The 144,179-nt window shown below is 38.1% G+C and overlaps 1 protein-coding gene across 9 annotated transcripts; it reads left to right on the forward strand.

Annotated features, from left to right (window-relative positions):
* Window positions 1–20,136: 20,136 nt before the first annotated feature.
* Csnk1g3 (casein kinase 1 gamma 3) lies at window positions 20,137–105,915 on the forward strand. Of its 9 annotated transcripts, none has more exons than XM_051163170.1 (14): window positions 20,140–20,304; window positions 46,031–46,452; window positions 54,951–54,991; window positions 59,210–59,279; window positions 63,518–63,666; window positions 65,411–65,645; window positions 77,193–77,278; window positions 77,403–77,487; window positions 79,302–79,450; window positions 80,576–80,671; window positions 84,063–84,158; window positions 98,757–98,863; window positions 99,376–99,399; window positions 105,597–105,915. In XM_051163170.1, exons 2-14 carry the CDS (start codon window positions 46,275–46,277, stop codon window positions 105,649–105,651), a joined length of 1,371 nt encoding a protein of 456 aa, XP_051019127.1. In that variant the 5' UTR covers window positions 20,140–20,304; window positions 46,031–46,274; the 3' UTR covers window positions 105,652–105,915. The 9 variants fall into 9 exon arrangements, with proteins under 9 accessions (XP_051019130.1, XP_051019131.1, XP_051019127.1 ...); XM_051163172.1 differs by having other exon boundaries at window positions 84,063–84,152; XM_051163171.1 differs by having other exon boundaries at window positions 79,305–79,450.
* Window positions 105,916–144,179: the final 38,264 nt, after the last annotated feature.

Here is a 144,179-nt window from a genome sequence, read left to right on the forward strand (position 1 = left end):
GGAAACCACTAGGAACCCTGGGGAATTTTGACACACTCCCAAGCTTGTAGCTGCCCGTCCTCTGTTCCTCCCTGTTCACGGTGTGCTGTGTGTGACACAGAGTCTGCTCACAGGAGAGGTGATGTGGCATTCCCCAAAGCCAGCAGAACAGAACGAGGAAGGTGGGAGGCAGCTTTCTCCTCCACGGCAACATCACAACCTTTAAAAAGAGGCAGCCTTGATGGGTGGCACTGAATTCTCAAGGGAAACAAACAAAAAACAAACAAATAAACAAAACTCCCTGACTTCATCTTCCATGTGGACTGCAGTGAGTGGGGAACTGTTTGTGACATTTGATAACATTCATTTAGTCTGCTAAGAGACTGTTGGTTTTGAGAAAGAAAAATGGTTATGTCAGTCTCTCTTTCACATACATGACATACATTCATATTAATTAACATATATTCTCAATCAAATCTCTCTCAGAATGTCTCTGGTTATGCTGCTATGTTGCAGTATTGTCCATCCACTTACGATGGTTGCCCTTTGTAGTCTAATCTCACCATGGCAACTGGCAATGTGTTCTTCAGTGTAAATCAGATAACACCAAGGCCCTCCTTAACTGTCCAGTGGCTTTCCTTTACTCTCTCCATTCATGGGATGGACTGAGAAAAGTACCTAATTGTTAGGAATTTCAAAAAAAAAAAATAACAAAATGAACATGGAGGAATTCATAGGTGCGCACATCCAGTAGGTTGAGCACTGCCATTATTTCTTTGGGAGATGATAGGGATTATTTTATACTTCTCACTCTTTTGAATTGCTGATGGTGATGCACTAGAATTGTTAGGAAGAATCATCACCATTCTCCAGCAAAAGTGTTCCTGTGACCACAATGTGCTTTGGAGCATGACAGAGAGTGCCCTTACAAAAAAGCATCCTCATTTGCAAATGGTTGCCCATGCTCATTCCTTTATAGTTCAAGCTGCCATGTGTTTGTTTTCTCTGACTGGAACATCCCAGGATGACAGCACATTTCTCCCTATTTGGAGCCACCCTCCTTGAACATAGTGTGGCTACTCTAAAAGACAGGAGCATCTCTCCTTAAGGTGAGATGCTAACTTAAGCACTCTCCAAATTTTAAAGTATAACTAAAGATGGTTACAAAATGCACTAAATTATTATACAAACAGAAACCTGTGTAAATCTAATCATTCATTTGAGACTGTGCATGTGTGTCTGTGTGTGTGCATGCATGCATACATGTGTACACTATATATTTTGCTTGTTATTATATATGCACATACATGTGCGCATATGTGTGTGTGTGTGTGAGAGAGAGAGAGAGAGAGAGGAGAGAAGAGAGAAGAGAGAGAGAGAGAGAGAGAGAGAGAGAGAGAGAGAGAGAGAACGTGCTTGCATCCAGTCAGCTCCTAATTAATGTTTAGGTTTATCATTGGCATTATTTTGTTGTTAGATGATGAGAATACTGTATACTTCTCATTCCATTAATTGCTAGTGGTGATGCACTAGTATTCTTAGGGAGAATCATCACTATTCCCAAACAAAAATGTCCCTGTGATCACTGTATATTTTGGAGTAAGATAGAGAATGTTCACTCCTCTATGTTGGATACATTAAATATACAGTATTTTATGTGTGTAGACTATATATGCAATAATTATACATACTGCATTCTATATATACAAGCAAAATAAGAGAGCAATAAAAGTCTAAGAATCAAGGGTAGACCAGAGTTGATGACTAAAATAATGTCATAAGGTACAAGCACTACCTACAAGTAGGCTGCATAGCTGGCTGCAAGCTTCCTAGGCTATCAGCATGTGCTCTGAAGTAGATACAGTAGTCAGGGGATTAAAACAAACCAGTTGTTTGAAAGGAGCACAATTGTTTCAGGTATTGTCACTTGAAAGGGTTCTTCTTTCCATTCTCATTGTGAGGACATGGCACTATGTATGTAGTCAGTGTCATCTGCACGCACACTCTTACAGCTGGCGTGATGGGATGAAATTACACCTGTAGTCCCAGAAAAGGAGTTGAGACCAGTCTGGACTGTATAGCAAACCCCTGCCTTGAAGTAAAACAAACAAAAGCTTCCCATGGCAATTGCCATGGTGAGTTTCCTAGGACTGTTTCCTCTGTTCCTCTGGCAGTTACAACCCAGGAGCACAGAGTGATAAAGTGTATCTAGTTAAGGAGTTTGCATTGGGCAACAGAGACACAAAACCACATGAGTGAGATATGAGATATGTCTGACTAGATGTTAGTGTACCTCTAACATTAGAAAGAGAAGGGTGGCATTTTCTAAAAAATAAAATCCTCCACAATGATATTTTCCCACCAGATTTGGATAAGTTTAATGGTGACAAAGCAGTTTATAGTAGTATATTCATACACTTCTCTTGATTCCTAATGGCAGACCCATTAACTTGATAGGCATTATGCTATCAGAGTTTAACCTAACTAAGACATGTTAAGAGAGTGCTATCTAATTTCAACAATGCGACTTCCTACTGAATCCCCAAGCACAAAATAGTTGAAAAGGACACTTAGGGTTGTTAGCAATGTGAAGTTGAAGACTGTTTGCTAAAAATAATTATTGGGCTGGCCAGATAGCTTAATGGGTAGAGATGCTTGCCGCCAACTCTGAAGATTTGAGTTTGATCCCTGGGACTCATGTGGTGGAAGGAGAGAACTTATTGCTGCAAGTTGTCCTCAGACCCCCACATGCAACCATGTGCACGCGCTTGCGCGCATGTGTGCTCGCATACACACGCGCACACATACACACACACACACACACACACAAACAGATAAATGTAATAATTTTTCAAAGACAAGAGCTGGGGAGATGGCACAGCAGTCAAAGTGCTTGTTGTAAAGGTAGCAGGTGTGAGGAGCTCTAACCCACAGAAGCTGAGTAAATTCTTGGTGGGCTCAGCAGCCTACCCACAATTCCAATGCTCAGAAGACAGAGAACCCTGGAATAAACTGGCTGGTTACACTATTGGCTAGCTTTGGCTTTAGTTGAGTAACACTGCTTCAAAGAATAATATAAAACATAATTTTGGAGGACTCCAGACATCAGCCTCAGAACTCCATACCTACCTGCATCCACCCAAGTACCCACACCGATGTGAATATGTGTATGCATGTGCATGCACATCACACACATACATACACATGAAAAGAAATGCTAGTAAAAAGAACTCAAATAATTATGGATAAATGAAAACAAATATGGCGAAAAAGATTAAATATATAACTAAACCATTATTATATAAATAATAGTTCTTTGGCTTAAGGAACTTATAATTCCTTAATATTTATTGGTTTTGGCTTTGAGACAGGATCTTGCCAGCTTGGAAGTCACTATGTAAATCAAGTTAACCTGACCTGATAGAGCTCTGCCTGCCTTTGTCTCCCCAGTGCTAAAATTAAAGGTTTTTGCCACAAAGCCTGAAAGATGTGTCAATTACAATAAGAATTAGAATTGTTATAACTACAATAATAGCAAGTCTCTGGACTCCTCACATTCTTGTGAGGTATAAAATCTTGCTGTATATTTGCTTTTAAATCTTGAAAGTCTCTCTTCATCCTGTCTTTTTACTTGGTTCTTCTTCCATGTGTAATCTTTCAGCTACTCAAACTTAGCTTTGTATAAATCACTAATATAGCTGAAATGGGCTGGGGAGGTGACACATGCCTGTGATCCTATTGTATTGGAGGTGGATGCAGGAGGAGTGCAAGTTCGAGGTCATCTCCAGCTACATAGAGACTTTGAGGCAAATCTGGATTAAATAATACTCTGCCTTCAAAGTATCATTAATTGGGAGACATTTTGTTCTCCTTTCTTCCTTTACCTAACCAAGTTCAGCCTACAAAAGTTAATTGTAGTCTGATAGTGCATCCCAGAGTCTCCTTATTTACCTTTCCTATCATATCAAGAGAAATGACGTCAATAGGTCAAAATTAGAATCAGTCACATCTGTATGTAAATCCTAGCTCTGTCACAAGATTAATTTTACTTCTAATTATGTGTATTTCTGTGTGTGAGTCTGTGCAACAGAGTGCAGGTGCCAGCGGAGGCCAGTAGAGGACATCCGATACCCTCGAGCTAGAATTACCTGTGGTTGCGGGCTACCCCACATGGGCTATGGGAACTGAACTGACTTCCTTTTCAAGAACACTCTTCACTGCTGAGCCATTTCCAAAGCTCCAACTGTGTGTCTTCTCTCCCATGTGAAGGGAAAATGATGCCTATGAACTAGAACAGGCATTATTGGGAAAATAGTGGGCACTCTTCAGTGGTTTTTAGTTTCATTCATCACATTTATGACTGTCCAAAGTCCCTAGGTAATTGTCAATACATCATCCTATTGAACCAGATGTCGCAGTGGAGCTTTATCGACAACTAGGGTTAAACTCTGTCCCCATTTAAAAACCTTAGACTCTCTCATTTGACTTGATGCCTGTGGTGGGCAGAACAATGTCACACCCCAAAGTCCACACCTTAGTCCCTAGAAACTGTGAATATATATCTTCCATAATAAATGAAACTTCGTATTAAGATGAAATCAAAGGCTCTAGAGGGATGGCTCTGTGGTTAAGAGTGTGTAATACTCTAGCAAAGAGCCCAAGTTCAGTTCCCAGAATTTATACTGGGTAGCTTTCTTTCTTCTTTTTTAAAAAATATTGGGTAGCTTTCATCTGTCTGTAATTCCAGCTCCAGGGGATCTGATACCATCTTTTGTCCTCAAGCAATTGCTTTCAATGCGCACCCATCTCACACAGACACACATACAGTCGCATAATTTGAAAGAAAAATAAGTCTTATTTATAAAAAGATGAAATCAAAGATTTTGAGACCAAAGGTTCATTCTAGTGAGATCATCATACTGACTATCATCCCCATAAATAGAAAGAGTGAGAAGATTGACAGTGTGAGGAGATGTGACAATGGATACAGAATTTGTGGTGGCATGGTACTGGCTTTCAACACAGAAACAAGGGATGCTGGAAGCCTTAGATGCTGCAAAGTGCAAGAAAATGAATTCTTCCCTACAGCTTCCAAGAAGGAACATACCCCTGCTAATGACAGAATTTTAGATGAATGAGAACTATTTGGGCACTTTTAACCTCAAAACCTATGAAATACTAAATTTGTATTCTTTGAAACTACTAGGCTTGGAGTAATTTGAAGCTATCGGAAAGTAATATAGTGTTATGCTATATTTGGAATCTGAAATATGGGGCTTGCCTCTGAGGAATCTCTGTGAGCCAAGCTACAGAATACATGTGGGATCATGATGACATTTCCACTTCCAATTCAAGTGTAGTTGTTCTCTCTTCATTTGTATGCAGAAGGTAACATAGACAAATGTATACATGGAATCTGGCTTTATATGTTTGAACTGGAATTGAGAATTATGCCTCCCCTATCAGTGAAATTTGCTACATCACTGGGAAAGAAAGATTTAAAATCCTACCTCACCAATGAAGAAATACTGACTGATGCAATAATTTTAAAGTGAATGTCTCTGTGCTAGTTAGTTTTTGTTAACTTGACACAAACTAGAGTCATCTGTAATGGTCTTGCTTTAGTTTGCATATGAATTGGTAAGTTTTAGAATGTTATGAATGCTTCTTCACTCATTCTATTGTGTAGTCTGTACTAGAACTTTCTATACATTAAATAATCTTTAAACATTATGAACATGAAAAATGAAGGTGGTATTATCTGTCTCCCCAAATATAAATCCCATAGTGATGGATAGCAATAAGTGATTAGATGAATGAAATCTCAAACAAAGAATTCAAAAGAATATCTCTGAAAATATTTAGTGAAATCAAAGAGGATATAAATAATCTTTAAAATGAATTATAAGAGAATAAAAATAAACAACTGAGTGAAAAGGAAGTCAATACAAGGACTTGAGAGGTAGGAATTAAACAAAGAAAAGTTTTACTGAAAAAAATCAAATTGAAGATTAGATATTAAAAGGTCAGTTAATCAAGTTAAAAACACAGTAGAGGACTCACCAATTAAATAGATCAAGTGGAAGTCAGAGGTCAGGAATGGGAGACAACATAGATGAATTAGACTATTCAACACTGACAAAGATAAAACAGAAAGTATGACCACATGAGATCTATGAAACAGCATTAAACGACCAAATGTATAAATCATGGGGATAGAAGGAGGAGAGGAATTTAAAGCTAAACACATAAACAACATTCAATAAAATTGTAGCGGAAGAAGCCTCAAATCTAGCAAGGTTATAGTCCAGACTCATGGGGCATTTAGATCACCAGACAAGACTAGAAAGACACCTCCTAGATCATATTGTAACACTAACGAGACTACCCTCTAAACCTAGAGGGAAAACCAGATGGACAGCTACAAGAAAGCAGCACTAAGTCACAGAGAGACAAACTCTTCCCAACCACAGTGCATTTCGCGGCAGAAACCCTAAAAGTGAGGAGGGCATGACCCAAGATATTCCAAGCACTAAAATGCAACAGTTGCCAGTGTGTGTTACTGTATCCAGCAGCAAGGTCTATCATTACTGGAGAAGGAGAACTTTCCATGAAAAAGACAAACTAAAGGAATTCATGGCTGCTTCCTCAGTACTACAGAAGATATTTGACAGAACCCTTACGATGGAAGAGAAAAATGAACACATCCATGAAGCTATGGGGAAGACTAAAATAGGCTAGAGGAGTAGGAAGCAAATGAGAAATAGAAAAACATCAGACATGAAAGTGTCAACAAAATGACAGCAGTCAGCATGTACCTCTCAATGATAACTTTGAATTTTAATGGACTATATTCCTCAATCAAAATATTAGCAGATTAGATTTAAAAAATCAGCATCCATCTAGTTGTGACTTCTAAAAATGGACCTCATCATCAAAGACAAATGCAACCTCAGGGTAAAGTGATCAAAAGAAGTGATTTAAGAAAGAGGAAGTAGAAAGCAAGCAGAGGTTAGAATGGGTGACAAAGCAGACCTCAAACTAAAATCAGGCAGAAGAGATTAAGGCCACTTCGTTCTGAGAATACTGCAATTTTAAATGTATACATTGAACATTTGCGTGCCCAAGTTTATAAAATAAACAGTAGTGGACAGGAAGGCACAGATTAATCCAATGCAACACTAATGGGTTACTTCATATAATCCCATTTTACCAACAGGTAATCTTGACAAGTAACAATTAGAGGAATGTATGAGTTAAATGACATCATAGGTCATGTGAACCTGATGGCCATCTAGAGAATGCTGCATCTGAACGTGACAGGATACCCTTCCTCCTCCTAACTCTAAAAAACTCTCTAAAACGGGCCATACAACAGGATATGGAGCAAATCTTAACAAATACTGGGAAATTAAAATAATTTCTTATATTCTGTCTTGCTGTGCTTGAATAAAGCTAGAACCAACAGCAAGAGGAAGTACAGAGTACACACAAGTTCATAGAGATTGAGTGACACAGGTTTGAAAAATAAGTGGATTTATTGAAGAAATAGGGAAGGAAATTAAAAATTTCCTAGGAACAAAGATGAAAGCAACATACTGATACCTGTTCAGCACTGGGAGGTGGATATAAGAGGTAAGTTCAGTTACAAGTTTTCACTTAAAAAAAAAAAAATCAGAGAAATTCAGGCCTGGGTCCTGGCAATTCAAGCGTTTGTAAGTTGAAGGCCAGAAGATCAAGAGTTCAAAGTTAGCCTGAATTTCTTGAGGCAAATGACCTACCAAAACTAAATTAAGATGTAATGAACAACTTAAAGAAGTGGTTCTCAACCTATGGGTCACAACTTTGGGGGTGAATGATCCTTTTACAGGAGTTGCCTACCATTGGAAAACACATTTATTTATATTATGATTCATAGCAGTAGCAACATTACAATTATGAAGTAGCAACAAAAAATAATTTTATGGTTGAGGGCACACTACAGCATAAGAAACTGCAGCATGATGAAGGTTAAGGACCCCAGGCTTAAATATAAGTATAACAAGGAATGAAATAGAAGCAAGAATAAAAAGCAATTTTCTAGCTAAGAATTTCTAGGTCCAGATGAATCCACTTCTGGATTACATCAGACTCTTTAAAAAAAGATTTATTCATCTAATGTATATAAGTGCTCTCTCTGTATGTACACCTGCATGCCAGAAGAGGGCATCAGATCATGTTATAGATGGTTGTAAGCCACCATCTGGTTGCTGGGAATTGAACTCAAGACCACTGAGCCACCTCTCCAACGCCTTATATCAGACTTTTAATGAAGAACCATTCTTGAACTAGTTCATAAAATAAAAAGGGAAGGGATGCTACCAAATGCTTTTTAAAAATGAACTCATTATCATTCTGATATAACAGCCAGATGATAGAGCAATAATAAAAAAAAGAAAATTATAAGCCAATCTCCCTGATGAACACAGACACAAAATTGTCTATAAGATACTTGCAAAATTAAATTTACAAACACTTCAAAAAGATCATTAACCATAATGGAATTGTCTTGATTCCAGAGATACAGGGATGATTCAACATATACAAATCAGTAAATGTCACACATCATATAAATGGATTCAAGGATGATATCACATGATCATCTCAGTACATGTAGCCAAGGCTTTTGATAAAATCCAACATCCTTTCATATAAAAGCCTTGAAGATACTACGAATAGAAAGAATGTACTTCAGTGTAATAAAAGCTACATATACCAAACCTCTAGCTAATACCTGACAAGGAAACTCAAAGCATCTCCACTAAGATCAGTAGCAAGACAAAGATGTCCACTTATATTCAATATGGTACTGGAGGCCTTAGCTATATCAATAAGACAAGAGAATGAAATAAAAAGGATACAAATAGGAAAGGAAGAAGTCAAAACACTCTATTTGAAAATAGTATGATTTTATACATGATACCCTAAAGACTCCACCAGAAAACAAATTTGATAAACAATAGAAGGATATAAAATTTGCTTGCAAAAAATTAGCAGCCTTTTTATACATCGACGTCAAATACGGTGAGAAAGAATTCAGAAAAACAAGCACATTCATAATTGCCTCAAAAAAAAAAAACCTATCAAAACTAATGTAGCCAATACCATGAAAGACTGCTATAATGAAAACTTTAAAACACTAAGGAAGGCAGTAGCTGTAATCTCAAGCTGTACCACAGAGTCACGGGAACATAGCCACCGTGCTACTGGCACAAAACAGACTCACAGACCAATGGAACAGAGTAGAACACAAGACCAGATATGAACACCACAGCTATAGCCACCAGATTTTCCCAAAGAAGTCAAGATGCAAATTGGAGGAAAGACAGCCTCTTCCACAAATAGTGCAGGGAGAACTGATTGTCCTTATGCAGAGGAATGAAAGCAGATCTTTATTGCTCACTAAGTACAGGAAATCAACTTCTAAAGGAGCAAAGTTTTAAAGTAAGATCTGAAATTTGGAAAATGTTAGAGGGGAAAAAACACCATAAGAATCGTGCATATACTAGGACTTTCTGAATAAGACTCTAGATGCTCAAAAAGTAATACCAACAATTGACAGATATGACTCCATGAAATTAAAAGCTTTCATGCATAAAGAAAACAACCATATAGAGACAACCTATAGAACTGAAGAAAAAAAAATCTTTGCTGCTATGCCACTGACAAAATACAACTAGTATATATAAAGAACTGAAAAAACACAAAACATTGAGAAATTAGGTAACCCAACCAATACATGTCCCAATGAAGTGAACATTTTTATTTAATTTTTAATTTTATTAATTTATTCATATTACATCTAAATTGTTAGCCCATTCCTTGTATCCTCCCATTCCTCCCTTCCTCCTGCTTTCCTTCTACTCCCCTCCCTATGACTGTGACTGAGGGGGAACCTCCTCCCCCTGTATATGTTCATACAAGTCTCTTCTTGGTAACCTGCTATCCTTCCTCTGAGTGCCACCAGGCCTCCCCATCAAGGGGACGTGGTCAAAAATGGGGCACCAGAGTTCGCATGAAAGTCAGACCCCACTCTCCACTCAATGGTGGAGAATGTCCTGTCCAGGGCTAGATCTGGGTAGGGGTTTGAAGTTTACTGCACGTATTGTCCCTGGCTAGTGCCATAATTTGAGCAGGACCCCTGGGCCCAGATCCACACATGATGTTCTTCTTGTAGGTTTCTAGGACCCTCTGGATCCTTCTATTTCCCCATTCTCCTATGCTTCTCTCACCTAAAGTCCCAACAGGATGTCCTCCCCTTTGACCCACTTTCCTGGTAAGTGAAGACTTTCATGGGACATGCCCCTTGGGCTAGTGTCTTGATATAAGTGAGTATATACCATTTGACTCTTTTTGCTTCTGGGTGAACTCACTCATGATAATTTCTAGTTCAATCCATTTGTCCACAAATTTCGGGAATTCCTTGTTTTTAATAGCTGAGTAGTATTCCATAGTATAAATGTACCACATGCTGGCAAGGATGTGGAGAAAGAGGAACACTCCTTCATTACAGGTGGGACTGCAAACTAGTACAACCACTTTGGAAATCTATCTGGTGCTTTCTCAAAAAAATGGGAATAAGGCTTCCTCAAGACCCAGCTATTCCACTCCTTGGAACATACCCAGAAAATCGTCCACCACACAACAGGGACATATGTTCAACCATGTTCATAGCTGCCTTATTCATAATAGCCAGAACATGGAAACAGCCTAAGTGTCCTTCAGTAGAAGAATGGATAATGAACAGACATTTTTTAACAGATAAAGTTCAAATGGTCAATAAGTATATAGAAAAAGTTCAATTTCACTAGCCAATAGAGAAATGAAAAGTAAAACAAAACTGAGATTGCATCTAACTCTAGTCAGAATTCCAGTCATCAAGAGAACGAAATATAACAAATTCGTGGAGCATACAGACAAAGGAAAACATATTGCTGGTGGGAATATAAGCAAATTTAGCCACTATGGAAATCTGTGAAGCTGTTTCTCAAAAAACTAAAAAACAAAACAAACAAACAAAAAGCCCTACAGAGCTACGGTATGACCTAGTTATACTATGACTTGCTATTTTCCTAAAGGGATACAAGTCAACACAATACAGACTTGCACATCAATGCTTATTACAACACTATTCAGAATAGGTAAATTATGGAACCAACCTATACATTCACCAACAAGGGAATGGATAAGGAAAATGTGATTACAGGATAGAATGGTTTTCAGCCATGAAGGAGAAAGCGGTTTATGTCATTTGCAGGAAAATGGATGCAAAGTTAGACAGTTATAAGGCGAGTTAAACAGTCTTAGGAAGACATTTGTTTTTCCTAGGTATTATGTAGGTAGATATATTCACACATGTACATGTGACATGAAAGTAGAAGCAAAATTGCCTCGGTGATAAAAGAAAGTAATGGGAGGCAGAAAGTGAGAATGGAGTTGGTGCTGAGTAGGGGCTATGCTGAATGTGCAATATATACCTGCAGGAAAATGACCTTATGGCACTCAATAGAATAAAACTTTATAATGTAACAAGACACTTTATATTGGCCAGATAAAACTATTATCATTTCCTGTTACTCATAATCCTAGTTTTTATTATTTTGATCAGTGTTTTATTCTGTTGATTTTAATAATAATAAACCATTACCGACAGTCACATGCAAGTGGGCTTCCTGGTACCTGGAAAAGTAGAGTCAGGTTTTTATTGTAAACTTGACCATGATTTGCAGAGCCCCCTACTCACACCACTGATAAGACTTCCAGTGAAGAACTAAAGTGTAACTCAAGACATACAGAAGGACATCCAGGCAGCTAGATCATCCTGAATGTTCCGTAACAAGAACTGGTCTTATTAGGGAGCGTGCAAAAGCCATGTCCCAACAAACCATCTCCAAGAGCCCACATAGCAATAATAAATTTACCACACAGAACTTAATCCATTGTAAAGAGACCAATTGATTTTTCTTTTTCTGTTTTCTTTTTTAAAGATTATTTTCTTATTATGTTTTGTTGTTGTTGTTGCTGTTTGGTTTTTTGAGACAAGAGTTTCTCTGTGTAGTCTTGGCTGTCCTGGACTCACTTTGTAGGCCAGGCTGGCCTTGAACTCACGGAGATTCACCTGCCTCTGCTTTCCTGAGTGCTGGGATTACCAGTGTGTGCCACTGAGCCCAGCTTTGTTTTTTTTTTATTATGTTTGCCGGGGCGGGGAGCGCGGTATGTGTATATATGAATTCAGCGGCTCGAGAACAGAAGAGGGCGTTAGCGCCACTGAAGCAGGAGTTACAGGTGGCTATGAAATTCCTGATGTGGGTGCTGGCATCCAGCCTCTGGTTTGGTGCAAGAGCAGTAAGTATATGCTCTTAACTTCTGAGCCAACTCTTCAGCCGCAGTTGACATTTCTTGATCAGCTAGACTGTAAACCAGAGCAGAAGACCATAGGTAATGTAGGGAATGGGATATTAGACTATTCTGACATTATTATGAATAATTGACAAATATATTTGAAAGCAGTAAGTATAGGCCATAGGTTGAAGTGTGTTGTCGGCAAGATCAGGTTACTGAAGCTGGCAGAATACAGAGGTTTTTAAGTCACAGTCCAAAGGGTTAGGGCCATTATTGGCAGAGTTCCGGTAAGAAGTTGAGATAGATCTGCCTAGTGACAGAAGGCAGCTGCATTGGAGGACAAAGCTTTGGGAGGGTGTGATCAGCGTTGTCAGTCAGTAGAACACAAGCCAGAGTCCAGAGAACATCCCAGGGTCTGTTGGCGATTAGAGTGAAGCAAGGCTGAATTCAAAAGTTCACAGGGCAGAGTCAGAGCAAGCAAAGGGAAGCCAATGTGCTCTCCTCTCCTCTTACTCCTCCCTTACCTTAGGGCATGCCTACGGGAGGCAGAGCCCTCGCTGCTGAGCAGAGAGACATGGGGGAAAATCACCCAAAGGAAATCAAAGAGCCTTTCAGAAATGATATAAAGATGGGGTCAGATAATATTCTGTGAATGTTCATATACATGTATGAAAATGAAGAATAATAGGGCCTGAAGCAAGTTCAAATGATGTTTTACCATGGCTTCCAATGGCTTAAGACCAGATATCCTGTTAGAATGTTACAGTAGGGAATATCTTGGGACTTGCAATTTTCAGCTTCCCATTACTGTTCATGTTGGATTGGAAAATAGAGATTTCTAGGGGCCAAATGGTGTCTAACGTCTATTTAGTGCTCACTGTATGCCAGGCAATATGGTAAGCATATTACAGATTTATAGCTGCATTTAATCTTTCTGGTGTCAGTATGATATAGGAATTACAGGCCCACTTTATAGATCCGCTAAGGTCAAAACTACTTAACTAGCTTGTACCAAGAAGGAGTCTCTAAAGAGGCATAACTCTAATTACAGAGAAAGTAGATGGAAGTAAGGGTTCTAATTAAATCCCTTCTTGTATCAATTTTAACTTTTATTGAACTTGTATTTGTTCAGTCAGACATGAAAACAATCCCCTGAGAGAAGTAGGTGTGAGGATGGAGGATATGGAGAATTTAGCAGTGCACGTTGGTGAAGACAGGGATGAAGCTAACACCAAGAACATCCAAGTATGACAGAGATTAAAGAAACAGAACTAGACAAAGAGGCTGACTTCCTTGTTTACTGTCCAAAGGGCACATGGCGTTCAGCCTGCCGTTGGCACCAGTGTAGCCTGACCCAGGGGAATGAGTTAGCTGTGGTGCGTGGTGATTCGTTTACTAGCCCGAAGCAGCCTTATCCAGTGAAGTATGGTTAAGTCGAAACTGGAGCTAGTGAAAAAAAAAATCCCATGAAATTACATGCTACCTGTGCCCTGGCTGGGAGTTTAGAAAAGGTCATAGTTTTGTTTAGGAAAGGAAGCTGAAGAAATTCGGTGTCACACACACAGAGCAGGCATTAGGCAGATGGGTGAGTAACTGAGCTCAAAGTCTACTGTCCTCAGCTCAGCCCAGAGGCTTCAGGCAGAACACGGATGGGAACAGATGGGACACCTGATTTTGCTCAGGTTTTGGCTCCTGAGCTCTTACGGGCTCCTGAGATGACTGTAGGAAGATAGGATTCTGGAATCATGGCAGATAGAAGAAGGTGGAGTAGGGATAAATTATTAAGACCATCCAGAGAAGCTAGGATTCATGTATTACCCAGAAATCAACCTATCCTGGAAACCATTAAGAAAACAAGCAAGCAAGCAAACAAACAAACAACAACAAAAATCTAAAACCAGCTCTAGCTAACTCTTCTATTCCTCACAAAACAATATTTTCTGAAGAGACAATCTTCCTTAAAAGCCGCCAATATTTAAGTCTCCTAGCTGGGGAAAAAAGAAAACTAAATTGGGTAGGAGACTTAGCCACTCTTTTTGTCAAGACTTTAGGTTTTTTTTTTTTTTTTAAGACTTCTGTGGCGTTTACAGATTTTCTTTATTGAAATTCTTTCTCTTAAGCACACACTTTTCCTTGAGGTTTTGACGTGGTTGTCCAGATGTTACTGCTCCTGATTTATAATGTGTCTGCCCTTTAGCTTTGCTTTTATTTTATAGATGAACCATTTCCTACATGAAATGTATTAATTGAGGGGTGCTTTGGGACTGAATTCTGTCTTCCCCAAGTTTATGTGCTCTAACTTTGAATCCTAACATGACGGTATTTGAAGGTGGAGCCTTTGGGAGGAAACCAAGTCCTGTTAAAGTCAGGGTATGGGGACTTCAGGATGGGTTTAAGCTGAGGACGGGAGAGATCACTGTCCATGTCCACACAGAGAGGCGAGAACAGATGAGGACACACAAAGGCAATAGCCACAAAGCCTAGACAAGAGCTCTCTCCAGAACTTCACCTCCCTGACATTTTAACGTTGGACTTCCTGCCTCCAAAAATGTGAGAAAATAAAGTCATAGTTTTTAAACATTCAACTTGTTATATTTGTTTGTGGCAGCCTGCCTCAGTCCACTTCCATTGACTAACATAGCACAGAGTTTGAGTAATTTATAAAGAAAAGGGATTTATTTGGTGTCTTAGTCAGGGTTACTATTGCTGTGATTAAACACCACAATCAAAAACAGTTTTGGGAGAAAAGGGTTTTTTTTCACTCAGAGTTCCATGTAACATCATCAAAAGCAGAGAGGGCAGAAACTTGGAGGCAGGGGCTAATGCAGAGGTCAGGGAGGGGTGCTGCTTACAAACTTGCTCCTCATAGCTTGCTCAGCCTGCTTTCTTATAGAAGCCCAGGGCCACCGGCCCAGGGATGGCACCATCCTCAATGGGCTGGGCCCCTCCCCCACTCTTCACTAATAAAGTGCCTTCCAGCTGGAACTTACAGAGGCATTTTCTCAAATCAGGCTTCCCCCATCTCTGATGACCCTAGCTTGTGTCAGCTTGACATAAATTTAGTCAGTACATTTGGGTTCATAGTTCTGGAATCTGGGAATTCCAAGTTCAGGTGGCTGAATGACAGAGGGTAGAAGGGCCAAGGGGCATATTAAAGACAGCATGAGGAATAGACTTGCTTTATAACATAACTCATCTGGTCCTATGAGAGGATTAGCTCATGTACAAAAGGCATTGATTTACTCTTGAGAGCTCTGCTCTCATGCTCAAATGCCTCCCACCAGACTCCACTTCCAATGCTTCTGTAGAGAGGAATTAAAAGTTCCAATCCCTGACCTTTTGGCGGACCCACCCAAACCATGCTGCAGCTTGAATTAAGAGAAGCCCTAAAACTGGGATTTTAGTAAACATTTTTAAAGATCATTGTTATAAGCTGTAGTGAAGTCTCATGCAAGTTTTGTGGTGGTTGTACATACATCTTTCCACTTTCAAAATACTTTGAAAATCCTACCAAGAGTGGTATAAATTAACATGCTGACTCTTTCTAGCAACAGTCACATAACAGTTGGTGTTTTATGAAACCTGGGGACACTTAAAGCAATATTTACTTACTGCAGACAGGCACTAGGATAGACTAAATGTTCCAATCTGGTGAACCAATGACCTTACTGGGCTCATTTATAAAGCATGGCTGACAGACTACTTAACAGGTGTGTGGGTAACTGCTCCCCAAAAAGTGTCACCCCAGCATAGGTGATAATTTCTTCACCACATTCATCCCTCCATTTAACTTAATATATTCTGAGGCCTACTGAGAACATGAGAGCACATGCAGCTTGGGCAGAATGACACACAGTAGGAAGGAGTGACTGGAAGCTTCTCTGAAGGTCTAATGACCTTTCTAACTCTTTTCTTCTGGTAGGGAATACCAGGCCAATCAGTTTAAAAATTTATACTTTGAGAATTCCATATGTGTACTTTGATCAGTTTAAAAATTTATACTTTGAGAATTCCATATGTGTACTTTGATCATAGTCCATCCTTGTTACCTACTCTCTCTTATCTTCGCATTTCCTTTGGACCCCCTCTCCTCAAAAAAGTCCCTTTTCCATTTCCAATTTTTCCCTATGACCCACTGAACTTAATTAGGGCCTTTTGCCACGAGTGCTTATTGGAACACGGACCACTTACTATGCCACCGAAGGGGAGTGAAAACCGAGTCTTCTTTCCTTGGGAGTCATTCCCTACAGATAACTCCTCTGCAAGGGAGGGTGCTGCACGAGCCCCTCCCCCATCTGTGATGGCATGTTTATAGGCTTGGTCATGGGCAGGTCCTGTGCGAATGACCCAGCTGCTCTGGGTTCACGAGTGCAATGACCATGCGATGTGCAGAACACAGTGTTTCACGGCATTCCTCTGCATCCACCAGCTCTCACATTGTTTATGTTCCTTCTGTAATATATCCTAGGCCTTGGACATGGTGTAGAAGTGTGTGTGTGTGTGTGTGTGTGTGTGTGTGTGTGTGTGTGTGTGATATCGATTGTTCATTTAGGGCCAAACAGTTAACAATCACTTCTTCTCAGCACTTTCACCAGTTATGAGTCAGCATTAACCTCTATTTACTGAAAAAGAAGCTTCTCTGACCAGGACTGAAAGTAGTACATCTATGGCTAGAGGGCAATTTGACACTGTTTCCATTTAGCAACATGAAGGTGGTAGGTAGGTTCCTTCTTAGAGCCTATGACTAGGTTTATAGTACCCAGCATGGATTTCCTCCTGTACAAAAGGCCTTGAATCTAAAAAGAAACTCAGTACTTATTCTCCTTACAGTCATGGCTCTATTGCCTGGAAGGCCATTCTTGTAGTATGCAGGATCCGCCCCTGGGGATGACTTGGTGAATTTTCTCTTTCAGCAGCTTACATAGCACTTCCTGGCTCTATGAAAAGTAGCCAGAAGGCAGGAAGCTTTCTGCTCAGTGCCAACATTTCTTTATGTCCTGCAACCAACGTGTGTGGTATCCTCACGCAATAGCTTCTTACCTTGTAGTCTGGGGAACAATCCAAAGCAATGGAAATAGGCTGTATTGTTTTGGAGGTGGGTCTCTGGACTCGCACAGAGTGAGTGCGTGAAGCTTGTGGACGACCTGCACACAATCATGTCATGATGAAGATAGGATAACATTCTACAACAATTGGGGGGCGGGGGGAAGCTTGCTACGCAATACTTTCCCATAACTAGAGGTAGCTGCTGGATGTGACTGACATTGTCACGGAACCCTTCCCTTCCTTTTGCACCTCTTGAATGCAGGGTTCCCTCCAGATGACGTGGCTAAGATGTGCTGTTCGGCTCTTGTTCCAATCCCTGGCTATTTGTTAGTGTCTCCTTTCTCTTTTTATTTGACTATTTGCCTTTTCTTAGTTACATCTCTGCCACAGGTACTTGACCTTAATGACACTACTGGGAAAGAAACCAACCAGTTTAGTTTGGTAATGCCTCAGGTTTTCTCCTAGGTCAAGCAGCAAATCACCACAGCGGGCTTCGGGTTAGAGGTAACATGTGCAAGAAGAAAATGAATGTGTTGCCTTGTTTTTCTCTGTAAGGTTTTAATAAATCTCATAATTTCCTGCTTATAATTAACTGAGTTCCTTCTTTCTCCTGTTTGAAACTTCATGTCTTAGAGCAGGAGAGACATGGCCAGCTTTGCTCTCCTTAGTATACCTACCATTCTTTCTCTCCCACACAGCAAAGAACTGGTAGGAAATCGAGTTTTTCACAAAAGAGAAAGTTGACAAATGTTTTCGGTGTGTTATAAAGAGTGCAACCACCTGCGCACACAGACTGACACTACAGAAGTAACAAAACTATCGGTAGAGTATGTGTGCCTGAAGAACGGCAGTGTCAGGGCGAGTGACACAAGCAAACTGCATTTGCTTGCAATGTAGCATACTGGAAAGCGCGGGCTCTCTGCTGGGTTGAGACATGACACTCCAGACAGTTTTATCGAGATGTCTTTGGTTTGGCTTTTCCTCTGTTGATATAAACCATTTCCATATTGACTTTTTCTTGCTGGTTTCTATTCATGAGTTTCCAGTCAAATATCAATGAAAACTATTTACTGAAGTATTAGAAATATAAGCATTCTCACTAATTAGAATATATTTAATCCAGGTATTTGTATTTGTGCTTTAAAGAGTTTGCATTATTTATTGAAACTTGGCCAGGCCTGGTGGCCCAAGCCTATAATTCCAACCACATAGAATGTTGAGGCAGGAGGGCTACAAATTCAAAGTCTGCCTTGGCTACGGAGTGTGTTCAATGCTAGCCTAGGTAATTTAGTGAGACTGTCCCAAAATAAAGTAATACAAGGGGTGTACATGTCTCAGTGACAGAACATTGGCCTAACTCACCTGAGGTAGATGGCATACAATGATTGGTTGGGAGTGAAGGACAGTGTGTCTTGTAGCCATATGTCTTCCTTTTATTAAGCTTAACTTTATTTTCTTGTACTTGGTCATTGGAAGAGCAGCTTTTTAGATCAGAGCCTTTGTGATATGTTGTTTGAAGAGATACGTCACTACCTAAGACTGAACAAGTATAAATCATATCTGTCCCCCCAACACACCAGGCCCCCGACCCTCTAACTGTGGGCTGACCTTAAGAACTCCTGAATGCTAGGTTAGTATTCTATTACTGAGTTTCAAGCCAGCCCTAGCTTCCTTAGTTCTAACCTGTCTCAGCCTCGCCAACAGCTGGGACTACAGGCCTGCGGCTGTGGTGCCTGGCTTGACTGGTTTACACAACGCTGGCGTTGTTACTCATGAGCCAGTGCTTAATGAAGAATATAGTCCTCTACTCCTGGGAAGCAGATTCTGAAACCACTGACTCCAGCTTGAACTTTACAACTTAATGACTTGAGTCTTGTTTTGTGTCCAGACTCCAAGCACATCACTAGAAAATTGCAATAATATCGATGACACAGTATGAGCTCAGGGGATGATGACCTGAGCTCACAAACCGTGAACCAGAAGCCATTTTCTAAGCATCCTGAATCCGTGGTGTATAGCTCTAGGGGTCAGAAGGAGAACATGTCACCCTGGTTCTGATTTGTTGGTACCAGGAGGACCATCCAGACACTGTTCAAGAAGGCCTCGGCACCCTGGCTGAGCAACGACACCCTGACCGCTCTGTCCTCTTGATTCTTAGCAGCCTTTCTAAAGCTTTCCCAGTTCTCTGCAGACCTCGCTCAGACTGCCTCCCACGGCCTCGGCCAGAAACCACCAGAGACCTACAACCGCTCCCTTCTCGCGCGCTGCTAGTGCGAAGGCGGAGTGGGGCGGGACTTAGACTTTCTAGGTCCTGGCAGCCAATGAGCGCGCGGCCTCCTTTCCGGCCGGCGAGCCGACCAATTCGAGTCGGCCGGTGTCATCTTCGGCTCCACTCGGCTCTTTTCGCTGATGCGGGCAGCTTGGGGGCCCCTGACGCTGGAGAGACTAGACGCTTTCCTTTTTTTTTTTTTTCTCGTTTTTTCTTTTTTTTAAAAAAAAAATCCCCTATTTTCTTTCTTTCTCCCTCCCGCCCCCTCCTTTCATGTGTTCACTTCCGGGTCCGGCGCCGCTCCGGATGCTCGAGGCCGAAGGATGTTTGACCTCCGGATAAGCGAGGCGCCGCCGTGCATTCATTCCCGGTTGCATCGGTGGCCACAGCCGCGGACGGGACGGCGACTCGGCGCTCAGCGGCGGCAGTAGGAGGCGCCTGTGGCGGCGGCGGCGGCGGCGGCGGCGGCGCGCAGAGCCAGTAGACGCGGGCCGGTCCTTTCCTCCTTCGCGCCTCCCTTCCCGGGCCTCGTTCATCTTCTGCGGCCGCCGGCGGCGGCGGGGATGTGCCGGCGCTGACGGGCGGCCGCGCGCCGGGCCGAGCCCGCTGCCCGCGGCCGCGCCTCTGAGGTAAATTCCGGTCGGCGGAGGCCCGCGGGCTGGCTGGCTGGCGGGCGGGCCAGGGGTGCGGGCGGCGGGCGAGGCCGGGGCGGGAGGCGCGGGGGCTGCGGCCCGGGCTTGGGGAGGGGCCCGGCGGCCGCGCGGCTGCCCGAGCTCCGGGGCGGCGGGGAGCAACTTCCCTCCGCCGAGGCGGCGGCGGCGGCGGCGGCGGACCGGTGTGCCGAGCCTTCCGCCGACTCCGAACTTGGCCAAGCCGTTCGGGGAAAGCGGCGACGTGGGTCGGGCTGGTGTGTTTATCGGCTCGCGGGGGAGGTGGCACCACATTTCTCGGGTGCAGGGTGTGATGGAGAGCCTGTGTGCCTCAGGGGTTGCGGGGACTCAGGCCTGTGCCATCCTCCTGCTCGCCCACCTCGTGTTTCAGGACGAAAAGTTAAAAAAGGCCGAGGGAGAAGTCTGAGTAGCAGGCAGCTACTGCTGCTATAGGCTGGGGTTGAGTTTTAACTGTTGTGATGAGTATCCAGGCTTAGGTCAGTGCCCCCGCTGAGCATTCTGTTCAACGTGTACTTGATAGTAGAAGATGAAATACCTTTAAAGAAATAAATTTACGAAAATACACTGTTTCTGTTCTTGCAGTCACTTCTTGCGATTATACGTGACGTTTGGTCACGGGTAGAGATATGGAACTATAAAAGTGGAATAAAATAAAACAATTTAAAATATACGTTTCTTTGAAGAATATGGGCTGTCCCTGTAAATGCAACGCGGAAGAGAAATAGTGAAAAAGTTGTATAAGAATTATTAAGAATTAGACGGGAGACTGGTTTTGGAAAATATACTCTGTTGCAAAAAGTCAAATGCTTTGCTACCTTCTTAGTTGCTTATTTTTGAGGCGTGCTTACGGTGTTTTGTAATGGTTACCCAGCTTTGCTTTCAACTGTGATTCTGACCTAAGATATATTGTTACTATTTTGTATTTTAGCTTTCCTAGCTGCACAAAGATTAATATTGTATTTCTAGGCCTTGGAAGAAAAGTGTTACCAAGTACATTGTGTTCCATTCACGTACATTCTTATTCTCAATAAAATGTATAGTTTTGCTTTAAGTGAGTTTGCATATTTGGAGATGTTTGCATCAGGTAGACAGAATTCATATGGAACTTGGGATCAGAAAGGTGTGTTTTTGGGTGTTTTGTTTTACTCATTTTGGAATTTTGAGACAGGGTCTGACTACATGGCCTGAGTTGGGCTTGAACTCTTTGCTAACCAGCTAGTAGTGTTCCACCTTGCTTTTTAATATTAATGTAAGTGAGACTTTGAGGTTGTGGGGACTCTTGAGTGATTATTGATGATTTATCGTACTCCATGACCCGCCCCCCCCAATTTGTCAGATCAGAAATTAAGGAATTATACAATTATTGACATTTTCATTTGACTTGCAGATGTTAATAATGTACAACACAAATCCTCTAAAAACAGGAAAGTCATTTGTTAACTCTTTAAAAAGTAAAGTATTGGGACTAGAATCAAGGGATAATTTAGTGAGCTCATACCTTTACCTCTTGATGCTGTTAGAAAGACGGGGGGGGGGGGGGGGGGAGGGCATGAAGATGAAGGAGTCTCTGCAGCTACCTTCAAGGGAGAAGCAGGCATGCTCACAACTAATTGCATCACAAGCTTCCTGCAGACTTTATTAGAGGTGGATGGAAGTCTGGGCTGTGTGGGGAAGGTACTAATTTGAAGGGAGTTATGAATGAGTGTGGGGCTGTGACACTGTGTTTGGGCCCTAAATATTCTCTTAGGCACAGGGGGCTGGGGTCAGTGCTTTTCTCTGGGAAGAGAGTGGGCTGAACACTGTCAGGGCTGCGTGCTAGAGCACCTGTTGAGCTGGATGCAAAGCTGCTGTGGAAGAGGAAGCTGTGTCCAAGTAGGTGGAGAGCAGACCATGAAGGGTCAGAATGCCTTGTATTTAGAAATGAGTCAGTTTGAGGTGTGAGAGTTCAAATGTATCTCTTCTGGAGTGACAAGAGGTGGACAAATAAGAAAGGCATGCTAAAGGAAGCGAATTGTAGCCCAATAGGTAGCTGCTGTCACCCATGCTACTGGGGAAAACAGACATATACAATGGAAAAGAGTTAATACGTGGCTTTGTAATTTTTCTCTACTTACATTTGATTATGGGTGTGCCTGGCAATCTGGTAATTGGTTTTACGTGAAATAAATCAGAATTGTAAAAATGACTCAGGGAGAAATGGGAAGCTCTCCAATTATTTCTCTGTTCCCTCTGATCCATCCTGTAATCTTTTCCCTGCTGGGAACAGAACAGATCATTATTATGGTACAGTTTTTGGTTAGTCCCTCCCCCATCCCCCACCCCCCAAAAGAACAAGAATTGGTTTAACAAAGGGAGTGCTGAAATATTAAACAACATGACCAAATGCAGGCTGTTGCATAATCTGTTACTGTGAATACATTCGAAGGTGAAATAATTGTGTGGATAAAGTGTAATGTGAGGAAATCTGCACAGGGAGAAAATTAACTGTAATAGTAAGATGGTAAAATGAGAATAACCAGTTATAGGTAAATACATGAGGTTTTTATTCATCTTAGGTATCATTTAACCCTCAATAAATCACTATCAAAGTAATGTTAGAAAAATGTCACCCTCATACCATCAGTTTCTGAGTGTGTGTGAAATCGCAAATCATGTTACAGTGAGCGTTTTCTTTCCTCTTTCTGATTTGCCTCTTAATACTAAAAAGAACTTAGATTGTAACCAAATTTGTATTATCTTGAAATCTCTCCCTAAAAACAAAAGTAACTACAATTTACTTTTCAGTAAACTTTGAATAAGACTTTGAACTCTACTGGGGGATTCAGTTAAATGATGAGACTCCCATTTTGGGTAGAGAGAAGTCTAAGTGACTTTAAGTTAGTTGTTGAAATATATCTTGGGAATAACAATATATATCTGAATCTTCTTTTTCCTCACGTAATAGTCCTCAGTATTTTTCTTCAACTTTCATATTTCTTTTGTCTTTATTCAAACAGTTGGCATTTAGCAGTATTATTTGATACTTTTAGTGTGTTCCAGTGTTGACTCTTTAAGAAGAAAGTTGGCACTGTCTTTGGACTTGGCAATTTGGGATTATGTGTCTTTTTCCAGTTGCAAAGAATGTATGGGCTTAGAAAATAGAGTTTCAGTGATAAGTATTCCCTTTGTGTTGATCCACAAGGCAGAATTATACTTGGGGTCTTATTTTTGGAATCAAGTATACATTATCTGTTAATACAAAATGACTCTGGAGGGCCTGGGAACTTCTTAGAAAATATATAATAAGGCCCAAGGATGTAGCTCAGTGGTAGAAGGCTTGCATAGAAAATAGTGAAGGAGGGAAGTGTATGTGGAGATTATTTTTAGATACTCACTGTTAGACATGTTTTCCTAACTCCCTTCTCACAGTTGAGATTTAGAGATTGCATGTGTCTGAAGTTTCCTTATATTCTTTCTGGAACCTGGGGTTAGCGCATACTGATTATGTTCTTAGACTATAAGTTGTTATATTTTCTTCATCCATTTCCTGCCTACCATCTTAGCATTCCTAACAATGAAGGATTTAGTAGAAAGAAATACTTCTTGGCCATTTTTTTTTTTTTTTACTAATGATATATATAACCGAGTTATAAGCTTAATAAGTTTGTGGCTGATCTTGTCTTCTTTTATTTTTATAGCTTTCTGTGGTTTAAGACAAAAATCTATATCAGTTATGTTAAACACACACATATGCATGCTACTTAATGCTTTTTTCCTCTATTATAGTAATGTCAGACTTGAAGTTGTGTTCAGGTTTTTTAGATGCATTTGTCCAGTTCTGGATGGCCTAGAAGTACTTTCTTTAGCTTATAGCTACATTTGGGGTGTGTGTGTGTGTGTGTGTGTGTGTGTGTGTGTGTGTGTGTGTGTATTGGGGGGAGAATAGGGGAGATTGAGGATTGAGGTTGATTCCGCCATTATGCTCTTCATCAAGATTCAGTAAAGGGATGTAAAAGTGCCAAGGTGTGATGCCATATAGATTGCCATCAGTTGTTAGAGGCCTGATTGGTATGGAGAATAACCAAAGACTCCCGGGAAGACTCATTATAGGACAATGCCTCTTAAGTGACCTCTGCTTAAACCCACTCATGAGCTTAAATTGTACTCTTTCTTCTCCCTGTAGAATTAAAGAGTAAGGCCCAGGCTGCTTGGCGTGGCAGTAAGCTACTCTCTAGTTTCCTCTTGAACTTTCATTTCTACCAGTTGTTCCTACCAAGAATCATTTGTGTTTCTTCTCCACAAACCATCAGTGGCAATTGTTCGGCAAATTCTGAGGTCAGAAAAATGTTTGTATGAGAACCATTTGACTGCTTTGGAAACAAGAATGTAACAAAGCCAATTACAGTTGAAATATGGAGGATAGTGAGATGATTTTAATCCAGGGCAATCTATAAAGACCCCATAGTAAGGCTGCTTAAGTGTTGTGAGATGCCTTTTTACATGTAAGGAGCAGAAACTGGCAATGAGAGGTGATGTACCATGGGCGTGGCTTTTGGAAGAAAAACAACGTGGAACTCTCAGCAATGAGCTCCTGCTTGAAGAAAGGAGCCTGGCTGTGCAGTCCAAGACTGCCCTGTAAATGGACCTTGTGTTTTAGCTGCACGAAATTATTTAGGGCCTGTGGTCTTTTGTTGGTGGCATTCTGCAAATTAAAGAATTTTTTTCTCTTTAAAGCTAACTTGCAACTGTTGATAAATAAACTAAGAGATATCTACTAAAATCTAATCACCTTGTTACAGCTCCTTTGACATTTATTTAGTAGTATCTCTTAAGGACCTATTGCTTTGTTGTTTTGAGTTGATTCACTCTGTAGTGCAGGCTAGCTGGGAGTTTACTGTGTAGCTCAGGCTGATCTTGAACTTTAAACTTTCCTGTCAGCTTTCCAAGTGCTAGGATTATAGGTTTGGGCCGCTCTACCAGGCTGCATCTTCTTTTGAGACAAGAAGGAAATTCTGATATTCCTGACCCTCCCAGAAGGTCATTTCTCAGAGTAAATTGTTTAAATGTCCAGCCAAATTATTAATGCTAGTCTCATATAGCTTGCAGCACAGCCCTTGACAGATTTCCTGTGCTCCTTTATACAGCGTCAGCACTGGAGTAGAACCGGGTCATTCTGCAGCTCCTCAAGTTAAATAGGGACTGCTGGGGTGAATTGGTAGGTGGGGTTGTTCTTAGAAAGTACAAATACCACTCCCTGATGTGTATCAGGAACACTTGAGCATGCTGCAAAGCATGCTGGTCTGACAGCTTAAGACTGCTCTGCGGACCTGCCTAATTTAGCTCAAGCTGTAAAGGAGAATTTACAGCTGAAAACTTAACAAGGTCCACGTTGGGAAAGATACAGGGATATGTTATGTATGTGGGTTCCACTACTTAGAAGGCTGAAATGCAGGTTGTCCTGAAGTGCAGCATTGCACTGGGAAGGCTCAAGGCTGAGTCTTGTAGTGGTTTGCTTTTCTGTGGCTTTGGTGGCTGTGCTGTCTGTACTCTGATCTCAGTTCATCCTTAGGCTGTTATCAGATCACGTTGTCAACATGTACTGGGAGAGGAAGGAGCGGGGCTTACTGTCTGCCCCCAGCCCCATTGTGTCCCCCACTCCCAAATTAAAGAGATCTTAGCATTGACCTAACAGCTTACCTTTCCCTTCATATTTTCTTGATCAGAGTTAGGTGATGAGCCTGTTTTATCTAGTTAGGACAAGGGAAGTACTTTGGTGTCTACTAGTGAGGGTATAATATCCCTGTCCTGCGTTTACAGGTGGAGGGAGGGTTTTGACAAGAGTGAAGGAAGAATGGGTGAAGTGAGTGTCTGAGGTGTAATCAGTAGTGACCATTACAGCTACTTGTTTTGAGAATGAAATAAATAATGCATGTAAATGAACCTTGAACTCCACAGTGTTATACAGATGCAGTGGATGAAAGGTTAGAAAGCTTCCATGGGGATGTCTTAAGTATGCTCATGTCTGAATATTTTCAACACTAAAAATATTGCTAGTTTTTAAATAGACTAACTTTGAGTCACTAAAATAGGTTATCTAAGAAGTAAGATTTTGTTTTTACATGGCATTCTTGATGTTAGTCTAATTTCAAATAAAAATATTGCATGAGTATGTTTACTTAGTTATTTACCAAAATTTTGCCCTCTGGTCCTTGTTCAAAATGCTGCCTACACCTTTGACCTCAGTGGACTATTTTGTTTCTCACACAAATGGAGAGTAAACTGAGGAAATAAAATTGCCAGACAAACTTGGATTGTGGAGTCTCAATGACAGGAGGAAAAGTTTGTTTGTTTGTTTGTTTTTTACCAAATCTGAGAACAGGAGTAAGTGGTGGTGTGGTGGGGAGGCTTGGGAGAATCACATAATTTTAAAATTGAATGAGCCATGGGAAGGTTGAGTGAAATATTGATGTCATATAGTTGATTAGTAGAACTCTCACAGCCAAATTACTAGTATCATACACCTCTGACCAACTGGTGGGAGGCCATAAAAGTAGTCTCGTTCGCATTGCAGCTTTGGGCTGTGACTGGACTGTAAGGGAGTTAGCCAAGCATTTCTAGGACAGGTGCTGTGTTCTTAGTCTTCGCAGGCATTCAGCCAGAGGTTTTTTTTAAAGTAACAGATTTTTAATTTTCCTTCAAATAGCAGCAGTAACAAAACACTGAAGTGCACACCTGTGTGTCATACACTCACTGAATAATCTCCGGCTTGACCTGCTTCAGTGCAAATGCAAAGCAGAACGAGTGTACAGCCACTTGTGCATTTTTATTCCAAAGAAGGTTGTATTAGACATTTCCTACCCTCATTATATGTAATGGAAAGGCATAGCTATGTACATATGTACGTAAATATACTTGCTATTTATCTCCCAAAAGAATATGTTAATGGGAGTTATTTATAAGTGACATAATTTAGAATTATTTACTTTTCTACTTTTGGTATTTTTCTGTATTTTAATTTTCAATTATGTCTGTGTAATACTTCATTAGAAAAAATACCTTTTTTATTTTTGTTTTTGTTTTGAGTAAAGAGAATAGGTGTCTACTGAGGGATGTTTAGGTTTTTTCACATTTAATTTATTTCCATCGTGTAATACCTTGGAATAAATGCTTTTTAAATGTATCTGCACATTTACATTTTTTTTTTTTTAAAAAATTGAATACATTGAGATTATCTTAAAGTTTTGAGTTGATTGTTGTGAGAGTATGTTCATATGTGTGTGTGTGTGAGTACATTTGCCTGTGAGTGCACTTGCAGAGGCCAGGTTCACCTTCCTCTCTCTTCACCATATTTTTTTGAGGTGATTATCTCTCAGTAGACCTGGAGGTAGACTGCCTGGCTAGGAGCTCTGGGCTCTGCCTGTCTCTGTCATGTTCCCTTCACTGCCACCGGGGAGTAGGGGAAAGTGGGAGGGAGGGAGGAATGAGAGAATACAAGGGATGGGTTAACAATTGAGATGTAATATGAATAAATTAATAAAATATTTTTAAAAATTGGCCATGTGATACATGTTGGAATAAACTTATTTTATAGAAGTAATGGTTTTTCAATATTTTGAAATGATTGTATTGTGTAGTTTTTTAGAATGTGATATATTTAGAGTTAAGATTAGGTTCAGAATTTCCTTTGTGAAAAGGGAAGTGAAAAATGCGTTTTTCCTGTATATCCAGTCTGTTATGTTTATTTTTTATTTCTGTAAAATACTAATTCTAGCAGTGAATACTGTACTTTGATGTGTTTGATAATGTAATGGAGAAGAGAGAACATTCATCCTGTCCCTCTAGTCTTATGTATGCCTTATGCTGTGCAAATGTATGACCGATGAGTCCTTAAAATGAAATTGTAACCAGGGATTACCTAGCACTCATTTTCAAGTGTAACTACTAGATCCTAGTTGTTGGGTAGGTGGCATTTGTTGGTACAAAGTTTTATAAAGCATTTTATATTTTATATTCATTCCTGAGATCTGAAAGCAATATCCCTACGATACTTCCTAAATCTTCAAGACATGGACTTCTGTGATACCAGTTTTAAAGGATTGTTTTCTGAGTTCTTTTCTAGCATGTGAATGTCAAGGTACAGTGTGGCTAAAACACCTGTATGTAATGAGATTCTGTAAATGCTTATTGCTAAGGTGCTACATGTTGCCAGTTTAAAAAGTCATTCTTTGTTTCTGATCCATTGAAAGCTAGTTGATCACATGGGATACCTATTGTATGCTTTGCTAATTACTTTAATTCTTTATTTATAAAAGTTAAATTTTTGAAGACTGGAAAATGATTTATGAGTATTTGGAATGAGAGAAAGAAAATACATGAAAGTGAACTTTATTCTACATGCTTTTAAACAAACTTTGAGTAAAAAATTATTCCATATATTCCCCCCATAGTAGAAGATAGAAGAATCTATCTATCTATCTATCTATCTATCTATCTACCTATCTATCACATTGTTCTCGTAGACTTGGTTGAGAGTTCTAACACTTTGGTGTTGGAGAACATTTCCTTCTAGTGGCTCTTGGCCCATATTCCTGTTAACATTCTCTTAGGATGTTACCTGACTAATTTATATTTGAATGTGGTTATTGGGCTGATATGTTTTAGATTTCTGTAGGTTATTCCAATTGGCTGCAATGTTGACAATGTGATTTCCTCCTTTATACACACCTTTTACCATTAAAAATTGATGACTTCACACTGTCATTTTACTGGGAGTGAGGTGTGAAAATGATAAAAGAAGTGCATGGGGAAGGCATGGTGGATCAGAACCTATAGTCTTAGTACTCAGGAGGCTGATACAGGTGGACTGCCATGAGTTTGTGGCCAACCTGGTCTACAAAATGAGACCAAAATAAATAAACATACACACACACATACACCCAGCTATTATTCAGAGTACTAGGTTTTAAAAAGTCACCTCATAAGATCTGACCCAGCTTCCTTGGTGAGGGCCTATTCATTATGCATAAGTAAGCTTTGGCATAGTATCAAGGCTAGAACAGATTGTTAATGGCAAATTTATGAAAAAGATATTACAGGATCAACTAGGGAGTAACAAAAACAAATTCATCTCTTAAGTCACTCATTTTATGTTATATTGCTCATGTTGCTTTTTTTTTTTTTTTTTTTTTTTTTTTTGAGATGGGCTTTGGCGTGTAATCCAGACTGACCTCAGACCTTTGAATTTTCTTTTTTAGCTGCTAAGTTTCAAAATGACAGGACAGGAGACAGAAGTGATCATGTAGTAGACTGCACTTCTTCATTCTCTTTTGTATCATGGTGACAGGCACCTCTGCTTTTTTTCCTTAGAAATATTTTTATCTTCAGTAATTGTATATTTATAGTATGTATTGAATATAGTTAGGAAATGTATACAGAGTAACACACTATAGGATTTTTTTTTTGTAGTTGATGACTACTTGAGGTTCTTTATTGTGTCTCATTTGATGCTAATTCTTGGCTCAGGGTAGCCTCAGTGATTACAGCACTTTCAGTCCCACAGAATGGGAGCAAGCCATTTTGGGTTCAATTCAGTTCTAGCACACACATGCGCGCGTGCGCGCGCACACACACACACACACACACACACACACACACATACCCACATACACACACATGCACTGCATGGTTTAAGTTTGGATTTGGCATTATTCTATAAACCGTAAGATATAGATTTCTAAAAACTACCCTGGTATTTGAGAATTTGTAGTAGAGAGCTTTAACATTGCGTACATAGGATTTGAAGAACATGTTGTTTGTGAACGGTATGGATGACTTTGAGGGATTATTTTTAGTTTAGGAAAATACCACAGTACCACAGTAAAAATCAACAGGCAGTGAAGAGTAATGAGCACTGTGTCTCAGGACTGCAGTTTGTTATTAATAATTTCACTATGGAAAATGTTCTGAAATACCAATTTTTTTTTATTATTGGCATGGATAGCCTGGTTTTAAAAATACAAAATCTGTTCTGAGATGTAATAATATTAAAATTGTTAACTGTGTTTATATGTGGTGCGTGTGCATGTTTGTGTGGTGTACGTGTGTGTGTGTGTGTGTGGTGTGCATGTGCTGAGGCATGTGTGTAGAGTTATGTCTCCTTCCAGCTTTTGTGTAGATTCTGGAGAGTCAGTTCAGATTGACATTCCTACACGGCAGGGTCCATTATGTGCTGAGCCATTTTGCTAGCCCTTTAGGTTTCCTTTTTTCTTTCTTTCTTTTTTTTTTTCGTGTTGGGGTGTTAAGACAGGGTCTTGTGCATGCTAGGCAAGCAGCCTACCAGCTGAGGTATATATCTGATTCCTAAACTGTTACCATTATTTTATGTATTTATAGGTTTCATTAGGCCAAATGCTTGATCTCTCTCTTCCCTCCCTCCCTCCCTCCCTCCCTCCCTCCCTCCCTCTTTCTCTCAAGTGTGCTGTCTCAGACTTCCCTGCATCATCCCAGTCCTTACTCAGATGTCTGCAGACTCTATACCACCTGTCAAAAATCTTGAGACTTTCTGAAAACTAAAAAGGGTGACTGCAAGAACTTTGTGAAGGAGTTGGATTTGCCCTTTGCTGTGTCGACATGGATAGGTTTGCATCTGCTCCTTAACTGAGATTACTTAATAGGAACATTTGTGTCTTACTTTTCTGCATAGTTTCAGTAGATGGTAGTTAACTTTCTTATAAGTTTATGCACATCAAGAGGACTTCATTTTACTCTGCATTAGTTTCTTTAACAGTTACTGAAAGTCCCACCCTTCACTGCATGTCTACTTTTTCCTCCTTTCTTTAGTCAGCTTACTGACTAGCAGCTAACCCTGGATCTTGGGCCTGACTGAGACCCAACAAGCGCAGTGTAGTTAGGATGGAACCATTCAAGGAGTCTGGGCTTAGCTGAGTATTCAGGTGCTCTTTTCAGTAGCCAGGGTTATACCAAGGGAATTAGTGTGCGTGCTAACTTGAGGTCAAAGCACCCGCAGGTAGCCCTCTTTTTATGCATTTTGTCTCTGCCCCTGCCCCCCTTAATGACAAAGTCAAGGGAGCATCAGGGAAGGACACTGCCTGATTTCTGAGGTGTGGTGTTCTGGGGTATGTTCTTCGTGTTCCCTTTCTCATCCTGAAGGGGGTGGATCAGCCAGCACGGCTGACACCTGCTTTCTTAGCTGTGTTTTTGAATGTACCAAGATACCAGGCACTTGAAGGTGCCCATCCTAGAGTGAGCATGTTGAACCTCATAGATAGCTAACTTCTCCACCTAAATGGCAAGACCTAGAACTTATAGTGGAGTTCTGTGCACTTGGCATGAGTGCAGAAAGCACTGTACTTACACACACACACACACACACACACACACACTTTTTTTGTTTTTGTTTTTTGGGGTTTTTTTTTTTGAAGACAGAGTCTCTCTGTGATAGCCGCCTTGGCTGTCCTGGACTCACTTTGTAGACCAGGCTGTCCTCGAACTCACAGTGGTCCACCTGCCTCTGCCTCCCAAGTGCTGGGATTAAAGGCGTGCGCCACCATGCCTGGCTGTACTTACTATATGATACTAATAATTATATATTATTATTGTATGTGTGTGTGTTGTTTTCACACTACCTTATTTAAACAACAAAAACTCTTGAATGTTACTTTTTAAAACATAATTTTAATAAGCTTACTCTAGAAATAAAAATTTAAAAGTAAAATCTGAAGGGCTGGAAAGATGGCTTAATAAGTAAGAGTGTTTGCACTCTTCATGTACAAGCATGAAGACCTGAATATGAATCCCCAAGACCCACATAAAAAGCTGGTGTAACTTCGTGTACCTGTGACTGTAGTCAGTGTTGTGGGAGGCGTAGTCAGGATAGTTTAGGTTCAGAGAAACCTTGTCTTAAAGGAATAATACAGAGAGTGATAGGACCTCCCCACCTATGTGTGTGTAGGCATTTGTGCATTCATGCACACACATATAATTTTAAAAATACAAATCTTCCCAATAGAATGATGAAACAACCCACCCACCAGCCACATGTAAGCAAGTGCTCTACCACTGAGTCATGGCCCCTGTCCTCTTTTTACTTGTATTTTGTAACGGGGGCTCATTAAATTAACCAGGTTTCCTTGAACTTGTAACCCTCTATTCTTCTGTTCACGTTGTGGGGATTTATAGGTTCAGACTAATAGTTCTAGGCCCAGCTGAAAGTCCAACTCCCTTTTGGATCATAGCATTTTTGAGAGTCAAAATTAGAGTATAAGTCACCTTTGGTTCATGAAATATTATTTCATTTCTTTTGGTATGTCTTGTCTTGGAACTATAAATTTCCATACGGCTTTAAGATCATCATATTCCCTTTATTCAGAAAAGAAACGGCTATATAAGTTAATACTACCAAATTTCTAAGCATTTCATTGATCATTGATTATTCTTTTAAGTAGTTTGTAATGTATTTTGTTATTGGGAAGAAAACCTGAGTAGCATTACTTGTACCTTTGAGGATATCTCGTTAACAAATTGTAATATCTCAATACTAAATGAAAGAGTAAAGCATTGTTCTCTATGCTTCCTGACAGTGACAGTGGAAATGCAGAGGTTTGATTGGATTCAGTTTCAGATCTTTTGCTTCCATTGGAAGGATTTCAACATTCTTCTTGTGATACTGGCAGTCATTCCTCAATTCTTATTTGGTTTCATTATAATCACCAAGAGTTACGTCTTGCTGATATTTAATTCTCATTCCTTATTCATTTATAGTTGAAAGTAAGTGTGAGTGAGTGTGTGTACATGTACATACACCAGAGATTGACATCTGCTGTCTTCCTTAATTGGTCTCCCTCTTGTTTTTTGAGAGAGTCTCTCACTTATTCTGGGGCTTTAGGATTTGGCTAGCTGGAATGGATGGCCAGCAAGTCCTGGGGATCTGCCTGCCTTCCTCCCTAGGGCTGGGATCACAGCTGCAGACTGTAGTGCCTGGCTATAGTTCCAAGAAGGTAATGGGGCTTAAATTATCATAGCAAGCACTTTAGGACCTGAGCTGTCTCTCCAGCTCTGGAATACTCTCTCTGTCTCTCTGTCTGTCTCTCTCTCTGTCTGTCTGTCTCTGTCTCTCTCTCTCTCTGTCTGTCTGTCTCTCTCTCTCTCTCTCTGTCTGTCTCTGTCTCTGTCTCTCTCTCTCTCTCTCTCCAAGGTTTCTCTCACTATGTTGCCCATGTTGGTCTCCAATTTAAGATTCTCCTACCTCAGCCTAGGATTACAGATGCGTACTGCAGTGTTTTTAGCTTTTTATGTGTGTGCTGGAGGTGTGACTGCATAGTTTCCCCAGCATGAGGTGGAGTACTTCCAATGAGAAAGTTTTTGTCAGAGGAGATTTTTACTATTTGTGGCTTAAATATTTGCAAATTTTCCTACTTGCTAACATTTATTTGTAACCTCAAAATTAATACTCCTGATGCTGTTCCACTGAATCACAAACACAGGAGCATACAAAAGGTAGAAAAAAAGTTTGATTTAGTTAGTGTGTTCTCCCAGCTGAGGTTAAGTGAGGTGGCTCAGTCTCCTGGTTTTGCTTTTCACCATGAGTCCTTTCCTTTGTGGCTTTGAGTAAAATGACCCCAGACCTAGTGCACAGTGCTGCATGATGCTCCTGAGAGTGTGTTGTGAGGCAATGCATTTTATGTAAGGTTTGTTCTGGTGCAGGTACAGTGTTTTAAAATACAAAAATACATAAAATAAGGTTGTATATTGGTTGTTGATTAAACTTTTGTTATCAAAGAAAGAGTCTGGACAAAACCTTAAATGTATTTTTCTTAGGAGCAGTGGTTTAGTGTTTGATGATTGTGTATTTGCACTGATCTGAAAAAACATCACTATTGTGAATCAGATGTTTTTGACTTTCCTGATGAACAGAAGAAAATAATTTTTAATGACTATAAAAGATATACTTGAAAAGTTGTAGGTCATGCTAGTTTGGATCATATTCACCCCAACGCTCTGCTTGTTTCCCGAATATTCACCTCACCCCTTTCCAATTTTATGTCTTTTTTTTTTTTCTAGTAACTTACCAAGTCCAACTTGTGCTGCCCTCATCCCTCATCATGTTCCCAAAGAAAGTTTCACTCCTGCCCTCCCCAACCTGTGCTTCTACAATCTTTCCACCCAGGTTTTCTTCCTTGATCTTCCCAGAGCCTTTGGGGCTTGAGTAGCAGTGTGATGTACATTTCTCTGCTGACGCGTATTCTCTATACTTTGCTCATTTGTTAGCTTTGTGTTTACCACTGTCTACTGCAGGAAGAGACATCTCTGATGAGGCAGAAAGGTGAATTCAGAGGACAGTTTGATACTGTGTCTGTTTAGCAGGATAATAGTAACAAATGCGCCACTGGGGCCTATGAGCTCTGGAGCCATGGGTTCATAGCCAGATTTATGGTACTTGGCTTGAGTTTTCTCTTGTGGAGCAGGCCTTAAAGCCAATGAGAACTTTGTAACAGTGTTGCTGCTATTGCACCCCTGGACATATCTTACCAGACTAGTTGTTATTGTAATTCAGAGCGTTCCACTGTAGAAGAGGTTCCTGTTTCATTTCTAAACTGTAATCGGCCAGTGGCTCTTACAGCTTCTAGCTCCATCTTACCTGGAAAGACAATTCTTAATGAGTCAGGTATGACTTTGAGCTGCAGTTCTCTATTCACAAATAGTAAATGCTTGGAGACTCTGTATTTCATACTTCTGTTCAGACATGTGGGCTTCAGTAAAGATGCATTAATAATGAGTGTTCATGGTCACTCATGGGGAGGCTGAAGAGGTGGCTCCATGATGAAGGAGTTAAGAGCACGTGTTGCCTTTTCAGAGACCCACATTGGATCCCCAGCTCCCATGTCAGGTGACTTACAAACTGCCTGTAACGTCAACTTCAGGAAAGCTGTCATCTTCTTCTGCCCTCTGCAGACATCTGCACATATGTGGCACATAAGTAAATATAAAAATAAATTCACTTGCGAAATTGAAAAGAGGACGAAGAGTATCCTGTGTGGACCTATGCACATGGACATCCTAGTGTATTGGTCTGCTTTCTTTTAGTGTTCTTGAAGTAGGGTGCCTTTATAAAGAAAAGTTGCGCTGATGAAATGATGGCGTGCCAGCTGTGCAGCCATAAGAACCTGAGTTCATAGTCCCCAAATTCTTGGAAAAGAGCCAGGTGAGGTTGTAGCATATGTCCATAACCTTAATGCAGGCAGCTGGGTTTCTGGAACTGGCTGGTCTAGTCAATCAGTGAACATTAGTTTGTTTGTTTCTCTCCTCCCACCCCCCAACTCCCCTCTCTCTTCTTTGGTTTTTCGAGATAGAGTTTCACTGTGTAGCCTTGGCTACACTTTGTAGACCAGGCTGTCCTGGAACTCTGCCTCCCGAGTGCTTGAATTACAGGTGTGTACCCACACAAGCTGTGAGTGGAGCACTAGTTTCAAAGAGAGAATCCATCTAAAAAAGATAAGGTGGAAAGCGATTGAGGAAGATCGCCACAACCTCTGCCTCCCAAACCTGTGCACGTATGTGCATACACACATGCATAAATGTGCCCATACAGACACTGCATGCTCACATATATAGTTTGCCTCCACCCCAATAAAAGAAGTTGATTTAGTCTTAATTCTAGACATTCAAGGCATGGTGGTAACATTGGCTTGGTTCTGGTGAGGAATTCATTTTGAGTGGCCTTGTGGCTGTAGATGGAGAAATCACAAGGTGAGAAAGGAAGCCAGAGGGCAAGGGAGGCTCTTTTATAACAAGAATTTGTCCCAATGACCTAATGACTTTTTTCTAGGACTCTTAAAAATCAGATCATCTTTTAAAAAAAATTTATTTATTAATTATGTATACTGTGTTCTTTCTTTTTGCATATAGACCTGCAGGCCAGAAGAGGGCACCAGGTCTCATTATAGATGATTGTGTGCCACCATGTGGTTGCTGGGAATTGAACTCATGACCTTTGGAAGAGCGGTCAGTTCTCTTAACCTCTGAGCCACCTCTCCAGCCCCCAGATCATCTTTTAATATCACACTAGGGACCCAGTTTTCAACATGTGATCCCTTGGGGACATGATTGTATATGTCATAGCATCTACTTACTTGGGAATAGTCAGACCTGGTTGACTAGAAAAATCATTCAATTAGACTTAGAAAATTTCTTCAACTGAGAAAGTTTAGAATTTAATAACGTTTCACATTTAAAAATTGCCTTAGTTGTATCTGATTCTAAAGTACTATGATTCTAAAGTACTATGTTATTGTATAGTAGCTTTAACTCTAGAAATAGTTTTGACTACAACCTATGTATTTTACTTAGAATCAATCTCACACACACACACACACACACACACACACACACACACACACGCACATACACATACACATGCACACACACATACCCTTCACTTATAGAACTGAAGGCCTCATTAAAACGAGATTTTGATTGGACATGATGGCGCATTCCTTTAATTCCAGCAATTGGGAGGCATAGAGTAGTGAGTCTCTGTGAGTTCGAGGCCAGCCTGGTCTATATAGTTCTAGGATAATCAGGTCGATGTAAAACAGACCATATATCAAAACAAAAAAAGCAAAAAAACCAGACAGACAATAACAAAGAGCAATATGGTTTTTCCTTATTACATATGTGCACTCCATTTTTTTTTTTTTTTTCTGTTAGGCCATGATATCTTAAATAGCTACTATTTAACAAGACCCATTAAATTAGTTTCATGGGTGACTAGTGGGTTCTGATCCAGTTTAGAGGATGTAAAATCTAGTTCTCTTTTTCTTTTACATTTCTTTTCCTTTCTCCTTTCTTTCTCTTCTTCCTCTTCCTCCTCCTTTTTGTTATTCTTTTAGGTGGTAAGATCTGAAGGCTAGACAGCCCTGGGTTTTCTCCATAGGAATGTACAGGGACATCATTGAAATCAAATTTCAGAAATGTTAAGTAATTTTAGATGATAGGTTATAAATCTTTTGAGGCAGAATTTTTTGTAGTATGTAAGTGAAGAAATTGATGTCCATATTTTGACATTATGGTTAATGATTTAGCTTTAAAAATAAGTGTTTAATCTTTTCTTAGACAACTGTAGTTGGAGTAATGCCAGAAACCAGTAACTGGGGCACTTGCTGCTAACAGAAGCATGTGGTGTAGTGGCTAGCCATCACATCGCAAACATCTTCACTCATTTAGATTTTAGAGAGGCTTCAAGACACAAAATTAGTACATTTTAAAAAAGAGACTGAATAAAGCATTTAATATCCCAAATGAGCCTTTTTATAATAATATGTAGTTTTAATTTTCTACTTTCTGAGAATTTTATACATTAATACTTTATATCATTTCCAGCCTTCTCTCTCCCTCCATTACCTCCCATGCTTCCCATATTCCATTTCAAATTCAAGGCCTCTTTATTATTGTTATATTTATGAACATTCACACACACGTATACACACGTGCACACATACACATGTGCGCACGCACACACACCCCCTTACTGAGTCCATTTATTGCTGCTTGTATAAATATGTATATTTTTATTTCATGTAGCAAACCTGTTGGGAAATAACATTCATAATAAGATTTAAATATAAAATTTAATATTTACCTTATGTATTATAATTATGAACTTATTAAGAATTATTTATTAGAGATGCATGAAATAAATCTTTTTCTTTTATGACAACAATATTTTTAAAGTTAGTATATTATTTTTAAAATCTAAAATTTCTTAATCAAGTGTTGATTTGGTTGACATAAGCAGAACATAACTGCACAGATGCACTTTCAGACTGTTTTTCTGTTTTATATAGTTGTGTCTTTAAAGAGGTCAGTCCTCTGTCTAAGGTCTTAAATAATTAAACCATGCAGATTATAAAATCTGATTCTGTTTTGAAGACTTATCAGTCATCATTAAAATAGAGTATACCCTTTGCTGTATGTGTACTCACAGTCAGGTTATGCCAGAGTTCTCCAAATCTAGAAGCTCTTTTATTAGTGGATGTCACTAGTCAGAGTTGAAACTGTTTATTAAAATAAGGTAATTTATTATTCATATTTTTACCTTCGTAAAGACAATTTGCCAAAATATTCTTTTGGCCTATTCCTTGTCTTTTAACACACATATGTGTGTGTGTGCATGCGTGTGTGCACATGTGTGTGTGTGTTTTTACCATTTATACACACATAGATAACTATGTTTATTATTTTTAGGTAGTAGAAGGATTAAGATTTCAGTTAAAGGGAAAACATCTGTTGTAAAAATTACAATATCCTCAAGCATTACAAATACTTTGTGTTATGAAACATTGTGAACAGGGTGTATTTCTGTGACACATCTAGTAGTAGTTGCCAGGCCTTATGATCTACCTGTTAGTTGTCCTTCTTGTATCCTTTGCCGTGACTGTCACTGTGAGCAATCTCTCTCTGACTGTGTCTGTAGGCACAGTGCAGTGCTACAGTACTACACTTCTTTTCTTAGCTGGTTTTTTTTTTTTTTTTTTTTTTTTAGCAACTGGAATTTAATTGGACACACTGAGTCACATCTACTGAGATTTGTGCTTTTTGTTTGACTACTAGAAAATGCAGAGATGAATTTGTTTTGTGTGGGTGCTAAACTGAACAGTATCTAATAGTATGTAACATTACTTTCTTATTTCCTTAAGTATTTTTAGGCCTTTTATAGTGTGTCTATTGAAACTGTTTTAGATACTTAAAAAAAAAACCACACAGTTAAAACCACAGATGTTACTTAGTGTTCAGAATAGATTGTTTCTGAGATTTATTTATTTATTTATTTTTCAGTTGGGAGGTTGGGATTACTTTATGAAAGAACTACACACACACCATTGCTTCCAAGAAGGTGTTTATATAACAGTTCAGTGAGGAAATGAGAATATACCTTTTTAGTTGCTTTTTTCTTTTTAAATATTAGGTCATTATTTAAAAATGGTGGATTCTTGTCAGAAAAAATGCTGGCGGGGTCATAGATTTCAGATTAAGAGTCCCCAGCTCTTTCCACTGTCAGATTTTGTGTTATCTTTTTAAGTATCCACTAAGAGTAATGAGTTTTTAGCACATCTACTCTGGCTTCCTATTACTCTTAGTCTTTACTTTATCCTCATACACTCCTTTCCTCTGATATTTTAAATAGTACTTTCCTTGTAAACTTTTACTTTACCTTTTCACTTTATACTATGCAAGAAACAGAAATTCTTGTCCTTCATTAGCAACCAAACTTCTGCTAATTGTGGCATAACTTTAAAAGGGTTAGGGGTCATACATTATTTTATTTTGTTACATTATTTTTGTAAAATTAATTCTGAGGGTTGAGGATCATTGACCTTGGCTTGTACTCTTTAAGACTAACTTTGTATCTATGCAGTTTGCTAGGTTTACCTTTCCCCTGTTTAGCATTTTTTTTGATGATTCCCTTTCCTTTCTTTTCCTTTCCTTTCCTCTTCTCTTCCCCCCTCCCTCCATTCCTCCCTTTCCCTCTTTTCCCTCCCTCCCTCCCTTCCTCTCTCCTTTCCCTCACTCTCTGCCTGCCTCCCTCCGTCCCTCTGTTCTTTAGACAAATTACAGTCTGTAACCTAGGCTGCCTAGAACAGTGCTTCTCAACCTTTGGGTCAGGATCCCTTTGGCAACTATCTATCTCCAAAAATGTTTATGTTATGATTCATAACAGTAACAAAACTACAGTTATGAAGTATCAACCAAAGAATTTTATGGTTGGGCGTCAGCACAATGCGAGGAACTGTATTAAAGAGTCACAGCATTAGAAAGATTGAAAACCAGGCAGGGCTCAAATTCTTGGTGATTGCTCTGTCTCCGTTTCCTGAGCACTGAGGTTGTGGTTGTGAGCCATCCCATCCAGTGCTCCTTTATTTCTTTTTCTTCATTCTCTCTGCCCTTCCTATTAGTAGCCATTGGTAGCGATAGACTAGAGGCATTGATCTTTGTTGTTGGTGTTGCTTTTGGTTTTTGCTTTTTATTCCTTTAAAAAAATGATAGTTTTAGCCAGGTGATGGTGGCACAGATCTTTAATCCCAGCACTTGGAAGGCAGAGCAAGGCAGATCTCTATGAGTTTGAGGCCAGCATGGTCTACAGAGTGAGTTCTAGGACAGGCAAGGCTACACAGAGAAACCCTCGGGGGGGAAAAAAAGTAGTTTTGGTTTACACAATAGGATTGTTCCCTAGTTTGTCTTTTAAAATTCTATATATAAATGAGCTGTACTTCCATCAGCTCTGAGGAGGTAATTGTTTTTAATTTTTGCTGATTCTAAAGATCTCTTTTGTTGATTAGGTAATTTACTAACCAGGAGGTTTTTGGTAGGGAGAGCATTTTTCATATAGTTTTCCTTAGATGTCTAATGATTCTTGATTGTCACTTCATGTTTCTGAATGAGGGGAATAGGGTATCTATTTAGGTTTTCTTTATAAAGCTTGTAAGAGCCTGTGTACAAGTAAAGCTTAAACTTTATAGAAAAAAACTTCACTTATTCATGTATAATATGTATAACTGTCCTAGCTCCAAGCATAGTGTTAAGGTCAGGGGTCACAGAGTTACATATAAGAAACTGTATCATCAAATACTAATATTGCCTCATGAATGCTGCCATAGAGAAAGTTCTATCACTGTTTGGGTCTGGCCTAGAGCTTGGCAATGCTCTTTAGTCTCCCAGATGATAGAATGACAGACAGGTGCCGTTACGCCTTCTGCTGGAGATTTTGAGTGTGTTAAGAGTGAGTCTGTATGATGCTCCTCGGTGTGTGGCCTTGGTGCCTGTGTGGGAGTCAGAGCTCACCTTCTAGTGTGGGCCCCTCCCATTCTACCTCATTGAAGACGAGCTCTCTTTTCCTTGGCATAAGCCAGGTAAGTTGGCACCCTGGAACTTCTGGAAATTCCTATTTCTGCCTCCCTTTTCCCTATAAGGGCCTGGCTGGGATTACAGGTAATACAGCCTTTTACGTAGGTTCTGGGGAATCCAAACTCCAGTCATAAGGCTTGTGTGCAAATGGTTTTACTCGCTGAGCCATCTCTCCAGTGCCTACACGTGAATCTTAGTTTTAAACTATTTTAATTTTCAAAAGTTTTAAAAGTAAGAATTCTGTATTACAAGTTTATGAATAGTAATAGTTTAGTGAGTGTTGTACTCTGAACGAGGTAAAATAGGACATGTTTTAGTTTCTGAGTGATTATTGCTGTCATTTAAGTTCTTCACTTGATTTCCTTAATGCTGTGGATGATTTCCTAGTCAGTTCCCATTGCTTTATTTTTATCTATCAGAAAGTTCAGTTTGGGAATGTACTTATTTTCAGCTACTAAAACGTCTGTTGTTGTTTTTGTTTTTGTTTTTAGAGACAGGGTTTCTCTGTATAATAGTTCTGGCTGTCCTGGACACTTTATAACCCAGGCTGGCCTAGAACTCACGGAGATCCACCTGCCTTAGCCTCCTGAGTGCTGGGATTAAAGGCCTGCGACACCACGCCCAGCTAAGTCTGTTTATTTTTTTTAGGCTCTATTTAAAGCTACTTCACTGCTTCTTCCTGCTTCTCTCCTAACTTGGCAGTTCCTGGTGAGGGCCTTGGTTCTGGGTCTCCACCAGGGAAGGGACTCAGGGCAGCCTCTTGTCTCTGCTTTCCTCCTCCTCCATCGCGCTGCCATGCTCCCCCTCTTCTAGGGTTCACGTAGGATGGAAGGGCATGAAAGGGAGAGGGTAAAAGCTCTTAAATTTAATGCTATTTCTTTACTTTCTGTTTCTGTTATGGGACAGTTTGCATTCTTGGAAGACTTCCTATGCACCTCTTAGACAGACAGTGCAGTCTACAAGTATTTCTGTACACAATTACGCATGCACAAGCTTTACCAAAAAGAAGCACACCCAGTAAACTGAGACTGTGAGGAGTGAGAAGTATATAAATAGCTGTGGGACATTTTTACTTCATTTATGGATTATTTGGATTCTTATATTTAGAATATGCTTTTGGATATCTCACTACTTAAAGATAAATGAAAGTCTATATATTGAAAATGCAAAAGAATTTCCAAAAAACCTTCAATTTTCTTCTAAATGGAAAAAAGCCGAGAAGGAATTAAAAAAAATGTTTAAAAAATATTGCTATGTTCATTAATTATTTAGAAGAACACATTTTAAAGCTAAGCTTTATGCAAAAATATGGGGGATATGATATACTTTGAGATATTGTGCTAAATTTTGTTGTGAGTGGGTATTATTTTATAATAATTTAAATTGTATTTACATATATTTGTATGAATATACGTGTGTGTGGAGGGCAGAGGATAATTTGGGACCTGGAGTACTATGCCTCTACCCTCTGAGCCATCCAAACAGCCCAGCTATTATTTTAAAAGTCATATTTTGAGGTGCAATGTCCATATAACACAATGTGCAGGTTTTAAATATAGTTTTATGCATTGACAGATCTATAGCTGCCTATAGCTCCTGTTATAAAGGTATAGGACATATGTGTCCACCAGGCAGTACCTCCATACTATTTTCCAGAGGACTACCCTGCATCCTAGTAAACCACTGCTCTGATTTCCTCTCCTCTAGCTTAATTATTCTGGTTCTGGATTTCAAAGACCAGAACTCAGTTATGCCTGAGTCTTTCTACCTGCTCCTGATTAACATAGCATCCTGTTATGTGAACATACCAATTTGTTTATTCTTCTATTGAGAACACTTTGATTGTGTCCAGTTTTTGGTTATTATAAATAAGGTACAATAAAAATGGGTGACAAATCTTTCTGAGTACATTATCATTCTATTTTATGCTTATAGCAGCAATTAATGACAGGTCTACTTTTTAAATTGCTGTTAATATTGCCATTGCTAGTCTTTTTTGTTTTGTTTGTTGAGTTATTCCTTTAAAAAAATTTATTCATTTCACATCCTGATTATAGCCCCTCTTCTCCTCCTAGTCCCCCCTTGCACACCCCTCCCCCTTCTCCACTGCTCTGATTCTCTCCTCAGATAAGGGGGAGGTCCCTCATAGGAACTAGGCACCTCCTCTCCCACTGGGGCCAGACAAGGCAACCTGGTTAGGGAAATGGGATCCAAAGGGAGGCATCAGAGTCAGAGAGGGCCCTGCTCCAGTTGCTGGTGGACTCACATGAAGACCAAGCTTAGCATCTGCTACATATGTGTAGGGGGCCTAGGACCAGTCCATGCATGCTCTTTGTTGCTGGTTCAGTCTCTATGAGCACCCATGGGCCCAGGCCAGCTGACTTTGTAGGTCTTTTTGTGAAGTTGTTGTTAGTCTTTTAAAGTTTTGCTTTACTTATGAGTATGAAATGATACTTTTATGGTTTTAATTTATATTTCCTTTGTAAGTGATATTAAAGAAGACTAAATGTTTATTGGCTATTTGCCTACATTCTTTGTGGAAGATATCTTCAATTTTTCACATAAAAATAAAGTTTACTATTTAATTGCACTATATTAATGCATATTCATAAATGTATGAAATGATTTCCCTCAAATTTTGGTGTTTTTATTCAGTTCTATTAAATTTTTGTCTTTAAAAATTATACTACAAACTTACAAAGCTATTTTCCTTTATGGTTCTAATATTTGTGTTTATTCTTATGATTCATTATATAATGTTCTTTCATGGGTTGCAGCATGGTTCATTTTTTTCTCTCACACAGATGTATAGTTATTGTAACCCATGTCACTGCTGAATTGCCTTAATGTCTTAGTGGAAGATCAGCTGACCATTGGTATGGCTCTGTTTTAGACTCAGCTATTTAATTTATCTGTTCTGTAGTAGCTCCATATTGTCTTGATTACTGTAGCTCTCTAGTAAGCCTTGAAATTAGGTGCTTTGGTAGTTAATTTTGTTTTTGTGGTTTTGAGAGTGTTTATTCTAGATTCTGCATTTCCACACCAACATTAGGAACAGTCTTATACATCTAGAAAACAAATTTACTGACCTGTTGCTTGGGATTGTTCTATGTATAATATCAAAAATCATATTTTGAAGTGTTCTGTTCCTTCTTCTTTATTTCTTTATGTTTCCCAGTCAGGGTGTGTGTCATGTAGGCATGTGTCACCACAGCCTAGCTTGAAGCTGTTATTACAAGGAATGGACTGTTTAGATAAAGTAGGTGTTCATGTAATACAGCTGCTGAACTAACCATAGAATTCATGTATATTTGATAGCTGACAATGGAGATGAGTGATTACTCTTTTCAAAGTCTTTTTAATGTTTTAGAGTTTTCATCTGTATATTAGAAAATTCAGTACATGTGGCTAGGCATGGTAGTATATGGCTGTAATCTTAGAACTTGGGAGTCTGAGTCAGAAGATTTTGCATGGTTGACATCAGCCTGTGATACATAAGAAGACCCCATCTCTAAGAAACTTTCATACCCATCGCCTCCAACATTTCTTAGTTTTGTGAAATTATTTTTTTTAAACAGTTAGTTTGAGTGTTACATAAAAATTGTTTTCCTTGAGAGATAGGAAGACTATGTTATATTACCAGTTTTGTAACTCTTATCAATATATAAAGATTAATAAATATTTAAGTAAATGAGATAAAGTGAGAATATACTTTGGAAAAGTCTAAAAATAAGTATTTTTATGCTCAACTTTCATAAATAGTGAAGAAAAAACTTTTAGATTTAAATATTTCAAAACATGTTCTGTTCTTCTGCTTTTAAATAGAATGTCTGTATTGATTTCCCAGACTTTGAGTACTTTTTCTAATTGCAATGACTTTTAAATTGAAATGTGTAGGCCTATCAGTGTGTATAGTTTTATGAAGCACTTTTTTCTCCTTTGTTATTTTAAGACAACCAAATCCCTGAGTGTCAGGTGTTTGTGGGGGATAGGGAGACACCTCGGGTGGCATAATACCTCCTGCCCAGGCTGGAGGACTTGAGTTTGGATCCCAGCACTCATGTAGAGCTCCACAGGATATGTGCCTCTTTAGTCCTATCACTGGAAGGGGCACAGGCAGGGGAGTCCTTAGAGCTTGCTAGCCTGGGAGCACTTGGTTTATTAAGAGACATCCTCTGAAAAACAAAAGTGGAGATGATTACGGAAAACAGCTGTGGCGATTTAAATGAGAACGTCCCCATAGGCACATAGATTTGAGCACTTGGTCCCCAAATGGTGCTGTTGTTTGCAGAGGTTACATAATCTTCTGGAGGCGGAGCCTTGCTGGAGGAAGTGTGTCACTGGGGGTAGGCTTACCCTACTCCTAACTTGCTTTCTCTGCTTCCTATGTGTGGTTGAGAAATGATCTCTCAGCCTCCTGCTTGGGCTGCCTGTTGCCATGCCGTCCTCATCCCATGGCCAAAAGACTCTTCTATAAGCTGATTTTGATTATGGTGTTTTATCACAGCAATAAAAACTGATAAAACAACTGGGTTTTACCATGCTCGTGGTCATATAAACATATACACACATATACCACACATGTACACACATAAACAATTTTTTAAGTTAAATTTTGTTTTTGTGATGTTTGGTATTAGGCATAGACATAAAAAGGAATTGTTGATTTAAGAGTCTACTGCTCTTTGATGTCAATGGCCTCAACAAATAACCCAAGCTTTTGTCATTCACTTTCCTAAATGTATTTGTTATCTTTGTTGACAATTTTCTCTTCTTAATGTTACAGCTCTCTATCAACATCAGCTTATATTGCAGAGAAGATAATTTTGAAGACATACTTTACTGAGAAGACAACTGAGGACAGTTGTACGAATGGGATGAACACGTGTCACTTGACTGTCTGCTGAAGTTTGAATGCTAGCGTCGCGCATTGGGTACTGCTACCTAGTGATGCACCTACTCTTACAGTACCCCATTTCATCGTGCTTGTCTTGATTAAAGAATTCAAAGTGGAGTACCGCAAACTTGATATGGATAATAAAAAGAAAGACAAGGACAAATCAGATGATAGAATGGCACGGCCCAGTGGTCGGTCAGGGCACAGCACGCGAGGAACTGGGTCTTCTTCATCTGGAGTTTTAATGGTTGGACCTAACTTTAGAGTTGGGAAAAAAATTGGATGTGGCAATTTTGGAGAGTTACGGTTAGGTAAGACTATTTTGTTTGTTCCATTATATGAAGAACATTTTTTAAATGAATACAGTTGTAAAAGCACTTTCTTGTTTCAGTTGCTATGTTCTTTAAGTTTATATTTAGGAGCTTTAGTTAACCACTGGTTATAAAGAATGCAGGTGTTGAAAATTTCTTATTTATTTGTACTTTCATTTGTAAGCAGTTTCCAAGTATCTGATTGTCTGTTTGTGTGAGGTTAACTATTCTTATTTCTTAAGAATGAGAGAAAATAAGAAAAAGTAATTTAAAACGTCAAGCATCGAGAGGTTGCTCAGTGGTCCAGAGCACTGGCTGGTCTTGCAGAGCACTTAGGCTTGATTCCCAGTACCCAGTACCCAGTACACATGGCAGCTTACAACCACTTGTAACTCTACTTCAAGGGGATTCTGTACCTTCTTCTGACCTTCTTTAGTAGTAGGCTAAAGTGCATAGTGTACACACACACACACACACACACACACACACACACACACACGTATATGTGTGTATGTATATATGTATGTAAAACACCCATACATGTAAAAATGAGTAAATAAAATTTTACAAAGGTTTCTAATAAGTCTTTTGTTGTATAGTATATTTTGGGGGAGTATGCAGGTTCCAATTTCATATTTTAAAACATTTAGTAACTGATTTAGATCATATATGAAGCTTAAAGTCAAGTTAAGATACTATGTAAAATTATTGATATTTACATTGTTATAATTGTTTGTTTTTCTGTGTCATTCTCCCCTGCTGTGTCTGGGATAAGGTGCAGGATTGCTTTTTCAACAAGCATCTCAGAGCAACTGCTCAAGCTGTAGTTTGGGAAATTCTGGGCTCACTGAAGCTCCTAACTGTCCATCCACTTCAGAAAACTGAGGCTCCACAGGGAAGGCACTTGCTAGATGCTACAGAGCAGTTCAGTGACAGATTTATACTTGAGATGTCAATCTTCTTACTCCTAGTGCAGTAGAGAAGCTTTCTCAATTGAAAAAAAGTGAGGAATGTGGCATGGTGACACAGAAACCAGTCCTTAGGTAATTAGATACATTAAGGGCTCTCCTCATTGGACTACCAAGACTATGAACTTGAGGTGAAAAAACAAAAAACAGCACCAACAATTGTTTTACAGTTCACTGCGTTCCACCTGCTGTTGAAAATAAAAGAATTTGTATGTTTCTGCTGAGAGCTATCTCTTATCACCTTGTAAAACACTCTTAATTTGTAGTGTCTCTTCTATTTCATTTGTTTTGTATTGCTAATATACATTAAATATGAATGAATGAAGAAGCAAGCTAATAAAAAGCCACTGACATTCTTTGCCCATAGCTATAAAGATGTAGCTGGCAGATTCTTTTGCATTTAGTAGGCACTAAAATATGTGAAAGGGCAAATATTTTATGCCTTACTTTTGAAACATAGTGAATTAATTTGAAATTTCTAAACTGTTTCTTATTTGAGAGTTAGAGAAATTAGATTATTTACTTTCTGTCAAATTTTGAGACCATCCATTGAATTCTTAACATTGATCATATACTGAAAGATGTTCATGAACCACTTTTTAGGTTATTGTAAATAATAGATTTATGAATATAATATAAAAGACTAATAGAGTATCAATTAGGGTTTGGTCGTTTTTATTACAGTTCTCCACATAATTTAGAAATAAATATTTTTATAATATACACTGTGTGTGTGTGTGTGTGTGCGTGTATTCACACAAAACAATTCTAGTGGGCCAACTTAACCAGAACAATATAAGACATAATGACTCATGAGCCATATACTGAAATATACTATATGTTGTGGAGCATTCCTTTCTTTGTGTCTTGAATGCTCCACAATGTAACTACTTAGTATCTCTAATCTTAACTCATCAAATGATCATGTAGAATCTAAGTGTGTTTTATATATTCATATGATGCTTAAATATTTAAAAAATATATTATCTATGGATATCTTGAAAAGTCAAATTAATATACTATAATAATATATGAGACTTTTCCTGCAAAGACATGATTCTACCAAAAGTGAACTTGGTAAACTAGTGAGTTTATTGTAGTTAATATCAGTAGTCTAGGTGTGGGATTACTCAAAGGCATCTCTGAAGAACCCACCCTAGCCGGATGCCAGCTCAGGAAAAGTTTCATTTCTGGAGCTCCCTGCCTGACTTCTGGGCAACTTGGCATGTTGGAGAGTGTCTTCCTCTTTGGCCTCGTGGGTAGGAGAGTCTCTTCTTGAAGCAACTGTTTATTGCTTCTATAAACTTACTCTTAGAAATTTCAGCTCTCTAGGATTTAGAAGATCATTTGCTTCCTGAGCTTCATGCTTCATTCCCCCTCTCCAGGAGGGAGTGTTTCCACATACAACACATAAATATATCCTCTCTATTTATACATGTCATTGTTTTATGGATATTTAAGTACCCTACATATATACACTCATATCCATATATATAAACATACAAAGCTAAATTAGTTATTTTTATTTTTCTTATGCATAGATCAAATAAAAGGACATTTTATTACTTTCTTTTCACAGCCTTCCACAGTTTCTCTGTTTAGAAAAAGTTATTATAAGGCATTTTTTTTTTCCTGGTTTGGGTTCTTTCTAACATTTTTTTTAAAAATTAAGCTCTGCTTTTATTTTATGTGTGTGAGTATGTTTTCAGGCATGTGTATGTTAGTGCCATTTGCATACTTACTTGCAGTATTTGCAGAGACTAGAAAACAGTGTCGGCTCCTCTGGGCCTGGCATTAGAGATGGTTGTGAGCTCTGTATGCATGCTGGGAATTGAACCCGGGTGCTCTGGAAGAATAAGGAGCGCTCTTTACTGCTGAGCCATCGCTCCAAGTCTGCTTTAGATCCTCAACCTATTTTTACTAAATTCACGTTAATAACAACATCCTGAGTATTGATTTTCTATATTGATTGTGTGTGTGTGTGATTTGAGTAAGAAAGAATATGAGGTTTACTTTTCATAGGTAAGTGCTTTTCAACAAGGGTGCTTATTTTCCACAAAGATGCCGAGTTTTAGGCTGGAAAGTTATTTTGTAGAAAGTTGTCTCATAATTGGAGGGCACATTAAATGCTTCATACTTCTTCAGTACCTGGCTGTTATAACCTTACATACAGCTCAAAGATAACCCTACCCACCATGCCTAGTTGCTCCAAGGAGAGACAGTGCTGCCCACTGCTAGAGACTAGTCTAACAGGTTATTATTAGGTTAAAAAAAAAAACAACAACAAATGGGTAAAACATTAAATTTAAATTTTATTTAAATGAAGATGTTAAGCACTTAAATTTTATTTTATATTTTGGTTTTTTTGAGACAAGGTTTCTCTGTGTAGCCATGTCTGTCTTGGATTCACTTTGTAGACCAGGCCAACCTTGAACTCACAGCGATCCGACTGCCTCTGCCTCCAGAGTGCTGGGATTAAAAGTGGACGCCACCACGGCCAACTAACACTTAAAATTTAAATGATAGGTTGATAGGTTAATTTGTGTTTTTCTTTTGTGTGTTGTCAGTAAAGCTTTTGTTTTCACCTGTTGGTAGATATATTTCAAGTTCAAACAATTCAGAATCCTTAGAACTGTTTTTGACACATACTGAGTAACTTCAGACATAGATAACCAAAAAATAGAGTTATAGTGTATACTTAAAACATCTTTATTGGTATGGCCTTTGGACAGCTTTTAAAAATATTTTAAAGTCTTCTCAATCTCATGCATATATGTAAGGTATTCTGAGCTTCCCTCCTCCCCTGATCTTCTTTCCAAGTGCCTCTGTGTTCTTATTCCCAACAACTTCCCCTCCTACTTTCATGTTTTATTTTTAGAAAATGACCCTACTGAGTTTAAATTTAAACAGGATTGCCTGCCTGGGCAACTTACCAGTGCATACATCTCATTAAAGAAATGCTTTCCCTTACTCTTGCAACTGCCAGCAGTTCCTAATCTACAGGGACCTCATGAGTCGCCCCACCCATGTTATAATGGTGATGGGCTCAGTCTTGTGAAGCCCGCCTCAGTTTGCTGTGAGTTCCTGAGGTTAGTAGTCATGTCAGGTCCAGAAGACAGCATTCATAGAACTCACCCTCATTCCTAGGCTCCTAAATTCTTTCTGTTTTTCTTCCTTTATTTATATTCTGTGAGCCTTGAGGGTTAGGGGAGTCATATTCAACAGTTACTTAATTTCAGTACTTCAGCCAACTGGCATTAAATACAGCTCACTGCAAAAGAAGCTTCTCTGGCATTACTTTATGGAGTGAATTGGGCTAAATTGAAAGGTGAAGTACCTGAGATTCTTCTGGCTCTAGCAGTCTCTACTTGGTGCTCTGTAGGGGAGGGGAGGTGAGAGTCCTAGTGTCTGGCATGGTTCTTGTATTGTACATTATCTTGCCGTCTGTCTCACCACGTTTTAGTGATGAGGCTTCTTCCTTCCCTCCCCTATATTTTGTGTAGGTGTCTTGCATTTACACATATCTCTGCACCATGTATGTGCAGTGCCCATGGAGGCCAGAAGAAAGTGTCAGATACCCTGGACTGAGTTACAAATGGTTGGGAGCTGCCGTTTGGGTGCTGGGAATTGAACCTAAGTCCTCTGGAATACCTAGAAGTTTCCTTGGACATCTTTAAACACACACACACACACACACACAGACACACACACATACAAACACACACACAAACCCATTTTGTCTGAGAAGAGCCAGTTCTTAGAAAAAGAGCAATGACTAGAGACTTAGTAGGAGTATGGCTTGGGTATGTGAATTATCCAGTCTTCAGCCTTACTATCTTTATATTCCTGCATACCCAGGAACAGTATTCTGTGTCATGCTATTAGAGGCCAGCCAAAAGTCACTGGAACTATGGAGACACACCAGTCCTAAGTGATTTATTTTACCCTGTTTCTCTGCCCAAAACTCTTAAGAAAGGCCTTTGCTTAAGCTTTCCTTGTGCTCTTGTCTTCTGGTACCTAGCCCAAACAAGGTGGTTCTACAATTCTCCATGGCAGTGTTTCTCAACCTTCCTAATGCTGTGACCCTTTAATATAGTTCCTCATGTTGCAGTGACCCCCCAATGATAAAATTGTTTTCAATGATACTCCATAGCTATAGTACTGCTACTGTTACCAATCATAATGTAAATGTCTTGTGTTTTCTGATGGTCGTAGTTGAGCCCTGTGAAAGGGTGGTTCAGCACCCAAAGGGTCACACATGACCTACGGGTTGAGGACTGCTGCTTTATAACATTCTAAATAATCTCTTCAGACTGGTGAATATAACAAACTTTATTTCCCCGAGCTTCATTTCTATTCTTGTTCCTGTGCTTGATTGACTTTACATTAAAAAAAAAAATAAACAAGCAAACAAATAAACCCACAAAAACTCACAACAAAGGTATTATATATTGATTTATGAATTGCCGTATCTAAAGTAAGATACTGTGCTCTTTGACATAATTAACTTTTCCTCAGGAGTTTCTATAGCTTCTTGTATTGCTCACAACTCCTTATTTTGATGCTTGTCCTTGAAAATTATAGTGTTGAAAATTCTATATCCTTATATCTCTATGACATAAAGATTTGTGTAAATTCATCCTTTTTATGGTTATTAAGTCTTTCTTCTGCAGAAACATTCTAAAATACTTGAAAATGTAAAAATAAAGAGTAGATGGTGGGGCCAGCAAGATGGCTTAGTGTACAGAGGGACTTGTCTCCACCCTGACAAGTTTAAGTCTTAGTACTTCTATGATGACAAGTAAGACTGACTTCTCAAAGTTATCCTCTGTGCACTACATGTACTCCATGGTACATGTATGCCTTGACAATGTAAAAAGTTAAAAATTGACAGTGATGCTATGATAACAAATTCAAACATTTCCAAATATAGTAATTTTAATCAAATTATTTCCTTTTCTTCCACATAATACAGACCCGAGGAGTGCACTCAGGGTATCTCTGTGTTGTCAGTGTGTGGATTTAGTGTCTGTAGGGTGATCTCATACGCTGTTACTCCTTTCCAGTCAGCCAAACAGAAGAAGGAAGAAGAATCAGGAACATATTCATTCCTGGAAATTGGAAGTGTCATACTTCATGTCCACTGGTCTGAAGTTAGTCACTTGACCACATTAAGCTGAAAGTGCCTGGAAAATGTAGTTTGTAGCTGAACAACCATTTTAAAACTTGAACATTCTTTATTGTGGGAAGTGCAGAGTTAATATTGGTAGACAGCTGGTAGTTCCTGCTGTAGATATATATGTAACATCTGAAGCGCTTAGTTTCCCCTAATATCTCCAATTCCCCAGTGTTCTTAAAACTTCTTCAGGTTCAGTACAGGAAAAAACTGAACTGGAAATGTCATTTGAAATAGTGATACCACCAGTGAACTAGCTCCAGTCCTCTTGGAGGCTTAATGGGCTCTTTGTATTTTCCTCATCTCACTCAGACCGTATAGACAGACACACTGTGCGCCATTTGGTTTCGTGTCGAACACATATTGATTAAAATCTAATGAAGGACTATGGCTGTACGCAGTGACAAGACTGTGTGCTGTTTAATCTTTGTTCATATTTATGACTGGAATCCCCACAGTTCAGCCTGACATCTAATATTTAAAAAGATGATGCTCTTTAGAGTTCAACTTTCTTTTGTTGTTTGTTTGCTGTGACATAAAAGATTAGACTATGTGAACGCCAACAAAAATGTTGGTATGTTTTGGTTCTGTGGGATTTATATTTTTAACTACTCATCTTTTGAATTTTTCTGTATTTAGTTCAAAGTAAAAATTATATAAAGATAGTTATGAGAGATTATAGTGCTCTGGGGGAAATATGTAATTTTCATCTTTAAACTTAGTTATGAATTAGATTCCAGACCCTTAAAATCAGGTTCCTCATTGTTAGAAGCACTTTTTATTTATGTTTCTTAGAAGACACCTAGATTCTCATATGTGATGAATTAAAAAATGTGCATGAAAACATTTCTAAATGTTAAACTAGTTGCTTACAAATATAAAATATTGTCTAAAATTTGAGAACTATGTAGGTTTGCTTAATGAATTTCAGAATAGAACTTAATTTGTAACACTTAGTATTTCTACTGAGTTAAATCTTTCAAATATGTTGAGTTTGTGAGATCTATGCTACCCAGCATTACTACTAATGTTTCCCCCCTTTTACTATTCTTCTCTATAGAAATGGCAGGACATCTGAGGCTGAAGTTAGGAGCTGTATGAAAGATGAAAGGGTGCTGTGCAGAGAAGTGCCATGCATGAAAATTGATAAACTGCCCATCTTGTTTTTAGGAGTCATTGTAACCAGTGCCACTTTCTTGGCTTAAAAATAAGCCATTTGATTTTTAAGTAGAATAGTCACTTATGCTAATTTAAAATTGAAATTCAGAAATAACATGTGCCATTTTTACTTCATTCTTTTTGATGTACTTGTAAGGATACATATTAATTTATATCTAAAATTGTCCTCCTTTCTTTATTAGCTCTCATTTTCCATAGTATTTTCCTGGGCTGCAGATTCTAACCATTGGAATTTTCTTGGCTTAAAGCCAACACAAAGATAATTGTAGTTTATTTAAACTCTTTGCATGTTGGTGACGTTAAACCTGTGTTCTTATCTGTCATTTAAAGGCCTTTATATTCAACATTATTTTCAGTATTTAGAATTTTAAAGTATTTCATGTAGCCATATATGTATAAAACCCTCTGTTCATGTTTTCTTATGCCTACAGAGTCTTCATATATTGACATGATAGGTTTTTTGTTTCATTTCTTATATTTAACTTTAAATAATTATAATTAATTTGGTTGTAAGTTGAGATATTAATAATTCTTTTCTCAAAGAAGTTAATGAGTTTTCTTTTTTATTAGCTTTCTTTCTCTCTTTCTTTTCATTTCTTTTTTCTTTTTGGTTTTTTGAGCCAGCGTATCTCTGTGTATCCTTGGCTGTCCTGGAAATAGCTCTGTAGAGTAGGCTGGCCTCGATTTTCCTCCCTCTGTCTCCCAAGTGGTGGGATTAAAGGCATGTGCCACCACTTCCCAGCTTTAATAGTTTTTTTATTTACTTGTATTTTACACACAGCCCAGAGTTTTTATATATCTGTTACATACATCAGATTAAATATGTGGCCTAATAAGACTGTATTCTATAATGATTTAAAGGAAATAGTGGATGGGTGAGGGGTTTTATATTTTTTTTTTTAGTATAGGTGTTCTGGCTTCAAATGTATTCACTATTTACTTGAATGTTGATTATTCTTTAAGTTGCATATGGTATTATAACAAAGTAAGTTATAATTAGTAACTTATTATTGAGTTGATAGTAAATTTAGCAATTTCCTTTTAAGAGTTGGAAGTAAAAGCTTTTGCTTTATTTAAATGTCTTATGTACTTTTTTTTGTTTTAAACAGTCAAAAGTTATATAAGTTAAATTTAAAAGTATTAGCAGAATCTGACTTATTTCTTCCTTTTTCAAGGGAAAAATTTATACACAAATGAATATGTGGCGATTAAGCTGGTAAGTTCATACTGATTGTTCTACAATTATTTCTTTTAATTATTGGCTTATTAGTTTGTCGTCTTTACATTTATAATTTGGGTTTCCATTCAAGAGGAAGAATGCCTGCATGACTAGCCCCAACACCATCATGTCTCTCAAGCATGTGATATTGTGCAGAGTGTCAATCAATGCTTTCTCTCATAAAAACTTTGGAAGTCAAATTTCATAATTTGGCAGTATTTTTAATGTATAAAGGTATTTTAAAATGGATAAAAGCAGAATTTCTCTTTCAGATTCAAGCATGTAGACAAAATAAATATGTTTTTAGCATTCAGGACCATATTTGAACACACACTTCCAATGATCTTTTAAAGTTTTTTCTATTGATGTTTTATACATTTGGTAAAGCTGGTTGATGCTTGACTTTCAGGGATTCAAAAGTCCTTATGAGTGTGGATAGTAGTAAAGACAGCTATGTGGGTGTGCTCCAAAGTTTCATGTGCTCAGTGTTGCAGGTTCAAAGTCGATCTCTTTGGAAGAATTTGTATTCAGGAACTGTTTTTATTCATTTATTTTTATCTATCTATCTATCTATCTATCTATCTATCTATCAGTCATTCATTTAATTAACTCATTCATTCATTTAAGACAGAGTCTATTTAGATCTGGCTGTTCTAGAGCTCACCAGACTAGCCTTGAACTCACAGAGATCCACCTGTTTCTGTCTCTCAAGTGCTGGCATTAAAGGCATGGGCCCCTACGTGGTGCTAGGAGCCTTTTTTTATAAGGCATATTTTTTTTTTCTGGTTGTCAGTCAGGTTTTCCCGAGGTCCAGGCTGGCTTGGTGTCCTCATTTTCCTCACCCTTGTTACCCTTGTCTGACAGTGTGACCTGTGTCATTAGGGTGATATGAGTCAGACTATTAGAGGAAGAGGCAGTGAGAGGAACTTAAAAAAAAAAAAAGAAGAAGAAGAGAAGAAGAAGAAGAAGAAAGAAAAGAAAGAAGAAGAAGAAAGAAAAGAAGAAGAAGAAGAAGAAAGAAGAAGAAGAAGAAGAAGAAGAAGAAGAAGAAGAAGAAGAAGAAGAAGAAAGAAAGCAAGCCTTTGAACTGTAGTGGAAAGTCCCTACAGCTTAAAGTGCATTTGTGAATATAGGCCCATTTCCCTTCCTTTCCCTGAAATGAAGACAGGCAGTCAGGCTGTGGCACTACAGAGATACATAGGACTGACCCTAGCATTTTCCAGATGAGTTGTCCCTGGTTTCAAGGTTTAGTCTTTGGCTTTATACTATGAAGCCTGGCTAGGTTATGTCAAAATTATCAGTTGTTTTTAATTGGATTTGTGGTAATCAGTAGTGAGAGTCAGTTAATATAATCAAGCTTTTAGAGATGTCAAAACTGAGAAACCAATTTCTACTTTCTGATAAGATTTTTTAATATTAAGATTTTAAGTGCTCAAATTAGTATATTGTTTTATTTTTTATAATACTAGTTCAGTTTCCCTTCTTCAGCAGCCATCAACTGTCAGTAGCTCATCAGCAAGGGAGAATGCCTCGTTTATCCTTCCCCTTCATCTGTGCTGAGCTGTTGATGGGCTAGGGCTTGTGTGGGTAGCCTTAGTTGTTCTGAGTCTGTGCATAGTTGCCGTGTCCAGCCCAGAAGGCAGTGTTTTGTAGCACTCTTTGCCCTCCTCTGACTCTAAATCCTTTCTGTCCCTTCTTCAAGAAGGGCATATTCCTTGAGGTTGCAGAGATGGAGGGAAATATGGGGGGATTGAAATAGATGTCCCATTTATGGCTGAACACTCAGTAGTCATTTATTCTCGGCACTTTGACCTGTTGAGAATCACTACATTGAATAATTGTAAAAGGCATCTTAGAAAGCTAATGTAAAGCAAGCAAGGGAAGTTAGTATCTAAGAGTCATAACAGAGGGACTCAGCATACAGGAAGTGTACAGTATTTGAACGGGCATTCTGATTTTGTTCAGAATTGTTCTTTTTACCCATGTTCTAGCCCATTGTATGCCATTGTCTGGGTTGGAGGTGGTGTGCCGGAGTAGAAATGGGTGGTGCTCCGTGCTAGTGGTGAAGCAGAGGGTGTATCCTATGTGAGACAGCAGCCACTGTGAGGTTGGCTGCTTCCTAGCCAGATAATTCATCAGGTGTGGCCCCTAAGTCCTGTTATTTTCAGATTTAGAACTTGTTTGTCCTGTCCCTACCTCTGGTGCCTTAGTAGATACAGATCATGCCATCTTCCAGCCTCTTTTTCATTACACATAGCATTTTTATTTAGTTTATTTGTATATTTTTCTTTTCTGCCCTTTTATGGGGAGAAGTGGGACAGGGCACCCTTCCTTTAATCTGACTGGCTTTTTAGGTAGGGTTTCTTACAGCCCAGGCTGGCCTTGAGTTTGCTATGCAGCTGCAAATGACCTTGAATTCTGGATTCTCTTGTTGCCACTTTTGAAGTGCTAGGGTTACAGGTGTGTACCTCCACACTCAGCCTGTTTTTCTTTTTCTTTTTAAGTGCAGTGATCAGCATTACATATAAAAGTTACTATTACATATAACTTAGGGTAATTGGGAGCATTTTTACTTTTGTATTTTGAGGTAAATATTGCCCATAGCCATATTATCCTTATTTTAGTTGAAGGTCAGAAATGTTTACATTTTGGTCCTTAATAACTTTTCCATGTGTGTGGTTTGTTGTGTTTATTGTATCTGAGTGCAGTAGGTGAGGTATAATTTTATTTAGAACCACCCATAAAGATATTACTTGAAAATACTGTGTTTGAGCCAGTGGTGCATGCATTTAATCCCAGCACTCAGAGAGGCAGAGGCAGGCAGAGCTCTGTGAGTTGGAGATCAGCCTGGTCTACAAAATTAGTCCAGGACAGCCAAGGCTTCACGGGGAAACCTGTCTCAAAAGAAACAAAAAACAAACACAAAAATTAAAAAAAAGAAAAAAAATATTGTTTGTATATATTTAGACATACCTTATTTCTGTATTTTGGTGAAATAAAGGCAGTGTTTTATACTTTGAGAGCAGGTCTCAGTGGCTACTTGCAGTTTTGTCGCAGCTTACGAGATATTCATATTTGTCTGTTATTACCCTACTTCTAATGCGTATCTTGTCTCACATAGTAACCATGATTACTGAAAATGTCATCCTTTGGTGATATGACTGTAGCTACGTGGTGGTATAGTAACATCGCTATTGCTGGTGAAGAACTGGAGTCCAGCTGAAATTACTAGACTAAGACAGGACTACTCCCACCCCCCCCCCTTTTATTTTTTTGCCTGGAGGACGTCAGGCAACATAGATATATGTTTAACTTCAGTGTAAGGGATAGTGTTTCACATCTTAAGATTGTGTATTTTTAGATGCTTAACAAAAATTTATGAATAATATGCTATGTTGAAGACACCATTTTAATTACTTTATATATTAAGTTTTATATTACAGTCACATATACATAGACACATGCATGCCTATATTGAGAGAAGGAGGAAACAAAAGGTTTTAGTCTATTACACAGATGAGGAACTGCAATATATGGAAAGATTAGTTAACTTTCCAAGGTCACATAGCTAGTGAAGTGGGAAATTAAGGGTTTAAACTAGTGTAATTTGGTTTCAATCTCCGTTTTTAACTGCTCTGTATTGCCCCTCAAAATTTAAGCTTAGTGTTTTCTATAAATAATCCTTACAACTCTAAATTTCCAGTGAGTTATATGTGTGTGTGTGTGTGTGTGTGTCTGCGCACACGTGCGTATTTGGGCTTCTCAAATTTGAATCTGGATTTTGCTTGTGATCATCACTGACCTCTCATCCAGTGTCTATGAGGGCTTCTCCGCATATTGTCCAGATCTCTAGTGATTTACAGTTTCTTCTTACCCCCACTGCGCATCTGCATAGGTTTTGTGTTAACCTTTACTTCCGTTAGTCTCTGATCTTTCGTTGTGTTTATCTTTTGTTACAGAAAACTATGTTTTTAATTTAATTAATTACTTTTTAAAAATTCTGTTTGTTTTTCTGATAGTATTCTGGCCAAATACTTATATGTATTTGCAGATGTTACAATGTTGACTTTTATATGGATCTAGAGACATAGGGATATCTAGTAGACTATATTATAGTGTATATGAATTAATACTATAGTTTGAAACATTTGAATTTATAACCTAGTGATTGTCTTAGAAGTGAAATGTCTTTTGTTGATTCATTTGTTTGCCTAGGAGCCCATGAAATCCAGAGCACCACAGCTACATTTGGAATACAGATTTTATAAACAGTTAGGATCTGGAGGTAAGTTATATGAATTTTAAATTTTGTAGTAACTCAGATTAGCATAGCAGTAATTCTTTAGTTTCAAGACAAATATTTAAAACTTGTGACAGAGTCATTTCTTTAAATTTTTTTTTTTTTTTTTAAACTGGGCCTGAAAAGATGCCTCAGTTGTTGAGAGTACTTTCTGCTCTTTCAGAGGATCAGAGTTCTTGCTCATGTCAGGAGGCAAGCATCCACCTGCAACTCCAGCTCCGTATGGTGTGCATTATGGTGCTCTGGAGCAGGATAGGAGGTGACTTGTTGTAGTTGGTTCTCTCTCTCCACCTTGTTTGTCCTGGGATCAAAACTCAGGTTGTTAGGCCTAGTGGCAACTGCTGAACTGTCTCACTGGCCCAGGAAGAGTCATTTTATGACAGGCTTATTGGATACTGTCTTACTTAATAGTCCTTTAAGAACGTGTGATGGTCATGTGAGTAGAGAACATTGTGACAAGATTAATTTAATCATGCACACAGCATCCATATGTTAGCCTTGTCACAGTATCATTGCCATTCTGATGTAATATTACGATGTAAGATGTTTCACTAGAGATACCACATGGTGATAACATGTGAGCCCATAGTTAACATGTGAGATGACCAGCCCTGGATGTTGTCTGGGTAAGCCCTAAGTGCAAATGCAAGTGTCCTTACTAGAAAGGCAGAGAAATTGGACGTACTGAGAAAAGGAAAGACGCACTGACCGAAGTGATGTGAATGAACCTTGGAATGCCTGCAGCTTTAAGATCCTGAAGGAGGCTCCTGAGTGCTCTCCTAGAGCCTTTAAAGGGAGTGTAGCCCTGCCTTGATACGGCCCCATGAAACTGATTTGAGATACTGGCCTCTAAGGTGTAATACAATCAGTTTTTGTAATTTTAAGCCATCAGATTTAGGTAATAAAGTATATTTTTATATGAAGTTTCTAAATCCTAGTGGGAATAGAGATTTTACCATTGGCAAAATATTTATGGTAAATTTGTCTACTTATGTGTTACGCTGTCTTGACAGTGAAGGTTTTCAGTAAGCTACTTTTATTTATTCCTATTCTTTTACTTGTACAGTTTTTCTATAATAGAGTATATTGTTTCCCTAGATTTAATAAAATAGAATTTCTTGATGTCTATTTTGTTTTGTTTTTTTAAGACAGGATTTCCCTTCTAGTCATGGACTCGCTTTGTAGACCAGGATGGCCGCAACTCACAGAGATCCACTTCCCTCTGCCTCCCGAGTGCTGGGATAAAAGGCATGCACCACCACACCTGGCTTTGCTATATATTTTTATATATGTATTTACATTCTAGTTGGTAGAGCTGTTCATTTCTTCAAATAATACAGTTTGCAGTTTTCCCACTAAGGGCATATGCAAATGAATAAATACTTTGCAGTGTTAGTAAACTTGAATATTTCTATTAATGAATATAGTATAGATTTTTATGTAGTGTCCTTCCCTATTTTTTCTGGGTAGTTTTGGCTTGAAGTCTATTTTGTCAAAAATTAAGGTAGCTATACTTGCTTGCTTCTTGGATCTATTTGCTTAGAATACCTTTTCCCATTCTTTTACCCTGAGGTAATGTCTATTCTTGATGTTAAGATGTCTTTTTTCGAGGCAGCAGAAAAATGGATCCTGTCTTGAAATACAATCTGTTAGTCTGTATCTTTTCCTTGGAGAATTATTAATTAGTGTTTTCATGGTCTTGATTAAGGCATTTATTCATATCCTGTTTAATATTGTTGAGCATATTTTTACTACTGGCCACTTTCTAGTTGTCTTAAGCTTACCATTACTTGTATGAGGCTATTATTTTCACACCTGAATTCTTGTACATGGAATGCAGTGTTTCCCAGTGAATGCACTAGTGATGCCCCAGCTAAATGTAGCTGCTTTGCAGTGCATTTCTTGCCACCAGTTGGCTCCTCTCTAGAAGAGAGGTTTCTATGTTATCACATGATTAATCTATAACTTGCAATATTTTCAGTGTTCATATGGGAAACATTGCCTTTCAAGTGAGTGACTTGGCTTTTTGTAGTTCTTTGAATTATGCATATCTAAACAATATTTTGGTGATAGCAACAGTGGCTGTTACTAAAATTATAACTTCATAGCATTGTCTTTTAAGAAGTTAGAAAAACCTCCCTTACTTCTTCGTGCTGCCCCCTCTGCCTTCTTGATCTGTGCCTTGTGAAAAAGTTAGGACTTATCTATTTTTTACATGTTTCCATATAAATGTTTGGGGCTAATTATAACCACCAGCTCCCAAATATTGACATGGCGACTTTTTATTAATTTATAAAAGCTTGGTCTTAGTTTAAGCTTGTTCCCTAACTAGCTCTTCAATTATCCCATTTATGTTAATCTACATTCTGCCACATGGCTTGTTACCTTTCCAGGGAGCTCTTAGTCCTGGCACCCTGTTTCTTCCTCCACATTTGGCTGGTGAATCTTTTCGTCTGTGATTCTTTTCTAGAGTTCCTGTCTCTGCCAGAAGTCCTGCCTCCCTCTACTGCCTTTGCTATTGGCTATTCAGCTCTTCATTAAACAAATCAGAGGTGTTGGTGGGGGTGTTTATACAATGTGATACAATCAAAGAATAACAATACCGAGGTGCAGCCTGTACTCAGCTCTCTGTTGTTATAGAAATCAGCATATGTATAATACAGAGACAACCTTTACACAGTGCACAAAACGACCACCCCAACATTTCCTCCTGGTTATTGACACTTCTATTATACCATCCTTTAAAAATGATTTAGCTCTGTTGTGAAATGAATGTAAAAGATTTTATAATGTATGGACATTTTACTTAGAGTTTTTGAGAAGAATTTTAGTTATTGTCTAAGTCCTATAAACATCATTGATATCCAGAATTCATCTTTTTAATAGCTTCCTGATCATGCTTTTCAGAATCATGTTTTAACAAACTTAAGAAGTTATTCGAGTATATCAACACATGGCTATGATCCTACCACTTAGAAGTCTGTTAGTTTGAACTTATCTTGTACAACACATGAGACCTCATAAGACAACAAGAAGAAGAAATTTAAGAAAATCTTTCTCTCTTCTCTCACATATTGTGCTGTACTTACAGGATTTACAGTACCAAGTTTCTTAAGGAGGCACATCTCTGACATTTCGTGCTAAGAGTCCTTTTTAGTACCAAAACTGTTGGGTGGCATATTCCAGATACTTGAAGCTGAGGGTCCTTTTATGTCTTGAAGGTTTTTGATGGTCTCAGAGATCTTGTGTTATGGATTGGACCAACTGATGTATCCATAACAAAAATTCAAATAAATAGTAAAAAGTTCCAAAATTGTCCATTAAAATAATAATACAAACATTTAAAAAATCAAATTGAACTTTATATTTCAGTATAAATAAATACATTTCAATATAAATAAATTTCCAGTTCAATAGAAATCAGCGAGCTGCTCTGTCTTCAGTTCATCATGATAGCACGTGCCCAGGAAAACTTACTATTAAATCAGGGCAGGATCTTTTCTGTTGTCTAAGCCTTTCTATAGTCTGATGGGTTTGTTTTATAGTCTGGCAGGTTTATTTGTGGGCAGCTCTCAGGCAGGGTCACTGATCTCACAGGAGGAGGTTAGGGAAGTGGCCATGCAGATGGAGACATAAAAGTGGGGTGGGATGGGGCAGAGGAAGAAAGAGTACATGTAGGAGGAGGAAGAGGAGAGGAGGGGGGAGAGAGGGGCGGGGCGGGAGGGAGAGAACGAGAGAACACACACCAAAATGTCTGGATGATACACACACACACACACACACACACACACACACAGTTTGATAGTGAAGAGCATTCAGGTTAGCAGGCCGGTATACCGGCCATACTCTGTAACAGGTAGGGTCTGAGGGGAGCTGGGACAACCTGGAAGCCAAGAGACCAGGTCTGCTTTGGTATGTTAAATAAGCACCTCAGCCACTTGTCCCAGGTCTGAAACCCAAAATAGTTTATAGAAGTATAAGACTAAAGCTTAGTAGATGAAGTTATAGAGAGATAATAAGATACTCTTTCTATGATGTACATGTTTGTACATATTTGTAACTGGGCTACTATGTGAACATTTGAAATGTTAGTGTATTTCTGGAAAATATAAACTTACTGTTAAAGTGCTTAAAACTAGAAAAATTAAAATATTGTGCATTGGTTTTCTAGGGAAAAAGCTTAATATTTAAAATGATAACATTATTAACTTTTTGCCCCCTAGATGGTATACCTCAAGTTTACTATTTTGGCCCTTGTGGTAAATACAACGCTATGGTGCTGGAACTGCTGGGACCTAGTTTGGAAGATTTGTTTGACCTCTGTGATAGAACATTTTCTCTTAAAACAGTTCTCATGATAGCTATACAACTGGTAAGTGAAGCAGAGGGTTGGAAGTTGCTTGAAAAACTACATAGTTCTTTGGTGACAAGTTCCTCCCTTCATCTCTTCCCCTTCCTCCCCTCTCTTGTCCATTCCTCAGTCTCTGTATATTTTAGATTTTTTGAGACAATGTCTCATGTCACTATGTAGTGTATGCAGGTCTTAAAGTGCTGATCCTCCTGCCTCTCCTCCTGACTGCTGGTTTTACTGGTGTCCACCATCCTTCTTGTTTTTCATAATTTTTTTTATTATTTAATTAATTTATTCAGATTACATCTCAGTTGTTATCCCCTCCCTTGTATTCTCCCGTTAAAGTTAAAGTTAAGTTAAAAATTTCAAAAGTTTTTTGACCTTTTCATGTGAAACATTTGAACAATATAATAGAAATTGCTTTCCCTTTTTATATTGTCTGTCTAGTATGCATAGAATATAAAATTACCGAGTCAAGTTCATTTTAGTTGTAGTTAAATTAATAATTTAATTGCTTTAAGGACAGACTGCTCACTTCAAGGGGTTAAGGTTCTTCTAATACTCTTTTCGTGTATAAGATGAGAACTTTGAAACCTCAGAAATCAAGTTCTTAATCTTGGAGGTTGACTTGAATGACCTAATAATAAATAAACTTATGAGAGGTGTACTTCAGTATTTTAATTTCAGGGAACCTATGAGAAAACAATTGAGATGATTTTTAGACAGCTTTGTCATAAATGCCAATAAAAGTATGCTGCAGAAGTCTGAAATTGGTTTCATTCACTTTGTCATTAATTCTACTTCTACGGGTTTATATTGGAATATTTAGATTACTTACAGTCCTATGTACAGGGGTAGATAAAATTGTAAAGTAATGTGAAAAAAAACCCCATGGTGTAGAGCTGATAGGGTAAATTTGATAGATATGAATTATTATAAAGTAGTATACAACTATTAAAAACTGTATTAACATTTTTTGTGACCTTGAAAATGCTCATGAGATATTGTTAATTAAGACATGGGTCTGTGAGGCACAGTTTGTTAATAAACAGACTAAAATGGCCAGTGTTGCCATAGCATTTTAAACCAGGATTGTCACAAATGCAACAGTTACCTGATATCTAATGTTCTGCTTAGTTATTTTGTATGGTAAACATTATTTGAGAATCTGAAAAATGGTCAGTATAATTATACTGTGTTATTACTATAGTTGGAATTTAAAATTTTCTGTTTTCAATATTGTAAAGTGCTTAATACCTAGGGGTGGAGGGAGATCCATTCTGGAAAAAAAAATATTGAATGATGTTAAGTTTTTGATGCTAATTTTTTAAACAGGTAAAATTACATCCTTAAGTTTCTTTTTTGGAAAATGCTTTATTGATGAACTGAGGAACAATAATGCTAACCTTATGAGTATTTCTTTAATTTTGAGCTTGAGATTTTTATTTTTAATCCTTAAAGTTTTTCATCTTTATAATCTAGTGTCCTTAGAAAATGGTGATGAGAAATGCATTCCTAAAATTCAGACACTTTCATTTATCTGTGGCTGTAACAGCAAAGAAAAACATTTTAAGTCATAAATAGTTGTATGTTCTTTAAGAAACTAAAGATTGACTGGCATCATGTTAACTTTAAAGGGTTAAAACAATTTCTAATTGTTTTCTTTATTATGTTCTTTTTATTGTGAAAGTTCTGTCTTGGTTTTATCATGATTTTGTTTGCTAGTGAAAATGTGAAATAAAAATCCTTTTTTTTCCCCACTAAGATTTCTCGCATGGAGTATGTTCACTCTAAGAACTTGATATACAGAGATGTGAAGCCGGAGAACTTCTTGATAGGACGGCCGGGAAACAAAGCCCAGCAAGTCATTCATATTATAGATTTTGGTTTGGCAAAGGAATATATTGATCCAGAGACAAAGAAACATATACCATACAGAGAACACAAAAGCCTTACAGGAACAGCCAGATACATGAGCATAAACACACATCTAGGCAAAGGTATGTGAGCATGTTATAAGTGTGGATGCTTGGATTCTGTGGCTGGGTCAACAGTGTAAGTTTGATTGCTACTGTGATTCAGTGTTTGCAAATTAAAATGGCACATATTGTAACATTCATTCACCATATACCTATAGTTTCCTTTCATTTGCATTATGATAATACTATGAAAGTAAGATCCTGCATAGTCCTATGATAACTTGGAATGCCTGATCTTGATACAATTGAGGGATCCATTTGAGTATTTCTATTAAGTAATATGAGGTGATACCCTAACTGAATTCAGTGCATGTGAATATTTGTAATTGAGATTGTAGCTCTCTTTATACAGCAAGCCAGTTACTAGCAATCCGACTGAGTATAAAGGCAGGCAGAGCTGGCTTCTAATGCTGGCTAGAGTGGTTTTCCTAGCAGTACAACTTTGGAAAAGTTATTAACTTTAAAAATATATTTTCTGTGTGTATAAAGAGTAAAAAAAAAAAAAATCAACCATTAAACATTTTAAGGATTGTTTTCTTTGTTTTGGTTCAGGATCTAATTGGGACAGTGTATTATTTGTTGCATAGCTTTAGTCTTTTTCTTTTTCTTTCCTTCTTTCTTTCTTTCTTTCTTTCTTTCTTTCTTTCTTTCTTTCTTTCTTTCTTTTTTTCCCTAACCAGGACCACTTCCTCTCCTTAGGTCTTAATCTTAGTAATTTTTAGGAGCAGAGGCATTTCTTTTAGAATATTTTTGGTTTGGGTCTTATATTTTTTTCATGATTAGATATTGGTATGCATGTTTAATGACGTCATGAAAAAGCAAAGCAGTCTTGTGTCAGGAGTCAGTTGGTGTAACTAGTTCAGCTGGATCTAGTTGCTTACTTAGAGGATGTCTGCTGAGTTTCTCCAGGAAAGTGTATGTTCCCTTGGTAACTAAAACGTATGATGAAGGTAGATCTTTGAAATTATGTAAACATATTATTCCTTAAATTTGAGATAGGATCTAGCTTCATAGCTTAGACTGCCCTTGAGCTTGAAATCCTCTTTGCTTGGCCTCTCACACTCTGAGATTGCAGGCATTTGTCACCCGGAAAGGCTCTTTAATAAATTTTTACCTAGTGGATTTAACAACTATTGATTATTCTCTCTCTGATATGCTAATATCACAACTTTTGTTTTTTACCCAATTATTGACATATCTGTGTAGACAGTAAGCTTTTATTTATTGAATTATTTAATAAATACATTGCTACCATTGCTTATTTTGATGCCCGCGGCTCTCACATTTGGCCACTGGTTGCTCCTTCAAAGCTGGCTCCTCCTCCTGACAATGGTCATAGCACTTTCTGGTTCTGTAGTTTCTCTATTCCAGGTATATAGCCAGTCATGCCTATAAGATATCCTGGGTCCCTTTACTTGATAATGAAGGTATTTAAAGACCAGGCCCCTGGGTATGCTTTGGTATTATCACCAGGGTCTGGAAAATGTGTTAAGTTTATGTATTCACACACACAGAAGTAGCCTATACATGTGTGCATATGTACACACACACCCCAATACATTCTTAGTAAAGCTTCAAGGTTATACTGATACTTAATGAGTTTTCAATCCCTTTACTACAAAGTAGTACTCCCTTACCTCTGTTTGTTTACCTTTTTGTCTTCCTGTGCTAACACTGAGAAGTCTGCCCATCACTACTTATGTACTCAGTTTCTGAAAACTAGGCTACTTAGAAAATAGCTTCAGAGTTGCTAAATGACATATTTGTGAAACAAAAATTATGTTGGCATAAGGAATAACTTTTTAGGTATATAATGTATCAACAAATATCCACATCATATAACTTGCAGCTCCATCTATTTTATGTTTCTTCTAGAAGCCTTATGATTTTTGGTTTCTTATATCTGTGATTTACCTAGAATTATTATTTTTGTTTTTTGTTTTTGTTTTTATTTGAGGAGAGATAGGGGATGAGGTTTCATTCATGTTATTCATTCACACTGAATTGTTTGTCTTTCTTTTAAAAATCCTTTTTACAGTGTGTTTGCAGCAAGTTTTTCTTAAACCATGCTTTGTGCTTATATTAGAGGAAGTACAGACTTGATTTTCTGCTTTTAGATTCTGTTTCTAGCATCTTAATCACAAGGAGTAATAGCCAAGAATGTGAAACAGTCGTATGTTGGTCATCATGTTGCTTAGAGGCCTTAGAGTATAACATCAGATATGCACAGGTCCCCAAGAGCTGCCTAATCCAACTGCTAGCTTCTGGGCTTCTGATCTCCAATAGCCCTCTGCATTGTTTGTCTCTGCTCTGCTGCTCAGTCAGAGTGAGGCGGCCTTTGGTATTGTTGCTGACAGCTGGCCTGATACCAGGCTCATGGCGCTTTCTCTTTTACACATCTGAAATCTGTGAAAAAATATGATCTGCCTTTAAGTACAGTTTCAGACATAAAATGAAAAGACAAGTTTTATTCAGATAATATTTTTTGGTGAATCCTTTCAATAGTAAACTCTCCTGACAGATTTAAAACACAGTTGAGTAGATGGTGCCTTCTTTTAAAGCCAGCCACACCCATATTTGCATGTGCATTGTCTGTGAGAAATTTTCATTTCATGGGAGTTGTTAGAAACTATTTCAAAATAACTAAGTTTCACAACTATTTTTTTTGTAAGACATGAGGTCACAGCTTCCTTATGGGCTAATGTTTTTTGTCTGAACAATGGTATATGTAACAGCTTTCTATTTGTAGAAAAGGCTGAGTGAGTTATTTATCATTGTTGAGAAAGGCCTTCAGAGCTTGGGAAGTAGCATTTAACTGTTATAGCAATCTACAAATAACAAAAGCTGTAAGATTTACTTTTCAAAGACCTACTTATCAAGTCTAATGCAAATGGATAATATTGACCGAGGGAGTGTTTGTTTGACAGACTACATGAAGTCCTAATGTGAAATAATAAAAGTGGTATGTGTTTGGGTGCATTCTGTATGTTCTGTGAGTTTGTATTACGGTGGACCTGGCTATCTCATGTTTCTTATTAAATTACATGACATGGTGAAGAATGGGGACCTCATAAAAAAGAAAGAAGAACAGAGAAAGTATGATTTTTACTTTATGTGACTCTGACTGAAGCCGACACAGTTTTACCTGGTTCTTAACACTCCCCCTCCCTTCCTTATCCCTTCATCTTTTTTTCTTTCTTTCTTTTCCAACCTGTTCTTTCTTTCTGTCCGTCTTTTCTTATTTTTTCCAATGCTAGAGGATCAAACCCAGGGCCTTGTGTTTGCTAGGCAAGCAAGGCAAGCAACTGATAAACTATATATCCAGCCCTTTGGTGATTACTTTTAAGGCATCAGTAATTACTTCATTCATTTATTTGCACTTCATTATTTACATGAAAATTCAAATTTGAGAATTGGTTACTGCACCATTATATAAACTGAATAGAATATCCAATTTAATCACTAAAAGATGTTTCCAGTATATTATAGATGAATAGTGTAAAAATCACATTGCATAGTTTTTCATTTTTATTCTTACAATATCTACCAATCTTAACATGACATAAGGTCATTTATACTCAGAAGACAAATGTAGTGGTTTGGCTATATTTTTGCTTATATTACTGTCCAAAGGGAAATCGTCATAAACTAAGTGACAGGTAGGGATTTCCACTGTCCACATAATGAAACTACCACCTGCTGCTGCTTGTATTTAAGGCTGAATTGTTTTATGTCAGCTCTAATTAGATGTCTGCTTTTGAATGTTTTTTTAAAAAACTATTGTCAGTGCCTTTGTGGCTCATTTTTTAATCCTTGAAGCATTTTTCTGCCATTTTTATCTTTTTTTATTGAAGTTAAGCGTCTCTCTCTCTCTCTCTCTCTCTCTCTCTCTCTCTCTCTCTCTCACACACACACACACACACACACACAAGCTTAGAGAAAATAGATTCTATTTATATTTTAGAGGTTTAAAATTTTTGTCTATTAACTTTATTTTTTCTTTTTATGTTCTATGCCATGTTCTATGTATGTGGTTCCTTGTGGCAGCACCTGGCTTTTCCCTTATTTTGATATTTTTCTATTAACTTGGAAGCCAGACTTACTAAATTATATCTAAATTCAGAGGAATTTTAAGAAAGAATTTGAATATTTAAGTGATTATGCACTGGGTTCTTTCTCAGAAATCTCCATGTTTTAGATTTTTGTGATAGTGTTGGTTTGTGTCTAGATGAGAGAGCTGTTAACTGCGCATTGGTCTACATAATTATTGTTTCTTTTGTGTTGGAGCAGTCTTTCTATGTAGCCAGTGTGGTGTGGAATTCACCTAGTAGCCCAGGGTGGCTTGAAGCTCAGTTGTATTTATAAGGCTGGGCTTGAATTAGCGTTCTTCTGCCTTAGCCTTCTGAGTGCTGGGATTACAAGCATGTAATCTCATGCTTTGCCCCTGTATTGTCATTGGAAAGACACTAAAACTCATCTTTATTATGTAATTTGAAAAAGTATGAGCTCAGTGAATTTTGTGGCAAATGTATTTTGGGGTATTATGGAGTTGAGAAAACTGCTAAAACATTTTATAAGGAAATATTAAATAAAACCATCTAAAAAGGTTTATCTTTGTTTTTATTATATATATGTATGTGTATTTATATAGGAGTATCTACATGTGAGTAAGTTGTTTGTGGGGCCAGAAGAGGTTTTGGGAGCTGAAATTACAGATGGTTGTGAGTTACCTAATGTGGTGCTAGGAATTGAACTCAGGTCATTTGGGAGAACAACAAGCTCTCTTAACCATTGATCCATCTCTCCAGCCTCTAAATATAACCTTTACTTCTATATAGTAGTTTTTAAAAATATTTATTTACAGAGAATAATTTATATTCTTTTGAGGAGTTTTTAGTCTTTGAGTTTTCTTACCAGTCTCCACTAGTGTTTTGTCCTTGTTGTTTTTGGGTAAGAAATGTAGTAATCAGTTTATTTTTTATAATATATACATATATAATAGAAAGTTTCCTGCTTTGTATAATGTGTTGAAAGAGATAAATTTGAGTTCATGAAAAAAAAAAAAAGAATGTTTTTCTGGCCAAAATTAAACTTATTTGATAGGGCAATTCCAAGATAGTTGAGTAACACTATCAAAACTAAGTAGAGAATGGCGATATTGGATTTTTAATAGAAAAGCATTGCAGAAAGTTTGAAGTAAACTTGATCTTATTGATAGGTCTTTTTCCAGATGGACAGAGTGTACAAAGGTGTGTAGAATTGCTGCCCTGTTAAGTACTTAACCTGTTTGAACCTACACTCCAATTTTGAGATAACAATTTCTACTTTTAGTGGTTATAACTTTGAAATATCTGATATATGGCACATGGATATATCTGAGACTCTTAAAATTTGTTGTGTTTATGTAACATATATTTCTAATGGGTAAAAGTTTTAACTATATAACTTAAATTGCTTTGGATTTATTTAAATAATTTCTAACTGTTCTTAAATCTCCACTTCTATTTCTTTAAAAGTTACCTAATAAATCATGACTTTGAGGGAAATGCCCATTTTCAAACAGACCTATTCAGTTAAATGCTTTAGGAAAAATGTCAACAGGTCTTTATAGGGGCCTGATAACCTATGAGAGATCTTTTTTCATGTAACAGAACTCCTACAGACTAAGTGTGTTCCTTAGTTACTCTATTTCAAAGAGAAAGCTTTCTTGTGACTTATATTACTTCCCACTTAGTAACATTTATTTCCAGGTATCAGTTGGTAAAAGAACACAAAGAAAGCAATTATGAAGGTAAAAGGGGTTTTGGATTGAATTTTAGTTAGTAGGCTTACTTTACTAGTGTCTATTTATGGCTTGAATTTATAATGCCTTGTAGATTATGAATCTAATACTGTCCTTTGATGGAGTGATACAGATGAGATCAGGTTATGATCGTTTTTGTTGACAGTGTGGTGGCTAAAATGCTCTCTGATAGGGTAGAAATGGCTTTTTCTGCTGTTCTTTCCTTAACAAAAATCCTATTGTAAGGCTAAAATTATACACACACACACACACACACACACACACACACACACACACACACACACATATGTATATATATTGTATATATGTGTATCATATATTTATCTTTTTGGGGGTTTTGGGGTTGAAATGCTCACACTACTGCCTGCATTTGGAAGGCCAGAGGACAGCTTGAAGGAGTCAGTTCTTTCAGGTCTTTGTAATCCCATGCTGTTTTACTTATATACATATATGTATCCGTACACATATACACACACACTCACACTCATGTATTGGTAAATTTGTCTTTGTGTATTTTCTGTATTTTGATACTGTTTAAAGATGTTGGTATTTAAATTTAATTTCTGATTGCTCATTGCTAGTATGGAAATATGTTTGATTCACATACGGATCTTGTATTCTGAAACCTTGATAAACTCGCTAGTTTGAATATCTTTCAGTTTACTTAAATTTTTCTACATTGCAGAAAATAGCTTTTCTTTTTCTACTCTAGATATCTTTAAAAAGTTTTTTATGCTTACTGTTTTATGCATGTGTATGTGTGTGGGGTTGCACATGTCATGGTGCTCATGTGGAGGACAGAGGACATCTTTGTGGAGGTCGTTCTCACCCTTTTATGTAGGTGCTAGAGTCACCAGGACTGTTCCATTGAGCTCAGTCACCAGGGCTGCTCCATTGGGCTGTCTTGCTGGCCCCCTGAGGACATTTCCATAATTAAATGGCATTCTCTCTCTTTTTTGGCTTTGTTATACTGGCAAGATGTTTTCATACTGGATAAAAAGAATAAAATTAATAGATATTTTTATTTTTTGACCTGACCCTTAGGTCGTGTTGTTTAGAATTTAAAATTTATGTTAGGCCCAGTTTAGAGGCTTTAGGAGTAGAATCCTAGCTGCTATGGAATCTGAGGTAGCAAGGGCACAAAGTCAAAGCCTAGCTAGGCTAATGAGTGAAAATTCAAGGCCATTTTGGAAAAGCTCATGAGAACTGGTCTTAAGCAAAAAACAAAAAACAAAAAAAAAAAAACAAAAAAAAAAAGAAAAAAGAGAGCTGGAAGTTTAGTCCAGACATAGTGTGCTTTTGTGGTATTCCTGAGGCCCTGTTGTAGATTTTTTGTTGTTTTTTTTCTTAGGATAGAAATTTTATAACTTATTTTGTTGAGTTTTTATTTAAAATAGTGTCTTGTGGTGCCGAGAATCAAGCTGAGAGTCTTATGCAAACTAGGAAATGCTCAGCCATTGAGATACTCCCTCAGTCCTTGCTGAGAATTTTTATGATGAATGCATTCTAAATTTTCTCTAATACTTTTTATCTCTGAGATGATTGTACAATTTTTATCTTTTAAATTTTAATTAGTAGTGAATGCATGTGTGTGCTACATGGGTGTGAGTGTACAAGTATGCAGCATATGTGGAGGCCAGAGCTAGACATCAGGGTTTTCTTTTGTTGCTCAAGACAACATCTCTCATGGAATTGTGTGCTTGCCTTTTTATCTAGCAAGCTCTTGGGAACTGCTTGTTTTTGCCTCCAAGCCTTGGAGTTACAGGCATTGGCAGCCATTTCTGGCTTCTTATGTACTTGTTGGGATTTCAAACTCAGAGCAAGCACTCTCACCCACTGAGCTATCTCACCAGTTCCCATAGAGTCACCTTTGAAAGTTAAATCAACCTTGTATTCTAAGGGTAATGATTACTTATTCAGGGAACATTACCTAATGAAGGATTGTATGCCTGCTTATGAGAGATATCCCATAGTCTTTGTTACTTGTAGTGACTGTGCTTAACAACAGGATGATAGGATAAGTTGAGAACTCCTATTTTAAGAAGTTTGTTGAATTGATACTTCTTGGCCTTTAATAGAATTTGCCAGGTATGCCTTATATTTAGGTAAGGTTTTAAGTTGTATGAAAATGTTTTAATTAGTTTTTTTGGAGAGATTTAACATTCACACTGTCTGCTCATCCCAGAAAGCAAACCTACAACAGACCAAAGTTTACAAATGCACTGGAGTCTGAGTTTTTATTGGTGCAACTAACAGGAGTTTGGGTGTGGAATTACTTTTAGAAGCAGGATGACTCAAAAGCAGCTATATTACCAAAAAGGACACCCCAACACAGATGATAACTCATGTAAGCTGTATCCCGGGACCTTTCTGCATAGCTTCCAGGCTGCTCAACAAGTCTGAAAAATCTTGGCGACTTAGCTGATCAGTGTCTCCTCCATAGTTGTTTATTGTTTCCATAACTCTAGAGGGGCTCTTGTAACTCTTGCAAATGTCAGCTTTGTCAGACATGTGAGGTTTGCTTAACTCTCAAGTCTCATGAATTCCCCTCTTCTCTCATGGAAGGTTTCAGTTTAGAAACTGCTACATACAGCACATGTGTGGTGCCACATGTATGTGAAGGTCAGACAGAGTACAAACAACGTCAGGTGTCGACCTTTGACTTCATCAGGCTTGAGATAGGGTTTCTAGTTGTTCTCTATTGGATAACGTCAACTGAGTTGGCCTGGGAACGTCAGGGTTCTTCTCTGTTCATTCTGTTTCATCATTGGTTGGAATTACAAATGCATGTTACGGCATCCATTTGGGTTTTGGGGAGCTGAATTCTGATCTTTATACTTGCATGGAAAGTACTTTATCCACTGAGCCATCTCCCCAGCTCATGGTTTAACATTTAAAGTTCTTTTGTTGGTATAGAGCTATTTATATTGTCTTGTGGCAGTTTAGTAATTAGTTAATCTTACAAGGCATTTGTCTGTTTAACCTCAGTTGAGTTAGCGTATGTTGGCTTCTTTTTTTTCGAGACAGGTTTCTCTATGTGTAGCCCTGGCTGTCATTCTGTAGACCAGGTTGGCCTCAAACTCACAGAGATACCTGCCTCCGCCTTCCGAGTGCTGGGACTAAAGGTGTACACTACCACTGCCCAGCAAATTCATAATTTTTAAAATAATTTTTCAAGGTTTGTAAGATCTAATGTCCCCTTTGTTGCTCCTATTATTAGTAATTTGTGTTTTTTTCAGTCTAGAAAGAGGACTAATGATTTTATTGAAGTTTTCAAATAATTAACTTTTTCTTTTGTTTTTTTGTTGAATATCTGTTTTCTAGTCAGTGACCTCTTTATATATCAGCCCCCTGCCATACTTATTTTGGGCAGTATTGATATGAAGACAGATGAGTGGTTAGAGTCCACAATTTGAACATTGATGGTCAGCTGAGATTTGAGAATAATGCAAAATCAGTTTGAGGGGGCAGGAACAATTTTGTCAAAAAGTAGTATAGCCAGATATCATTATTAACAACAGCAACAACAAAAATGAACTAGTTCTATACCTAAAGCAAAAATAGATTTACTTCAACTATACAGTAAATTTAAATAAAAGAACTCATGGCCGGGCGTGGAGGCGCATGCCTATAATCCCAGCACTCGGGAGGCAGAGGCAGGCGGATTGCTGTGAGTTCAAGGGCAGCCTGGTCTACGTAGTGAGTCCAGGACAGTCAAGACTACATAGAGAAACCCTGTCTGGAAAAAAACCAAAAAAAAAAAAAAAAAAAAAAAAAAAAAAAAAACCAAACCACACCACACACACACACACACACAAAAACACCAAAACAAACAAGCAAAAAGAACCCAGACTATCTATAGTTAGGAAAAGAGAAGAAAGTCTTAATGTGTACTAAGGCCTTCTGCTACAACTAAATAGTTTTTAAAAGAACATATTCTTGTATTCCTCAGGGGTAGTCAGTTTTTTTGATGTGGAAATAAGTCAACATGAAGACTAAGAGAAATTGGTAATAAATTAGACCTCATGAAAATTCAACCCCCACACAAAGTTCATGAATGATGTTCATGTTCAAGTAACACTTGAAATTCATGAGCATTAGCTTTTAGTAGGATACTGTTAATCCACAGTAAGTTTACTGTGTTTAGATATTGACTTGAGTAAAATGTAAAAGACTGACAATACTAAATTTTGAAATAACTGGCAATCTAATATTGCTGGTGGAGATCTGACATGGTGCAACCTCGGCACAATAGATCTTAGAAGTGTCTTATGAAGTTGGGTACACCACTGCCGTATGATGGACTCCTAAGTATTTCCTTAAGATGAATGAAAAGGAGTGGTCTCAGCAAGTCTCGGAATGTTCATGATGCTTTGCCTCCCACAATAGCCCCAAACTAGAATCTACTTGGTGAATTAGGTGGATTTGTTGTGGTTGTCCTCATGAAAAGCAGTGAGCTCTTGACGCAAGGAGCTATACAGGTGAATCATCAAAACATACCGAGTGAAAGAATCTAGATATGAATCTGTACTGTATAATTCATACTGTATGAAAAATGAAGTCTAATCTATAATGACAGATCAGTTAAGTGGGATCCTGAGGCTAGAGTTGGAGGTAGAAAGGGACATTAATAGCAGAGCTACTTGGAGTCTCCAGGAGACTTGTTGATTGTGGTGATAGTTATGCAGGTGTGGTGTCAAGGGTGTATTTTATTATAGTGAGCAAAGCTTTTCCCTTCAGTAATTATCAGCCCCATCTGTACTTCAGTAGCACCCACTAAGCTTTTAAAATGCACATAGCACTGCTCGACCATATCAAAGGAGTCAGTTTCCAGCAGGAGGCCATTTCTCTGAGCTCTTAAAGGTTTCCAAAATCCTTCTAATTCTCATTTGGAGTTTGTAAATAATGTTTTTTTATATTCCCCTCTTTAAGACTCCCAGAACATAAGCATCCAGAGCTTGTTCCCTGCTGACCATTTTACTGGGTTTTGAGGATAATGAGCTGTTATAACACACAGTCTAGATGACAGACACTGAGTAATAGTGTAAGCAGTATGTGTAAACTGAAGCAAGTGCCATGGGAAACAGGGTTTCCTGACCTCTCATCTGATTGCAGATCAGTCCTCTGGAAAGTTTGCTTTTCTGGAAGCACTGAGCATTGTTTAGAATAATAGAGAGTAAGGAAACACAGTTTGCATGCTGTACTTTCTTAAAGTATTTTTTCTTCTTATTTGCTAGCATTTTTGTATTATTAAAAAAAAACCCACAAAGCTTAGAATTCTCAATTTAATGTCAGTGACAAAATACTGAAATATTTATGTGCCTCCCAGAGTCGTAGTCTGTTACTGTCAGTCATTTATATACTACATATTTTGTGTTCCTCTGTGATTAGGAAATTCAGAGTAAAGGATTACTGCTAAGCACTTTGAACTCTAGGGTTTTTTGAAACCTTTAGCATTTTCCTGTCTGACTCTTTAAGATGGAGTTATAGGGTTCAGAGGGATTCGGTTTGACCATTAAACCTCTTTCCCATTGGCTTTTATTTTCATGAATAGGTATCTGAGCTGGTAAGTAAATTTTCATTTAGCACTGAAGATATCATATGGCATGTTTTAAAGATGACAATCTGTAAAAAGTTTATGATTTTGTTACTTATATATGGCAAACTCATTTTACATGTATGTAAAAAACTTAGAAGTAGTTACTCTAATTTGTGCATCTTACTGGTAGGTGAAAGTGAAATGTCATATTCGTCTTCTGTTTCAGAACAGAGCAGAAGAGATGATTTAGAAGCATTAGGCCATATGTTCATGTACTTTCTGAGAGGCAGTCTTCCTTGGCAAGGCTTAAAGGTAATTGGTTTCTCTGTTTCTTTATTGGAGTAGTTCACATAACCTTAATGTGTACTAAGGCCTTCTGCTACAACTAAATAGTTTTTAAAACAACATATTCTTGTATTCCTCTTTCCTACTTCAGGCTGATACATTAAAGGAGAGGTATCAGAAAATTGGAGACACGAAACGAGCCACACCAATAGAAGTATTGTGTGAAAACTTTCCAGGTAATAGACAGTGATAAATTTCATAAATTGAAACATGTACCTAACCAGAGAAAGGATTAATTTTCATTGCTTATGTTTATAAATACTTTTTTTGTGTGTGTGTGTGCTTTGAAAAATATGCGCACTATAAAAATGCATAGACCACAGGAACAGTTTGTTCATTTGCTCTACAAGATGACATTGAGTGAAGAAAATTCCACCTTTCAATTATGTTAAGACTATCTTAAGTCATGTTTCCATTAATGATTCATTTTTAACAGGTTGCAATATATGCTAAAGACTATAAGTGACACTATTTAGTTCACTGCTAGTTATTTGAGTCTCAATGTCAGGTTTAACAGAAGTTGTTAAAAATAATAATTTTATTTTCAGAGTACTATAAAATCTTACAGGCTTTTCTAACTTAAGGGGAATTTTCATATTAAAGAGCTGTGTGTACTTAAAAATAACTCTCCTTTAAGCATTTATGGCAACTTATAAGCAAAAATTTACTTAAATAAGGTCCTTAATCCTAAATTTACCTAAAATGGTAAGATTTGTTAATTAAAAATGTGTATTTGAGAAAGAGGCTGTTAAGTTACCTAGGCTGTCTGTGGCCTTGTTCTATACCCAGATTGGCCTGGGATGTGCTGTCTTCCTGCTTCAGCCTCCTGAGTGTCCTGTGTTACCAAGCGCAGCTGTGGGTAGTTACTAAACATCTGTTGTGGTTTCACAGCAACATGAAGTGCAAAGATTGACTTCCTTCAAGATTGAGGTCTTATATAATTTTGTATTCACTGATTCTTTTGTGTTAATGGTATCATAATAACAATAGAATCAGTGCTCTTAAACAGCATTTATTTCCTTATTTACTGTTAGTAAACTTTATTTTCTTTCTTGCTATAACTCTATAAAGGGAAAATTAAACAGTATTGTTAACAGTCCTAGAAGTTGTAGGCAGATTGAGTTGCTGTATTATGAAGCCTATAAGCAATTCTTCAGGAAAAATGGAGGTGCCAAGGTACTTGGCCCTGTAATTAGACAGCAAGTAGACTAGCAAGACAATCTCTCTGTAAGGAAAGTTACAGGGCACTGTTGCACTGTGAATGAACAGGAGCAGAGGGGCAGCGAAGTCTCCATGTCTGAGATTGCAGCATTGGTAACCTACCGTTTCTTTCTATCTATCCTTCATGCCTGATGGTAGAATACTCTAGTTAACAACTTTACCTATTAGATTTTTGTTTTTATTTTTCCTTTCTTTTAGAAAGTATAAACTTAAATAAATGTGGCATGTAGAAGTTTGCATATTATGAAGTAACTGTTTGATTAGAAGTTAAAAGAAGGCTTCTATTTATTCCTGTGTCAGATTTTTGAGATGATTTTGATTATTTTACCAGCTCAGTTAATTAAAATACTGCTCGTGGTGAAGAGTAGAACTTTTGTCCCATGTTGGTAAGTCAGTGTATGATGCTGAAGGAAACACAGCAAACTAATGCAAATGCTTTCATAGGAACCAGTTCCAGCAGAGTTTTGAATACATATTAAAATGTGCATGAAGTTGACCTTGTGATTAAACAGTCATGTATCATGAGCCATTAATTCAACCTCTAGTATACTCAAGGAATCTATTAAAGTATTTTAAAAAGTTTTAGCCTTGGGTAGTAAATGTTATAAACATAATGATTAAACTTAATGTATCACTTCTTTTTGTTTTCATTGTCTCCTTTTCCCCATTTTTAGTTTTGCTATAATTGAAAAATCTTTAGAATTCTGTTAGTTTTTTTGTTGAGTATTATAGTGATGTGTAGTCAGAATAACTTTTATTTCCTTTCTAGAAGAAATGGCAACATACCTTCGTTATGTACGAAGGCTAGATTTTTTTGAAAAGCCAGACTATGATTACTTAAGAAAGCTTTTTACCGACTTATTTGATCGCAAAGGATATATGTTTGACTATGAGTATGACTGGATTGGTAAGCAGTTGGTAAGTACTTTATGCCGTAACAGTAGAAGACTGTTTGTAGTATTTTTAATAATACAGAATACTTTCATTGAATATTGTTAGGAGTTTTTAAGAAGTTCCTTTTAGTTTCCTGTTTGGGGACATTTCTTCAGGGGCACCATACTGGAATTTTATACAAGTTGTAATCCTGGATTTCCTTTTGGATTTTCTGTCCTAATTTGCTTCTTAGAATCAACTATGATATCTTTATATAGTATCCTTATGCTATTATGGTATTGATATTTCTCTGTAGTAACATTATGTTCTGCTTTGATCACAATTAAGACTTTTAGAAGCGTCTCTGAGTCAAGATACTAAATATATAATTTCGTTATTTAAGAAATTTTTTAATTTTGTAAAAATGTTTTTTATTTATATATTAACTTTGGATATAAAATTTCTAAATAAGTTTTTAATATGAAAAAGTAACTTAAAATTAGTAAGAACATTAGGAGACCTTTTTTGTTTCGATTTAGTTATTTTGAGACATGGTTTCTCTGTGTAGCCTTCACTGTCCTGGACTTGCTTTGTAGACCAGGCTGGCGTCGAACTCAGAGCAATCCGCCTGCCTCTGCCTCTGAGTGCTGCAGTTAAAGGCGTGCGCCACGATAGGAGACCCTTCAAACAGTGGTCCTCATCCTGTGAGTCACAATCCTTTCAGAGGGATCACACCACTCTTCCACAGGAATCACACATCCTGTGTATCAGATATTTACATTATGATTCATAACAATAGCAGAATTACAGCTGTGGGAGTTGTGAAGTAGCAGTGGAAATAACGTTATGGTTGGGGTCACCACAACATGAGGAACTGCATTAAAGGTCACAGTATAGGAAGGTTGAGAACTACTGCTTTATACACATGAAAGTTAGTACACTGAAAAAAATGTTTAAATGTCTTAAAAACTAGTTTAAAATGTAGTTCTGCTCTCATTGATTTACCCTGGTAGCTTTTTATCAGTGTGCTTGAGAGTAATGTTTCTTGAAGATGTAATTTACCTAGCAATATCATTTATTGATTTATTGATTCTCTTAAGCTCTAGTAAAACTTTTACATGGGAATTTTAAAGCAAGCCATTCCAGCACTAATTTTTTTTACCCTTGTAGCCTACTCCAGTGGGTGCAGTTCAGCAAGACCCTGCTCTGTCGTCGAACAGAGAAGCACACCAACACCGAGATAAGATGCAGCAGTCTAAAAATCAGGTTTGATGCCTTTATGCATATTAAGTTCTTCCATTACTTTAATTATTCAGATGTGCATTTTTCTTCAGTAGGTAGCATATTATACATACATATGAAAGGTCTAAAAGTACACATATTTTCATGAAACCTTGAATTTTCGTCATTAGTTTCAGAATAATTATCAGTTCCTAAGTTATATGATTCATCAAACCAAGCAGTATTTGCTGTTGTTAGAATGGAAATGTTAGAATTATTATCACTTTTTCTCTTTCTCTCTCTAGTTAATTCAATAAGTTAATTATTGAATTTTTGTTGTTTAATGTGATTTTTATACATATGTTTAGAAATACATAACAAATACAGAAACACAGAAGCAAAGAAGACAGTGTATAAGAAATGATTTGAAGTGTCCAATTAAGAGCCCACTCATCCTTGAAAGCAGACATTCATACATGAATGTAGTTTCATCCTGTAGAAGTTAACTTCTCAAGGCCTATTTTCTCAACTAAAAGTAGGGATAACGCATGCTTACTTCTACAGTATAATATGTTCTCAGTAGTTCTGAACTCATGGATGCTGTTGCTTGCTCATGTTTTTTGCAACAAATGCACAAATAACTACATTTTGAAGTAAGTTGTACCACTTGGAATATATTAATAAAGTGGCATATATTTGTACATTTAATACAGAAAAGGATATGTTTTTGTTTTGTTTTGTTTTTTTGTGGTGAGCCTGCAGTATAAATGGACTTCTTTTAGGCAAATAATGGAATTAAGTCACTTTAAGAGTAATGAGCAGGAGACAGAGAAAGATGAGAAAGGAAGACAGAAGGGTTGGGGAGAGAGAAGAAAGAAAACAAAAGCAGGAGCTAAGAATCACATAATATTTGTTTGAGAAATATCAGTCAGTGTAGTTGGTTGGAACAGAGTATAAGTTGGAGGTAAGACATGTAATATTGATTGAGAGTAAAATGTTCATGTTTCCTGGGGAAGGGAGTGGACAGCTGTTGAAAACTTCAGTGATGTTTTCATGTCTCTTTTTACAGGAGGATTTTCTTTTTGATTAAGAATTCTATTTTCTTTAATCAGAGTGTCTAGAAATTCTTGGTTTTAGACTTGCTTATATTTTAACTTTCTGCTTTTTATTTTAACCTCTTTTATCTCATTAAAGTTCAAGTGCTGGTTAAAACAAAATGGAAACTAAAAGAAGACCATTTACTAAAAGCGTATAGCTAAACAAAATGATACATATATTTAACAGTATGTAAGATTTAGCCAATTTAGAAAGATTTGTTCTTAAAATTTGGCACAGAAATAGTGGCACAAAGTTCTCATGAATTAATTTAGCTATAAAATATAATTAGTTGATAACTTGAATGATCTGAAAGATAACTAGTAAGTACAGGGCTTAGAAGTTGAGATTAGGTGTTACATTTTCTACACTAGAGTTTATTTCTTGGATGTTCCTGGAAGAATGTTAGTGATTGACACTCAAAACATCTGTTCACTGTTGATACTGTAGGAAGGGAAGCTTTTAGTATTAAATTGTGTCATAACTTCAATACTTTTAGGCTTCTAACTTTCAACTTATTTCAGACATAGCCTTTTGGATGTTAACTCTCTAAGGGGGGTAGTCTGTGTTTTATTTGTAGTTCTTTTTGCATTACTGTGGGGTAGATCTTTCTGTGTGTGTGTGTAAAGTGTCAGTGAATCCTTTGGGATAGGGCTATGCCTGGGATTTTAAACCTGAGTAATTAGTCCCCTCCTTAAAGAAAAGAAAAAGTTCTTAAATATCCATGCATCAGTGAACAGTTTTTTTATTTGTTTAGTTTTGGTTTTATTTGTTTTGTTTTGTTTTTAATGACAGCCCCTATGGTTCAGAGTCCAAAAGAGGAAACACGAATTTCTTAAAAAGGCTGGATACTTTAGTCTCTGCAGACAGAGAACAGAGTCCATGGTTGACTTCAGGGGAACTATAGTTACATATAAAACATTAGGTACATCTTAGTATTTATGCAGAAGGAGGGTGCATAATTTTTATTACTTTCTTCCACAAATCTGCTATCAGTTGCTAGTTGCTGCAGGTATCTGTCTCAATTTTAGCATCTTTTTTGTTTTTAGATTTGATTTCTATAATTTATTTTGATGTCAGCTACAAATATACTGTGCCTGGCTAGGCAGTTAGAGAGTGATGAAAAGACTGAACTCTCACAGTGATTTTGATGGCAACCTTCATGCCATGAACTATGTAATTGATTACTATACAGCTTAATTTAGGAAATTTACTCTGAGAGCATTTTTTTTTCTTTAATGTCCTTTTACTTACATTTAACATCTGTTCCACAAAGGTTACTCTGGCCTCCCTCTAGCCAAGCATACTTGGCACTTTTTGCAGGATTTTGTGGAATTTGGTTGAAAAAGAAAAAGCACCAGAGACTTTAGAAGAATTGTAGTTAATGTCAGGAGCTCAGTGGCATTGTTGAAGCTGGCTCTGGTTGGAATCCCCATTGTGCCCTTTGCTAGGTCTATGACCTCAGGAGAGTGCTGAATGTCAGTGTCTATCTGTGAACTGAGGATGGTTCTGTCTAAAGCTACAATTCAGAACCAGGCTTTAAGAACTCTCCCTTCTGTTAGGGCTTGCTGCATGGTCCTGAAGTAGAGAACTTGAGTGCATTTAGAAGCCGTTCTAAATTCTACTAGTTGAATGCTAGTAGCCTGTGCTTTTTACTTACCATACAGATTTACCAAGGGATGTTTTTAAACATCCAGAATTTTCAGTCTGCTTCTTAAAAGAAGGCTCTTTAGTTAGAACCAAATTTGGGTGAGGGGGAAGGAGCAAAGAAATTCATAATTGTGGAATAGTCACTTTTAAAAAGGTTTGTTTTGTTATATTTTCATAGGATTGTAATACTGCTTTTGGACACTCAAGTCAGTTTTATTTTCCTGGTTTGTTAGTTTTTTTCTTTGAGACAGGCTTTCTCTGTGTGTGGCTTTGCCTGTCCTAGACCAGGCTGGCCTCAAACTCACAGAGATCCACCTGTCCCTGACTCCCAAGTGCTGAGATTAAAGGTATACACCACCACCACCCAAAGAAAAATGAGCACCAGAGACTTTAGAATATTTGTAGTTAGTATCTGTGGAATCTGTGGTGGAATCTATGACTTCCTAAATCCTTCTACTTCTAAAATTTTATGGTTCTAACTTACTTTTATTGCTGATCATTACTCAATTTAACAATAAAAATGATCTTTTATCTTCAGAGATATAACTGTATATATTCTTAACTATTCAGAATAGTAAGGGTATTTTAATTTTCCTTTTATACATTTGTCTTGTAAATTATAAGAATGAGATGTTTAACATATTGGGTTTTTCTTCTTCCATGCATGCCACATGCATTAAATAAATGGCAGTCGGCAGACCACAGGGCAGCTTGGGACTCTCAGCAGGCAAATCCCCACCATTTGAGAGCTCACCTTGCAGCAGACAGACATGGTGGCTCGGTACAGGTATTTTCTGATTTTTGCATGAGTGATTATTCCCCAGATTTATACAACTAACCTTTTTTTTTTTGAGCTCATGGCATGATACTCTATCCTTATGAAAGCTTGTTGCTGAATTCTATCCATAATTCTATTCTTTTGTTACTTAACCAAAACCCAAAAATATGGTCCAGAAAGACCACCAGGGATACTACAATTTTGCCTTGGTTATTTTTGCAAGTACATGCAACAATATTTAAGTCATACTTGTGGCAAGTTAGGAAAAGTGAACTGGAAAACAGTAAGAAAAAGTGAACTGTAGTATGAGTGAAGCTTGCTTTCCAAATAGTAAGCTAAATGCCTTTATTAATGCTTTACGTAATAGAGCACTTGCACAACCTTTTCCCCTGTCACTGACTTTGCTTCTTTCAAGTTTCACTCATAGATATTTATGAAAACATGGCCCTGTTTGTACTTATAGAAAATAGCTGTTGTGCTATACCTTTATAAGTAAGCTGTGGTTTCTACACATTTAAAGCAGGTCTTTAGTTATGGCTTGCTTCCTCTCTGGAATAGCTAGCTGCAGTTAGCTAAGCCTAACTATTAGGTGTGATTATAGAGACAGAAAGCTGAAGCCTTGCAAATGTCTCTTAGGCAGCCATCTAGATGCCAGCTTAAAGTAGCTAACACACGTTAGCTTAACCTGTTTCAGTTTGAAATCCTTATGTTTTGTTTTTGTTCCTTAATATATTTCCACTTGAATTATTTTTATTATAGTTTTATTAATTTGCATTCTTTCTTTATACATTATTAATCAGCTGCACTGAATTTTTTAGCTTAAATTCTAAAAGTCAGTTCAAAATTAAGTCTTATGAGCATCCTTGTTTTTATCACCATTATTTCTTAGAAATACATTCTTTTTTTTTTAAAGATTTGTTTATTTATTATGTATACAGTGCACATCAGATCACATTTTAGATGGTTTTGAGCTACCATGTGGTTGCTGGGAATTGAACTCAGGACCTCTGAAAGAGCAGTCGGTGCTCTTAATCACTGAGCCATCTCTCCAGCCCCTAGAAATAAATTCTTAGCCACCCATTTTTATATATAAAAGTTTATGGATTTTTAGTAATATGTAGTAGAAATATTTGAATAGTTATATTAATTCTGGAGTGACAAGACTCAGAGGATACCTGAATTCATATCATTGGGAAAACTAGTGAGCATTTAATTTGCATTAAAATGCTTGTATATATTTTTACTTGCTTCTGAGTTCTCTTGCTTGTGTTGTGCTACGTGTTTTGTTAATGTCAGGGAGATCTGCAGCAGCTGAGGCTCTAATAGAAATCTGTTCTACCACTTATAGCATCATTTCGAGTCTGTTTTCCTGTCCTATTATTTGTCTCCTATGTTTCCTAGGATGAATTAATTTGATGTCGTATCATCAGTTGAGTAGTTCATGCTCTATTTATTTTCCCCATAGAGTACTTGTACTTTTTTCCTTTCCCTAAGACTTTTCTGTCTGCTGAGACTCCATCCAGCTTCGTTCTGATGCTCACTGTGTGATCTGTTTACCCAGTAGAATTATAGGGATAAAGTAAATACATAGGTAAAATTGGAAATTGTGCACAGTCTGTTGCTTTATGAATGTGTTTTCAGTCTTCAGTTGACTTAATGCAGTGAACGTTTTAAAAAAATTTAATGAGTAATTTACTAATACCTCCGGGCTGAAGAGATGGCTCAGAAGTTAAGAACACTGTGTGCTCTTCTTGAGGTCTTGAGTTCAGTTCCCAGCAACCACGTGGTGGCTCAGAACCATATATAATGGGATCTGATGTCCTCTTTGGGCATGCAGGTGTATTTGAAGATAGAGTACTCATACATTAAATAAATAAATCTTAAATCAAAACAAAGCAAAAAATCTAATCTTTTGTGTAGCAATGCCTGAATTTTATCCCATTGTAAAATAAGGACTGACTTTGTTTAATTCATTTGAAAATTATCTTATACACATTCAGAATTACTTGACTGTTATGATTATGTATACTTAGACTAATGAAAGTATAAATTAAAGGTAATAATAATGAAAGGAAAGTACCTAAGAGCTAACTACCATGATTGTTATAATTGATCCTAAATGAAAGTAGAAAGAGAAGTAATGTAGTATGTTATTTTCATGGTCTTATAAAGGGAAGTGGTACAGTTTTTAAAAATTCATTTTTGTTTTGGCCTTTCTGGGGGATCAAATTGGATGTGCGTGCATGCACGTGCATGCGTATGTGTGTGTGTGTGTGTGTTTTCTAACGTGAAGGAGCACTCTCAGCCTTAACAGTACCTTCTATAGACTTTTCTAGTCAATGGTATACACTCTTGTACTGTCTCATCCCTCATCACTGCAGTTTTTTCTGTAGAACAGGGAAGCATGGTTAAACATTCGAGGCTACTTAAAAATTGACCATGATGGAATTTCTTGAACTTTTTGACTTAAGGACATATAAGATAGCTCTTATTTCAGGTATGCTGTGTGGGTAGTATATGTATATGTTCAAGTGTACACATGTGCACGTATGTGGAAGCTGGAGGCCTATAACAGGTATCTTCATTTGCTTCCCACTTTTTTCCTGAAAAGGGGGTCTCTCCCAAAACCTATAGTTTAGTGACTGGCTAGGCTGGCTGGTCAAGGAGCTCGGAGGGATCTGCTTGTCTATTTCAGTGATGCTGGAGGCACAGATGTTTACTGCCTGTACCTGTGCTTTTATGTGCCTCTTCCTGCTTGCATGGGGGCAACTTTACTGACTGAGCTGTGTTTTCTCCCCCCTGAGCAGCTTTTAATAGACACTGTGTAGCAGAGTTGAAACTTGACCTGCCTCTCCGGAATAATAATAATTTAACAGACCAGATGTACATGCTACCAAATTGATGATTTTATGGCTAAGAGTACAATAGATTTTGTTCAAATTTTGTATCCTATATTATTTATCAGTAAAAGAATGATATTAAAAGTATTTTTACTTCTTGGTTTTGCTTTACAAATTTTATAAAAAATGTTTTGCATAAAGACTGAGGATTTCGTAGCTACCTAAATAGAATCAGTTGCTTTTGTAAATCAACAATCAACTGTGTTTTATTCATTTCCTAAAAGTGAAGCATAAAGACATACCTAAGAGGAGACATTGTTAAGTTCAGTTTTTTCTTTTTCTATTCTTTAGTTAAATAATATAAATATGTAGCTCTACATCTGATACACTCTTTCTGCTAGAAAAATGAACCAATGATGAGTATATCTGAAGAAGTCTATTTTTGTCTGTGTATGTTTTGGAGAGCCTTTGATGAATTTAGTGTGCCTATCTCTGTTAGCCTGTAGCATCATTGTGATGAGTATGGAGAGCAAAGAGACCTACCCATTCATATTTTTGGGTATTCATTTTTCAGAAATATCTCTGTAAGTGGTTCTTAGGTGCTAGGCCTTATTCTGTCCTCTTGGAACGAATAGGAGCATGGAGAGATAGAAGGCTGTAATAGTAAAAGTAGTCCTGGGCTAAGAGAGTTAGGTAGGAAATATACCTAAAAATGGCCAGACTGATGATGCAAATTTTTATGTAAAAAGTGCTGTGAATACAAAAGAATTAATAACAATTATTAGCTAGATATGGCAATAGGGGAAAGAGGACTGTCCTAGCCAAAGAAGATGGCATGCGTAAAGCTGTTCAGGAGAGGGATACACTGAAGAATTGAATTCAGCCGATATGGATGTGTGAAAAATGAGACTAAGAAGTATGAAGTTTGTAATTTGTGAAGGACATAATAGTCCTTGTTAAATTTGAATTTTATTCAGAAGATGCTTGTTAAACATAAAGAGGATTGTGTAAAGCTGGTCATGGTGGTGTATGCTTATAACCCAGCACCCAGGAGGCAGAGACAGGTTCCCCTAGGAAAGCTGGCCCGCTAGATTAGCTGGCATGAGTAAGCTTTGCATTCATCAAGAGAACCCCTTTTCACAGCTGGGCGTGGTGGCGCACACCTTTAATCCCAGCACTCGGGAGGCAGAGGCAGGCGGATCCCTGTGAGTTCAAAGCCAGCCTGGTCTACAAAGTGAGTCCAGGATGGCCAAGGCTACACAGAGAAACCCTGTCTCGAAAAACCAAAAAAAAAAAAAAAAAAGATTTAAGAGAACCCCTTTTCAATGAAGAAATCAGTAATAAAACAAGATACCTGAGGTCAACTTCTGGCCTTCATACATATGTGAAAACACGCATACATGCTACCCACATACATGCACACCACACACACATATGCATTGCTTATGTCGATCTCATTTTCCTTGTTTGTTCATCTGTTAATGTGCCTGCCATACATTGGCTACTGTGAGTACTTGGCTGGTCAGCGTGGATGTTCAGGTGTGTAGTGTCCTGGCTTATATTCTTTGGGAATGTACTTACAAGTGGTACCGTTGGATGGTATGGAGATTCTGCTTTTGATTTTTGAAGAACATTCATCTTATTTCCACAGTAGTTGTGCTACTTTACTGGCCCACTAGAAGGGTATAAGGGTTCCTTCCTCCCATACCTATCCTTCCTAGCTATTACTGTTGGAGGTTTTGTTTTGTTTTGCTTTTTTCAAGACAGGGTCTCACTATGTAGACACAGGCTGGCATTTTCAAACTCCCAGACATCTGCCTGTTTTTTCCTCCCAGTGCTGGGATGAAAGGAGCATACATGTTGCCATGCCTGCCTTTTTTGTTTATTTGATGCTAGCTGGGGTAGCTCAAGATGAGATGGAGTATTGATGTGGCTTGCATTCACTATTCTCTGACAGCTAAGGACTTTGGATAGTTTTCTCATTTACTAGTCATTTTTATTTCTTATTTTCAGAAAGGCATTAAATTAATTTACCAGTTTATTGTTAGGATGCTTTGAACTTTTGGTATATATATAGTTTTTAAATATAGATTCTAGAAATTTACCTTCATTCAGATGCATAATTGACAAACATTTTCTCCAGTAGGCTGTCTTTTCACTCTGCCAATTTCCTTTTCTATGCAGAAGCTTTCTAATTTCATCTAGTCACAGTTGTCAGTTCTTGGAGGCTTTTCCAGAAATATTCTTGCTGATGTAGATACCTTGTACTGTGTTTATTTCCTTTTCTTGTTCAGATTCAGGTCTTCAGATTTGACATTAGGGCTTTGAATCTGTTTTATTTTATTATTTTTTTTTATTAATTTATTCTTGTTACATCTCAATGTTTATCCCATCCCTTGTATCCTCCCATTCCCCCCCCCCCCCATTTTCCCATTATTCCCCTCCCCTATGACTGTTCCTGAGGGGGATTACGTTCCCCTATATATTCTCATAGGGTATCAAGTCTCTTCTTGGCTACTTGCTGTCCTTCCTCTGAGTGCCACCAGGTCTCCCCCTCCAGGGGACATGGTCAAATGTGAGGCACCAGAGTACGTGAGAAAGTCTGAATCTGTTTTAAATGATTGTATTGCAGAAGGGTTGGTAGACATCTAATCTTGTTCTTCAACATGCAGATATCCAGTTACCAAGCACAATTTGTTTAACCGGTTGTCTTTACTCCAAGTGTATGTTGGAGTTACCTATGTGCGTTTATTTCATTGGTTTGTGTGTCCGTTTTGTGCCAATGCACTGACCCCCTACTGCTGCTCTTAATGCTTGTGATTACTGTGGCCATTTGAGGTCTTTGTACTTCCATATGAGTTTTACGGACGTTTTCTAGTTCTGTAGAGAATGCCATCTAAATTTTAGTAGTGTTACATTGAACTTGTAACCTATTTGGTCAGATAGCTATTTTCATAATGCTGTTTCTGTGAATTCATGATTATGGGAATTCTTTTTATTGTCTATTTATTCTTAAGTTTCTCTTTTTGAAGTTTTAAATGTTTTCTTGTATTCTTTCACTTCTTCGCTTAGTTTTATTACTGGGGATTTGTGTTTGGAGTTCTTGTGAATGAGGTGTTTCCTCTGGTATCCTTCTCAGCAAATTTTTATTGGTATAACAACTACTGATTTTTGAGTATGAATTATATACCCAGATACTTAGTTGAATTTGTGTCATAGATGTAAGAGATTTCCACTAGAAATTTTAAGGTCTTTTGAAATACAGAACTCTGTTGTCAGAAAATGGGAATAATTTCTTCCTTTCCTGTTTTATGTCTTTTATTTCTTTCTATTGCTGTACTGATCTAGCCAAAACCGTAAGCACTGTAGTGACTAGAATTAAAAGACATCTTTATATCATTCATGATGTTAGAGGCAATGTGTTTTTCCAACTTGGTATATTGTTTGTTATTTATAGTTTTTGTGATGTAGAGGCATGCTTTTTCTAGTCCTTGGCCTTTCGGAGCTTTTATTATGAAGAGATGCAGAACTTTGTTAAAGTCCTTTTTTTACATCTTGTGAGATATTCATGTGATTTTTGCCCCAAGTATAGCATTACATTTATTTATTATATATATTATATAATAAATTATGAATAATGTATTTATTATTTATATGTATATAGTAAATCTCTTGTGCATTCTCTATAATGATGTAAGTTTAATCATGGAGTATGATTCTTCTTAATGTTTTTCAATACAGCTAGAGAATTTTTGCATCTATGTTCATCATCTTTGTTTCCTTACCTAGCTTTGGTATTGCTAACATTTTCTTCAAATATTGAATTTGGTGTGGTATTCATTTTTTTCTGTTTAAAAATAAGTATTTGAAAAACATCAGTGTTCAGTTCTTTTTGATTTGGTTTTTGTTTTCTCCTTGATTAATTTTATTAATTTATTCAGATTACAACTCAATTGTTATCCCATCACTTGTATCCTCCCGTTCCTCCCGCCCTCCTGCTTTCACTTTATTCCTTTCCCCTAGGTCTGTGACCGAGGGGGACCTCTTCCCCCACTATATGGTCATAGGCTATCAAGTTTCATCTTGATAGCCTGCTTATTCTTTCTTTGAGTGACCTCAGGCCTACCCATCCAGAGGAGGTGGTCAAATATGGGGCACCAGAGTTTATGTCAGAGTCAGTCCCCGCTCTCCACATAACTGTGGAGAATGTCCTGTCCATTGGGTAGATCAGAGTAGGGGTTCTATGTTTACTACTTGTATTGTCCTTGGTTAGTACAATAGTTTGAGCAGACCCCCCAGGCCCTCATCCACCCATAATAATGTTCTTCTTGTAGGTTTCTAGGACCCTCTGGGTCCTTCTATTTCCCCCTCTCTTATATTTGTCTTACCTAGAGTGTATATACTCACTTATAAGTGGGCACCAGCCTAAAAGGCATGTCCCATGGAAGTCTTCACTTACCACGAGATGGGGATAGATGTGAGGACATCCCAGTGTTCAATTCTTAAAATTCTGGGAGAATTCTGCAGTCCGGTCGTAGGCTTTTCTTTTGTAGGAGACTGTTACTGCTTCCATCTTGTTGTTTATATATGTTGCTTAAATCTTCCAGATTAAATTTTTATAGGTGATACTATATACATACAATTTATTCATTTCCTTTAGATCTATCATTTTAAAATACATGCTTTAAGAACATTCCCTAAGGATCCTCTAGATTTCATGTATCTATTGTAATACCCACCTTTTTACCTCTAATTCTATAGTTTTGGTCTTCTGCTTCATTATTTTGGTTAATTTGGCTAAAGGTTTGTCAATCTTGTTTATGTTTTCAAAGAACCAGCCCCTTTGTTTCATTGATACTTTGTATCACCCTAGTCTTATTTTATTAATGTGTCCTCTCAGCTACTTCTTCTACAGGTTGGAATCTTAGTTTTCTTGAACATGTCTCAGAGTTCTATCATGTTATTGTCATGCTTGTTTATTATTTTTCTGTTCGTGCTTGAATATAGTATTTTTTTTCCACTTTAAATCCCTGATATCCTTTCTTCTGCTTTACCTGGTCTGTTGGTGATGTTTTCCACCCTTTTGCGGAGTTTTTCATTTCCAAAGTCCACCCCTACCACCCCCCTCTTCAGGCTCTGTGTTCTTGCTGTCTTTATGTTCTACCTTGCTAAATTTTGTATCTGTTCCCTGAGTTAATTTTCTTATTGTAGACTTGTCCTTCTGGGAACCAGTGGTTGTTTTTAGACGAGACGTGGATTGTTTGACATTTCAGCTGTTTCACTGGCTTATGGTGTCTTGGATACACTGTGCTGCCTTGCCTCTTCCTGTTTCTGTCTTGTGAGTTTTGTGTCTGCTGCTTATCTCTCTTTTGTAGTTCAGGTTGTTCTTAATGAGCAGCCTTCTCTGAGCTCAGCTCTAGCATTGCTCAGGGAGAACAGAACATGCTGATATAACAGGAAATTTAAAAACATACATGATAGAGACATGCACTTAATGTCAGCTCAGTCCAGTAGTGTGCGGAAAATAGCAAGAATAATATGATGTTCTGTAAAAGTAAAGGAAGAGAACAGGGGAAGAAGAAAACAAAGGAGAAGTAGGGTTAAATAAGAAAAGTGGAGAAGAATATTATGAAGAAAGAAAAGAAGAGCTAAACAATCTGATTTCAAATAATGAGAAAATGTATAAAAACTAGACACCTGTTATAAAAATAAAAACTAGCACCTTCTCTTAAACACAGAAAGTAAAATTCAGATATTGCTAAAAGCATAATAGGAGAACAATGGAGATGCAGAGAGAGAAGAAGGTGGAATGTTGGAGCACTTTATGAGTCCTAAACGTGGAGTCTTACATTTAGTGGTGTAGACATTTGTAACTTATCCATGCTCTTGTAAATAACTTGTAACCCATGTTCCCATCGTCCTCTAGTTACTAATCCCATGCGGAAAGACAGGAATGTAGAAGGAAGACTAGCTGGGAAGATTGAGCAGAAGTGGGAGTGGACGAGAGAATAATGGGGGTGAATATGGTTAAATTATATACCTGGTGAAAGTGGCACAATGAAACCTATCATGTCTGATTAATATGTGCTCATAAAACCTTTTAAAATATCGATTAAGATATACAGAATACTGCACAGTCTGTAAGAATAGAAGTTTCATCAGAGAATACAACATTAAACCTAGACTTAATTTGGTTGTTGTGAGAGTGGAAGTGACAGACATTGAGGTTATTGTTAAGTAAGTACCTTCTTGTAGACGCGGCCAATCAATAAAATGTTATCACACGTAAAAATAATAGAATTGATATCTTCAGGTAGAGGAAGGCTGGTAGGTGTGGGCGTCTATTGAAGCTGTTGAGTCCTGTTTGTTTGTTTGTTTGTTTTTTTAACTCTCCAGACTGGTGCTGAGTCTAGACTGGTCAAGTGTAAGCTATCCCAATAAAACTGTCTTTCTTTTTAGTAGCTTCTATTCTTTATATAGCAGAAGACTGTTAGTCATCCTTAGCTTCACAGTTTTTGTACCACAAAGATTCTTTCCTGGTCACATCTGTTTTGTACACTCTGGGATGTCTAAATGTTCTAGCCAGAGATGTCCCTTTAGTTTATTGGGGAGTTGAAGAAGAAGCAAGCACAGCAGTCAGACCTATACAGCCGGACCAGTCTTCTACTAGTTGTTTGCTTTTGAGACCTGGTCTCTCTATGTAGCCCTAGCTGTCATGGAGCTGATATTAGCTAGACAGTCCTTGAACCTACAAAGAGTTATCCTGCCACTGCCCCTGTATGCTGGCATTAAAGGCATGCATCACCATAACTGGCCGTTTCTACACCTTCAAAAACCTGGCCAGCATTAAATTCTACTGGAGGCTGCAGATACCAAGTAGTCACTGATTTTTAAGAGTTCTCAGTCCTTGTGGCAGTGAACCTTGTGGCAGATACGTGATTTCAGAGGCTGGCCTATTAGCTGATGAGTGGCTTGGGCTTCTTGGAATCCACAGTAATGCTTAAGTGATAAGCCACACGCTCTTAGAGATTGAGGGTTGGGCTACTGGCCACCTTACCCTTTACTGCTCAGGCTGAGGCTGCTGATTCTGTCTCTCTCTCTGTGACTGCCTGCTGTAATTATCTCTCACTTAAAGCTGTGTTGGGTTGGTTCCAGGCTCCTGGGCCTGTGATTGCTCCTTGTTATCAGGCTCCCAGGGTAATTTAGTCTTAAACACTAGGTTCCCTCTCAAGCTGATACCTGGCGACAGCACTTTGAGGCATGGGATGGGGATTGGCAAAAAGGACCTCTACTGATGACTTGTTACACCAGAGAAATCACTAGCTAACTACAACTCTGAGCTACTTTTGAGGTTTGTGTAAACTGTGTGTTGGTTCTTTGGGCAAGATTGCTGGTTTCTTTTAACCAAGGTGTGCTTGCTTAACTTTGGATGGCACTGCTATACCCCTCCTCCCTGGGAAAGCTGCTCAGGGGCTTTGACCCTCCTCCCCTGGACTCTGTAGGATCGTCTTTTTGCTGCATCTGTGCCATTGGCCCCATCACTTTGTGATTTCAGTGTTCTTCCACTCTATCTCTTTGGAATGGAGTCTAAATTTTGTTTTCTTGACCCTTCTTCAGGGAGTCACAAAGAAGCAGTTAAAATCTGTCATTTTACCCTGGAAGCTTAAAGATTACTTTGATAAAGACTTGATTAATGAGGGAGAAGTATTAGTCAGAGACAAATTATTAAAAGTTTAAAGCTGGCTGTGTTAGCTCTTGTCTAAAGTTGTAACACTTAGGAGGCAGAAGGAGGATTGCCCCAACTTCAAGGCTTATAGTCTGAGCTACAGTGTCTTAAAAAAAAAAAAAGTCTGTAGCTCAGTTACATGAATGAGTAATGGAGATGAATGAGTAATAGAGATAAGAAAAATGAAACAATTTATAATATAAGTAAAAAGTAGAGTTTGGTTGGATCTGGAGGCTAGGAAAGGAAGAGTGCAGTTGCCATCCCAGTTTGATGTGTTTCTACCTTGCTGACCATAGCTCTAAGACTAGGTTTAAAAATGTCCCAGTCTTAATAGATAGTGGTGACCTCCAGTTCCACTGCAGCTGTGCTTCCATTGTAGTACAACTTCCCTGAGCTCACCACCATTAAAAACGGGTTCTATAATGATAGTTGGCCACTGTAAGCAAAAGGAAAAAAATTAAAGATACTAGTGTGCTGAATGACTTCCTAATTGTTCCAAACTCCTTTATGGTTGGGAAGTTTTTATTTGAGCCTTAGGAGTGATGTTATTTTGAAAACCTGGGTCAAGACAGGTATGGAATCACAAATCATGCAAAAGGCAAGTGAAGCCTAGTACTGTTAAGGAAAATGAAAAGAATAATAGAAATTGTTGTAATAAGTAGTATGATGTCTTTGCATACATAGTGTCAGATTCAAATGTAGATAATACTGACAGGAAAAAAAAGTAAACAGAAGTATCTTGCAGTGTTAGCAAATGACCATGGTTAAATGGCAGAACAGTAATGTTTACTTCACAGACAGGTCTCAGTGATACTGTCTGTGTGTGTGACCTTTCTAAAACTAGTCTCAGTCTTCTGTATCAGGTCTTTAACAATGCAGAGTTAATAACGAACATAATTGAATGACTATTATAATTCCATCTTCATAGTTTTCTGGGGTGCTGACATCTGCAAAAAGAGCATTTGTAGAAGGCTGTACTGATTGTTTCTATTAAGTAAATAATGCCACCCTCATTAGTTTAGGAAGTTTCCTGGTGAGTTGCATTGGTATGAATCAGTATGATTCATTTATTGTGATCTTCTGTATTAACAATACAATTTCAGTAACCTCTCCAAAGATTTTAATACTCAGAGAAAATGTGATACAAGTAATGTCTCTATTAGTGAAAATTAAATTGAAAATCTACTTTATGTTGGTTAAAAGACAACAAAAGCTGGTTGTGGTGTGTCATATCTGTGGTCCACAAGAATACTGTTTTAGTGTGGGCTTATATGACAACTATCAAGCATGTTTTACTTAGAGTTTTTAGAGTATGCAGTCAATTATGTATTTACTAGCTTAGGTTCAATAAACTCTGACAAAATACTCTTTCACCTGTATCTGTGTGCTTCTTAACGAATGTCTTTGAGAAAGCTGGTATATATGTGTTTTGGTATTTCTGATATATTTATTCTTATATATATTTATTGGATAGTTGGCTATCTAATATTATGAGCCTGTGATGGACTTTCAGTAGTCATGCATTTGATAAATAAAATAGAGATCTGAAAGGTAGCAGTATAAGTAGTTTTATGAATTTTTTTTATTTGGAAAATATTAATTTGTTTTTAAAAATCATTGTCTGTGAGCTGGGCTAGTGATGCTGACACTTGGGAAGCAGAGAGAGCCTGGACTGTATGGCAGACTCCTGTCCCGACCTCCTTCTCCACCATTCCTTGATGATATAGGTGCTGCTACTTTGAGGCCTGTTGTGTCTTGTCTGACTATAGGATGGCTTCTTTTGGAAGGTGCTGTGGCCTTTCTCCTCCTGTCTTCTGAAACTTGGTAGTGAAATTATAGTCAACTTAATTTCTTAAAATATTAACTAAGATAAGGATTTTTTTTTCTTGCAAGTTAGAATGTCAGAGCAAATGTTTTTAAGCATTTTAACAGTAAACTGTAAGACATTGGATTATGTTCTGAAATGCGAAACTTGAGATTATCTGTCATTTTTATAAATTTTCTTGAAAAGATGTTAGCCTAAAGAGCACAGATATTTCAGTCTTCTAGTTTGGTTATAGTTCTAGAAATGCCAGCTGAATAGACCCAAGCTTTAGAATTTGACTTGTGAAATTTAAAAAAAAAATGTATTTGCTTAGTTGATTGATTCCAGCTTCTCTATAGCATTGTGCCTCATTTTTCCTTTGTAAAGCACCTCTGCAAAAGGCTGGCTACAGTGGTGATAGCTACCACACCTTCATCTCTGACTATATTGATTCTGTTTCAGCCTGATAGTTAAAGAGACAGTGCCATTTTCCATTTCATAGTTGAGGACGCTGAGATTTAGCAAGATGAGGGTGTGGTCCTCATGCTCATGCTGTTCACAGTGCTGTAGCTGGTTTTGGGGTTGGATCCATCTTAGTATAGAGTGACCAGCTGATGCCACAGGTAGAGAAATTGTGTAAGAACATGGGGAGTGAGGTAAGCTTACAGAATACAGCTTTTCAGTGTCACCAGCTGTTTTCAAAGGAATTCTCAGTTTGAAAGCAGACACAGAAAAGATGGAGTTATGATAAGGAGAAAATGAATATAAGAACCTTAGGAACAAGGAAGGTGTGGGATATGTGTATCTTTTCTAGTTTAGAATTAAGAGGAAATAAAGGAATAGGGCAATTAAATGAGTTTGTAGGACCATCAATAGTTTAGGAATTTTTGTTATTTTTATCTGTAAAGTTTTAGAATTTCATTGATTCATAGCTATATTTATTTATTCTGGCAAGTAGGTAGAGTGCCTGTTCCGTGTCAGGTATATCAGAGAGCAAGATGAGATTCCAACTCTTATGAAGCAGTTTTAGTGGAGGCAGAGTATTAAGAACACAACAGATAAATCAGGAAATAAAAACTAAAAATACACCAGGAAGCCAGATGTAGTTGTGTGCCTCTAATTCTAGCACTTGGAAGCAGAGGTAAGCAGATCTCTGTAATTTCAATTCCAGGATAGCCAGCACTACACAGGGCTACAGTGTCTCAAAAATAAAAACAAATAAAAGGCAACACAAACAACTTATGTAGAAAATAAAAAAATAAAATACAACATAAACATTGTTTCTGCATGGAAACTTTAGATGAGTGATAGGAAAAGTGTGTCTAGAGGAGCTCTCTGGGAATCTGAGAAGGAAGAAGACAACTACAGATGAAGTAGCGTCCTAGCCGAGTGCCAGTGGATGGTGTAGAGGCCTGCTGTGTTAGGAGCTGCTGAGCTGAGGGGGTAGGAATAAGAGATTAGTGAGCTAGGCAGACATTAGGTTATATGGGGCTTTAGCATATGGGGAAGGAATATTGCTTTTTGTTCTAAGTTAAAGGAGAAGCCAAGAATTGGACTTTTTCAGAAGGGAATTATCACAGCCAGGTTTATATCTTGAAAGGAGTTCTCTGGATGCTGGGTGGATAATGTAATTTACTTGTAATGCAAGTCAAAGCAGAAGACTAACAGGTTTTTGCTCTTAGGAGAGGTCATGTTGTTTTGCTGCTGGAGTGCTAGTACTAATAGAGGTAGTGAGAACTGATGAGGTGGGGACATATTTGGGGAGTTTCTCAAAGGACTTACTTACAGATCAGATGTGGGGTCTAAGATGTGGGGACATATTTAGGGAGTTTCTCAAAAGACTGACTTACAGATTAGATGTGGTCTAAGCAACTAGGTGAGTAAATGGTACTGTTGCTCCTTAGAATGGGCAGTGTGAGGTGGAAGTCTCAGTGATTACAAATTGGAGGAGGGAAGAAAGTCATGTGTAATGTGCCAAAGAAGGTGGGCGCACAGGAGGAACGGATGGAACTGATGGAAACCTCAGGGTAGGAATTAGTTTCTAGAAAGAAGCAGAAAATAGAAGCTACAAGATGGGAAGGAAATCAAAAACACATGTTGGATGGCTTTGATCTACTAATTGTTTTATGTTCTTCACATTAACTTTCTAATTCAAATACCTTAATCTTTACTAAGTATATATGATCCTGTATGTGTGTTTGATAGATGTATATTCTTTCTTTCTCTTTATAAAACAGGTTGTAAGTTCTACAAATGGAGAGCTAAACACGGATGACCCCACGGCAGGACGTTCAAATGCACCCATCACAGCCCCTACAGAAGTAGAAGTGATGGATGAAACCAAGTACGTTTTTGTTCTGGTTATTTTGATAATTTTTTTGGTTCATACTTTGCAGGTTTGGACCTTATAGTCACATTCAGTTATTTCACACACCTGCCTCACTGTAGAGAATAGAGCACACAAAAGAAATGATGTAATTGATTGTCTTAATCACTATTTAAAATAGTACTACTTTAGTAAATACCTTCTTAATACGAACATTGTTATTTAGGAACTATGCTCAAATTTTCATTTAAAATTAATAGGAGAGTGTCAGATTTTGATATTTAGGAACATTGCATGGATATTATTGCTGTATTATTACTTTTTAAAATAAGTATAAGCACTTGGCATTGTAGGATGCTGTGTGTTTAATGTTACTTTAGATTAATTTTTAAGAAGTAAATTACAGTAATGGTGCTTGGAAAAATTAAGCATGAAAAGCAATGTGATCATTTAATTATGGGCTATTTTTGATGACTTCTCTCTTTCTTCCTCTCTCCCTTTTTCTTTTCTTTTTGTTTTTCTGTGTGTAGCTGCCAGAAAGTATTGAATATGTGGTGAGTTCTCAAGTGTAGGCAGGCAGAAATGGCTCCATTGACTATAATTGCAAATTGCAAAGATTTAGCATCATTTAATATAAACAAAGAAACAAAAATCTTTCTAACTTAGAAATTACAATTGGTAAAACAAAATTAATTGATGATAATAACATTAGCTTTGAAAAGCAAGAAATAATTGTTGAGGAGCTGTTTTGCCTGCTGCAGCTTTTTTTGCTTTAAGTGACATAGTTTGGGGCAATTCCTAACTGCGTAGATGGTATGCCGGCCTGCTTGTGCTTATGCGTTTGTTTTGTAACATGGACGTTTTTGTTACTTTTTAAACAGAACGCTAAGTTTTTGAGTTAAACTTTATATTTTCCTGTTTTTAACTTTTGAATACATAATCTTCCCCCTATAGTGTCACTAAAATTTTATATCATTTACTAACCAGTACTTTAAAAATTCTAATAGTTCTTAATAATATTCTCCCTTGGAGAAGTGATACTAAATTTTAATTACTTTTTGGTGTTTGCCTTCCACTGTAATTCTGTGTTTAGATGCTTCTCTAGATTTCAAGACAAATTTTGAGTCAGCTCTGCAGTGAATAAAGTCATAGATGAGTTAGTTTTAAAATCCATCAGTCATCTTTCTTATACCTTTTTTTTTCTAAACCCTCATTTACTAGTTTAAAACTGAGAAAATGCGGTGGGTATTTCTTCTCAGCAAGAAGTGATCCATTTCAATCATTTTTCATTTTAGAATTTATTGACAATCTGACCAAATTTAGTATATTTCAAGACATAATTAGTCTGCTATTTACTTGCTTGTTATTAAATAAAAAATTAACCATAATGGCTTTTGTTTGTGAATTTTAGGTACAGTGCCAAGGGCTGTTATTACATAGGGTGGCAGTGTAGCAAGTCTGTGTGTACACGTGGCAAGTCGGAGTGCATACACTACTGCGGTTGAGTGTTGCTTGTCTCGTTCTGCTTCTGCTGTGTGGTACTTCTTAAAGGCTTGTTGCCCTTTTTGTAAAATGCTACTAATAGTATCCACCGCATAGGGAGTTGAGAAAAACAGTGGACATGGTAAGACTCAGTTATGTTGTCTATCATGTACAGGCCTCTGTAGTTATTGCCCACACCTATTTATTTCTTCATCATTAGCTGCCGGTGACCTTGCTCATTTGTGGTCTTCACAGGAGTATGCTCGTTCCATCACTGTTCCACAGTCATTGTTAGACCTGGCTATCCGTGTTCACATCATTTAGAGAATAGCCTTCGATCTAGTCTATCCATTCCTTATATTTTCATTCAGTGCTTACACTGTTGAGATTTCAGAAATACCTGGTATCACAAACTAGCAGGAAAGATTGCAGTTGCATTAGTAGATATTAGTACATGGTCAAGCTTTCAGTTTGTAAAGAAGAGGATTACTTTCTGACTGAATAATCAGAGAATGCTTCATAGAGGTGCCTTTCAAGAATAACATAAGTTCCACTTAGTAGTGATGCCTTTGGTATGTGTGCAGATAGGCTGGCTTTCCTCTCCAGAGGCATTGGAGGTCAATGGTGAAGACAGTGATGGGATTGCTGTTCCTGAAGGGATTTTCCCTCACTGTTTGGACGATTATGTCCAGATTTCTGTCTTGTTCTTTTTTAATTTATTTATTTGTATTTTATGTACATTAGTGTTTTGCCTGCATGATTGTTTGTGGAAGGGTATCAGATCCCCTGAACAGGAGCCACAGATAGTTATGAGCTGCCATGTGGGTGCTGTTAACTGAACTCAGGCCCTCTGGAAGAGCATCCAGTACTCTTAACTGCTAAGCCATCTCTCAAGCCCTATGTTCAGATTTCTTGACATGACATCAAGGCTTACTTAGTCTTGTCACTTCCTGTTTTTTCCCAGCTCCCATTTAATTCTGATGCTATATATTTTACCACTGCTTGTTAATCTGCCTGTTGTTTTCTTTATACATCTCTTACCTCATGATGCTTTTCTCAGTGTATTGAAAATAAAGCCTTTTTTAATCTATAGATTCCCAGTGGTTAATATAGGAATCCACAATAGGTTATCACTAAATAATTCACTAAAGCAATTTACCATACCATGAAATAAATGCATTATTATATCATACAAAGAAGTGAGTACGAAAATATATGCCAAGTGAAAGAAACAGTATTGTTACTTATTATACAGCTCCACTTATAAGCTTTGAACAGGGCAGTAGTAAGGGTGCAGGAAACATGCTAGTGCTTGTCTGTGGTGTAGAAGGAAATGGGGGAGACTGGAGAGAGACAGCAGGGCTCCTTTAAGAAATGACAAGACTTTGAAGTTAGGGAGTGGTGATGTTTTACACTTCTATATACAATATACTATTAATCTCTGCATTGTACACCTTATGAGGACAGATTTATGGCATGTAAATTATACCTAGGTAGATTACTGTTAAAAGGTAGCAGCAACCTTTTGTGTTCAGTAAAACTTTATTCTAGTTGAGTTACAAGAATCTTCAGAATTTCTCTTCATTTAAGCTCTTCATTTGAACTCTCTTTAAACTTTTTTTTTGCCTTTCTTTTAATCAGATTAGTTCTTAGCATTTCTGTAATGTATTGTTCATATCTTCTGAGACCTAGGAATATGACATGACTTCTTTTTCTAGATTGCACCCTTTTCCCTTCTAATATTTGCTGGACAGATTATTGTATGCCTGGTGGCTGAGTGATTATGAAGATGTTTCAAAGCTTGCATGCCATTAGAACAGACTTGAGGTACACCTTTAGTGCTTTCAGCCCTACATATGCAAGACTTTGTGTGTGCTTGTCCGTGTCCATGTGTGTTTGTGTGGGGTGTTGAATCTAGTGCTTTGTACATAGAAGGCAACTGCCTTATTACTGAGCTATACGCAGCCACTGTAACCAGTATAGAAGAGAAAAAAGGGTCATAATGGATTTAAGACCGTGTGCTGTGCTCTAGTGGGAGGTCGTGCTTGCCCTCCTTCCCTGACTTGAGCTCTTGAGCGTCTTGATTTAGCTTACATGGTGAGATTAGAGATGTGGTCGTCATAAGAGAAAACTTTTGTTGAAAAATTTTAAGCGATGGTATAGGCAAGGTGAAAATTTCTGAACTAAGCTAGCTTGAAAAAGACGAGAGAAGGTTGTGTCATTTCAGATAGACAAATTAATTGCAAGTGGATAGAAAGGAAAACATAGGAGATGGGATTATAGGTATCTCCTTGAAAGATTTATATATACATAGTCTTGCTCTGATCTGAACTCTTGCCCAGCTGACAATTTGCCCCTTACGAAAATCAGGAAATCCAAAGATAAGGAATTTCACATATGTATTAATTTTAATATAGAATACTTATTCACCAAAAAATAACTATTAGTTGCCTTCAATGGTATTTTTCTACATGCTCATTAAGCCAGGCCTAGAGAGACTGCTCTCTCGAGTTGTGAGTGGGTGGCATAGGCTGGATGCAGGAATGGTCTCTACCAAACTTGCTGCTGACCAGTCACTGTAGAGGGCTAGGCAAGACCCTCGGATCCAGGCTGCATTTTGATTGGGAGAAGTAAGTGTTTACTATAGGTCCAGGAAACCAAGCATATTGTAGGTGAAGAGGCCAGTGAGGGAGGTGAGTGGAGGTGTGATGGCAGCAGCCAAGTGGAGGCTCACTGCCGTGTGGAGATGAATTGTGATGGCCTGCTTGTCCACATGGTGCTGTGTTCACATCTCCTCACTTGTTTCTCTTCCCATTTGTTAAATGTCCGTTCTTTCCACTGTAAGTATTACTGGCCACAGCAACTGTGCGAAGTGTCTTAACCTTTAAAGAATGTGTTCCCAGTCAGTTTTTTTCAAGAAAAGCATCATAGTAGTCTGAAGTAGTCACTTTGTAGTCTATGATAGTTTGTGCCTCCTGGTTAATTCTGTAGATTTAGAACATTAATGACAGTTTTAATGTTCTAATGAACTTGGAAATACATAACTTCATTCTAGTGTGAAGGGAAGTAGTAAGTCAAAATCATTTTAAAGTACATGCAGACAAAAGACAGTGATATGAGAACAGTACTGTTTCAGATTGGGTTCTTGGAGACAGGAGATAAATGCGATGACAATTTCTTAATCATCAAGACTACGAATCAGCTGATTTTGAAGTGACTTTTATCTTAAAACCCAGCAGGGGTAAAGTGTCAGTTTACTTCTTTAATACCCTTGCTTTGTGGGCTGCCCTACTCATGCAGCACACAGCAATGCTGCCCTCTGGTGATAGTTGCTTTAATAGCATGCCATCCTTTTTAGTGGGGTTTATTTTAAAAGTCATGTGGTAACTCTTTAACATTGTTTTTGAACTTAAAGGACCCATGCCATTAGAATTCATCTTAAATTTGTATTTAAATTCAAATGAATGTTTGACATAGTATCCTATTCAGTGATACTTACATTAGAAAGAAAGGTTATTTAACAAATGGGAAGAACTTTGCTTTCATAACTAAAAGCAAAACCAAAGAAATAAGTGAGGGCAATGTGGACATAGCACAGTGCAGACAAGTTGGCAGTTAAGAGCCTATTTATCAAAGCTAATGTTGCATTACATTTTCCATTGTAAAGGCTCATATAACTTAACTTATTAGTAGAAAAATTTAGAAGCAATATACTTTGGAGCTTGCTTGAAATGACAAATGAAAATAGATAGGAACATTTAATACCGTGAGCTGGATCTTTATATTAAACAACCTGAATTTTCACTGAAATATCACTAGGTTTATAAATTTAAGTTTAAATATTTGGTCTATTTCTTTTAAATAATTTTTGTTTTTGTTTTTGTTTTCTTTTGTTTATTTCATTTTGCCTTTTACCCTATGGATATTTTCTAGTAATTGAAAGGTTGACTTGGATAATATTTTACCCTCTCCATTTGAGACAGGGTCTCTTGTATTCCAGGCTGAACCCAAACTCTGTGTATTGGAGGATGCCCTTGAACTCCTGACCCTTCTGTCCCTACCTCCTGCTCAGTTTAAGTGGCACTGAAGACTGAATCCAGAGCTCTGCCCACTGAGCAGTATCCTTTTTACACTTAAATTTTTAAAAATTTATGTATCTGAGATTTGAGAAAGCATTAGGTTTATATAGTTGAAAGTAAACATGGCTGATTTTTCAAACTTCTACAACAATCTGTGATACTTAACTTATTTTATGGCAGTGGCTCTGATTTAGGCCCATGAGTATTTCATCACACACAGACACAGACACACATGCACTCACGTGCGTTTACACACACAAACACCACATACACACACACACACACACACACACACACACACACACACACACACACAGAGGCACGCGATCATTTCAGTTTTTTCCAGTTACCTCAGTGAGATAAAGTTCATATCTAGATACTTTTTACCTAGGGAAAAAGACAAGGACTGAATATATAGTTTTTGAATTATTTTTAAATACTATATATTTAAAATAAATTTTCGACATATAGTTTTTAAATTATACAATGGATTTGCTTGGCTATAAAAACTTACAATAAGCTTTGACTTGTAAGTGCTAAAAAAAAAAAAAAAAAAAAAGGTAAGGCAGGAGGATCAAGAGTTCAAAGTTATCTTTAGCTACATTGTGAGTTTGAGGCCAGTCTGTCTCTAAAATCTTAAAGTAAGTGCCAGTCTTAGTGTTGTACTTACTCTGTTTTCTCTTTCTGTTTCATAAATATGGTAGGAAATACTTGCTGGTCAATATTTTCTTATTTTAGAATCTAAACTGACTTGTATTCAACTTAAATCCCTAGTAATAGATTCATTATTGCAGTGGCCTCAGGAATCAAACTATTAGAAAGAAAGGGAGAAACCATATAAATAACTTTATAAAAACACAACACACAGAAACTGTTAAATACCCCGAGTAAAGGGTGGCAGATCAGTGGAGAGTCATAGTGCTGTAGTTTTTTAGCTCTTGGAACAAAGCCTTTTGGACTTACTGACTCCTTTTTAAGTTGCACAGAATGCCCCGCTGTACCCAGAAGGCGTGCTAGTAGGACATAGCCATAACTGCCATGGGGACGCTAACACCAACGCTTTGCTGATGCGTTCACTGTCTGCTCTGCGCGAGCCTGTTGCTTTTGATCACCATCTCAATTCCTATGATAAGGTCAATCTCTGATAGCTTTAGTGTTTTATAATAAAGGCGTGTTTTCTTTATCTACAGGTGCTGCTGTTTTTTCAAACGAAGGAAAAGGAAAACCATACAACGTCACAAATGACTGGACACAAAATGTCTTGGGGAGTTACTTACATGTTCATATGCTGTCTCGTGATTAAAATCATCTCTCTAGTGACCACATACATTTTCAAGGACTCACTCTTGAAACAAAATGTCACTTTTCCATATTTCATTTTGTGGTTGTCTTATATTCATTTTCTCCCCTAATTTAACTTTATGGAAGCTTTAAAATTTCATCAAAACTTGAGTGCTTTGCCCACCGTTGAATGGAGTGGACCAGTGAAGTGGTATTGATGAACACAGTCCCACATCTTCCAGAAGCTTCTCTGCTCTAGAAACCAATACAGGTGTCCACATGTCAATTAGTTGCACCTAATTTGACTTTTTATGTTTTCTATAAAAGCATAATCAAACAAGAAATTTCTTCCCAATGAATAGTGCAGCAGAGAAAACAATTGCCCAAATATTAAAAACAACTTTCTTGAACAGTTCCTATTTTGTGACATCTGCATTGATTTCAGTAAGACTGATGGTACTGTTATTCATGAATCATATAGCCATTCTCTGTGAAATCATGGTACAGTCACTGCCCAGAGGTACCAAGGAAAAGCATTATGGGACTGGCAAGCGGTGGCAATAGATTAATCAGAAGTGTGGGAAATAGGAGCTCAGCCTCTATTGCGCCACTGTGTGAAGTGCTGTTGCAGAAGTGGAGAAGTACTAATACCATCTGTATGACGTCACTTTGTGCTTCCAGGTGATATATGCTAGATGGCAAGAAGTGATTTCTGGAGATGTATGTTGGAGTTTAAAAAACACACTAAGGAAAGGAAATAAATGTGAAATTTGTTGTAACGCATAAGGCTGGAGCCCCTTAAGCCTACCACTGAATGGCCACATTCTCCCAGAAGCAGAAACCCGAGGATGTGCTATCAGTGCTGGCTGTTTGCTATGTTGCTGTTCTAGGAAAGAAAAGAAACATACTCCCAGCAATAAACACTGGGTCACTCTGTTGCCCTCTGTGCACATTAGTCTCTTGTATTCAGCTTTGCTAGCTCTCTGAAATTCCCTGACTTGATCATAGTGTCGATGACTGCAGAGTGTTTGGGAGAGGATGGGCTGGGCGCTTTGCCTCCATAGCTTTCACAGTGCCTGCATACAAACAACGTAACAGTTCTGTTATTAGCCAAGTCCATTCCACTTTGCAAGTGTGCTTTGTTTTAAGCCATAAGGATACAGGCATATATATTTTTTATCACATTCTGTTAGCCAGACTTTCAAGAGTTAAAACAAAAAGACTGGCTAGAAAGATGCTGTTGATGACGTCACATGTTCATCTTTCACTGGTAAAGCTGTTGCTTCTTCCATGCACTCTCTTCTCTGTCTTACATGTGAGCCTTCAGGTATGCTTATTTATTGTTTTTTTTTTTCTTTTTTCTTTTCCTTTTGTCTCAAGGTAACATTGAAAAGATATATTAAAGGAAATGAATCCACATTTTTTTACTTCATTATTGAATTTATAGGTATTTAATTGTATTTTGTAATTTATTTTTCTTATTAGCCAAAAGTTCAATGTGTTGCTTTTGATGAATTGGGCACCTATATAAATATCACAAATCAGGACATTGTTTATCTTTTTTTTTTTTTAATTCTATGAATGATCTTTTTTCTTGATTTTAAAGACCTATACTCAACCTAGAAAATATTTACTGTATAATTTGGTCAACAGTTTTCATTATATTTGTATACTGTCATGATGCCTAAACTGCAGGAGTTAAATACTGAGTTTTTGGTTTTGTTGTCTTTGAGCAAGGTAGATGGATGTTTTGGCATTTATAATGTGAAGCCACTTCTTTACAGTATTGACCAAATTTGTGTGTCTGTGACATTTGTAAATACATGCAATACCTGTATTTCTTATCATAAGCCTGTTTAGTTTTATTCTCAGTAGGGATTTTTGGACTGTACAGTGTTTATATGATCTGAACTCCTTATACATAAGAAGGTGTGTATATTAATCCAATTATGGACTTAAATATTTTAAAGTATGAATACCCTTATTTGCTGCAAAGGCCAGTGTGTAGACATTTGCTTTTTAGCAATATTTTTAAGTGCTCCATTTTAGTGCCAGAGAACAAGTCTTTGGCACACAGACTGGTCAGTAATAGGTAATGCAGGTATGTTCAGGTTAAGCCAACAATGGTTTGCATTTTTATGCTTCTTTTCTGTCAACACTAATGAAGTCAACATTGCCTGAATGTCTGAATACTGAAACACAGCCCTGTTTAAAAGTATGTAACTGAAAAAGAAATAAATAAAGGTAGTTTTTTTAAACTCGCTCTTTCCCTTTTCCTCTAACCATGAGTGAACTAATGCCATTCAGTGCTGCACAGTGATTTAAAAATTAACTTCTCTTCGTTTACTACTGTAAGAGGCAGAGCAGAAGGAACCTACTTTTGTCATTTGTTTCTGTTTTTGTTCTATTGGAGCACAGTTGTAAGGAGCACATAGCAGGAAGGATCCAAGCTTGCTTTATTTTCATTTTTTTAATGTATATTTTTTCTGAGTTTTTTAATAGAGCAATTAGTTAAAGCTGTCTTCTAATAACTTAAGGGAATAAACAATAATTTTATTTCTTTTTTGAAAATGAAGTCATGCTATTTATAGAAGTTCGCTGTTAATTAATTTTAAGTGAGTAAAGTCATTGCAGATAGGGAACATATATTTGCAACAGTAATTTGACTCCTCATTATGGTAGGTCCTTTAAGCACTTTTACCAAATGGTGTTAATGGAGTCTTTTTAAAAATAATTTATTCAGATTCCATCTTGATTGTTTTCCCCTCACTTGTATCTTCCTGTTCCCCCCCTCTTTCACCCTATTCCCCTCCCCTAGATCTGTGACAGAAGGGGACCTCCTCCCCCACCAATGGAGTCTTATTTATTGAAGGATGCTGTAGGCAAGATAAGGCAAGTAGAACCATTTAGCCTGTGACTAGTGTGCACATTGTGCACCAGAGATGTTATGAAACAGAATGGAAGAATGTGGACTAGGGAAATGACTCAGCAGGTAAGAGTGCTTCCTATATCAGTGTGAGAGTGAGAGTGTAAGTTCAAATCCCAGGAACCCTTTAAAAAGCCAATGTAATTAAGCATGCACCTTTTAGCCTGACTGGAGGATCATTGGACTGGCTGGCTGCCAGTCTAGCTCTACTTTCAGTGAGAGACCCTGCCTCAAATGGATGTGGGAAGTGACAGATGACCTCTTTTGGTGTGTATGACTTAGTTAGGGTTTCTTTCTATTGCTGTCATGAAACACCATAACCAAAGTGACCAGGGTTGAGGAAAGGGTTTATTTGACTTACAGTGCCACAGCACACCGTTCATCATAGAAGGAAGTCAGGACAGAAACCAAAACAGGGCATGAACCTGGAGGTAGGAGCTAATGCAGAGGCCGTAGAGGAGTGCTGCTTACTGGCTTGCTCTTCATGACTTGCTTTCTTATAGAACTCAGGAACCACCAACTAAGAGGTGGGCTTACCTGTGGGGCCCAGAACCACAGTGGGCGGGGTCCTCCTCCATCTAGCACTAATTAAGAAAATGCCTTACAGGCTTGCCTAAAACCAGATCTTACAGAGGCATTTCCTTAACTGAGGTTCTCTTCTCTCAGATAATTTTAGCATGTATCAAGTTAACATACAACTATCCAGCACAATGTGTATAGACAACACACACAACACACACACACATGCACGCACGCACAGGAGAGTGATCTGAGGATGACACAATCTTAATACTTCATCTAGAAAAAGCAGTCTGACTCTAGAGTGGATTCTAGACACTGTGACTGTATTTGCATTAAAAGACCTTTTCAAATGCAAATGATAACCTGACTTAAGCAATAAAAGGCAATATTTCAGTTAATTGTAAAGCCAAGTGCTAAAACTGGGTTTTGATGCTAATCTTGGTGTTTAAGCAGGCATTTGCTCTTCTCTTGTATCATTTCTTGGCTCTACTTTCATCTTACTGTTTTTACTTTCAGTGTGAGGGTCAAGTGGCTGTGCAGTAACATGCAGTTTTGATGGTATTGTCTTGGTAACCAAGTAAAACCAAAGAGCAATTTCTCAGCAGGTCCAGCAACTTTACATGTCCACTGGAGTCCATGCTTTAGAAAACACCTTGAGAAATGACACATAAAAGGACATTTATTTAACCATGGCAGATCTGATGGCTGTAAAAATAACAACAACAACAACAAACAAACCCAACCAAACAACAAAACTGCTGTGGTTAAGTAGGAAGGTAGATATGCCCTCGATGCTCTAGGAATGCTTAAGAGTAGGTTAAAAGAGAAATGTGATGATTTGGACTAGGGAGTTTGCCAGCAGGGAGACGAAAGGTAATTGGCAAATAGATTCATTAATTCTGCTATTGTATATGAAATGAAAGTCTAAAAATCATAGACAATTAGCTCTTAAGTGCCTCATTTGGGCATTTTAAAGGATGGTGACATACTTTGTTTAGATAGAACATGGGAGGGGAAAAGATGAGAAAGTCCCCAAATTTAGTGTAGGATATGGTAAATTTCAGGTGCATTTAGTATATTCGGTGAAATATGTATTAAACAGGTACAGGATGTGCATCTAAAGCCCAAAAGAGAGATGAATATAAAATGCATCTGCAAAAATGGTTATTGAAGGCATGATCTAGATCTGATCTATAAGGCAGTAAGCTAGGTTGGGTCAGCTATGAAGCATCTCAGTAAATAGCGTAATAGTCAACATGTTATGCATTCTTATTTGTGTGATACCATTTTGAGCAGGTCTCAATTGGCTTACAGATGTGTATTGTCATGTTTAGATGAGACACTTAGAATTAGAAAGTATTAGTTAGTTTTGAAGGGGCAAAATTGAAAGACTGTCCTTTGGGGAAGAAGTGATTTGGCTGAACCTAAAAAGAACCATGCGGACTTGCTGCTATTTAACCTACCATTTGGCCTCCAAAAGCAAGCGTTTGCTATTTTTTGTTTGTTTTGTTGGTTTGGTTTGGTTTTTAACTTTTAGCTTGATGGCCATCTTATACCAATAGTTTGTCAAAAACCTTTGAACTTGTAATATTTATTTATCTACCACTGCTGTGGATTGAAATACTTCCTTGAAGTTTTTACTATTTTGTTACAAATTTTGTACTCCAGCGTTGAAACTTTGCAGTACCTTTATACCACTGGCATAGTATATTTCCTAGCCTGGTTGACATTCATCTTGGGCTGTGACCACTTATTATCTTAATAAGTGGGAAAAAAAAACCTAATGGCTGAAAATATATTGTAATCATAAGGAGCATTAATAACTACTAAGCAGTGAAATACAGATATCCTCTCCAATCTGAGAAAAGCAAAATATGACATAAAGGTACAAACTCAGTTTTTAAACTAGCATTTTTGATTTTCAGAATTTTATAAATACAATTTTAGATGTTGTTAGCAGTGAATGGTTGCATTTGGCTTCGGGTAAAAAGTAAGTCTCAAGTACCTAATCCAGTATGCTCTTGTTCAGCCTGTCAAGACTTTGGTGATGTGTTACAAGAGTTAAGAGCTTATTTTCCCAAGTATAAGTGAGCATGAGTATAAAGCTTTATTAATATTGAAAATCAATAATGACTTTGTGTCTGCCTAGCTTCTTAACAGATTGACAAGTTAATAAATTAACTTCTTTATAAGAAGATATAGATCATAACCCAAGAAAAGGACTGTAAAACTCTTAACAGATAATAATGCTAGGATATGATTTTTTTCTTTAAAGCCATGTTCTCAGTTTATAGACTAAACTGGCCTTGAATTCGTGTTTTTCTTGCCTCTGCCTCCTAAACACTGGGTTTGTAGGAATATGCTAGCATGCCAAGTGTGAAACGGTTTTTGTTAGAACAATTGTTCAGATGGTGTTTGTTAGGTTGTAATTTTTCTTAATTGGAAATTTGAGGCAAATTTGACTCCAGCCATAGGCACTCCTCCTGATTGTATTGTGACATTGGTTCGAATTACGGAGTGTGTGTGCCTCAGACATAAAGGTGCAACTGGTTGAGTTTGGAAACCGCAAAGACTAACATCATCAAAGAGACAACTACACATACTTTGTTGATGAAACAGAATAATTAAGACTTGGCTACAGTGTTGTGTGTAATACAGGTCTGCGAGTGCTAAGCATTTGGTTATTTTTTGAGATGCTACTTCACTTAGTTGGAGTTTAAAGTTGGTCATAAATATTTACCTATTTGTTGATGCTCTTTGATATCTCATGTTATCTATAAGTGTCTTCACATATAGATGTTAACAATTACTCTTCATCAGTCTTTGTGGCCATTTGGAAAGAGTTTGTAGAATTCTAGCAGATTCATTCTTGATGTTTGCTTTTAAACATACAGTCTCTGTAGATGAATCATTTCCTAACACACCTGTCCCTGTGCTCCAATTGATTGTACTGTGATGTATTAGGTTATAGAGTGTGCCTCAGACATATAGCTGTAATTGGTTGAGTTTGGAAACCACAAACACTACCATCAAATGGCTGTATAGTTGGAAATGTCACCATACTAAGTTTCCCTTCCTGACAGAATGTACAGATCTGGTAAGAATGAATTCTTTACTAGTTAAACACAATGCTTCCATTAAATACATGCTAACTATAAAATAACCATCAACATCCACCATTCTTGAGCTTTGTAAATTTATCAATAGCTTTTTCCCGCCTCACATAGTTCTGCATTCTCCATTGGAACATACCAGTGTACTTCAGGTTGTACTGAAGTGGTGTTTTCTGTATTCACAAACTGTATTATTGAGTCACTTTGATCTCAGTATCAAGTTCGTAGGTTAAAAAACAAAACAAAACAAACAAACAAAAAAACTGGGCAATATTGGTAACACCTATTGACTTACAAGAAGCCAAGGAAAACTACTCACAATCAATTGCCTTGTCTTTGAATCAGTTATGGGTGACCATAGTGTCTTCACATCTTACTCATGCAAAGCTTAGGCACAAACAGGTTCGTTTTCTTTGGCTGTTGCAGTCAAATGCAATTAACTCCATCACTAGTAAGCAGCTTTCTTTGTTTAACTTAGAAATGAGCCACTCAGGAAGCTCTTTGTCCCTGTATGTGTATTCATATTCTCTCTCTCTCTGTCTCTCTCTCTGTCTCTGTCTCTCTCTCTCTCTCTCTCTCTCTCTCTCTCTCTCTCTCTCTCTCTCTCTCTCTCTCTCTCTCTCTCTCTCTCTCTCTCCCTGTGTGTGTGTGTGTGTGTGTGTGTACACACACGCATGCTCATGGGAGTGGATAAATTCTGCTATGATGAAATACTCGACTCTAGTTTTCTGATTGTCCTGGTTATTGCTTTTCTTGAAAACATTACTCTGGTAATATGGAAATATATTCTTTTAGTACTGCTAAAGGATCATGGCATAATGAACATAGCAGTGCTTTGCCATGTAATTGTATTACAATCCATATTCTACAGTGCCTTAAAAGTGCAATACTTAAAGATTACCTTTTTTTTTACATGATGAATATGCACTGGTAATAAAAAGTAAATGTCTGTTTGACAATATGTGTGGCATTTGAAGTACTTTGAATTATAGTCATTACTGAGATTTATAGTGTTTTGAACAGCAGTGTGAAGCAATGAAAGTGCCACATATGGTCTCTGTCACAACTATTCAGTTCTGCTTTTGTGGCATGAACGCAGCCATATACAATATGTAAATGAATGGGCAAGGCTGTGTTCCAATAAAATTTTATTTATGGACACTATAATTTGAATTTCATATAATTTTTATGTGTTTTGAGACATTCTTGTGATGTTTTTCAACCATTTAAGAATGTAAATATCATTCTTATCTCATGAGCTAACCAAATGCAGGAGCTGGGCTCGATGGCCTTGCAGACCACAGTCAAAGGATTTGGATGTTTGAGGAATTTTGTTTTATCTAATTGAAAGACATTACTTCCCCAAAAATGACCCTGTTTTACACAAAAAGTGAGAATATTGGATGTGTTACCAAGAATTACAATATAAAGAACCATTCCATGTTGGAGCTAAGAGGAGCAGACAATATAAGCCAGGCTCTTGAGTAAACTTAGATGGAGAGGCAGTGCGTGATCTTGAAAAGAGAGTGGGCTTTGGGGTTAGACAAATGCAATTTATGGCCTTAGAAATCAAGCAGATGGCCTCTCCTGTTAAGCAAATGCCTCTAAGCCTCATTCCCAGTCATAGGTAAATGTAATTTGGATTCAAAGTTCTTTCAACTTTTAAGACTGCTAGTTTGTTTGTTTGTTTATTAGCTTTAGTTTTCTCTGCATATTGGAAATGATAGCTCCTTTGTATCGTGATTCTGAAGATCACCGATGCTTACTATTATGTTCTTAATGCTGAGTTCACAGTGCTGTTGCTCTTTGGATCGAGAATAAAGTTTGCTATTAAGTGTTACTTGGATAAAGTCATCATGCCTATCTGCATATTCTGTTGCTCACTGGCATGCCATACTTCTCCTTTAGTGACACTTAAAAATTATTAATTTTATACCTTGCTTAAATGGCAAGCAGAAAAGGCCCCAGGCAAAGCCCTGGGTAGACAACAGGAATCGTACTGTTGTCTACCCACTAAACCACTAATGTGGCAGTGTTCTTTTGAAACAGTGGAGACCCTTCATACCTTGGGCACCAGTATGTGCTGAAACTCAGACAGATGCGTGATTTCCTTGCCCTATTGTTATTATTCCATCTATGCAGAGAAAACTAAAGCTAAAAAAGATTACTTTCTTGTTCCATGTTTATTCCTAAATATTATCATTTCTATTTCTGACATGGAGAAATGGTAAGATGCAATAGCACCTGAGCCCCCACAGACTCACCATTTGCCTGTCTGGCTGTACAGCATCTTTTCCTAAAGAGATGGCTTTTCTAAAGAGACGGCTGTATTTCCTACTCCTGTCTGTTTCCTGTGTTCCAGTTACCACTTGAAGGCCTCTCGTGGTGAATTTGTTGAGGTGGGTGTGGTGGCTTGATTGTCTTGAAGCTTGGCCCCTGTGAAAGTCTTTTCTTCTCATCCCTCACCTCTCCCCTTAGGTGGAATATTGTTCATAATTTAAATAAAACCTATAGAAGACAACAAAAAGCCAAGTGTTAACATTTCCTCTGCCAGTCCTTAGCCTTTGCTTTACATCTGGTGCTATGCATAGTTTATAAAATCCTGTAACAAATGCTTAGATAATTGGAAACTAAAAATCACATAACTTGTCATTAATTTGCCACATAGACCATTACTTTTTATTTTTGTATGTATTTTAAAATCTGAGCTTGGAGAGATGGATGTGTTTCTTTTTGCAAACACTCTTTTTTCCCCTTTTGGAATCATTCTTGAATTTTAGGATTGGAATCAGTTGTGCTTTTCACTGAGAATCATAGTGTAAAGATGAGGTGCTAGCATTGTCTCAGGAGCAAACACTTCATCAGTCAGTTCCTTTTACTGTGTGCACATGTGTGTGTGTGCGTGCGTGCGTGTGTGTGTGTGTTCCAGTAACTTTATCTTTTCCTTTCTGTATTTTCTGGGAGGCAGTAGTTTCAACATGGTCAGATTCCCAATTTTCTGGGAAATTAAAGGTTGGAGATGTCTAGATTGGTGCAGTTTTCTTTCACTAACACATTTGGTAATTTGTGTTTTGGTGTTGGGTTTTTTGTTTTTTTGTTTTTTTTTTTAAGAATACTTTGTGCTAGATAATGGCTTCTACTAAGTTTGATTTTCTTGGGTCTAGGATTTTGAAATATGTTTTCACAATACTGTCCCAGTTTTCTCTCCTCTCATTTGCTCGGATGCTGTGGTGTGCTCTGCCTTGGGGAATGTATGTTCCCGGTATGCTTGCTGGCTCCTTCCTCCTTAGTGTGCATTCCAATCAGAAGCCAACTCTGACAGCACATTTCTGGCGCCACCAGTTCCCTACTTAACAACAACAACAATGAAAAAATGCTTTTTCACTATTGTGAGGACTTATTGTCACACTTTCTTGCTTAGTTTGCTTGAGCGAAGCCCTTGGTCCCCTCCAGCATGGCAGTGTCGTAGCAGCTCTAGTGGTATTTTTAGCTAATATTCTCGTTTCCATTTGCCTTTGTTGTAGAAATCACTTTAAATGTCCATTCACTCTTGTCAAGACTTCATGAGACTACATTCATTCTAACTATCGCTTTGGAACCATATGCTGACCTCTCTAGGCTTTGCTTTTTGTAATTAATATTGATAACATAATATTTCTCCCCCTGCAGTGTTCACAGCTATATTCCAAGTTTGGAAATGTATATTTGCAAGCAGCAGTACAAACATTCATGAAGTATGCATAATTTCTGAAAGTTACGAAAACATTACTGCTACCCATACATTTCTAAATACAAAATTGACTAACATATTTTTTACTTCTGTGTAGCTAGAGAATTTAAGTTTGTTTTCAAAACAGATAAAATTCAGTCTTTAGGTATAAAGGGTATGTTAGGGATCTTTAAGCATGCATAAGTTTTGAACAGGAAGGTCCACAAACCAGCATTGTATTATGGCATCCAGTTAGGCCAGAGCTGGGAATGCCTCTGGGTCATCTGTATCAGGAGCAGAAGCACTTGACTTACCAGTCCTGCTGCCATGGGTGCACATCTCCCATGCTCTCCATGTGTAATATTTCTTAAAGGTTAGTGTGAGAGCCTTGAATTTGAATGTTTTGCAGCACCTTTCAAATAAAAATAAAGCCAATGTAGTGAACAAATAAGAAGGGAGCAGCACACCCTGAGCATAGATTCCTTCACAAAACCTTGAGGGGGTGGGGTGGGGTAGGGGTAGCACCATGTGGGGAGAGAGGTTCAAGAAGGATGCTCTGTGTGTTACTGAGGGGAGGATCAGTGAGCCTAAGCCCAACACCAAGAGAGTGATCTGGAAGAAAGGAAGTCTGGGGTCAGGATAGGTGCCTGGGCTGGGTCTCCAAACTCAGGAGAAAAGGCTCCTTAGGCTCTGGAGACCTGTCTCTTAAGGGCGGGGCGGGGGGTGGGGAGGTGCTTCACTGGCTGCTAGTCATGTATGAGGATCTAAAGGAAAGCAAACCCTAGGGAAGGCTGTCCACAATGTTATCTTCGACAAAGAACCATCAGGAGCATGGAGTTAATGCATTAAAATACCAAAGCACACATACAATTCAAGTGGTTTTGTTTTAATACTTGCCATTTTTAGCCTTCATTTCTTCCTTAGGCAGTATATAAAATTACCAACAGGAAGAGGATTGGATTATAAACTTCCGTTAAAAGGAAAAAACATTTCTCCTTCTGTTCTGAGAATCTGCTTATATCTTTTTATATGAGAAATGTTTCATAAGCCAATTATTCTTGTGTCGGGTCCTCAGCATCACAAGATGCATTATGCATCTAGCTGGTACTATGTGATGTTCCAAATTAATCATCCCATGTTCTTTCCAGCATCAGTGTGGTGATATAATCAGCCCGAGTTCAGTGCTAACACAACTTTGTATTTCATTTCCAGATGTGTAGACTGTAGATCACTCTGTGTGTGTCTGTGTGTGTGCATATGCACACATGTGTGCATGCATACATAAATACATGCTGTGCTACCATACATGTGGAAGTCAGAGAACAACTTGTGGGAGTGTGTTCTTTCTACCAACCAAGTGGATTCTAGTGACTAAACAGATTTCTTTTTTTTTTTTTTTTTTTTTTTTTTTTTTTTTATTAATTTATTCTTGTTACATCTCAATGTTTATCCCATCCCTTGTATCCTCCCATTCCTCCCCCCCCCATTTTCCCATTATTCCCCTCCCCTATGACTGTTCCTGAGGGGGATTACGTCCCCCTATATATTCTCATAGGGTATCAAGTCTCTTCTTGGCTACTTGCTGTCCTTCCTCTGAGTGCCACCAGGTCTCCCCCTCCAGGGGACATGGTCAAATGTGAGGCACCAGAGTATGTGAGAAAGTCGTATCACACTCTCCACTCAACTGTGGAGAATATTCTGACCATTGGCTAGATCTGGGAAGGGGTTTAAAGTTTACCTCCTGTATTGTCCTTGGCTGGTGCCTTAGTTTGAGCGGGACCCCTGGGCCCAAATCTGCCTATCATATTGTTCTACTTGTAGATTTCTAGGACCCTCTGTATCCTTTTATTTTGCTATTCTCCCATGCGTCTCTCATTTAGAGTCCCAATAGGATGCCTTCCCCTCTGTCCCAGTTTCCTGGTAAGTGAAGGCTTTCGTGGGACATGCCCCTTGGGCTAGTATGCAGATATAAGTGAGTATATACCATTTGATTCTTTCTGCTTCTGGGTTAACTCACTCATTATGATCATTTCTAGCTCAATCCATTTATCCACAAATTTCGGGAATTCCTTGTTTTTAATAGCTGAGTAGTATTCCATAGTGTATATGTACCACAGTTTCTTTATCCACTCTTCTACTGAGGGACACTTAGGCTGTTTCCATGTTCTGGCTATTATGAATAAGGCTGCTATGAACATGGTTGATCAAATTTTCTTGTTGTGTGCTGGAGCATCTTCTGGGTATATTCCAAGGAGTGGAATAGCTGGGTCTTGAGGAAGCCCTATTCCCATTTTTCTGAGATAGCACCAGATAGATTTCCAAAGTGGCTGTACTAGTTTGCATTCCCACCAGCAATGAAGGAGTGTTCCTCTCTCCCCACATCCTCGCCAGCATGTGGTGTCGCTTGAAGTTTTTGATCTTAGCCATTCTGATGGGTGTAAGATGGAATCTCAGAGTTGTTTTGATTTGCATTTCCCTGATGACTAAGGAGGTTGAGCATTTCTTTAAGTGTTTCTCAGCCATTTGATACTCCTCTGTTGAGAATTCTCTGTTTAGTTCCAAGCCCCATTTCTCAATTGGGTTATTCGGTTTGGTGGTGTTTAATTTCTTGAGTTCTTTATATATTTTGGATATTAGACCTTTGTCAGATGTAGGGTTGGTGAAGATTTTTTCCCAGTCTGTAGGCTGTCGCTTTGTTCTCTTGACAGTGTCTCCTGCCTTACAGAAGCTTCTCAGCCTCATGAGGTCCCATTTATTAATGGTTGACATTAAGGCCTGGGCCGTTGGTGTTCTGTTCAGGAAGTTGTCTCCTGTGCCAATATGTTCCAGGCTCTTTCCCACTTTTTCTTCTAAGTGGCTTAGTGTCTCTGGTTTTATGTTGAGGTCTTTAATCCACTTGGATTTGAGTTTTGTGCAAGGTGACAAATATGGGTCCAGTTTCATTTTTTTACACATAGACCTCCAGTTAGACCAGCACCATTTGTTGAAGATGCTATCCTTTTTCCATTGAATGGATTTGGCTTCTTTGTCAAAAATCAAGTGACCATATGTGTGTGGATTCATATCTGGGTCTTCGATTCGATTCCACTGATCAACCAGCCTGTTGCTGTGCCAGTACCATGCTGTTTTAATTACTATTGCTTTATAGTACAGTTTGAGATCAGGTATGGAGATTCCTCCGGAGCACCTTTTATTGTACAAGATTGTTTTAGCTATTCTGGGTTTTTTGTTTTTCCATATGAAGTTCAGAATTGAACTTTCAATGTCTTTAAAAAATTGTGTAGGTATTTTGATAGGGATTGCATTGAATCTGTAGATTGCTTTTGGTAGGATGGCCATTTTTACTATGTTAATTCTCCCGATCCATGAGCAAGGAAGATCATGCCATCTTCTCAGGTCATCTTCAATCTCTTTCTTCAGAGTTTTGAAATTTTTTTCATACAAGTCCTTCACTTGCTTAGTTAGGGTAACTCCTAGATATTTTATATTGCTTGTGGCTAATGTGAAGGGTGTGGTTTTCCTAATTTCTTCCTCTGCAAGCTTGTCATTTGTGTATAGGAAGGCTACAGACTTTTTTGAGTTAATTTTGTATCCAGCCAATTTGCTGAAGGTGTTTATCAGCTTTAGGAGTTCTCTGGTGGAGTTTTGAGGGTCACTTATGTACACTATCATATCATCTGCAAAGAGGGATAATTTGACTTCCTCCTTTCCCATTTGGATACCCTTGATCTCCTTTTGTTGTCTTATTGCTCTGGCTAGAACTTCGAGTACTATATTGAAGAGATATGGAGAGAGTGGGCAGCCTTGCCTTGTTCCCGATTTGAGAGGAATTTCCTTGAGTATCTCACCATTTACTTTGATTTTGGCTATTGGCTTGCTGTATATAGCCTTTATTATGTTGAGGAAAGTGCCTTGTATCCCCGATCTCTCTAAAACTTTAAACATGAATGGGTGTTGAATTTTATCAAATGCTTTCTCTGCATCCAAGGAGATAATCATGTGGTTTTTTATTTTCAGTTTGTTTATATGATGGATTGCATTGATGGATTTCCGTATATTAAACCATCCCTGCATGCCTGGAATGAAGCCTACTTGGTCATGATGAATGATATCTTTGATGTGCTCCTGTATTCGTTTTGCAAGTATTTTATTTAGTATTTTTGCATCTATGTTCATAAGAGAAATTGGTCTGAAATTCTCTTTCTTTGTTGAGTCTTTGTGAGGTTTAGGTATCAATGAGACTATGGCCTCATAGAATGAATTTGGTAATTTTCCATCCATTTCTATCTTTTGGAGTAGCTTGAAGAGTATCGGTATTAGCTCGCCCTTAAAGGTCTGGTAGAATTCTGCACTGAAACCATCTGGCCCTGGGCTTTTTTTGGTTGGGAGACCATCGATGATTGCTTCTATTTCTGTAGAGGAAATGGGACTATTTAGCTTGTTTATCTGTTCTTCATTCAACTTTGGCAAGTGAACTTGATCATGAAAATCGTCCATTTCCCTTAGATTTTCAAATTTTGTGGCGTATATGCCTTCAAAGTAGGATCTTATGATTCTTTGTATTTCTTCAGTGTCTGTTGTTATGTCTCCCTTTTCATTTCTGATTTTGTTGATTTCAATACTGTCTCTCTGCCTTTTAGTTAGTTTGGCTAATGGTCTGTCTATCTTGTTGATTTTCTCAAAGAACCAGCTCTTGCTTTTGTTGATTCTTTGGACTGTTTTCTTAGTTTCTAACTTGTTAATTTCACCCCTGAGTTTGATTATTTCCAGGCGTCTACTCCTCTTGGGTGTTTCTGCTTCTTTTTTTCTAGGGCTTCCAGTTGTGTTGTTAAGATGCTTATGTGCGATGTTTCCAATTTCTTTTTAAAGGCATTTAGTGCTATGAATTTTCCTCTTAGCACTGCTTTCAATGTATCCCACAAATTTGGGTATGTTGTTTCTTCATTTTCATTGAATTTCAGAAACTCCTTGATTTCTTTCTTTATTTCTTCCCTGACCCAGGTGTCATTTAGCAGAGAGTTGTTTAGTTTCCACAAACGTGTAGGCTTTTTGTTATTTCTGTTGTTGTTGAATTGCAGCCTAAGAGCATGGTGATCTGATAGGATACAAGGTATTATTTCAATCCTCTTGTATCTATTGAGGCTTGCTTTGTGACCTACGATGTGATCAATTTTGGAGAAGGTTCCATGGGGTGCAGAGAAGAAGGTGTATTCTTTCTTGTTTGGGTGAAAGGTTCTATAGATATCTGTTAGATCCATTTGACCCATGGCATTGGTTAATGATGTTATTTCTCGGCTTAGTTTCTGTTTCAAGGACTTATCCTTCAGTGAGAGTGGGGTGTTGAAGTCTCCCACTATTATTGTGTGGGGATCGATGTGTGGTTTAAGCTTTTTTAGGAGATCTTTTACATATGTGGGTGCCCTTGTATTGGGAGCATAGATGTTCAGAATTGTGATGTCATCTTGGTTGACTTTACCTTTGATGAGTATGAAGTGTCCTTCCTCATCCCTTTTGATTAATTTTGGTTGAAAGTCTATTTTGTTCGATACTAAAATGGCTACACCTGCTTGCTTCTTGTGACCATTTGCTTGGAATATTTTTTTCCAACCTTTTACCCTGAGGTAATGCCTTTCATTATGGGTGAGATGTGTTTCTTGGATGCAGAAGAATGTTGGGATCTTGTTTATGTACCCATTCAGTTAGTCTGTGTCTTTTTATTGGAGAATTGAGGCCATTGATGTTGAGAGATATTAATGACCAGTGACTGTTAAGAGTCTTAATTTTGATGTTGTTTCCAGTCGAGCGTTTGTGTAGTTGTGTTTTTGCCATGGGATAGTTATCTATTTCCTGGGTAGTTTTGGTTGTAGCTTGACCCTTTGGGATGGAGTTTTCCTTCTAGTACCTTCTGTAAAGCTGGGTTTGTGGATAGGTACTGTTTGAATTTGTTTTTGTCATGGAATATTTTGTTTTCTCCATCAATGGTTATTGATAATTTTGCTGGGTAAAGTAGTCTGGCCTGGCATCTGTGTTCTCTTAGGGTTTGCAGGATCTCTGTCCAGGCCCTTCTGGCTTTTATGGTCTCTGCTGAGAAGTCAGGTGTAATTCTGATAGGTTTACCATTAAATGTTATTTGGCCCTTTTCCCTTGCAGCTTTTAATATTTTTTCTTTGTTCTGCATGTTTTGTGTTTTGATTATTATGTGGCGGGCAGTTTTTCTTTTCTGGTCAATTCTATTTGGTGTTCTGTAGGCCTCTTGTATGTTTATAGGCATTTCTTTCTTTAGATTGGGGAAATTTTCTTCTATGATTTTGTTGAGAATAGTTTCTGGGCCCTGGAGTCTGATATCTTCTCTTTCTTCAATGCCTATTATCCTCAAATTTCTTCTTTTCATGGTGTCCTTAATTTCTTGGATGTTTTGTGTCAGGAGTTTTCCAGATTTGGCATTTTCTTTAATGGTTGATTCAATATCTGTGATTGTATCTTCTAGCCCTGAGATTCGTTCTTCCATCTCTTGGATTCTGTTAGAAAAGCTCACCTCTGTGTTGCTCGCCTTCTTCTCTGAGGTCTCACGTTCTCGTTTTTCTTCTGTCTGTGTGTTTATCATTGAATCCATTTTCATTTTCAGATCTTGAACTGATTTTTTGATTTCTTTCATCTGATTTTTTGTATATTCCTGAGTTTCTTCCATTGCCTCTTTATAGGTCTTCAGAGCTTGAACCGTTTTATTTATCTCTTTCATCTGGTTGTTCGCATTTTCCTGCAATTTTTCCAGTTCCACTCTATGTGCTTCTTTTATGTCTCTCACCTGTTTGTCTGCGTCTTCCTGCATTTGATTACGAATTTTATTTGTTTCCTCCATTATCATCCTCATTACTAAGGATTTGAGGTCATTTTCTTGTATTTCCGTTGTATTTGAGTTCTCTGGGTGGTTTTCTTTGGGATAGCTGGAAACTGGAGACGCCATGTTGTTTTGGGGTTTTTTGCGTATGCTTTTTCGTTGTCCTTTAGACATCTTGCCGTCTTTGTTTTTGTTGGGTAGCTTCCAGAGTTGAATGGAGGGTGTCTGATGATAGATTCACTTGTTTTCTTACGATTTCCCTAGGCTGCGAGCTCAAAGCTTCACTGGTGTGGATGTTAGGAGGTTAGCCCTGTTGTTCTGGTCTCTCACAGCCAGTGATCCTCAGTCCCTCTCTGCTGTGGATCCTGCAATTGTTCTGGGTCTCTGAATGAGCGTTGGGTCAGGCCAAGGTATCCACAGCCTTCTGTGTTCCCTGCCAAGTCCAGCCAGGAGCACTGGGACCGAACCACGGGCAGAACTCAGCTAGATTCTCAGGGCCAGAACCGTCTGCCAAGCTCAGCTAGGGATTTTGGGCCCAAAATGCACACAGGGCCCAGCCAGAATTTTTGGGCTGGGACTACGCACCAAGCTCCACTAGGGCCTTTTGGCCCAAAGTGCGTGCTGTGGTCAGTTATTGACTCAGGGCCCGAACTGACCACCAATCTCAGCCAGGAATTCTGGATTCAAACTGTACACTGTGTCCAACCAGAGTCTTAGAGCTGGTGGAACCGAGAGCTCTGTCCAGCCTGTGCCACAGCAGGAGAACTGCGGCTGCTCTGAGTTAGCGCCAGTAGTGGAACAAGTGCTCCACCCGGACTGTGTCACCGCAGGGGAGCTGCCGCTGAGCTGAGGTGGTGCCTAGGATGGAACCGCGCACGTCACCAAGCCTGCGCCACAGCAGGAGAACTGCGGCTGCTCTGAGTTAGCGCCAGTGGTGGGACAAGTGCTCCGCCCAGACTGTGTCCCCGCAGGGGAGCTGCCGCTGAGCTGAGGTGGTGCCTAGGATGGAACCGAGCACGTCACCAAGCCTGCGCCACAGCAGGAGAACTGTGGCTGCTCTGAGCTAGCGCCAGTGTTGGAACAAGTGCTCCGCCCGGACTGTGTCCCCGCAGGGGAGCTGCCGCTGAGCTGAGGTGGTGCCTAGGATGGAACCGAGCACGTCACCAAGCCTGCGCCACAGCAGGAGAACTGCGGCTGCTCTGAGTTAGCGCCAGTGGTGGAACAAGTGCTCCGCCCGGACTGTGTCCCCGCAGGGGAGCTGCCGCTGAGCTGAGGTGGTGCCTAGGATGGAACCGAGCACGTCACCAAGCCTGCGCCACAGCAGGAGAACTGCGGCTGCTCTGAGTTAGCGCCAGTGGTGGGACAAGTGCTCCGCCCAGACTGTGTCCCCGCAGGGGAGCTGCCGCTGAGCTGAGGTGGTGCCTAGGATGGAACCGAGCACGTCACCAAGCCTGCGCCACAGCAGGAGAACTGCGGCTGCTCTGAGTTAGCGCCTGTGGTGAAACCAAGTGCTCCGCCCAGACTGTGTCACCGCAGGGGAGCTGCCGCTGAGCTGAGGTAGTGCCTAGTGTGGAGCAGCGTGCTCAACTACGCCTGCGCCACAGCAGGGGAGCTATGGCCACGCTGAGTTAGTGCCTCAGGCAGAATTGTTTGCTGGGCCGGGCCAATACCCGGGACTCTGGGGCCGAACTGTCCGCCGAGTCCAGTCTGGGTCCAAAGGCTCCACGCGACCCAAATCCTGCCCCGAGTCCCCTCTCCCGCAGCAATTCCCACCAGCCACCACACCAATCGCCTCCACCGGAAGGCTATGAGCTGCAAACCTCAGCCGCCGCTGCTGGTGCCGCTGGTGCTGCCGCCTCTGCCGCCGCCGCTCCGATCAGAGAAAAACCACGCTCCTCCCGTGTGCAGGGGCACGCAGGTCCTCCGCACCCTGGTCCCTCCGAACCGTGGAGCACTCCCGCTGCCGTGATGTTCGGACCTCGGTGTTCCTGGCTCAGAAATCTGTGCAATTCCCTGAATTGTTCACTGGAGCCTCCAAACGCGGTCCACACTGCTCGCCGCCATCTTGGATCCCAATCAACGACTAAACAGATTTCAAGACGTGATTTCATCCATTGTCTCACCAGCCCAACTTTTTTTTTTTTATGGAACAGTTAATAATAAACAATAAAAATTATAATATACAATATACAAAAAATAATAAACAAAAAATTCCTGTTGACTCATCATGACTTAAGTATATGGATTTAAATTTTTGCAGCCAGTCATATTTACTAGCTTAGACACAGATGAAAGTTACTATTTGTATATTTGTCTATATGGTAATGTCCATAGGGAAGCTTCTCTGGGGAAAAGTCTTGCTTTATGTGATTTTTTTTCTTTTTGTTTCTGTAATGTGTGTATAGTGAATTAGAGGTGTGATGTTAAATAGAAATTATAGTTTAAGGCCAAAAGAAAGGGCAGATCAGTGACATCTCTTCATTGCTGATCTGAAGAGTGCCTCCCTTGAGACATTTTAAGTTAGAAGATACTATTCTCTATGAACAATTGGAAGAGGCAAACTTACATGTGCTTCCTAACCCTTTGACCTATGTATTAGTGAGCGCATTATTACTATCTAGCCATCTGTGACAGTCAAAGTTACTCGTCATTACCAACTGGAAGAGATCTAGAATCACCCAGAGGGCAAATATCCGGGCATACCTCGGGGCATGCCTTGAAAGATTATCTAGATTACATTAATTAAGGTTGAGCACTTAACTCTGGACAGCACCTTTCCTTAGTGGGGGTCCAGCTGAATAAAAAGGAGGAAATGAGCCAAGCACTGGCATTCACTGCCCTCTGCTTCCTGATTGTGAAGACAACATGACCATGAACCAAATAAGCCTTCCTCTCTTAATTTGCTTTGGTCAGGTGCTTGCTTGTTTTGTTTTTATGGCAGCAATGAGGTAAGACACTCTCTTTTGAGATCACACCTAACATTTATTTATTTATTTATTTTGGTTTTTCAAGACAGGATTTTTCTTTTAACCTAGATGGTCTTGGAACTTTATTTGTGGACCAGGCTGGCCTCAAACTCAGAGATCTGCCTGCCTTTGCTTCCTGAATGCTGGAATTAAAGGCATGTGCCACCACTACCCAGCTCAAATATTTATCTTTTAAACTATTTTAAATTGTACACTTCAGTGGCATTAAATGGATTTACAGTGTTGTAGGATTAACACTGCTCTCTAATTTCAGAACATTTTTATCAACTTCCTCAAACTGCCTATTCAACAGTGATTCCCATTTTACTCCTTTGATTCCCACTCCTGACAGAAGTATTTCAATCTCAGTTATTTGCTTTTTCTGGACATTGCTTGTACAGATGCCAATGTAGCATATGACTATTAGGCCTCACCCTTTACAATTAGAATGTATTCAAGGTTCATTCATCATAAACATGATGTCTTTTTATGCCTGAAAAACATTCTGATTTATAAATATGCCACATTTTGTTTATTCATGTATTGATTGAAGTGGACATGGTTTGCTTCCATCTGTTGCCTCTTCTCCATGCTGCTAACGTTTGTGTACTAGTTTTTACTCTACATATATTTTTAATTCTCTGAAAGGGGGCTTGCCAAGATAGGTGATTTCTCTTGTTTTTGTTTTGTTGTTGTTGTTTGTTTTTAATTGTGGAACTTTCAACATTTTCCATAACAGTAACAACTATTTTGTATTCTCAAGCACAACATATGAAGGTTCTAATTTGTCTGTGTTGTTTTTAATATTTACTTTATATATAAATTTAAAAGTTCTTTTCAGACATGATTTCTACCCATAGCCTAGGCTGGCATGATTCTTAACTATATAACCCAGTCTAGCCTTGAACTCATGGCAGCCTCCCTGTCTTAGCCTTCTGAGTGCTAGAAATATAGACATGAGCCACCATACTTGGCCTCAAAACATTTATTTATTTATTTATTTATTTATTTATTTATTTATTTATAGAAGCCTTCGTGTGTATGAAGTGGTATCTCACTTTAGCTTTAGTTTGTATTTCTATAATGACTGATGATATTGAATATCTTTTCATCTGTTAATTGGTTATTTGTCTGTTTTGAGTTCTTTGAATGTTTTGAAATTGTTTGTCTTTTTGTTAATAAGTTGAATTGATCTTTTAATTTGGGATTTCACACCCTTCTCCATTATATGATTTGCCAATTTTTAAAATCATTGGTGGATTTTCTCTTTTTTAAGTTTTATTTTATTTTAAATTATTTGTATATGTATGTGCACCAGAGTGCAGGTGCCCACAGAGGCCAGAAGAGAGGGTGTTGAATCTCCTGGTACTGGAGTTACCAGGCAGGTCTGAGCTACCTAAGAACTACTTGGCTGAACCTATCAAATAGCTCTAGTAGTGTGTGCATTCTTTAGGATATATATATTAGATGCCTTGTTTTTCATGATTAGGATCATAAATTTCTTATTTGTTCAAATGGTATGTTACATTGATTTCATATCATACCCATCTTGACACAGAATCTTTTAATATGCTCTTGGGGATTAGTTTGCAAGTGTTTTGTTCATGTTTTTGGATTAATAAAAATATTAATCTGTGATTTACTCAGGGCCCTTTTTATCTGGTGTTGTTATCAGAATAGTACTGACCTCAAAATGAGTTAGTAAGCATTATCTGTTTTGAAAGATTTGAGAAAGTTGGTATTCATTTGAATCCATCTGGTCCAGGGCTTTTGTTGTTTGCTTTTTTAGTGGGACATGTGTAGGGACATGTGTAGGGACATGTGTAGGGACATGTGTAGGGATATGTGTAGGGACATGTGTAGGGACATGTGTAGGGACATGTGTAGGGACATGTGTAGGGACATGTGTAGGGATATGTGTAGGGACATGTGTAGGGATATGTGTAGGGACATGTGTAGGGACATGTGTAGGGACATGTGTAGGGATATGTGTAGGGACATGTGTAGGGATATGTGTAGGGACATGTGTAGGGACATGTGTAGGGATATGTGTAGGGACATGTGTAGGGATATGTGTAGGGACATGTGTAGGGACATGTGTAGGGATATGTGTAGGGACATGTGTAGGGACATGTGTAGGGATATGTGTAGGGATATGCTTTTTTCTTTTCATTAATGATTTACCCATGTTACTTATAGGTATGCCACTCCAATGGGAGAAAAAACTATCTTTACCCTCTCAGAAGCTATCAATTAAAAATTTGAAATATACTCGCTATATAGGACTACCCTTCTTCTAACGTGCACCCTGTGTAGCAGAACGGAAAGATATCCTTGAGTACGCTCAAGGGGGTGACATTATCCTTAGACTGCTTTCTGCTGATAAGGGGCATTACATTCCGTGGGGGCAAGTCTGATCTTCACCATCAGGGTATCTAGTTTCTTCTTGTTTCTTCTTTACGCATGACTACTCAACAAACCACAACCAGCCCGCTGAAGGAACAGCAACCGCCAACAGCCAACTAGCAATGCAAACACTTCTCTGGGCTCGAGCGTTTATTTATTTATATATGCTCTGAAAAGACTCCAAAATTCCAAACATCAAACAATAGCAAAACTATCTGCAGCTGGCAAAAGCCACACCTCTGCTAGAGCACCGAGCAAATCGTAGTCAGTTGCTGTGAAGCAGCCCCATATACCCATATCTGAGATTAAAACAAACATATTCTTATACCATTCCTGTGACTTTTAAAAAAGAAAAATCTCAGTTTTCTCAGCACAGGTCTATTGGACTCTTTTGGCCAATGACTATAAAAGGTATAGCATTCCTGATATTGAGGGTGTTTTCATTGGAACATATGTCTAGTTGAGGCATTTTATCCCCTGATAAATGGTAGCTCCATTTAAACTATATACCCATAATATATGTAATATATATACACCTATATATGTATATATATATAAAACTTCGTTATAGAAGTTTATATGTATTAGAAATTTCCATATATACATATATGGAAATATCTATTTATTGACATGTAGAACTATTCCTGCACCTCTGGAATGAGGGTAGCTCAATGGTGGATGATACATTCTTTAATTTAGTTTACAAGTATCTTATTGAGAATTTTTGCATCTGTGTTCATAAAGGCTATTGACCAATGATTTGTTTGTTTTGTTTTTTGAGACAGGGTTTCTTTGTATAGCTTTAGCTGTCCTGGGCTCACTTTGTAGACCAGGCTGGCCTCCAGCTCACAGCGATCCAGCCTGCCTCTGTCTCTGCCTTCCCCGAGTGCTGGGATTACAGGCTTGCACCACCAAGCCCAGTTTAAGAGGGGTTGGTTGGTTGTTTTTGTCTTTGGAGGCAGTGTTTCTCTGTGTAGCCTTGGCTGTCCTAGAATTTGCTCTACTGACTGGCCTCTAACTCAGAGATCTGCCTGCCTCTGCCTCCAACTGATAGGATTAAAGGTGTATGCCACTCCTTCCCTTGATCTATGATTTTATTTTTTGTTTTGTTTTGTTTTATTTTTTATTAGTCTGATTTTTGGTATCAGTAATAGTGACTTTGAAAAAGTCACTTTTGCAAAAATTCTTTGCAAAAAGAAGTTGAAATGTCCATTTCACTTTCTATTTGGAAGAACGATATGAAGAGCATTGACATTAATTCCTTGAAAGTTTGGTAGGGTTCTATGGTAAATCTCTTTGTCCCTGGGCCTTTTTTTTTTTTTTTTTTTTAAAGTTGGGAGACTTTTAATTACTTGCTTCTGTTTCACTGGAGGTTGTGGATCTGCTTAGATTGTTTATTTCCTATTTAACTATGGTATGGACATATATTGATAAATTCATCCATTTCTTTTAGGCTTCTTTTTCTAAAAAACTATTTTGTAGTATCCTTTTCTATCTCCTCAGAGTAGTTTTGAGTTGAAGTCTATTTTGTCAATTATAAACAGCTATGCCTGCTTGGTTTTTGGCTCTCTTTGCTTGGAATGCCTTTTCCCATCCTTTTACCTTGAGATGAGATCTGCACTTAGCGTAGAATTGTGTGTTTTGGAGACTGTAAAAAGATGGATTCTGTTTCCAAGGTTACTCTGGTAGTCTGTGTGTTTATTAGAGGAATTGATATATTAACATTGAAAATATTAATGAAAGTATTAATTAATTCTTGGTATTTTGCTGTGGTGTTTTTGTGTCAGACCTCCTTTGATTGACTGATTATCCCTTGTATTCACTTGGCTGTATGTAACTTTCTCTTTAGGCTGAATTTTTTCTTCTAGTGTCCTCTGTGGAGTTAAATTGGTGGACATCTCCACTTCACCATGCAAACACATAGCTTACACTAACACCTCCAAATAACCAGGACAAATGCTTTGTGATGCCAGAGCTGTACTCGAGTTGGTCATTTTAGGAATTCTAGCTCTCTCACTATCCAAAATTGTCACAGATAAATGCCAGAAGTCTGAAAAAATATCCTTCTGAGTAACTTCTATTTGCCTTCATAGTCACGGTGCTTGGATATATTAGGTAAGCCTGAGAGAATAGTGACTCTATTCATCTGCTTAAAAAAAAAAAACTTTATGAGGAGGCCAAGGAGATGTCTCGGTGAGTAATGCAATTGTTATTCAAGTGTGAGAACCTGAGTTCAAATTCCTAGCACCCAAATAAATGCCCATCTATAATTGTGGCACTCGTGATGGGGAGACAGGGCATCTCTGAGGTATGCTTGTTATCTACATTTGCTGAAATGGCAAGCTCTGGGTCCAATGGGAAACGCTGCCTCAAATTATAAGGCGGAGAGCCATTGAGGAAGACACTCAATGTCAGTCAGCCTCTGGCCTCCGTATGTATACATGCACATGTAAACTCCCCACACATGCAAATACTAACACCCTAACACCGCACACACACAGACAGACACACACACTGTATAAGTTTGATGACTCTTTTAAAATGTAACAAAAATTTAACATTCATTTTATTTTTACCAAATGCATCTAATTAAATAATCTAAATAAAAATGGTGTTTGTGTAGTAATCCTTCAACAAAATCATATGATAGCAAGATGTGACAGTTTCAACTTTGCTTCAGAGTGCTCATAAGGTAAGTAAGTTTTGTAAAGCTATTAAAGAGATTATTGTAACTCTTGATATTTAATTTAAACTTTTATTTGAAGTGGAATCCTTTGAGTTCTGCTTTTGATATGGCTGAATAAACCCTGGAAAAACAAAGCAAACAAACAAAAACCAAAACAAGCGTAGCTAGATAAGGGCATACAGAAGCCTCAAACCAAGGGCAAGTCAGGCTGCCATAGTGACAAGAGACTGGAGTCCCCCCTACCCATAGGACAAGCCCACACCTCTCACAAGCCTCACATCCAGTGGTGGGTGTTACTGAGAAAGACTGCTCTGGAAAGACGGGTCAACATATGCAAATAAATAATGTAAGTGCTTCAGGATGATAGGGAACCCAAAACACCAGTAACATTTTCTGTATTCTTTGAAAAATTCACACACACACACACACACACACACACACACACACACACACACACACACCTTCATATGTAATGCATTTGGATCATATTTACCACCTCCCTCCAACTCCCCCACCTGAAACACTTCCCCAACGTATCCTCCTCTCAACTTCCTTTTTTTCAATAATCCATAGAGGCCGGCTAATGCTGCCCATGTGTGCATGGTCATGGGTCATCTACTAGAGCATGGACAACTTAGCAATGGCTATATTTCCAAAGGAAAATGACTCTCCTTCCCTCAGGAGCCACTGACTGCCAGTAGTCAGTCTCTCTCTCTCTCTCTCTCTCTCTCTCTCTCTCTCTCTCTCTCTCTCTCTCTCTCTCTCTCTCTCTCTCTCTCTCTCTCTCTCTCTCTTCTCTCTCTCTGTGTGTGTGTGTGTGTGTGTGTGCGCGCGCACACACACACACACACACATGTCATAACTAGGGCTGGGCACTCACATTTATTTTTTTTTCAATACTTTGACCAGCTAAGAGTCTCTATAGTTAAATAACTAACTAATGCAGAGAGAAGTTTCTCTGACCAAGGTTGAGACTGGCGCAAACCTATGAAAAATCTATGCCTTTTATGTACATCAATAGCAAACTTGCTGAAAAAGAAATCAGGAAAAAATTACATTTTAATTTTTTTTTTAAATAACAAGAAATAAACCTAAGCAAAGAGGTGAAAAAGACAGATGTAAATGTTAAATCACTTAACAAAGATATTGAATAAGACTAGAAAATAGGAATGGAAGAAGAATTTATGGATAAGCAGATCTAATATTGTGAAAACAACTGCATGACAGAAAATCTAGAGAGCAGTGTAATTCTTCTCAAAATTCCAGTGAAATTCTTTATAGACCTAGAGAAAAATCCTAAAATTCACATGGAAACAAAAATCCCAGCTAGCAAACATATTCCTAAGCCGAAAGAGCAATGGTAGCAGCATCATAACACACAATCTCAAATATTACCATAAAGCCATAGTAACAAAAACCTACCTACTCTTTGACAAAGGTATCCAAAGCACAGTGGTGGTAAGCCTCTTCGTCAAATAGCATTGGGGAATCTTGATATTCACATACACAGAGAAAACCATAGATGAAGCATTCCCAATACACAGGCACAAAGATTTTCTGAAAAGGACTCAGCACGGACAGTAGACCCAGGAATTGACAAATGAGATCTCATTAAGATGCTTTTGAACAACAAAGGAAACAAGTGAAGACAGTAAATAATAGGAGAAAATCTTTGCCAGCTATACAGCAAGCAGGGGATTAGTACCTAAAATCTATAAAGAACTCTAATTACATAAATAAAATGTAATTATTTGTTTAATAAGTAGGCAAATAAATTGAATAGATAATTCTCAGAGGAAGGTGAATGTATTCTTGAATGCTTGAAAAAGTACTCAACATCCTTACCATCAGAAAACAGGTTAAAGTGCTATGAGGGAGTGGAGAGATAGCTCAGAATTTAAGAGCACTGGCTGCTCTTCCAGATTCCATTCCCAGTACTCACACACTAGCACATAACTGTTATTCCAGCTTAAGGACCTGATGTCTTCTGGCCTCTGATGGCCAGGCATGCATGTGGTACACAGACATGCATGTGGGCAAGACACTCCCCTCTTTTCCCTCCTCTCTCCTCCCTCCAACCCCCCTTTCCCCCTCTCCCTCCAAGACAGGAAAATAGAAAAGGGTCCTTAAGCAGGGACAGAAAGCAGGAAGGTATAAGGAAGGGAGTGAAATGGATACTATATTTCTATTCTATTCTATTCTATATCATGAAAGACAAATGCCATAATTAATGTAATTTTTATGTATGCTACCAAAATTTAACAACAAAAAGAAACCAAAAAATATGTTTGCATCTCAGAGCCTAGTATAGGGATGATATCAATAAACTATAGTCTGGTGATCTGTTTTATTGGAGAAGCGTAATGAAAAAGAATGTTTTCAATTTATATGGGGAGCAGATAAAATTGGATTTTGTTAGAAAAGAGAAAAGAAAAAGAGAAAAAGATGATTGACAGAAGCCCATTAAACTAGAAATGTGGTTTTACATCACTGTGTGAAGTGGGTCGTTGCTAGATTTTAATATATTATGATAGTCTGCTTCCTTATAATTACATACATATTCTCTAACATTATCTTAGGATTTCATTGCTGGGAAAAGATACCATGACTAAAGAAACTCTTATAAAGGAAAACATTTCATTGGGGCTGCTTACAGTTTCAGAGGTTTAGTCCATTATCATCATGATGGGAAGCATGGCGGCGTGCAGACAGGTATGGCACTGGAGGAGCAGAGAGGTTTATGTCTTAATCCGCAGGCAGCAGAAGGGGACTGTGTGTGTTTCACACTGGGCAAAGTTTAATAATTTTAAGACACTTACTCTAATACGGCCACACCTACTCCAATAAGGCCACACCTCCTAATAATGCTACTTTTTATGACCAAACATTCAAACACATGGATCTATGCGGGCCAAAGCTATTCAAATGACCACATTCCACTCTCTGGCCCCCTTAGGCTTGTAGTTTTATCATAATGCAAAATGCATGTAGTCCGATTTCAAAAGCCCCTATAGTCTATCAGTTTCAACCACATTTAAAAGTCCAAAGTTCAAAGTCTCCTCTGAGATTCATGCAGTCTCTTAACTGTCATCCCCTTTAATATCAAAGTAAAAAACAGATCCCATACACTTCTAACATACAATGGCATAGGATATACATTACTGTTCCAAAACATAGGGAAGGGAGCATAGTGAGGAAATACTGGACCAAAGCAAGATTGAATACCACTAGATAAACTCCAAACTGCATCTCCATGTCTGATGTCAAAATGTTCTTCAGGTCTCTTACTCCTTTCTCTTGGGCTGATTCCATTCCCTGTTAGCAGCTTTCCTTGGCAGTTATCCCAGGGTTCTGGCATCTCTACCATCTTGGGGGTCTGCAAGGCAACCCAGGCTTCAGCTTCATACAATGGCCTTTCACAGCTTCGTACAGTGGCCTCTCTGAGCCTTCATGCAGGGACACCCCTGCCACACACCTGGCCTCAGCCGCTTTCCCTTCTTAACTCTGAAGTCAGAACCACATGGCTGAAGCTGCCAAGTTCTGCTGCTGCTGGGGCTGGAAATGGCCTGTTTTTTCAATTACATCTTCACCAGCTTTCTGTTTGTTTCTTCCCTGCTTAAGCTTGGCTGTCAGGGTACTTGCTCTGTAAACCAGGCTGACCTTGAAACTCAGAAATCTGCATGCCTCTGTCTTAATATCCAGATCATAGTGTACTTACCATTTCTGGATTGTAGTTTATTCCAGATATAGTTAAGTTGACAACTGAAAATAGCCATCACAAATATATAACTGAATATATATATTATGGTTATCTTTTAAGTACATAGCAAACCTGGCACTAGTTAGTAAAATATATACAGATTTTACATTGATTTTCTACCATCTATCTCTAGAATTGTCTCTGAAACTCCTGTCTCTGTTTTGTTGAGCTCATAAAGACCTGTAGTCCAGCTAGAAAATGACAGGTTCTTAACCTTTGAGAGATTTTCAAGAGCTTTTTTGATAAATAAACTACATCTAAATTGCAACCACACCCAGAATGTCTCTGTATCTTTTACCATGTGCAATAAACTATCATCTGCCCTAAATGTGCCATCGTATTCAGCTGTAAAATACATCCAGACTATGGAATATTTAGCTCACAAATGTGCACGACTGGGTGATTATGTCATTCTCATGTAGGCTACAGTGTAACTTAACTTTTTTGACTTAAATTAAATGTATGAAATTATAACTCTGGATTCATTTTTGTAAGCCTGAAACTTAAAGACAACACAAAGAATATACAAAGAAAGTTGTTTTATATGTGGATACTTGTGCACAAAGAAGGGAATCTTCAAGCTGCAGAATCACTAACAATGGACACTCAGAGGATGTTCAACCCCAAAGCAGCAGCCAATGATATATATTTGTGAAGAGTGTCACGCCAGGAATGAAATAAAACACTGGGGTCCAATCAGATTTAGAGAAAAGTGGATACAGAGTAATATAGAAGAAAAGGACTAAAAGATTGGTGGTTTTTGATGCTCCATGAAATGGGAATTTAGGAGTGTCTTCATTCATACATTTGCCCCATTGATGTTTCTCTTTATTGTATAGGTTTTGACTTAGCTTACTTAATGAATACAACTGTATATCTATGGCTTCATTTTAGAAATGCGATTGTATTTTAATACTTTGTATAAAGGAATTTTTGGTTCAACATAAAAAAAAAAGTAAGTGGATACTTATCCATGCAATATGTGTACACTGATTGGGAAAAAACTTTATTTAAAAACTTGACCACCAAAGAATTATCTTGATTATGGACCTGTATTTAGGGCCTCATACAACACTAGATAGTTTCCATTGTTTTAACTATGCCTTGAAAGTCAAGCATCTGTTCTCAAGTAAAGGGGACCAAACTTGCTAATGACATCAAGTTCTATAATTTTCCTAAGATATATCATATATTTTAGAATGTAAGTAAGGAATATGATGCTCCTATATTCACAGCCCAATATGAAGATAGTGAGGTCAGTGATTGTGAGTGAATTGTGGATAGATGATGTTATGACTGTGGTAACAAGCACTCTGGTTATGCACTGTGAAAACAGAGGTTCCAGGTAACCAAATTTTTTGTGTACTTTTTGGTTTTTTTGTTTGTTTGTTTGTTTCTTGAGACAGAGCCTTAACCATGTGGCTCTGCTGGCCTGGAACTCATGGTGTAGACTAGCTGGCCTCAAACATAGATCTACCTCACTTTGCCTCCTGAGTGCTGGGATTAAAGGCTCATGCCACCATTCCTGCACCAATCAAATATTTTGTAACTTGCATCAAGACTGTTTGTAGTTTGTGCAGTGAGTCTGTGTGGCTACAATCCCAGCGCCCTAGGATGTACAGTACATGCCTACTTTCTCCATCCATTAGGGCTATCTGGGTCTTCCAAGAATCTTTTTGTTAATCCAAAGAGCAATATATGCCATCAAGGGAAATCTAAGTAGTGTCCACAACTATACAATGAAAAGGGTGATGTGATGTCAGTTGTGCAGTTAAATGACAGTTTTTTGGTGGAGGTAACCATTGGTTGCCTTCTCCCAGGAAATGTATGATGACATGTAAGCTGTGTTCATATGCATATATAGAAATGTTTCCTTATATGATTGCATGCATATTGGGTATACTCTTAGGTACTTGGCCTCTTAATTAAAAATACATTCTGTATATTGTTCTGTATTAATATATACATTACTGGCAAGCACATAAACTGAGAATTTTTCTAAAATTAGAATTGCTAGTTAAAAGAAAATATGTATTTACAACTTTTAAAAATTGTTGCTCTGTTTAGATTTAATTTTGCAAAGACTGAGGACAGAATCTAAGCTGATCTCTTTCCATCCACATGGCATCTGGTTTCCTCAAAATTTCATTGTTACTCAACAATGTGGTACATTTTTGCATCTTATGTAAAAATATTTTTTATTACATTGTCTATGTGTATATTATACAGATTCACTTTACAAATTTTAAGCAGTCTTGATGCAAATAATAAAATATTTGATCCAAGAATGGTGGCATGAGCCTTTAATCCCAGCACTCAGGAGGCAGAGTGAGGTGGATCTCTGAGTTTGAGGCCAGCTGGTCTACACCATGAATTCCAGGCCAGCAGAGCCAAATGGTTAAGACTTTGTCTCAAAAAAGTACATAAAATATACTGAAACTTTATTATTATTCCCATTGTGTATGAATGTGTGTGTGTGTGTGTGTGTGTGTGTGTGTGTGTGTGTGTGTGTGTGTATTACTGTATTTCATTCTGTTTAGCAGATTTACTTATTTGGATTTTTAAATTATTACAGGTTTAGAATATAATTTGATACCCAATTAGGTCATTCATTTAGGTTTGTAGGGTTAGCTTGGTTTTCTTTCTTTCTTTTTTCTTTCTTTCTTTCTTTTTTTTTTTTCTTTTTTTTTTTTTTTTGAGACAGGGTCTTTCTGTGTAGCCCTGGCTAGCCTGGAATTTGAATATTATTCCTGTTTTTGCCTTCTGAGTGCTGAGATTACAAGTGTGAATCATGTCTCTTTTTGACATAATTCTTACAAATCAATTTTGTTCTGAGTTTAACAAAAATGATTTTTCTGTGATCACAGTGGGTGGAATGGTTAATGGAAATTAGTATCAATACAATCATATAGTCTCATGTGATAATTTTAACTTACCTGGTTGTATCACTGTTTGTTTTTATTTCTGAATTTGAGATACTTAGTGATAGTTCATGTTTTGGCTACAAGATGATAAACTGGGAAGCAACTGGATACCAAGGGAATTGGACACGATGAATGCATCAATCCTTTGATGTTTTCTATAATGGGATGGCATTGTTGGGAGGTGATGAAGACTATCTGAGGGATAGCTGGGAAGTGGATCATTTGGGATGTGTTTGAAAGGATGTCTTTTTGACAGCAGTGCCTTCGTCTCTCTGTTTCTCCTCTGCCATGATGTGGGCAACTTGGCTACAACTCGCCCTGACACAGGGCCCCAAGATCGGGCTACCAAAGTTCCAGCATTGATACAAGTGATGCTCTCAAGGCCCCGCCTCTTAATGAGGAATTTTTGGCATTGATAGTTACTTGGGGAAAGAGAATTGTTTTGTTTTATGGTTATGTTCCTACTAGTATATTTTCTGTGCTCCAGTAAGTGGCCAACAGCCATGCACATAAGGTTAGTACTAATTGTATGTGGGGGATTATCAGAAAAAGCTTAATGGAAGCCCAATGAGTAGTTCTTGTGGGATCATCTGACTCTTCAAAATAACATACAGTATGAAAAAAGTTATTTTACCCAAGAGATTAATTTCTTGATTAAAGAAACATACACAGTCTTTTTTTTTTTTTTTTCTGAGACAGGTTTTATGTTTGTCCTGGCTCACTGTATAGACCAGGGTAGCCTCAAACTCAAAGATCCGCCTGCCTCTGCTTCCCAAGTGCTGGGATTAAAGTCGAACACCACTACCGCCCGGCATAACCACTTTATTAAAGTGACTTTCTTAATGGTTTTTAAAAGGCTACTTTGGACTTAAAATTTAAATGGCTGTACACGTTACAAATTTTTATAAGTTGTAGAGCATGAGAAATAACATCAGTCAGTTTAAATGACACAGAAGAGAGGGTAGGGAGAACAAGTTGAAAAACAGAAATGACTAGGGGAAGGCGCCAACACAATCGGCCAGGAGCATGTTTAAATTACACTGGATGGCCTGAAGACACAAAACATTTCATTTCTTTTTGCATGAAACTGGTCTGACCTTCACAATTCTGACATAACAGGACGTGTTACTACCTTGGCTTACTGCATTTGTGACTAGCAGTTAAGCAAGTACTCGCCTTGAATAAATATAGTTAAGAGATTTTCCAGGAAGAGTCTGTGTTAACGAGTAACAGCAACATGAGCACTTACAGTAAAATGGGACTCATAATGTAAAGGTCATATCTGCCTAAGAGACACTTTCAGGTAGACTATTAGGTTGAAAAACCAGTTCTCGTTTTGTCTTAATAGTGACGTATGGTAGCCGAGGTGATGGGTTTTGGTTGAATGCAACATGCAGCAGTATTTCATGCTTGATTCAGCAGAAATGTGGATGACTTCTGTAGGACCGTGATAATGCCTGATTTCCCCTTTCCTGAAAGTGAAATGAATGACTATAAACATCATCAACAAGATAGGTTGTCAAAAAATACCGAAGGTAATTTTTAGCAAAGATGTTTTTCCTTAAACACCAAGGCTATTGTGTGGTACTTAAGTTAACTTAGAAAAGATCCAGAAATGTTTATTTTTTAAAACTCTGTCACTGGACACTTTGAATTGATTCCACAAAAGAGCTTTTACTTAAGGCAGAACTTGGAGGAAGGTTTTAGGAGGACCTACAGTTTGAGGAGGGGCGCTTGCCAATCTCTGGGCCTCATGAAAAGAGTTTCCCTGGGTCATGCATGTGAGCGCTTGGAGCATGAAAAGCACACCATTGCTTTGACTGAGGCCATCCACATAGTGTTTTGCTTGCTTGTTGTGTGTTGCCTTCTATTGCATGGATTCTAGAATCTGAGTAGGAAAGGTAACAAAGGTTAGACCAGTTTAACTCTAGCTAGCTGTAGGATTTATTCTTTCTGATTACAGTGGATTAGAACTCTGACATATGAGGTCAGCTTTGCAAGGCCGCAGTCCTGGAGGTTCAGGCTGGTTTCTACTGTGGGGGCCTAAGGGAGAATATTCCTCTTCCTTTCTTCCACATCTGGAAGGTGATGACATTTCCGTGTATGTCACTACATTATGGCCAGTGCTCCTATGACCATGCTAGCTTTTCCTCCCTCTGAATTATTGTTTAAAATAATTTATTTTTATTTTACATGCATTGGTGTTTTGCCTGCATGTGTGTCTGAGGGTGTCAGTTCCTGGAGGGACAGACAGTTGTGAGCTGCCATGTGGGTGCTGGAAACTAAACCCAGGTCCTCTGGAAGAGCAGCCAGTGCTCTTAACTACTAAGCCATCTCTCTAGCACCCCCCAGTCTGACATTTTAACTTGTTCTTTTGAAGGATTCTCGGGATCACAGGTGTCTCAGCTACTTTTCTACTGCCATGATAAGATTCCATGCCAAAGAAAAACAACTAGGGGAGGAAAGGGGTTATTTCAGTTTACAACTCTTAGGTCATACCCAATCTCTGAGGACATTCAGGACAGGGACCCAAAGTAGGAACCTAGAGGCAGGAAGTGAAACTGAGGCCATGGAGCAATGCTGCCTACTGGCTTGTATCAAGTTGACAAAAAAGTATCGAGCACAACAGGCCCTACCTGGACAAGCTCTTAATTAATTATAGATCATGCTTTTTACACTTTATCATAAGTTCCTATCATCATATAAATGAAAATTGGTAGCTTGCAGAGATCACTGTGTGACCCTGTTTGGATCATTATATAGCCAAGTACCAGAGGTGAGGACACTGGTAAGCAGTATTGTTTGTGGTGTTGCTGTGTTTTGTCCCTGACTTCTAATTACCACTAACAAGTTTGTGCCATTGCACATAAATGGGGCTGCTACAGGGAATGTTGAGTTGTTGGCATATATGTGACTTTCTGGGGACATGAACAAATGCCTACTCACTCCAGCCAGAGTGCCATCAGAGGACCAAAGGACTTCTGAGTTGGTTTGTGATAATAAAGAGCACCCACTTGTGCTAAAGGGACATTTGAGTAGACTAGTATCATGAAGGTGAAGAAACAAATTAGGTAGAAATAACAGATAAATGCAAGCTATGTCATTTTGCTTTGTTTTTTAAAAAAATCAGATTAAATCTGAGACCATGTTCATACAGGTTAGCAGGATACCCAATATCAGCCACGAAGCGGAAGCTCTTATGAGCTCTAGAGTTAAGAAATCTTTGAAAAATAAATCAGGCCAGATACCTGGGAAGGGCTCTGGTCTTTACTGAACTCGGTTGGCCCGATAATGGTCAGTGTTTGAGCCTATGTGGACCATGTAAAAGTGAGTTCCCTCCAAATACTCTGTAACATGAATGCACGACTTACAGTACGTTTTAGATATCATGCACAACAGTGTCAATAATTGTGTGTTGCTTTTACTAGAAGAAGCCAAGAGTTGTCTGCTATTTAAAATTTGTCTCAAGCTCTTACCCCAAGCCTGGAGGATTCACTTTAGTGGATGGATAGGTGGTAGTATCTACTTTCATGCATTATAGGTTAATTAAAAATAATTTTGGGAGCTCATGGATAGGTTCACCAAAATTTATTTACCTATTCATTTACTTATCTTTAAGTTATCGTTTATATAAACCAACCTTACTCATTTACCCCTCTTAACAGTCAAAGTGCATATTGTCTCTGTTTGTTCCTTAGGAATGTTGGTTATATGCATGTTGTATTTCCTTTGACTGATAACAGAATTTTTTCTAATATTTTACTTCTATTTTTGTGTTTTCAGACATGGATTGGTTTCCTTTGAACACCTCTAATATAACCTTGCTGTGTGTAAGCTACAGTGTGATTCTGACAGCACTTCTGACAGTTTACTTCTATTTTCTGATCTTTCCTGAGTCCTATTTTATCTTACTGAAACTTTTGTTTCAGAAGAGTTAGGCATTTGAAAGAAATATCATTTTATGGGTGCCAGGCTTGTGTGTTGCTGTTTCCCACTTATTTGTGCTTCCTTCTTCTGTGTATTTTTTCTTTTTTGAGGGTGGGGTTCCTCCTATATAGGGTACCTCCTATGTGACATAGTTGTTTCTGTAGGATTTTAATAATTATTTCTCTTTACAAACATTTTCAATTGCTTCTCGCCTTTAGCACTTTTGACATTTTATTTTATTTTTATTTAATTTTGAGACAGTATCCCTTATATTCCAGGGAGGCCTCCAACTCAGCTATGTAGCCAAGGATGACTCAGAACTTCTGATTGTCCTGCCTTCACTTCTGCCATGCCTGGTTTTATGTTGGGACTTCATGCATGCTAGATAATCATTCTATGTGTTGGGGCAACAACCCCAGCCCCATGCTCAGGCTTTAGTCATTTGTTTTAAAACTTATAAGTGCTTTATTTTTCCTATTTGACTACTCAAAAGATGTGTTATAGCTAGGTATTTTCTTTTTTCTTTTCTTTTTTTTTTTAGACAAGGTTTCTCTGTGTAGCTCTGGCTGTCCTGGCCTTGAACTTACAGTGATCCACCTACCTCTGCCTCCTACGTGCTGGTATTACAGGCGTGTGCCACCATGCCTGGTAGGATTTATTTATTTATTTAATGATTTAACATATATGGTTACATTTTCTGTATGTACATTTGCACACCAGAAGATGGCATCAGACAGTTGTGAGCTGCCATGTGGGTGCTGGAAATTGAACTTGGGATCTTTTAAAGAGCAGTAAGTGCTCTTAACCACTGAGCCATCTCTCTAGTCTCCAGGTATTTTCTTTATTAAGGCTTAGAATGATGCTTCCAGAAGCAAGTTTATAAGTATAAAAAGAAAGAATTTGAAAGGAGATATTCTGTAACCCCAGGTTTTTATAATTATCTTTGTTTATGTCTGAAGCAGATTGGTTTTTCCATTATTTATCTTTAATGCACATTAGAAGCAGCCATTTGACAGCACAGGGGAGGTCTGATAAGAAGGAGTACAACAGATAGTTTGAACTTTACCCTATTGCTTTTGAACACATTTGCACTAAAATTCTACTGTAAGGGTAGAAACCAACTTTCAGTTAGGAGGTCTCTGGCTCACAGAAAGCCACAGTATTTCCATTTTCTTTCTTGTTTCCTTTCCCCTCTCTCCCTCCCTGTCCCTTTCCCTTCCTTTCTCATTCCTTCTCTCCCTTCTTCTTCCTTTTTACCTTCCATTTATTATTTTTTTGGTAGAGTTTTTTCTTTCATCATTGCAAACTGAGCACTGGTATAGTGACAGTTTCAATCCCACCTCATTTCAACCACAGCTTCTTTCCTGAAACGTTACTACTATGTATGTCCTTATTTAGCTTGGCAACACCTACCACTCTGCTGGATAGAGAGGCTGCCTGAGGGCTCCACAGCTTCTGTGTTAAGGCCCAGCTAGGCACTCAAGTGAAAGGTGGATATTTCCTACCCACAGAGACGCATGTCTCACTCAGCTCAGGCCCTGCAGAGACTGTGTCTCTCATAGAGCTCTCCTGTCCTTGTACCATTTCCCCGTCACTTGTCATATGTGGTTTAGTGTTGTGGTTGTTTTTCATGTGTTGTGGTTTAGGGTTGGGGTTGTTTTGTAGCATATTAATTATATATTGTTAAGTAGCAAAGCACCCGCCTCCCCAACCTGCTGAGTTAGCCATAACTTACTACTTCCTGGATTCGGCTAGCGGATCGGTGGTTCTTCCAGCTAGCCTCCTTGGGTTGTTACATGGCTGTGGTGAGCTGAGAAAGCTGAGGCAGGTGTGTGCTGGCATCTTTGATTACGCTGCTGTTCATCCTGAGTGTCTCCCTGGAGTGATACTCTCAGCGTTCCAAGTGGGTGAAAAGCCACACGGGATGCAGCATCAGTTCTGCTGCGTTTTGCTGTTCAGAGCAAGGCTGATGAGCAGGTCAGGTTCAAGGGATGGCAAAGTCACATCATCAGAACGTGTTCGTCCAGCAGCAGCGGAAGGAGCTGCGCCTTTCTTTCGGCTAACAATCTATCACGCGTTGCTTCGTCACTTACGTTTCTTGAACTTGTTTTATTTGGTCTACAGTAAAGAAAGGAAGAAAACTGACTCTGCTGCCGCCGACAAAAGGTTAACTGGTGACACACACAGGAGGCAACTCTGCTGATTAATAACACAGCACCACTTTTCCCTTTTATGTTTCAAAGCCCATAGAGCTAGGTAGTGACTCTGTTGCGTGTGGGAAATGGCTCCAGCCTCAGCGTCGGGTCGCTGAGACCTTAAAGCATTAGCATACTATGAGATGATGGAGGTTGCACTAGAGGTCAGGAAGGCTCACTTGTTTTGATCCTAGCTTTGGAACAGTAAAAATGGTGCTCACCCGAGGCTCTCACTCACTCGAGGTAGTTCTTAAATGATAATCTGAGAGAAAGTTTCTCAAGGGATTTTGTAGACATTTACATTCCTGGTAATTTTGGTAAATTTACCAAGAACTTGATAAATTCTTATACAGGGAAAAGAAGGACTTGAGAATCTAACTCTGAGGGACTTTGTTGTGGGTGTTCTGTTGACTATACTTTGACACGTCCTATTGGGAAACTTCAGAACCTGCTCAACTTCCTGAAATTCTATGGATAATGTTTATCTAAAGTGTTCATTGAGCAGCAATGAGCTGTTTAA

The sequence above is a fragment of the Acomys russatus genome, chromosome 20 (genome assembly GCF_903995435.1).
Source record: "Acomys russatus chromosome 20, mAcoRus1.1, whole genome shotgun sequence".
NCBI lineage: Eukaryota > Metazoa > Chordata > Mammalia > Rodentia > Muridae > Acomys > Acomys russatus.

Coding starts and splice junctions, on each gene's coding strand:
- Csnk1g3 (XM_051163170.1), top strand. CDS start 46,275: ATGGATAATAAAAAGAAAGACAAGGACAAATCAGATGATAGAATGGCA. Junction 79,451..80,575: donor ACTGGATTGGTAAGCAGTTG/GTAAGTACTTTA, acceptor TTACCCTTGTAG/CCTACTCCAGTGGGTGCAGT. Junction 84,159..98,756: donor GACATGGTGGCTCGGTACAG/GTATTTTCTGAT, acceptor TTTATAAAACAG/GTTGTAAGTTCTACAAATGG.